The sequence below is a fragment of the Oncorhynchus gorbuscha genome, linkage group LG03 (genome assembly GCF_021184085.1).
Source record: "Oncorhynchus gorbuscha isolate QuinsamMale2020 ecotype Even-year linkage group LG03, OgorEven_v1.0, whole genome shotgun sequence".
Lineage (NCBI taxonomy): Eukaryota > Metazoa > Chordata > Actinopteri > Salmoniformes > Salmonidae > Oncorhynchus > Oncorhynchus gorbuscha.
In genome coordinates, this window is record NC_060175.1 from 69,015,646 (window position 1) to 69,159,824 (window position 144,179).

Consider the following 144,179-nt stretch of genomic DNA (forward strand, 5'->3'; position numbering starts at 1 on the left):
AGTTTGACAGTGGTCTAATTCTACTTTATGTTGGGAAAGGCATGCATGCTTCCCTCCAAACCTTGAACTGCTAAAGTTGTATCTAAAATGTACTATCACCGTGACTTCATCCCTTTCAACCCTTTATTCTCCTATTTGGTTGTAAAAGTAGTCACCAAAGGCTCCTTTGTGCTATGAAAGGGCCATTTCATCTGAATGGCCTCTTTTCACGAGACATGACCCTACACACTCACAATGCACGCATGCACAAAACGAGAGAGAGAAGAGCAAGAGAAACACACAAATGAGATAATCATCTACATGGACATTGGGGCATTTCCAATGAAGACATTCCATTTGGAGCTCATTATGATAAAAGAACAGTGGTTGTTCCCAGTGCTGCACGGCTCGCTGCTTTGACGTAGGCCTGGCTCAAATGTGAATATTTTACCCGAAGATCTTGTGGGCAAGTATAGTAGTTTAGCTTTTAAAAATATCAATGCAACATGTAACGTGTTGGTCCCATATTTCATGAGCTGAAATAAAATATCCCAGAAATGATCTATACTCACAAAAAGCTTATTTCTCTAAAATGTTGGCATATCAAGAAGCTGTTTAAACAGCATGATCATTACACAGGTGCACCTTGTACTGGGGACAGTAAAAGGCAACTATAATGTGCAATTTTGTCATACAACACAGTCACAGATGTCTCAAGTTGTGAGGGTGTGTGCAATTGGCATGCTGCCTGCAGTAATGTCAGAGCTGTTGCCAGAGAATTTAATGTTCATTTTTTGACCATTAGCCATCATTTTAGAGAATTTGGCAGAACGTCTAACAGGCCTCAACTGCAGATCACGTGTATGGCGTCATGTGGGTGAGCGGTTTGCTGATTCCAACGTTGTGAACAGAGTGCCCCATGGTGGCGTTACGGTATGGGCAGGCATAAGCTATGGACAACAAACACAATTTCATTTTATCGATGGCAATTTGAATGCACAGAGATATGATGACGAGATCCTGAGGCCCAATGTCGTGCCAAACATCCGCCGCAGTCACCTCATGTTTCTGCATGATAATGGACGTAGGCATCAGTACATAATTCCTGAAAGCTGAATATGTCCCATTTCTTCCAAGGCCTGAATACTATGTCACCCAATGAGCATGTTTGGGATGCTCTGGATCAATCTGTATGACGGCGTGTTCCAGTTCATGCCAATATCCAGCACAGCCATTGAAGAGGAAAGTGACAACATTCCACTGGCCACAAGCCACGATCAACTCTATGTGAAGGAGATGTGTCGCGCTGCATGAGGCAAATGATGGTCGCACCAGATACTGACTGGTTTTCTGATCCACATCCCTACCTTCTTTTTAAAGGTATCTGTGACCAACATGTGAAATCCATAGATTAGGGCCTAATTAATTAATTAAAATGAACTGACTTCCTTATATGAACTGTAACTCAGTAAAATCTTTTAAATTGTTTCATGTTGCGTTTATATTTTTCTTCAGTATATATGAATTATTATAAGAATGTATTTGGAATATTACATTTATATCACAAAGTTGCCATTTGTGGAATCACCCAATGCAATTGATTTATGTTACCATAAAATACAGCCATGGCATAAAAAATAAATACAAATATTTGTATTCATCGTTTCAATTTACAAAATAGGACATATAGTTTAACGACATAGCATGGATTTAGTGAATTACACATGATTCTGTCAAAATCCTTCTTTCACACAATCAAGGAACCATTTAAAAACACTCAACAGTTGTCCAAATTATTTACGTTATTATCATACAATAACAATTGCAGTTCTATTTACAAAGATATACAGTGCATTCGGAAAGTATTCAGACCCCTTGACCTTTTCCACATTTTGTTACGTTACAGCCTTATTCTAAAATGTATTAAATTGTCCCCCCCCCCATCAATCTACACCCAATACCCCATAATGACAAAGCAAAAGCAGTTTTCCAGATATTTTTCAAATTTATTAAAAAAAATACAAAACATAATTATCACATTTACATAAGTATTCAGACCCTTACAGTGATTACAGTCTTGAGTCTTCTTGGGTATGACGCTACAAGCATGACACACCTGTATTTGGGGAGTTTCTCCCATTCTTCTCTGAAGATCCTCTCAAGCTCTGTCAGGCTGGATGGGAAGCGTCGCTGCACATCTATTTTCAGGTACCTTCAGACCATTTTAAAGTTTGGGATCCACAACAAATTTCTGGAGTAGCAGGTAAATCATATATTCGTAGGTCGCATAATGTGAGTGGGTGAAAGACATGCAATTATGGGTCTGGCGCTCTCCTGATCTGCATCTTAGGTCCAAATATTATTTTTGACAGGACAGATATTTTTGTCGTATCTTGTATAGTGAGCGGTGTGCTACAATGCGACTTCTGCAACTTGGTATTCGTTGCTTGGCTACAGCCACAGAGAAGAATGGGCAATTATGACAATTCTTAAAACCACTGTCGATACGACACATCCGGAAATCGTGGGACAGGGAGGGGTCTAGGCAGGTTGCAATGTGAGTAAACCCGTGTAATGTGAGCACACCGGTCACAGACTTCAGGATGACAAGTTTATGCAGACAATTCCCATAATGGGAGTACTCCCAAAATGTCAAGATTTTTGTTGTTGTCTAATGTATGTCAAGTTTAAGCATCCTTGCTGAACCCAACTGTCACTCCAGGGGATTACACCACAAAGGGCCAGCCATTGACCTCTCCCCCACCTCTGTTGCTGAGGAACTAGATTTGCTTGGGGAAGCCGAAGATCCTTGAAGTGACAGGCAGAAGAGAAGAGAAAATTGTTCAAGAGTGACTGCACTTCCTAATTAGGCCTCGTCCATGACTGAAGTCAAACAAGAGTTGTCTTAGGGTGAGGTTTGATGTGGGTGTGTTATGTTCACATATTGAACCTTGTTCTTTGTCACCGTAGCAAGCAACAACATAGCCACTTCCTCAAAATAGTCACTTCCTGAAAATATCAATCAAGAAATCTCTCATTAATTTCGATGTTTTTGCAGAAGAGGTGTTAGTCATGCAATTCTAGCTAAGGTTTTTGGTGTAGTATTTCTCAGGTAAAAACATGTGCATGAAAAACCTGTCAGTGCACTGCATGCAGCCTATCGAGTCAGGAAAGTCTGTCTGCGTGCTCAGGACTGATTTCTGAGAACAATATCATATCTACAGCGTCGTCATCTGCAAGCTGTCAAACTATCGTAAATAAAGTATAAGCTGTTTATCAGTGCCCAAAATCACTTGCTCGCTAGCTAAGATCCAACTCTGTGTTTGTCAATGATGCTTACAAGTAGTAGCTAGCAGGCACATCGAGCAGCCAGGCCACAATTAGCTTATCAAGTCACTGGCGAATGGTGATGTGTGTGCTGCAGTGCCATTTTGTTTTTTACAACCTATCAACAGAGTATGTGTCTGTCTAGCAGTGTTTCACAAGGAATCATGTTACAAAACAAGTTGTGGGGCACATAAGATGCTCACCAATGTGTTTTGCAATATTGACACGTAGCAAGTTGGGATAAAAGTGGCCGTTTGATCATCTCAATTCTAATTTTGCCCAATGAAGTGGCAGACTGGAGTGATTGACACGATCAAACATATCAGCAAATGGCCACTCCATAAAGGGCTTAGGGCCAAGGGTTATTTCAACATAACGTTGGCGACGTGTTGTCTTATGTAAGCAAGTCTTAGGCTCTGTGTAATGTGTAGGTTTTGTCTCACTGTCTGGAGGTTTTGGCTGCTCTGATTGGATAGAGTGCAGGCAGCACAGATGCTTCTCCGGTGTTAGTGGGTACTGGGCAAGTGGCCATATTCATAATCCATAACCAACCTCCACTAAGTCGGGACTAACTCTTTTACAAAACTCTGCTTTGGACAAAACTTCATGACCAAAATGATCCTATTTACACTTTGTAGTCAATTTTGACACTACACTCTAGATCTTAAGTGTTCTTCAGCTGTCCCAATAAGAGAACTCTTTTGAAGAACCTATTTTGGCTTCAGGTAGAACCCATTTCACAGAGGGGTCTACATGGAACCAAAAAGGGTTCTCCTATGGGGACAGCCGATGAACCCTTTTGGAGAAAAAAAAGTCAAGAGTGTAGAATTAATGTTTCTGACTCGTATCGATGCAACATAGGCCGTTCAAAACCAGAGAAGTTGGTTCTAAGGGGCAGTTGACCTTTCATTTCAACTGAATTTCAAGAAATAAATGTGAGAATAAATTAAATGCTACATTTCAAAATGCCTCCTTCTCCAGCACTGTGATCCACATGTTGTCATCCACGCCTTTCTCGGATCCTGGGAGCTTGCCCACATCTTTGTTCTGCTTGAGAGAGTTCGAGTTGGTGGGGATTGTCCTCACTTTTCTGAACTGTGCAATGGAATACAAACGAAACAAAGGAAAACAAGAACGTAAGACACCAGGAAATGCTTGAAAACAGACAGCTACAGGTTCCAATGAAAGAGGGTTAGAATACAGTGGCTTGCGAAAGTATTCACCCCCTTGGCATTTTTCCTATTTTGTTACCTTACAACCTGGAATTAAAATATATTTTTTGGGGGGTGTGTATCATTTGATTTACACAACATGGCTACCACTTTGAAGATGAAAAATATCTTTTATTGTGAAGCAAAAAAGAAATAAGAGAAAAAGACAGAAAACTTGAACGTGCATAACTATTCACCACCCCCATCAGAATAGAGGAATTCTGGCACTGCAGCTAACCTGTGCCAGTCCCATCAAACAGTGAGTGAACCTTGATTGGTCGACGCAGGTTGTCAGGGATGGACGGGCATACCTGGTGGAGCTCCTAGAGAGAGCAAAGGTCAAACTCTCTCATTCGGTTATTGACCAATAACAGCAGTACCAGATTGTAAATTAATATTACTAATACGACAAATCAAAACAGAGAGCATTCCACGCTAAGGTTGTGCTACAAGAAAATATGGATTAAGGGGCCACTCACAAACTGAAAGGCACTATCATTTGCAAAAAACTCCTGGACATGGATGCTCCAGTCCAGACGGGGTTCCAGGGCACCGTGCATGGTGTGGTCGGCACAGGTAGCAGATCCATGGATCCACCTCCTTCAGAGAGTCGAAGGTACCTGGACCAACCAAGATGTTTAAGCAGTCCAAACAGTAGGAGCTGTGGAGAAGAAACATGTTCGAACATGACCCATGTCTGGAAGGTTCAGAGTAGACAATGGCATAGGGAGCATTGGAGGCTGGTGGAGGGAGAAATGGGGAGGACGGTCCCTCCTACCACTAGCCTCCATTGGAGTGAGAGAGTAAGTAGCAAAGACTGCTGACCACCCGGCCAGCACAACACACTGTACAGTATGACTGGTAGCCTTCACTGAGTCTCAGTGAAATTATCCTTTAGGGAAGAGTAGTAACTAAGCGTTATAACTTCCCATAAAACGATTGAGAAATTGGCACAACTACAGTAGACGTGAACATCTGAAAATTGGAGGCAACACACACACGATACATTTTGTGTAACATATATGTTTTTTGGAACCTCTGTGACCAGTACTACATGGTAAAATGTAGAAAGGAACCGTACGAGGAACATATGTTTGGCTTTACCTTGCATTAAAGGCAAAGTCTTCCTTCAAATAGTGGATGGACAATCTCTACATCGTCAGTCATACAGCACATGCAGAAAGCTTTGGAAGATAGAAAATGAAGTAGTGAGTGATTCATCAGTGAACAAAACAATGAATGGGCCGGACTTCCAACACAATACAATATGATTTAATACAAGGACGAGGCTGCAGATCCACTTTTTCTGGACCTTTTCTCCCAACAGCTAAATGTCCTGAAGCTTCTGCACATCTGCAGTCTGCTCGACTCATAGACAACCCCCCCCCACCCTTGTGCATTTCTCACTGTCAATCGAGAATGACAATTCTTCAAGTTTTCCCGGTGAATCGTACATGTAGCATCTGCATGCCCGTCCATTTGATCTCAAACCAGTGACATGGGATATGCATTTAGATCTTCTTGAGTTATAGGCTACAGTTTCGAAATAGTTTTTTTATTTTTTTATGATGTATTGTGAGCGAATTTCAGAGCAGATGGTGTTAACGTGGTAGCGTAGCCGACATGGGTTTTGTTTCAATCAAAGCTCTTGACTTTTGGCCACATGAGAGAAGAATGTGACCATTTGATCGCAATCACCCCAAAATCTCATAAGAAATGTGTTGGAGTTTCTTGACTTAATCTGGAGGCGAAAGAAAACACACACCTGTTGAGGCAGAGGTGCTGGCAAGCGGAGTAGGACACATGGGGGAAGACAAGGAGAGCTGCACACTCTAGGAGCTAAGATGCAATAATTGAGTAACCTAATATCCAAAGTTTCAACAGACAAGCTATCTTCATCCTGGTATAACCACAAACACTGTCAAAGGAGACACGGGAGTCAGTAATCATGGCTGGGCGTGGCCTGATATCATTGGTTAATTCTCAGATATAAAAATAACATTGAATAGATCCAATTTGGCTACATAGGCCTACAAACATTTACAATGAATAGCAACCAAAGGGCACAAGGGGCTTTAAATTAAAGATCCAGACAGCATCTCGTTTTAACAATAAATTGTCGATGCCGATATACCCACATACTTCTTTTTTACCACAAGGACAAGTTATAAGATAAATAACTGCCTTAGTGGAGCACGTGATAACACCTTTGATTGGGATCTGTTTCCCTGTTTGTGGTTGTTTGAAGGATCTACATTTGTAAGAGCTCTGAGATTTCTGCCGCGCGAGAATACGATCAAAAGGGAGAATGGGAAAACACATTACCGATACTGTTATCTGATGTTGTTTGTGAACGATTCCCTTCATTGGTTCAGAGCACTTTGAATAGCGGGTAGTTATTGACAGATGTTTCAGGTTTGATTTTTTTCAATGACAGTATTAATCTGACAATTATTGTACCCCCTCTCCTTGAATTTTCTTTGCGTCTAAACCATATTTCTGTCGAAATCTGATTCGTTTTTTGCAAATTATTTTTATTTGACAGAATTGGCTGTAGGGAAACTGTTTTTCAAGGGAAGCTGGTGACAACTATCAGCCCTCAATAAATTGTTACGATCAGTAGGTTTCTTGTAAAGATCAGTGTATAGAACATTATCCTCACACAAAATCAGAAGATCAGAAGATCAAGGAAACTGATTTGACGTGTGTCAGATTGCATAATAAATCTCAGGTGTTCAGAACAAGAGTAAAGAAAAGCATGGAACGCCTGGAGCTGTTTTGCATCACCCCTCCATAAAACAAAAATATCATTAATGTACCGTTTCCAAATAATTATGTTAGGCAAGAAAACATTTTTGATAGGATTGAGAATTGACTGTTTCTCCATGTAACCCACATACAAATTAGCATAGTTAGGAGCCATAGGGGATCCCATAGCAATACCCTTCGTCTGAATAAAGTAATAATTTAGAAACATGAAATAGTTGTGTGTGAGTACTCTTTCAGCCAATAATGCATGCACTGGAAGGTAATTTATTAGGGTCACGTTGCAGAAGAAAATGTTCCATGGCTTCAATACCGCCCTCGTGTGGAATATGTGTGTATAACGACTCAACATAAGTAATAAAGTATTATCAGGGAGAGGATCAAGATATTCAATAATAGAGATCATACTGCTGCTGTCCTTTACAAAGGAGGGGAGCTGTTCTGCGACTGGTCTAATAAAATAGTAAACAAAAGTCTATAATGCCCATCAAGCATTTCACAACACTCGCAATAACATCAGCTAACCATGTGTATGTGACCAATACAATTTGATTTGATACAATAGGGAGCCCTGGAGGTTTTGTACCATTCTTGTGTAATTTCTGCAAAGTATATAATGTGGTAATTTTAGGGTGTTGAATTGGCAAAAAGTCGTGTTCTTTTTTGGTAATCTGACCAGAATTTAAACACCCATCTAGGACAGGAAAAATTGTGTTCTGAAATTGGGAAGTGGGGTCACTTTGGAGTTTCTTGTAAAAGGTATTGTCAAGCAGTTGTCTATGACACTCATTTACATGAACTATCCAATCCATGGGTACAACTGACCAACCCTTATCACCAGGACAGGTAAGGACTAAAATATCGGAATGTAAATCAAGCCAAGTTTATATTTCATCCTTAGGTAAATTATAGAAAGATATGTACTCCTGTTTGTTCTTAAGGAGATTACTAACATATTTCTCAATAGAGAGATTGCGATGTATATATACAGTTGAAGTGGGAAGTTTACATACACTTAGGTTGGAGTCATTAAAACTCGTTTTTCAACCACTCCACAAATTTCTTGTTAACAAACTATAGTTTTGGCAAGTCGGTTAGGACATCTACTTTCTGCATGAGACAAGTCATTTTTCCAACAATTGTTTAGACAGATTATTTCACTTATAGTTCACTGTTTCACAATTCCAATTGGTCATTAATTTACATACAATAAATTGACTGTGCCTTTAAACAGCTTGGAAAATTCCAGAACATTATGTCATGGCATTAGAAGCTTCTGATAGGCTAATTTATATAATCTGAGTCAATTGGAGGTGTACCTGTGGATGTATTTCATGGCCTACCTTCAAATTCAGTGCCTCTTTGCTTGACATCATGAGAAAATCAAAAGAAATCAGCCAAGACTTCCAGAAATAAATTGTAGATCTCCACAAGTCTGGTTCATCATTGGGAGCAAATTCCAAACGCCTGAAGGTACCATGTTCATCTGTACAAACAATAGTACGCAAGTATAAACACCATGGGACCACGCAGCCGTCATACTGCTGAGGAAGGAGACACGTTCTGTCTCCTAAAGATGAACGTACTTTGTTGCGAAAAGTGCAAATCAATTCCAGAACAACAGCAAAGGACCTTGTGAAGATGCTGGAGGAAACAGGTACAAAAATATCTATATCCACAGTAAAACGAGTCCTATATTGACATAACCTGAAAGACTGCTCAGCAAGGAAGAAGCCACTGCTCCAAAACTGCCATAAAAAGCCTGCAAACTACTGTTTGCAGCTGCACATGGGGACAAAGATTGTACTTTTTGGAGAAATGTCCTCTGGTCTGATGAAACAAAAATAGAACTGTTTGGCCATAATGACCATCGTTATGTTTAGAGGAAAAGGGGGAGGCTTGCAAGCCAAAGAACACCATCCCAACCGTGAAGCATGGGGGTGGCAGCATCATGTTGTGGGGCTGCTTTGCTGCAGGAGGGACTGGTGCACTTCACAAAATAGATGGCATCATGAGGATGGTAAATGGTGTGGATATAATCTCAACATCTCAAGACATCAGTCAGGAAGTTAAAACTTGGTCGCAAATGGGTCTTCCAAATGGACAATGACCCCAAGCATACTTCCAAAGTTGTGGCAAAATGGCTTAAGGACAACAAAGTCAAGGTATTGGAGTGGCCATCACAAACCCTGACATCAATCCTATAGAAATGTCTGCATAACTTTTGTGGGCAGAACTGAAAAAGCGTGTGCGAGCAAGGAGGCCTACAAACCTGACTCTGCCAGAGGAATGGGCCAAAATTCACCCAACTTATTGTGGGAAGCTTGTGGAAGGCTACCCGAAACATTTGACCCAAGTTTAAACAATTTAAAGGCAATGCTACCAAATACTAATTGAGTGTATGTAAACTGCTGACCCACAGGGAATGTTATGAAAGAAATATAAGCTTAAGTAAGTCATTCTCTCTTCTATTATTCTGACATTTCACATTCTTAAAATAAAGTGGTGTTCCTAACTGACCTTTTTATTTGTGAAAAACAAATTTAAATGTATTTGGCTACGGTGTATGTAAACTTCCGACTTCAACTGTATTTATATATATACACTTTCTTACATTTCCTAGATCTAAGGCAGAGACTTAAACATTTATGAATGTGTTATTCAATGCATTTCTATGGGCTGTAGTAGTAAAGGCCAAATTCAATATTTTATCAAATTTTTGTATATATTTTAATGCCTAAAGGGGTCCTAAAATTCTAAATCAAATAGCTAAATGATCCATGGTATGACCTTCTTAAAACAATTCCATGTCAGCTTAGAATGAAGGCGTTTTATTGAATAAAAGTAACATATACCGAGTACACAGAAATACTTTCTTGCTGCTTTTTCAAAAAGTGCACAATTAGTACAAAAATGACAGACTGGTCTTTTTGAATTGCTTGCACTTCAAATCACAAGTGTTGCATGAAACAGGTTAATGAAAAAAAATGTTGAAAGCACAATGAAAGTACAGTATTATTGGAGAAAGTATTTTTCACAAAAGATAAATCAAACACATCTAACATTTGTCGAAGTTGCGAATCTAACATCCACTGACAATAAAAACAATCCTATTGATTAAAATCATGTTCTAAAATGCTCTATAAAATGATAAATGTGAAGCAAGCCTTATATACAGTTTGTTGTGCTACTATTTCAGATAATGTTGCAAGTAAGCGGAATATCCGAGTATATAAAACTAAACATTTTAAAGGTACAGTCATAAAATTATACATAAAAAAAATGTTTAGAATATTCTAAATCATAAGCATGACATTCAGCAAACTTAAAAGGATACAGTAGTGATAAAGCATGTAAACGATTTATGTATTTTGGCATCTTAGTAAAAAAATAACCTTTGAAGTAAAGCAACTGCTGGTTATGTCATGGACATACAATCAGTGTGTAACTGAAGAAGCTCTTTGAACATACTCATAAAAGGCACCCTGAATGAGTGAGTATTATTGAGTAGTACTCAGTGAGTACAGACAACTCAAAAACAAATAACTGGCAGGTCTCCACTGTGCACATATGATATGTAAAATCTGTTAAATGTCCAGTATTTAAAAAAACTGAATAGCAAACTGTACACATTCAATTACCAAAACAAAATGGGCTACAAATGTAGCCAAAATGAGTAGATAAAAAGTGTATATTGTACTTCAATCTGAAGTCCAGAGTACTTTAATGTGAGGTGAGGCATACTGGGGGTTATCAACTGCTGAAATTCACAGATTTAAAAAATATCAATTTAAGATGACATTAGGACAGTCAAACTCCCAGTCCAATCAAATACTGTTAAATCCTGTAAATATTTGTAAATATACAGTATAACAATGAAGTATAAAAGCTCTATAAAACATTCCAGTGACTAAAAAAGTATGTGTCAAATGTTTTTGTTGTTGTTTTTGCACAGATGACCAAGTTAAAAAAAATATATATATATAGAGAGATGCCCTGGATGATGAGGTAATGCCCACTTATTTTTGGTGAAAGCAAAAAAACAAACTTCCAGTTAAACAAATATGGATACCATAGACAAATGACAAATGTCAAAATGTCCAATATTGAGATGTCTTTACATGTCTGTCTTTGCATTGATTTTACAGTATTTAAAAAATACATCTTTTTGGATATGGCTGAGAACGGATTCTTCTTCAGTCGCATTGGCATTTGGGAGAAGAACATGTATATTTCCCAACCCTGACTATGTTGACATAAAAATGTTTTTTTTATTTTTTATTTTAAACAAACATTTCTACTCATTCATAACGAGATCTATATCAATTTAAGAATTTATATAAATCAGCGTGGTATCAAAATAAGTTTGACCAACAAAACAAAATATTGATCACAACAAAACCAGTCAAAGACAACATAAGGGGAAGTCATTAGTAAAAAAATCAAATAAAAGCAGTGTTTAAAACCTTAAAACCCTAAAATAACACTTTGGCTACCAGGGGACAACAAGATGGTCTAACTTGGCATTGGCACTTCTGATTGACGATCAATGGTGTTTTCCATGTCACACTCAGCCCAGTCTTTTGCTACAGGAAAGGCTATAGGAGCCGGACCCTCAAATTATTCCCCAATGGCAGGGCTGGTTTCGCTCAGTAGAAGCAGGATTGGCTCCTTGATTGTAGGGTATTTTTCAAGTGTGTTGGATGAAAACACCTAGGCTGAACGGAGAGGAGTGAAAGCATAGTCACCATTTGTACTTGCCCAGTCTTGTGTCCTCCTGCTCTTCCAGAAGGGGCCCTCCCCTACCATTACCTACACAGCCTCATGATTGGAGAAGGTCAAGGTGAGGTGTGGAATGGATAGAGTGATGGATCAGGGCCGGAATTATTCACATGCAAAGTAGTCCTTCAGTGGGGCAAACAGGTGTCTGATGACGGGCACGCTCCAGGATCTGCCCAGCAGCTTCTGCCTGGCACCGCGACCCATGTTTGACACATCTGTGTAGTGGACTGGGAAGCCAAAGATCCTTGAGGAAACAGATGATCAGAACAAGGGTGTATCACAAGTTGTCCCATAAGGCTCAGTGTTAGGTCCATTACTGTTTAGTATTTGAATACTCTATTTCACTGTTATGCAGACATACATCTACATCCACACAAAACACCACCACTCTGCAACCCCCCTGTGTTGTTGACTATCTCTGTGAGGTGAAAACTTTTAAAAACTAAATGATGACAAAACTCATGTACCCCAACTCTCTCATCAAGAAACTGGGTGAACTCAAAATGGAAATTGACGGCTTCACCATCCAATCCAACTCCACAGTCAGCAACCTTGGTGTTACATTTGACCCCACTCTGGCATTTGTACTCCACACCCGAAACATCACTAAGTCAGCCTTCTTCCACCTCAAAAACATCTCACAACTCAGACCCTCTCTCACTGACCCCAATGTTGAAACCCTCATTCACACCATTGTTTTCTTACGCCTGAACTACTATGGACTCCCCGCTAAAACACTGGACAGACTTCAACACATTCAAAATTCAGCTGGACTATTCCTCACACACACACACACACACACACACACACACACACACACACACACACACACACACACACACACACACACACACACACACACACACACACACACACACACACACACACACACACACACACACACACACACACACACACACACACACACACACACACACACACACACACACACACACACACCAGACCCTGAGACCATATCACCCCCACTGGCTCCCAATTTAATACAGGACCATCTTCAAATTGCTCATGCTCATCTACAAAGCACCCACATACCTCACTTACTGGCACCCACCGACCTCACTTACCTCCTGCACCCCTACACTCCCATATGTTTACACCAAAGACACACCTCTTCAGACAGGCTTACCCAGATTCTCTGCTGTCTTAGCTTTTATCCTCTGTCTAGTTCACTTCTCTAGTAAGTCTGTCATCATGTTTAGTCTTCTCCCTGGTTAGTCTGTCATCATGTTTAGTGTTCTCCCTGGTTACTCTGTCATCATGTTTAGTGTTCTCCCTGGTTACTCTGTCATCATGTTTAGTGTTCTCCCTGGTTACTCTGTCATCATGTTTAGTGTTCTCCCTGGTTACTCTGTCATCATGTTTAGTGTTCTCCCTGGTTAATCTGTCATCATGTTTAGTGTTCTCCCTGGTTAGTCTGTCATCATGTTTAGTGTTCTCCCTGGTTAGTCTGTCATCATGTCTAGTGTTCTCCATGGTTAGTCTGTCATCATGTTTAGTGTTCTCCATGGTTAGTCTGTCATCATGTTTAGTGTTCTCCCTTGTTAGTCTGTCATCATGTTTAGTGTTCTCCCTGGTTAGTCTGTCATCATGTTTAGTGTTCTCCCTGGCTAGTCTGTCATCATGTTTAGTGTTCTCCCTGGTTAGTCTGTCATCATGTCTAGTGTTCTCCCTGGCTAGTCTGTCATCATGTCTAGTGTTCTCCATGGTTAGTCTGTCATCATGTTTAGTGTTCTCCATGGTTAGTCTGTCATCATGTTTAGTGTTCTCCCTGGTTAGTCTGTCATCATGTTTAGTGTTCTCCCTGGTTAGTCTGTCATCATGTTTAGTGTTCTCCCTGGTTACTCTGTCATCATGTTTAGTGTTCTCCCTGGTTAGTCTGTCATCATGTTTAGTGTTCTCCCTGGTTAGTCTGTCATCATGTCTAGTGTTCTCCCTGGTTAATCTGTCATCATGTTTAGTGTTCTCCCTGGTTAGTCTGTCATCATGTTTAGTGTTCTCCCTGGTTAGTCTGTCATCATGTTTAGTGTTCTCCCTGGTTAGTCTGTCATCATGTTTAGTGTTCTCCTGGTTAGTCTGTCATCATGTTTAGTGTTCTCCCTGATTACTCTGTCATGTTTAGTGTTCTCCTGGTTAGTCTGTCATCATGTCTAGTGTTCTCCCTGGCTAGTCTGTCATCATGTTTAGTGTTCTCCCTGGTTAGTCTGTCATCATGTCTAGTGTTCTCCCTGGCTAGTCTGTCATCATGTCTAGTGTTCTCCATGGTTAGTCTGTCATCATGTTTAGTGTTCTCCATGGTTAGTCTGTCATCATGTTTAGTGTTCTCCCTGGTTAGTCTGTCATCATGTCTAGTGTTCTCCCTGGCTAGTCTGTCATCATGTTTAGTGTTCTCCCTGGTTAGTCTGTCATCATGTTTAGTGTTCTCCCTGATTACTCTGTCATCATGTTTAGTGTTCTCCCTGATTACTCTGTCATCATGTTTAGTGTTCTCTATGGTTAGTCTGTCATCATGTTTAGTGCTCTCCCTGGTTAGTCTGTCATCATGTTTCGTGTTCTCCCTGGCTAGTCTGTCATCATGTTTAGTGTTCTCCCTGGTTAGTCTGTCATCATGTTTAGTGTTCTCCATGGTTAGTCTGTCATCATGTTTAGTGTTCTCCCTAGTTAGTCTGTCATCATGTTTAGTGTTCTCCTGGCTAGTCTGTCATCATGTTTAGTGTTCTCCTGGTTAGTCTGTCATCATGTCTAGTGTTCTCCTGGCTAGTCTGTCATCATGTCTAGTGTTCTCCATGGTTAGTCTGTCATCATGTTTAGTGTTCTCCATGGTTAGTCTGTCATCATGTTTAGTGTTCTCCCTGGTTAGTCTGTCATCATGTTTAGTGTTCTCCCTGGTTAGTCTGTCATCATGTTTAGTGTTCTCCCTGGTTACTCTGTCATCATGTTTAGTGTTCTCCCTGGTTAGTCTGTCATCATGTTTAGTGTTCTCCCTGGTTAGTCTGTCATCATGTCTAGTGTTCTCCCTGGTTAATCTGTCATCATGTTTAGTGTTCTCCCTGGTTAGTCTGTCATCATGTTTAGTGTTCTCCCTGGCTAGTCTGTCATCATGTTTAGTGTTCTCCCTGGCTAGTCTGTCATCATGTTTAGTGTTCTCCCTGGTTACTCTGTCATCATGTTTAGTGTTCTCCCTGGTTAGTCTGTCATCATGTCTAGTGTTCTCCCTGGCTAGTCTGTCATCATGTCTAGTGTTCTCCATGGTTAGTCTGTCATCATGTTTAGTGTTCTCCATGGCTAGTCTGTCATCATGTTTAGTGTTCTCCCTGATTACTCTGTCATCATGTTTAGTGTTCTCCCTGGTTAGTCTGTCATCATGTCTAGTGTTCTCCCTGGCTAGTCTGTCATCATGTCTAGTGTTCTCCATGGTTAGTCTGTCATCATGTTTAGTGTTCTCCATGGTTAGTCTGTCATCATGTTTAGTGTTCTCCCTGGTTAGTCTGTCATCATGTCTAGTGTTCTCCCTGGCTAGTCTGTCATCATGTTTAGTGTTCTCCCTGGTTAGTCTGTCATCATGTTTAGTGTTCTCCCTGATTACTCTGTCATCATGTTTAGTGTTCTCTATGGTTAGTTTGTCATCATGTTTAGTGCTCTCCCTGGTTAGTCTGTCATCATGTTTAGTGTTCTCCCTGGTTAGTCTGTCATCATGTTTAGTGTTCTCCCTGGTTAGTCTGTCATCATGTTTAGTGTTCTCCCTGATTACTCTGTCATCATGTTTAGTGTTCTCCCTGGTTAGTCTGTCATCATGTCTAGTGTTCTCCCTGGCTAGTCTGTCATCATGTTTAGTGTTCTCCCTGGTTAGTCTGTCATCATGTCTAGTGTTCTCCCTGGTTAGTCTGTCATCATGTTTAGTGTTCTCCCTGGTTAGTCTGTCATCATGTTTAGTGTTCTCCCTGATTACTCTGTCATCATGTTTAGTGTTCTCCCTGGTTAGTCTGTCATCATGTCTAGTGTTCTCCCTGGCTAGTCTGTCATCATGTTTAGTGTTCTCCCTGGTTAGTCTGTCATCATGTTTAGTGTTCTCCCTGATTACTCTGTCATCATGTTTAGTGTTCTCCCTGGTTAGTCTGTCATCATGTCTAGTGTTCTCCCTGGCTAGTCTGTCATCATGTTTAGTGTTCTCCCTGGTTAGTCTGTCATCATGTCTAGTGTTCTCCCTGGCTAGTCTGTCATCATGTCTAGTGTTCTCCATGGTTAGTCTGTCATCATGTTTAGTGTTCTCCATGGTTAGTCTGTCATCATGTTTAGTGTTCTCCCTGGTTAGTCTGTCATCATGTCTAGTGTTCTCCCTGGCTAGTCTGTCATCATGTTTAGTGTTCTCCCTGGTTAGTCTGTCATCATGTTTAGTGTTCTCCCTGATTACTCTGTCATCATGTTTAGTGTTCTCCCTGATTACTCTGTCATCATGTTTAGTTTTCTCTATGGTTAGTCTGTCATCATGTTTAGTGCTCTCCCTGGTTAGTCTGTCATCATGTTTCGTGTTCTCCCTGGCTAGTCTGTCATCATGTTTAGTGTTCTCCCTGGTTAGTCTGTCATCATGTTTAGTGTTCTCCATGGTTAGTCTGTCATCATGTTTCGTGTTCTCCCTAGTTAGTCTGTCATCATGTTTAGTGTTCTCCCTGGCTAGTCTGTCATCATGTTTAGTGTTCTCCCTGGTTAGTCTGTCATCATGTCTAGTGTTCTCCCTGGCTAGTCTGTCATCATGTCTAGTGTTCTCCATGGTTAGTCTGTCATCATGTTTAGTGTTCTCCATGGTTAGTCTGTCATCATGTTTAGTGTTCTCCCTGGTTAGTCTGTCATCATGTTTAGTGTTCTCCCTGGTTAGTCTGTCATCATGTTTAGTGTTCTCCCTGGTTACTCTGTCATCATGTTTAGTGTTCTCCCTGGTTAGTCTGTCATCATGTTTAGTGTTCTCCCTGGTTAGTCTGTCATCATGTCTAGTGTTCTCCCTGGTTAATCTGTCATCATGTTTAGTGTTCTCCCTGGTTAGTCTGTCATCATGTTTAGTGTTCTCCCTGGCTAGTCTGTCATCATGTTTAGTGTTCTCCCTGGCTAGTCTGTCATCATGTTTAGTGTTCTCCCTGGTTACTCTGTCATCATGTTTAGTGTTCTCCCTGGTTAGTCTGTCATCATGTTTAGTGTTCTCCCTGGTTAGTCTGTCATCATGTCTAGTGTTCTCCCTGGTTAATCTGTCATCATGTTTAGTGTTCTCCCTGGTTAGTCTGTCATCATGTCTAGTGTTCTCCCTGGCTAGTCTGTCATCATGTTTAGTGTTCTCCCTGGTTAGTCTGTCATCATGTTTAGTGTTCTCCCTGATTACTCTGTCATCATGTTTAGTGTTCTCTATGGTTAGTCTGTCATCATGTTTAGTGCTCTCCCTGGTTAGTCTGTCATCATGTTTAGTGTTCTCCCTGGTTAGTCTGTCATCATGTTTAGTGTTCTCCCTGGTTAGTCTGTCATCATGTTTAGTGTTCTCCCTGATTACTCTGTCATCATGTTTAGTGTTCTCCCTGGTTAGTCTGTCATCATGTCTAGTGTTCTCCCTGGCTAGTCTGTCATCATGTTTAGTGTTCTCCCTGGTTAGTCTGTCATCATGTCTAGTGTTCTCCCTGGTTAGTCTGTCATCATGTTTAGTGTTCTCCCTGGTTAGTCTGTCATCATGTTTAGTGTTCTCCCTGATTACTCTGTCATCATGTTTAGTGTTCTCCTGGTTAGTCTGTCATCATGTCTAGTGTTCTCCCTGGCTAGTCTGTCATCATGTTTAGTGTTCTCCTGGTTAGTCTGTCATCATGTTTAGTGTTCTCCTGATTACTCTGTCATCATGTTTAGTGTTCTCCTGGTTAGTCTGTCATCATGTCTAGTGTTCTCCCTGGCTAGTCTGTCATCATGTTTAGTGTTCTCCCTGGTTAGTCTGTCATCATGTCTAGTGTTCTCCTGGCTAGTCTGTCATCATGTCTAGTGTTCTCCATGGTTAGTCTGTCATCATGTTTAGTGTTCTCCATGGTTAGTCTGTCATCATGTTTAGTGTTCTCCTGGTTAGTCTGTCATCATGTCTAGTGTTCTCCCTGGCTAGTCTGTCATCATGTTTAGTGTTCTCCCTGGTTAGTCTGTCATCATGTTTAGTGTTCTCCCTGATTACTCTGTCATCATGTTTAGTGTTCTCCTGATTACTCTGTCATCATGTTTAGTTTTCTCTATGGTTAGTCTGTCATCATGTTTAGTGCTCTCCCTGGTTAGTCTGTCATCATGTTTCGTGTTCTCCTGGCTAGTCTGTCATCATGTTTAGTGTTCTCCTGGTTAGTCTGTCATCATGTTTAGTGTTCTCCATGGTTAGTCTGTCATCATGTTTAGTGTTCTCCCTAGTTAGTCTGTCATCATGTTTAGTGTTCTCCTGGCTAGTCTGTCATCATGTTTAGTGTTCTCCTGGTTAGTCTGTCATCATGTCTAGTGTTCTCCTGGCTAGTCTGTCATCATGTTAGTGTTCTCCATGGTTAGTCTGTCATCATGTTTAGTGTTCTCCATGGTTAGTCTGTCATCATGTTTAGTGTTCTCCCTGGTTAGTCTGTCATCATGTTTAGTGTTCTCCCTGGTTAGTCTGTCATCATGTTTAGTGTTCTCCTGGTTACTCTGTCATCATGTTTAGTGTTCTCCTGGTTAGTCTGTCATCATGTTTAGTGTTCTCCCTGGTTAGTCTGTCATCATGTCTAGTGTTCTCCCTGGTTAATCTGTCATCATGTTTAGTGTTCTCCTGGTTAGTCTGTCATCATGTTTAGTGTTCTCCTGGCTAGTCTGTCATCATGTTTAGTGTTCTCCTGGCTAGTCTGTCATCATGTTTAGTGTTCTCCCTGGTTACTCTGTCATCATGTTTAGTGTTCTCCTGGTTAGTCTGTCATCATGTCTAGTGTTCTCCCTGGCTAGTCTGTCATCATGTCTAGTGTTCTCCATGGTTAGTCTGTCATCATGTTTAGTGTTCTCCATGGCTAGTCTGTCATCATGTTTAGTGTTCTCCCTGATTACTCTGTCATCATGTTTAGTGTTCTCCCTGGTTAGTCTGTCATCATGTCTAGTGTTCTCCCTGGCTAGTCTGTCATCATGTCTAGTGTTCTCCATGGTTAGTCTGTCATCATGTTTAGTGTTCTCCATGGTTAGTCTGTCATCATGTTTAGTGTTCTCCTGGTTAGTCTGTCATCATGTCTAGTGTTCTCCCTGGCTAGTCTGTCATCATGTTTAGTGTTCTCCCTGGTTAGTCTGTCATCATGTTTAGTGTTCTCCCTGATTACTCTGTCATTATGTTTAGTGTTCTCTATGGTTAGTCTGTCATCATGTTTAGTGCTCTCCCTGGTTAGTCTGTCATCATGTTTAGTGCTCTTCCTGGTTAGTCTGTCATCATGTTTAGTGTTCTCCCTGGTTAGTCTGTCATCATGTTTAGTGTTCTCCATGGTTAGTCTGTCATCATGTTTCGTGTTCTCCCTAGTTAGTCTGTCATCATGTTTAGTGTTCTCCCTGGTTAGTCTGTCATCATGTTTAGTGTTCTCCCTGGTTAGTCTGTCATCATGTTTAGTGTTCTCCCTGGCTAGTCTGTCATCATGTTTAGTGTTCTCCCTGGCTAGTCTGTCATCATGTTTAGTGTTCTCCCTGGTTACTCTGTCATCATGTTTAGTGTTCTCCCTGGTTAGTCTGTCATCATGTCTAGTGTTCTCCCTGGCTAGTCTGTCATCATGTCTAGTGTTCTCCATGGTTAGTCTGTCATCATGTTTAGTGTTCTCCATGGCTAGTCTGTCATCATGTTTAGTGTTCTCCCTGATTACTCTGTCATCATGTTTAGTGTTCTCCCTGGTTAGTCTGTCATCATGTCTAGTGTTCTCCCTGGCTAGTCTGTCATCATGTCTAGTGTTCTCCATGGTTAGTCTGTCATCATGTTTAGTGTTCTCCATGGTTAGTCTGTCATCATGTTTAGTGTTCTCCCTGGTTAGTCTGTCATCATGTCTAGTGTTCTCCCTGGCTAGTCTGTCATCATGTTTAGTGTTCTCCCTGGTTAGTCTGTCATCATGTTTAGTGTTCTCCCTGATTACTCTGTCATCATGTTTAGTGTTCTCTATGGTTAGTCTGTCATCATGTTTAGTGCTCTCCCTGGTTAGTCTGTCATCATGTTTAGTGCTCTTCCTGGTTAGTCTGTCATCATGTTTAGTGTTCTCCCTGGTTAGTCTGTCATCATGTTTAGTGTTCTCCATGGTTAGTCTGTCATCATGTTTCGTGTTCTCCCTAGTTAGTCTGTCATCATGTTTAGTGTTCTCCCTGGTTAGTCTGTCATCATGTTTAGTGTTCTCCCTGGTTAGTCTGTCATCATATTTTTTATACTTATTTAATATGTAATTTTATTGCTATTTATCCTGCTGATTTTCTTGTGTATGTAAAGTAACTTTTGGTGTCATGGAAAACGCTTAAAATAGAATGTATGATTATTATTATTAGTAATAAAATGGCATCAGAGGGCATTGTGGGCAGAGTTGGGTCTTATTTATTAGTGCACACAGTAGCAAAACAATTTGCGACAGAAAACAAAAACGAGTTTTATGACAAGTTCCGGTAGTCCCTCCCTGTTTCAGTCTGTTTTCTTTTGTTTGGTGCCTAGTGACTATGACCCAGGAATGTGATTTGACATTGTTTTTTAACAGAGGCTCCACAGAGTAAAAAAGGTAGAGGGCGCATTTGGGACAAAGAGAGTGGCACAGTCCGATTAGAGTTGTGGGTCTTGGTCTCACCTCTCCAACTCGGTGCACCACAGGATGTCCTCTTTGCCGTTCATCATGACGGGGAAGTGCTGGTCTTTGCCTTGCTTGATGGAGTTAGAGCGTGTGGTGATGGTGCGCACCTTTCCAAACTACCAGACAAAGAACATGCACACTCATATTAATACACTGTATGTGTGTATGTGTGTATGTGTGTATGTGTGTATATATATATATATATATATATATATATATATATATATATATATATATATATATATATATATATATATATATATATACATATATATATATATATATACACACACACACCCCTTGACTTTTTTCACATTTTGTTACTTTTCAGCCTTATTCTAAAATGTATTAAATAGTCGTCCCCCCTCAATCTACACAAAGCAAAAACTTATTATTTAGAAATTGTTGCAAATGTATAAAAAATAAAAAACAGAAATACCATATTTACATAGGTATTCAGACCGTTTGCTATCAGCCTCGAAATTGAGCTCAGGTGTATCCTGTTTCCATTGATCATCCTTGAGATGTTTCTACAACTTGATTGGAGTCTACCTGTAATAAATTCAATTGATTGGACATTATTTGGAAAGGCACACATCTGTCCATATAAGGTCCGACAGTTGACAGTGCATGTCAGAGCAAAAACCAAGCCACGAGGTCGAAGGAATCGTCCGTAGAGTGCCGAGACAGGATTGTGTCGAGGCACAGATCTGGGGAGGGGTTACAAAAGATGTCTGCAGCATTGAAGGTCCCCAAGAACACAGTGGCCTCCATCATTCTTAAATGGAAGAAGTTTGGAACCACCAAGACTCATCCTAGAGCTGGCTGCCGGGCTGAACTAAGCAATCAGGGGAGAAGGGCCTTGGTCAGGAAGGTAAACAAGAACCCGATGGTCACTCTGACAGAGCTCCAGAGTTCCTCTGTGGAGATGTTAGAACCTTCCAAAAGGACAACCATCTCTGCAACACTCCACTAATTAGACCTTTATGGTAGAGTGGCCAGACTGAAGACGTTCCTTAGTAAAAGGCACATGACAGCACGCTTGGAGTTTTCCGGAAGGCACATAAAGGACTCTCAGACCATGAGAAACAAGATTCTCTGGTCTGATGAAACCAAGATTGAACTCTTTGGCCTGAACCGAGCTAAGAAGAGAGAGATCCTTGATGAAAACCTGCTCCAGAGCGCTCAGAACCTCCGACGACAGCGAAAGTTCACCTTCCGACAGGACAACGGCCCTAAGCACACAGCCAAGACAACGCAGGAGTGGCTTCAGGACAAGTCTCTGAATGTCCTTGAGTGACCCAGCCAGAGCCCAGACTTGAGCCTGATTTGAACATCTCTGAAGAGACTTGAAAATCGCTGTGCAGCGACTCTTCCCATCCAACCTGACAGCTTGAGAGCATTTGCAGAGAAGAATGGGAGACACTCCCCAAATACAGGTGTGCCAAGCTTGTAGCGTCATACCCAAGAAGACTCGAGGCTGTAATCGCTGCAAAAGCTGCTTAAAAGTACTGAGTAAAGGGTCTGAATACTTATGTAAATGTCATATTTTTGCTTTGGTATTGTGTGTAGGTTGATTCAATTGTTTTTTCCCCTCAATCTTAGAATAAGGTTGTAATGTAACAAAATGTGGAAAAAGTCAAGTGGTTTGTTATTTATAATAATTCTGCAAAAATGTCTAAACCTATTTTTGCTTTGTCATTATGGGGTAATTTGTGTAGATAAGACAAAAAAAACATTTAATCCATTTTAGAATAAGGCTGTAATGTAACAAAATGTAGAAAAAGTCAAAGGGTCTGAATACTTTCCTAACGCACTGTATATACAGTACCAGTCAAAAGGTTGGACAAACCTACTCATTCAAGGGTTTTTCTTTATTTGTACTATTTTACACACTGTAAAATAATTGTGACATCAAAACTATGAAATAACATATAGAATCATGTAGTAACCACAAGTGTTAAATAAAGGTGAAATAACATTTTTTTAAATAAAATAGTTGCTGTTGAGATGTGTATGTTACTTTAACTCTGTGAAGCATTTATTTGGGTTCTAATGAACCTATCCTCTGCATCAGAGGTAACTCTGGGTCTTCCTTTCCTGTGGCGGCCCTCATGAGAGACAGTTTCATCATCGCGCTTGATGGTTATTGCGACTACACTTGAAGAAACCTTAAAAGTTTTAGAAATTTTCTGGACTGACTGAACTTCATGTCTTAAAGTTATGATGGACTGTCGTTTCTCTTTGCCTATTTGAGCTGTTCTTGCCATAATATGGACTTGGTCTTTTACCAAATAGGGCCATCTTCTGTAGGGGGCAGTATTTTCGTTTTTGGCTTAAAAACGTACCCATTTGAAACTGCCTATTTCTCAGGCCCAGAAACTAGAATATGCATATAATTGTCAGATTAGGATAGAAAACACTCTAATGTTTCCAAACCTGTCAAAAAATATTGTCTGTGAGTATAACAGAACTGATATTGCAGGCAAAAACCTGAGGAAAATCCAACAAGGAAGTGCTGTTTTTCATGAAAGCTCTCTGTTCCATTGGATGCCTTGCATTTAAAGGGATATCAACCATGTTCCTTTTCCTATGGCTTCCTCAAGCTGTGAACAGTCTTTAGACATAGTTTCAGGCTTTTACTTTGAAAAATGAGCGAGAACGAACCCATTGCGTCAGTGGATGGCTGGGTGCCAGCAGAGTTTTTCATGCACAACAGCCATTTTCTCTCTCTCGCCTTTGGAAGAAGCTACATTCCCGGTTGACATATAATCAATTATATATTGTAAAAACAACCTGAGGATTGATTCTAAAAAACATTCGACATTGATACTATTTAGAAATTTTGTCTGCGATGTCGTGACCACTCGAACCTGTGGATTTCTGAACATAACGCCAAACAAATTGAGATATTTTGGATATAAAAATAATCTTTATGGAACAAAAGGAACATTTATTGTGTAACTGGGAGTCTCGTGAGTGCAAACATCTGAAGATCATCAAAGGTAAGCAATTTAATTTATTGCTTTTCTGACTTTCGTGACCAATCTACTTGGCTGCTAGCTGTTTGTAATATTGTGTCTACTGAGAGAGATTTTCTTACATAAACGCTTAGTATGCTTTTGCCGAAAAGCTTTATTGAAATCTGACACGCCAGGTGGATTAACAACAAGCTAAGCTGTGTTTTGCTATATTGCACTTGTGATTTAATATTTTTAGTAATTTCATTTGAATTTGGCGCTCTGCAATTCAGCGGATGTTGATGAAAATGATCCCGCTAACGGGATGGGTGCGTCAAGAGGAAAGAAATTCCACAAATGAACTTTTAACAAGGCACATCTGTTAATTGAAATGCATTCCTGTTGACTACCTCATGAAGCTGGTTGAGAGAATGCCAAGAGTGTGCAAAAATGTAATCAAGGCAAAGGGTGGCTACATTGAAGAATCTCAAACATAAAATATATTTAGATTTTTTAAACACTTTTTTTGGTCACTACATGATTCCATATGTGTTATTTCTTAGTTTTGACGTCTTCAATAGTATTCTACAATGTAGAAATAGTATAAATAAAGAAAAGCCCTTGAATGAGTAGGTGTGTCCATACTTTTGACCGGTACTATATATATAACCAATAAGGCCAGAGGGGGTGTGGTATATTGTATATGGAGAATTTACCATGGATAAGGGCAGTTCTTATGGATAAGCGCTGTTCTTACGCAAGACGCAACGCAGAGTGCCTGGATACAGCGCTTAGCCGTGGTATATTGGCAATATACCACAAACCCCTGATGTACCCTATTGCTATAATAAACTGGCTACCAACGTAATTAGAGCAGTAAAAATATGTTTTGTCATACCCATTGTAAATGGTCTGATATCTTTTTACTGCTCCAATTACTTTGGTAACCAGTTGATAATAGCGATATGTCACCTTGGGGGTTCGGGGTATATGGCCAATATACCACGGATAAGGACGGTATATCCAGGCACTCCGCGTTGCGTCATGCAAAAGAACTGCCCTTAGCTGTGGTATATTGGCCATATACCACAAACCCCCGAGGTAACATATTGCTATTATAAACTGGTTACCAAAGTAATTAGAGCAGTAAAAAGTTATCAGACCATATGACAAAACATGTATTTTTACTGCTCTAATTAGGGGTCAGTTTGGGGTCACTCATAAATGTCAATGTTTTTGAAAGAAAAGCACATTTTTTGTCCAGTAAAATAACATCAAATTGATCAGAAATACAGTGTAGACATTGTTAATGTTGTAAATTACTATTGTAGCTGGAGACGACTGATTTTGAATGTATTTTTATTTTAATGTACAAAAAATGGGCTTTTCTTTAAAAAACAAGGACATTTCTAAGTGACACCAAAGTTTTGAACGGTAGTGTACATTGAAATAAAATCACTTAGTGATTCCTGTCCAGTTCCACTGAATGAAGGAGAGCTAGAGAGTGTTACCTTAGCCACACGGCCATGGTCCAGACAGTCCTGTAGCTCGAGCTTGTCCATCCCAGATGCACACCGAGGCCTGACAACAAGAATAGGAATTAGAAATGGAATCCTCTAAGAGATCCGTAAAGTGAAGTGGCTAGCACTTTATTTTACTGTACGGTTTCCACTAGTATCAACCGGTAACAATGTGTACTTCCTCGCATTTACTTACTAAACACATGTGGCAACTATCAAATGGTGCGTTTAATGAATTCCAAATTAACAAACAAGTAAAAGTAATTCATAAGTTATTACTGTGTAATTACCATTAGATTTTACAGTGCAATTTGGTCATTTTTGTATTGTAAAGTAACAACAGGAATATGAAAGATTGTGTTAGTATAGGAAACACACTGTGGTCATCACACACCTGTTCATCCCTGGTAGGTTGCCCCAGAAGTACCGAGCCCTGTGAGCCGCAGACACCTCAATGGCGTCGATCATTACTGGATTGCACTGTAGGACACACACACACACACACACACACACACACACACACACACACACACACACACACACACACACACACACACACACACACACACACACACACACACACACACACACACACACACACACACACACACACACACACACACACACACACACACAGGTCGGTGTTTAATTGAACATGCCGCTGCTACCGAGGGTTACACATTTTCAGTAGACGAGACGACTTCTCAGGCTATCTCACGAGGTACTGCCAAAGACCTCTGAGGTTGTCACTTGTATTGATCCGTTGATATTGAATTGATATTGTGGACACAACAAACCTCGAGGAAACGGGAGATGTCTCTCTTGTCGTTGACGCCCATGGCGACCACGTTCTCGAACATCCAGAAGAAGGGGCGGTCCTCGGCCTCCTTGGGCTTGGCCTCACTCAGCAGGCGGTAGAACTCAAAGAACAACCTCCCTGTGCCCTCTGGACAGACAGACAGACGGGGGATGAGGAGAACACACTAGGAGATTCCTACTACAGTCCAATGTAAACTGAATAATAATGTACATCAATTGCAATTAGGGCTGGGCGATATGGCCAAAATATCATATATAATGTGACTGTATTTTATGTTTTGGATTTTAAAAAGTTCTAATTTTGCTTTATGAGTGATTTGAGACCCTAGGGTGCCAACACATACGTTCTAAGTGATTCCAATGGGTTTATCTATCTCTATTCAGATTGTTTTATACTGTTCAATTAAACTTAAACCAAAAATACATTTCTTAATTTTCATACATTTCTGCACTTCCTGCACTCATTTGAGATCATTGCCATTTGAGATCACTGCCACATAGGGCTTCATGATATGGGCAAGAAAACTAGTGTCACGCCCTGACCTTAGTTATCTTTGTTTTCTTTATTATTTTGGTTAGGTCAGGGTGTGACGAGGGTGATATATGTGTTTTGTCCTGTCTAGCGTTTTTGTATGTTTATGTGGTTTTTCGTTTGTATTCGTATCACGCTGCGCCTTGGTCTCCTCCTTACGACCAACGTGACAACTAGGCCTTATTTTTAACCAAATGTTGTGATTTGACTTACAATTTAGATCAAAACACTTGGGTGAACTGATGGGATGATGGAAAAATAATGTTTATTCAAATTCTACAGTTAGAAGATAATAGTGGGCGCTTTGAATACAGTGTTATTTGACATGATAACAAATTAAACTGGCAGGGAGGAGTTATTGTGACAAGGTAGGAACCAAAGTGTTGGTCAGTGTATCCTAGGGGACACTATAATCTTTGGCTACGTTCAATGATTTCTCTTAGCTACTTCATGTAGCTAACATATTCATCCTCTTCGATTTAGAAGATATTGTTACACAAACAACATGCTGATTGAAGCCTACACCAACACTGGTATCAGGCTGTATAGCTAGCTACATTTGCTCTGACTAACTAGTGACTAGCATTAGTGGCTAACATGACTTAGCCACAACCTGCTAAGAAAAGACAAATTAGCTGTTTGCTGATGTAAGAAACACTAAATAATAGGGTAATTATAGAACGCTTGAGGACTTATATTAAGAAGCAAAGTGGAAACAGAATCGTAGTCCTCAACATTTGTGCTGCATGGACCACTGAACGCAACCGTCTCATGGTCGAGCAACAACAAATGCGCTCCTTAATCGACGGGGCCGAGCTCGGTCCAGGTGCAAAACAGCATGGAGAGAGAGAGGGGAGAGAGATGTCTCAAGTAGCGGAGTAAACTATAAAAAGGGACATTACACACAGCGTTTCACATGTAACAAACCAAACATTCACATACTGTTACAGAAGGTAAAGTAAAAACCCAAACCGGTCCGTGCATAAAAACTGGTCTAAAGTCAAATACGGTATACCGCCCAGCCCTAATTCCAATAATGCATCTGTCATTATGAGTTTCAAATATCCCTGATTCTTATACCTTACACGTTGCCCTGGACGTTTAGAGGTACACGTCTATAATGTACATGTAAGAGGGAATGGATATAAATGACATTTCATAAGAACTACTTCACTGGAATTTTAGCCTGCAACACTTGGCATGAATTCTAAACCCTAATTGGAGTGAAGTGAAGCATGCTTGTTAATACATGTAATGAAGTTTGATTCAAATGCATTATTTTGATTCGATTTCTTACCGTACAATCCCTTCCTGGCGGGGTTGACGATGGACAGGTCGTTACAGGGGCTTCCTCCGATCACCAGGTCAAATGGACCCCATTCTTCTATCTGTGTGAGACAATCACACCACCCTCCTATCAGACTGAGTGTAACACACGTCAATGCCCCAACATCTGCCCCCATCTGCCGTTCTGTCATTCCCAATCCCCCCTATCCTATCCCTACATAGTGTCACCCCCCCCCCATCACCTCATCCATATTGCCCACCACCCCCAACACAGGGTAGTACAGTGCCTTCAGAAAGTACTTGAGTTATTACACATTTTGTTACATTACAGCCTGAATTCAAAATGGATGAAATAGATTTTTTTTCTCACCCAAAATACCCCTTATTGACAAAGTGAAAACATGTCTTTAGAAATGTTTGCAAATGTATTGAAAATGAAATACAGAAATATCTCATTTACATAAGTATACATGTTAGAATCACCTTTGGCAGCGATTACAGCTGTCAGTCTTTCTGGGTAAGTCTCTAAGAGCTTGGACTGTATAATATTTGCACATTATTCTTTTTACAATTCTTCAAGCTATGTCAAGTTGGTTGTTGATATATTGCTAGACAGCCAGGACAATAACCTAAAACACAAAGCCAAATTGTTGCTTACCAAGACAATATTTGAAAGTACCTGAATGGCCTAGTTATAGTTTTGACCTCAATCGGCTTGAAAATCTATGGCAAAACTTGAAAATGTGAATTTGTCTTCCAGTGGAAAGCAGACTGAACCATGTTTTCCTCTCTGATTTTGCCTGTGCTTAGCTCTATTCCGTTTATTTTTATCCTAAAAAAAAAATCCCTAGTCCTTGCCGATGACAAGCATAACCATAACATGATGCAGCCACCACCATCCTTGAAAATATGAAGAGTGGTACTCAGTGATGTTCTGTGTTGTATTTGCCCCAAACATAAGGCTTTGTATTCATGACAAAGTTCATTTCTTTGCCACATTTTTTGCTGTTTTACTTTAGTGCCTTATTGCAAATAGGATGCGTGTTTTGGAATATTTTATGCAAGCGATACAGTCTTTTCTTTTTACGCTGTCATTTAGATTTGCAAATGTACAAAAAAAAAAGATATCACATTTACATACAATATTAAGCAAATGTTTATTCCTGAACATATTTAGGCTTGCCATAACAAAGGGGTTGAACACTTACTGACTCAAGACATTTCAGCTTTTCATATTTAATTTGTAATAATGAAACACAACACATCAAAATGTGGAAAAAGTCAAGGAGTGTGAATACTTTCTGAAGGCACTGTATAAACACCAACCCCCACCCTACAGAACGACCCATATAGACCCCCTCCCCATACCACCCACCCCACTTCCCTACAGAACACCCCCCTCCTCCCCAGCTCTACATAGGGGCCTTTTCATCTGTGACAAAGGCCTTGGATAGAGAGAGAGAGAGAGAGAGAGAGAGAGAGAGAGAGAGAGAGAGAGAGAGAGAGAGAGAGGTGTAGCTTCCCCAAGCAGGGCCAGAGCAGACCCTCTCTGGGCCCAGCCCCTCTTTGAGGAGTGCTCTGAGTCGCTGACAAAGGGGTGAATGGGTTCTGTGGGATTTACTCTGACAAGAGGCTGTGCTTTGTCCTCTAAACCAGATGACCTCACGGACTCTCATGCAACCCGCCAGCACGCCCCTCTCTGCAGCTGTGGTGGAGCTATGTGTTTAGGTTCGACTTGGGAGTGGTTAATGTTGTCTGTTGATGTGTTTGTATGTTTGTGCTCTTGTGTTGAAGCTCTCAAAAGAGCCCTTGCGAGCCCATGAGTTTGTATAGGGTTCATTGTGGATCCACATAATGTAGGTCAGGGGGGATGGCATTCACTATAAGGTGAGGCTCATTAGGTTACAATAAGGTACTACTGTCCTGACTGGACAGGCAATGGCCTGGTCCAGACAGGACAAACCAGTAACAGGTGTGTGGTATGAATGTGTGCAATTGTTTGATTTTCCATGACACTGACGAGGACTACTCCTTATGACCAGTGTTGGGGGTAATGCATTACAAAAGTGACACTTGTGGCAAAAGTGGCGTGCGAAAGTATTCACCCCCCTTGGCATTTTTCCTATTTTGTTGCCTTATAACCTGGAATTAAAATAGATTTTTGGGGGTTTGTATAATTTGATTTACACAACATGCCTACCACTTTGAAGATGCAAAATATTTTTTTTATTGCGAAACAAACAAGAAATAAAGACAAAAAACAGAAAACTTGAGTGTGCATAACCATTCACCCCCCCAAAGTCAATACTTTGTAGAGACAACTTTTGCAGCAATTACAGCTGCAAGTCTCTTAGGGAATGACTCTATAAGCTTGGCACATCTAGCCACTGGGATCTTTGCCCATTCTCAAAGGCAAAACTGCTCCAGCTGCTTCAAGTCGGATGGGTTCAGCTGGTGTAGAGCAATCTTTAAGTCAAACCACAGATTGAGGTCTGGGCTTTGACTTGGCCATTCCAAGACATTTACATGTTTCCCCTTAAACCACTCAAGTGTTGCTTTAGCAGTATGTTTAGGGTCATTGTCCTGCTGGAAGGTGAACCTCCGTCCCAGTCTCAAATCTCTGGAAGACTGAAACAGGTTTCCCTCAAGAATTTCCATGTATTTAGCACCATCCATCATTCCTTCAATTCTGACCAGTTTCACAGTCCCTGCCAATGAAAAACAGAATGATGCTGCCACCACCATGCTTCAATGTGGGGATGGTGTTCTTAGGGTGATGAGAGGTGTTGGGTTTTCGCCAGACATAGCATTTTCCTTGTTGGCCAAAAAGCTCAATTTTAGTCTAATCTAACCAGAGTACGTTCTTCCATATGTTTGGGGAGTCTCCCACATTCCTTTTGCATATTTTTGTCCTTAAGCAATGATTTTTTTCTGGTCACTCTTTCGTAAAGCACAGCTCTCTGGAGTGTACGGCTTAAAGTGGTCCAATGGACAGACACTCCAATCTCCACTGTGGAGCTTTGCAGCTCCTTCAGGCTTATCTTTGGTCTCTTTGTTGCCTCTCTAATTAATGCCCTCCTTGCCGGGGCCGTGAGTTTTGGTGGGCGGCCCTCTCTTAGCAGGTTTGTTGTGGTGCCATATTCTTAAAATGTTTTAATAATGGATTTAATAGTGCAATATATTAACTAGGGAAATTGTGTCACTTCTCTTGCATTCAGTGTAAGCAGAGTCAGGGTATATGCAGCAGTTTGGGCTGCCTGGATGAAGACTGTGTGAAGACCATTTCTTCCTAGCTAAGATTGTAATCAATTTGCCAGAATTTTACATAATTATGACATAACATTGAAGGTTGTGCAATATAACAGCAATATTTAGACTAAGGGTTGCCCCCGTTCGATAAAATACGGAACAGTTCTGTATTTCACTGAAAGAATAAATGTTTTGTTTTCGAAATTATAGTTTCCGGATTTGACCATATTAATGACCAAAGGCTCGTATTTCTGTGTGTTTATTGTATTATAATTAAGTCTATGATTTGATATTTGATAGAGCAGTCTGACTGGTGGTAGGCAGCAGCAGGCTCGTAAGCATTCAGTCAAACAGCACTTTCCTGCATTTGCCAGCAGCTTTTCGCAATGCTTGGAGCTGTCACGAACCTCGCTGAAGAGGGTGCCTCTTCCTGTTCGGGCGGGGCTCGGCGGTCGTCGTCACCGGCCTATTAGCTGCCATCGATTCCTTTTCCGTTTGTGTTGGTTAGTGGTTAATTGGGTACACCTGTTTTGTATTAGGGTTTGTTTGTAGGGTATTTAAGGGCACTAGGGCCGCTAGGTATTTTGTGCGGGCTTGTTTTTTGTTACTCTGTGTTTGATGGTGTGATTTGTTTTCTTATCTTTATTCTCTGGTCTATTTTGTCCTGTTGTTTTGGACTGGCAACCTATATACGCCCTGTGTGTTGGCGTGATCATTTTCGGTTGCACCGGTGTAATAAATTTGATAAACGACAGAACCCTGCTCTCTGCGCCTGATTCCATCCACCACTCATAGTTATTCGTAACAGGAGCATAGCCTATCAACTCACGGGATTAGGCTGGCAATACTATAGTGCCTATAAGAACATTCAATAGTCAAAGGTATATGAAATACAAATGTTATAGAGAGAAATAGTCCTATAATTCCTATAACCTAAAACTGGGAATATTGAAGACTCATTGTCACGTTCTGACCTTTATTTCCGTTGTTTTGTATTTATTTAGTATGGTCAGGGAGTGAGTTGGGTGGGCAGTCTATGTTTGATTTTCTATGATTTGGGGATTTCTATGTTTCGGCCTAGTATGGTTCTCAATCAGAGGCAGGAGTCATTAGTTGTCTCTGATTGAGAATCATACTTAGGTAGCCTGGGTTGCACTGTTTGTTTGTGGGTTATTGTCTATGTTAGTGGCTTGTGTCAGCACAGGTCTCATTTGCAGCTTCACGGTCGTCATTGGTTTATTGTTTTTGTATAGTGTTGCAGTGTTCAGTGTTTTCTTTATTAAAATTCACCATGAACACATACCACACTGCATTTTGGTCCTCTGGTCCTTCTCGCCTCTCCTCTTCAGATGAAGAGGAGGAAGACGGGACACTCATGTTAAAAGGAACCACCAGCTTTCATAAGTTCTCATGTTCTGTGCAAGGAACTTTCGCTTTTTTACATGGCACATAATTGCACTTTTACATTTTTTTCCAACACTGTGTTTTTGCATTATTTAAACCAAATTGAACCTGTTTCAACCTGTATTATTTGAAGTTAAAATAAAAGTGTTAATTCAATATTGTTGTAATTGTCATTATTACAAATATATATATAAAAAAATGTTGGTCCTCCAATAATCGGTATCGGCGTTGAAAAATCATATTCGGTTGACCTCTAGTCTGTTTCTCAAACTAGACACTCTAATGTGCTCAGTTGTGCACCGGGGCCTCACACCCCTCTCTATTCTGGTTAGAGACTGTTTGTGCTGTTCTGTGAAGGGAGTAGTAAACAGAGTTGTATGAGATCTTCAGTTTCTTGGCAATTTCTCGCATGGAATAGCCTTCATTTCTCAGAACAAGAATAGACAGACGAATTTCAGAAGAAAGTTCTTTGTTTCTGTCCATTTTGAGCTTGTAATCGAACCCACTAATGCTGATGCTCCAGATACTCAACTAGTCTAAAGAAGGCCAGTTTTATTGCTTCTTTAATCAGGACCACAGTTTTCAGCTGTGCTAACATAATTGCAAACAGGTTTTCTAATGATTAATTAGCCTTTTAAAATGATAAACTTGGATTTGCTAACACAACGTGCCATTGGAACACAGAAGTGATGGTTGCTGATAATGGGCCTCTGTACGCCTATGTAGATATTCCATTAAAGATCAGCCGTTTCCATCTACAATAGTCATTTACAACATTAACAATGTCTACACTGTATTTCTGATCAATTTGATGTTATTTTAATGGACAAAAACAAGAACATTTCTAAGTGACGCCAAACTTTTGAACGGTAGTGTACATGGCTAATTAAGCAGCCCATATGATAGCGCAGTACTTGTCGACTAGTACAGGAAAGCAGCGATCAAACCCGAGTTAGTAATCTTTGGTAGAGTGCACATGGATCGCCTTGCTCCCTCCGACAGTCAAACAAACAGGGAGATTGAGATTTCTTCCATGAAAGTAAAACAAAGTAATATAACTGATTACTTTCCACACAAAGTGACATTGTAAAGTAACGTGTTACTTTTGTTAAATATAACGATACTTTGTCATATGTTGAATTATGAGAAGGAAAAGAAGCACCTGCTTTAACACGACAACATAATGAGTCATTGGGGAACGGATTGGATCTTTGCTTTAGAGACAAACCTAGTACTCTACTCTCCCCTCTCACCCCTCCCTCTATATGATTTAACTCAGATTCAATTTGTTCTGCCCAACCATATGTAAAGACTGTGAAGAGAGAAGAGAGAGAGAGAAAGAGGGAGGGAGATCTGCTTACGTTCTTCCTGGAGATGTTGCGCACGTCGTGCACATACTGGATTCTTCCTTCATGTCGGACGACCCCCACCGATATGGAATCTTCACACACCTCTGACGCAATATAATGGTCCACTTTGAATCCTAGGTCTCGTAGCACTAAGTAGCCTAAACATACGTCAAGATATTTTTTTTGCGGGTTCTGAATATTACACTTGAGTAATGCATTAACGCGTGCACACACACGCACACACGCACACGCGCACACACACACACACACACACACACACACACACACACACACACACACACACACACACACACACACACACACACACACACACACACACACACACACACACACACACACACACACACACACACACACACACGCACACACGCACACACACACACACACGCACACACGCACACACGCACACACGCACACTTACCAGTGGCGATGCCATCGAACAGTGAGAGCACGCGGATGGGGCGCCTCTGTTCTGCAGGGACAGCCCGGTAGATCTTTGGGCTTTCCTGAGAAACATATAGACCAAATCAAAATGTTTATATAAACAAACACAGACACTGTATGTACTGTAGTAGTGTTGCTATGAAGTGGGACCCTGAACTTTTCCTGACTCTGTGACCTGACCAAGAAGAACGGCAGGCCCTACATACTGTATGAGCGAAGTTAGTTTGGCCTCGGTAGTGGGACAAGGGTCAATGTTAGGAGTTAACTAAAGCATCTTGATGGGACTCACAAACTCCTGGCCGTTGTCGTTGACGAAGAACTCCTGCAGCTTCATGCTCCAGTCGTGGCGTCGTTTGAGCACGCCGTAGTTCTGCAGGGGCTGGCACATGAAACAGCGCCACGGGTCCAGGTTACGGGCACTGTTCGACGCCCCTGCGCCCACCAGAATGTCCAGACAGTCAACACAGAAACACCTGCAGGGGAGGAGACAAACGGGTGTGATAAGGTTGAGGGGGGAAAAGGGGAGATGGACGAGTAGGGGAGGGGAGAGGGGGAGGGAAAGGTTGGAGGGAAGGTAGGGGGAGAGAGGGATATGGGGAGGGAGTGGGGGAAGGGGAGGGAGGGAGAGGGATATGTGGGGGAGGGAGAGGGATAGATGGGGAAAGAGAGATACGGATATGTGGGGAAAGAGAGAAATACGGGGGAGGGGGAGAGAGAGATATGGGGAGGGAGTGGGGGAAGGGGAGGGAGGGAGAGAGAGGGATATGTGGGGGAGGGAGAGGGATAGATGGGGAAAGAGAGAAATACGGGGGAGGGGGAGAGAGAGATATGGGGCAGGGGAGAGATATGGGGGGGAGAGGGACAGAGAGATGGGAGAGGGATATGGGGGGAATGGGATAGAGATATGGCGGGAGGGGGAGAGACAGAGAGAGAAAGCAGAGAGAGAAAGCAGGTGGAACTAGTGAAAATAAAAGGTAACATAGAGGAAACATATACAGGGCTGTGAACAAATATTTGCCCCCTTTCTGATTTTCTCTATTTTTGTATATTTTTATTACTGAATGTTATCAGATCTTTAACCAAAATCTAATATTGTATAAGGTTTACAAATAACACAAAAAATATATACCTAATTTATTTAATTAACAAAGTTATGCAACAACCAATTCCCTTAGGTGAAAAACTAAATCATTGGTTGTGCCACCTTTAGCTGCAATGAATGCAACCAAATGCTTCCTGTAGTTGTTGATCAGTCTCTAATGTCACTGTGGAGGAATTTTGGTCCGGTCCTGCATGCAGAACTGCTTTAACTCGGCGACATTTGTGGGTTTTCAAGCATGAACTGCTCGTTTCAAGTCCTGCCACAACATCTCAATTTGGATTAGGTCTGGACTTTGACTAGGTCATTCCAAAACTTCATATTTGTTGCTCTTTAGCCATTTTCATGTAGCATTGATTGTGTGTTTTGGAGCATTGACTTGCTGCATGACCCAGCTGCGTTTCAGCTTCAGCTCACAGACGGATGGCCTGACATTCTCCTGGAGAATTCTCTGATACAGAGCAGAATTCATGGTTCCTTCTATTAAGACAAGTCGTCCAGGTCCCGAGGCAGCAGAGCATCCCCAAACCATCACACTACCAACCCCATGCTTGATATGGTATGAGGTTCTTACTGTGGAATTCAGTGTTTGGTGTTCGCCAGGCATAATGGGACCCATGTCGTCCAAAAAGTGATACTTTTGACTCATCTGTCCATAGAACATTCTACCAAGAGTCTTGATGATCATCCAGGTGCTTTTTTTGTTGGCAAACTTGAGTCAACTTTTCGGACGAGATGGGTTCCTTTACGTCTGGCAAAACCAAACAGTGCATTCAGTATAAAAAAATATGTAAAAATAGAAAACAAATACTTTTTCACAGCAGTGTACATCTAATCAGCAGGTTAGAGAGAAAGGAGAGCGAAAGAAAAAGTAGAAGCAGACCGAGAAGGCAAAACATAAAAGAGGGTTGAAATGAACTAAGATACAGCAGATTACAGTTAAGATGCAGAATAATACACTAATGGCACAGTATAGATACAGCCCGTCCCAAATAGCACCATATTCCCTAGTGCACTACTTTTGACCACAGCCCATAGAGTAGTGCACTGCACTTTTAGAAAAATAAAAAAAGGGGTTCCAAGAGCGTTCTTCAGCTGCCCCCAAAGGAGAACCCTTTTGGGTTCCATGCAGAAACCTCACTGGAAAGGGTTCTCCTATGGGGACAGCGGAAGAACCTTTTTCGGTTGTAGAAAGTGCCCCTTTTTTCCCTAAGACTGTATAAAAGGGACAAGGGTAGCATTTGGGCCACACTCTCAGAAGATTACCGAGATACGGTTAACGAGGTGAGTGTTGAGTCCAAACCTGCAGCAGTTGGCGTTCCCACATAGTAGCACCTCGCGGCCCCCGCAGCACACCGTGCAGTAGGATTGGTAGCCGTCGTCATCATACATGTAGGATATCTCCAGATACACGTCCTACCACACGCACGCAACAACAGTCATTAACAACAATATCTAGATGCCAGTGTTCACTTACAGAACAACAACAAAATACTACATTTCTTGACACCAGGATCTTTAACCAGTTTGAGCATGTATGGTGAGGCAGGAAATCAAAACAAGAATGCGAATACAAAGATCCACAATATACACAAAAGTATCTGGACACCCCTTCAAATGAGTGGATTTGCTGACATGGGTACAAAATCGAGCACACCGCCATGCAATCTCCATTGACAAACACTGGCAGTAGAATGGCCTTACTGAAGAGCTCAGTGACTTTCAACGTGACACCGTCATAGGATGCACCTTTCCAACAAGTCCGTTTGTCAAATTTCTGCCCTGCTAGAGCTGCCCCGGTCAACTGTAAGTGCTGTTATTGTGAAGTGGAATCATCTAGAAACAACAACGGTTCGGCCGCGAAGTTGTAGGCCACACAAGCTCACAGAATGGGACCGCTGCGAAGTGGTAGGCCACACAAGCTCACAGAATGGGACCGCAGAGTGCTGAAGCTCGTAACACATAAAAATCATCTGTCCTCACTACCGAGTTCCCAAACTGCCTCTGGAAGCAACGTCAGCACAAGAACTGTTTGTCGGGAGTTTCATGAAATGGGTTTCCATGGTCAAGCAGCCGCACACAAGCCTAAGATCACCATGCGCAATGCCAAGCGTCGCCGCCATTAGACTCTTGGGCAGTGGAAACACGTTCTCTGGAGTGACGCTTCACCATCTGGCAGTCCCGACGGACAAATATGGTTTGGCAGATGCCAGGGGAACACTACCTGCCCGAATGCATAGTGCCAACTGTAAAGTTTGGTGGAGGAGGAATAATGGTCTGGATCTGTTGTCTGTTTTTCATGGTTCGGTCTAGGCCTCAGTTCCTGGGAAGGGAAATATTAACATCTGTGTATTTTAAACACAGAGACCAAAGTCCACAGACACAAAGGCACCGCTCTGGGACACATTGACAAAGCTGTAAACTGACATCAACATCACTGCAATTGTACCGGTCACTCACCATGCACCCATTGCACTTAACAAAGCTATTTGAACTATGATGGAACCGAGCCCATTACAACAAAGCTGCTAATAAAAAAGGGAATGCTTCAGCCAATAGTTCCTATAAGAACTTCCTGAGACCTCGATAAGTCTGAATAAAGGCCATTGCTTCAGAAACCCAATACGATGGTGTGATTAGACCTGGGTTCAACAATGATGAGCTTTGAGCTTTCCTGAAGCAAATAGAATAGCCTCAATGCCACAAACCCTCTGGCACTCCATACAAGCTAAAGCAAACGCTAAAAGTATTTGGAAGACTTCGAATAGTAATTGAACCCAGGTCTGGATGAGATGACCTAATATGATCATGTTCAATATGAACAGTCACACCTGTGGTAATGATCTATTGGACTGGAGGTAATGTCAATAGAAGCAGTCAGCCAGGCCTGGTATTGATGCTTCTAGTCCCTGACACAAGAGAGGCAGGCCTAGGCATGTCTCACTCTTAAGTTCTGAACACAGTGGTTCTATTGACAAAATAGCTCGAGATGACTTCTGTGGAAAGTCTTCCTCCAGAGAGCCGCACAAACACACGAATAAACACCATCACCCCCAGCGCAGGGATTCAGGATTGGATTACACGTTCAGGTAGGTAGGCGTCATTCACCTCAGGATGTCCTGACTCTTTCAATGGGATCGAGACTCAGTGGCGGTTGGTAAAGATGGCTGTGTGAGACTGATGACCGTGATGACAGTGTAAATGTAATATAGGTGTATTTCTTGTCAGCGTGTCATTTCTGAATGAGAGGGCATTAGAGAAGTGCACTAACCTTGCATGCTTGGCAAAGGCCTCCTTCAAAAAGTGGGTGGAAGGTTGCCACTCTTGTCTTCCCGCAAGAGAGGCAAAAGTCTGCGCGAAACAAATATGAGCTAGACGGAGACTTTCGACGAAAACACTTTTCGCAGCTCATGTTCAACGGCTACGGTGTCATCAGAAAGTATTCAAACCCCTTGACCTTTTCCACATTTTGTTGTGTTACAGCCTGAATTTAAAACGGGTTGAGGTGTTTTTTAGTCACTGGCCTACCCACAATATCCCATAAGGTCAAAGTGTTAAAAACATTTTTTTTTTTTTAAAGGAATACAAAATGAAAAGCTGAAATGTTTTGAGTCAATAAATATTCAACCCCTTTGTTATGCAGTAAAAATGTGCTTAATGAATTGTATGTACTCACTCTGTGTGCAATAAAAGTGTTTAACTTGATTTTTTAAATGACTATCTCAACTCTACCTAACACATACAAATATCTGTAAGGTCCCTCAGTGGAGCAGTGAATTTAAAACACAGATTCAACCACAAATACCAGGGAAAAGAACTTCTCGTAAAGAAGGGCTCCTATTGGTAGACGGGTACAAATAAAAAGCAGACATTGAATATCCCTTTGAGCATGGTGAAGTCATCAATTCCACTTTGGATGGTGTATCAATACACGCAGTCACCACAAAGATACAGGTGTCCTTCTTAAGGATTTCACCATGAGGTCAAACGTGATTTTAAAATAGTTACAGAGTTTAATGGCTGTTATAGGAGAAAACTGAGGATGGATCAACAACATTGTAGTTACTCCACAACACTAACCTAATTGACAGAGTGAAAAGAAGGAATGGGTGGTTGAGGAAGAAAATAACAATTTAATTCATTTTGAATTCAGGCCGTAACACAACAAAATGTGGAATAAGTCAAGGGGTATGAATACTTTCTACAATATCTGAAAGAACCAGAAAGAAATATCTGAAACTAAAAGGAGAACGTACCTTCTATACTTCTGTTATTCTTCAAAACTTCATGCACCATTTGTTCTGAAGGGCAGAGAGGAGAGAAGAGACACATGCAGGTCAACAATTAAAGACAGGTCTCGAGTCACATGAATAATAACATGCCATAGCAATAAATCACAGACGACTCCGGGATCGTATTCATTAGGGCATAAAATGTCAGAAAAATGTTGCAACGATAAATGGGAAATGAGTGTTTCTTATAGAACAAATCCAAGTAGTCCCCTCCCCGTTTCTGTTTTCTTCCGTTTGGTGCCTTAATAAATATGACCCTGATAACCCCGGGTAGACCCATTTGGTTGACCTCTGACCTCGACTGTAGACCTCCTCTGGGCCGCTTTTGGCCTTACACAGGCTGACGCGGGGCCTCTTGGCTGTCGGGAAATACTCTGGCAGACTGACGTCCAAAACCTGGTGGTTCAACGTGCTGCTATCTGGAGAGGACACACACACACACACACACACACACACACACACACACACACACACACACACACACACACACACACACACACACACACACACACACACACACACACACACACACACACACACACACACACACACACACACACACACACACACACACACACACACACACACACACACAACCGTCAAAGCATGTAGAAGAAAGTATACGGTACCTAAAATACTCGACGAATATATGTAATATTACTGTGTACGGGTTGATATTACTGTGTATTATTGGCCAAGTAATATTGGCCCACTAGACCCGACAAACCTATTGAACCCTTACCTCCGGAGTATGGTGGATGACATAATAAAACATACTAAACAGAAGACAACCCTTAACCACCCTAGTGTGAGTACCAGCCTTTTCTGCTAACATTACACTCCTTGTCGTTGCAAAAGAGACCGGCCTTTTGGCAATCCCAATGCTCAATATGCTCTGTATCTACGGTGGAGTTGCTCATTGGTTGTTGGAAATAACATGAATATTATCCCGCATGCGGAGCTTCGGAAATAGAAATAGAATTTAGAACAAAGTCTACAACAAACATTTAGATGTTACCTAGGCAAGTTGTGGTATTTTTAGGTTTGAAATCAAAACTAAGATGACATTTTGTGGTTGGAATTGCAGTATGTATTTAGTTTGAGAATTTCGATGTGAGCTAGCAACTTTGGTCATCACTAGCTACCACAGCCACAAAGTCATACAACCCCATCTATTTCTAACACTTCTCTTGTTACAATCTGATTTTAAACCACAGGAGGTTGGTGGCACCTTCATTGGGGAGATCGGGCTAGTGGTAATGGCTGGAGCGGAATCAGTGGAATGATAGAAAATACACATGGTATCCATGTATTTGACACCATTCCATTTGGTCTGTTCCAGCCATTATTATAAACTGTCCTCCCCTCAAGCAGCCACCACTGTTTTAAACCTAAACCTTAGCCACACTGCTAACCTTATGTCTAACCCTAACCTTTTCATACATTTTTACGATCTAGGCCATTTTGACTTTGTGGCTGTGGGAACTAGTGGAAACCGGAGCACAGGAAAAGGATTCGCTGAAGGAACTGGTACCTAGGCTATAACCACCCCTCCTCTCTAATGAAATACCAACGTGCCAACATACAGTTAACCGATCATGTGACAGAGATAGGAGAGGCAGATTAGGATGCCAAGTAGAGACAGGAATAAATTACGTCAGTCTTAAAAGTATTTAATTAAAAACGTGTCATACTGATCAAAGAGAAAGTAATGGTGGAACTCTTAAATACGTCAGCAACTATTGTCTCAGCCCTAACTGGGGCTATCGTTTAAAGCCACAATATGTAACGTTTTGGGGCGACCCGACCAAATTCACACAGAAATATGAGTGATGGATCTGTCACTCTCAAGAAGCAGTAGATCTGTTATATATGCGCTATTTCTATGCTTCCCGTTCATAAATGTTGTTTTTGCGTCTTTTATTTTTCGATTTTGAACACCAGCTTTAAAAAGCTGAAAATATTATATTTTTGGTTATTGAAAATATATTTCACAGCGGTTTAGACGGTACAATAAACTGAAAGCACCTGAACTATTAGAATGTTAGCAACAAAATTGTGGCAAAATTTCTGCACATTGCACCTTTAAGTTGGGTGCTATAACAGTGATCTATTGGACTTCATAGGTACTTCCTAGGCACATTCACAATTACTGTATGATGTGAAAACTAAAATATTGCTTCAAGGGATCATTCGCATTTGAGAAGTTTCAACAACAAAACAATTCTAAAAAGTGAACTATCCATTTAACATTCCAATATTAGACAAGACAGGAGGAGGCAGGAGAAAACCCCAGCCCATGACATTTAGACCTTATATTGGCTTTGGATGGTGCGTCTCACCAGGGTTGTCTGTGGGTTTGAGGCCTTCTTGGCCCTTAGGCAGGAAGCCCCCGATGGCCCAGTCCAGCATGGGCTTGACTTGGTCTTCTGGCCCCTCTGATTCACACTGAGGGAACGTCTTCTCAGCACGCAGACTTGCCATCTGAGAGAGGGAGGGGGAAAGGGAGGCGGGGGGAGAAGGAGAGAGGGAAGGGAGGTAGAAGGGGAGGGAGGTTAGGGGGAAGATAATAAGAGATGGGAGGGAGAGAGAAAGTGAGAAGAGAGGGGCGAAGAGGGGCAGAGAGAAGAATGGAGCTGAGAAGAGATGATTGTCATCCTTGCTAAACAAACAGGTGATCAAACAGGCAGGTACTCTATACAGACAGTCAAGCACACGAGAGAGACCAAACAGACCTGGTAGACAGAGACAACAGACTGAACTAGGCTACTACAAGAAGGGGCTTGTGCTCGCAGACAGACAGACAGACAGACAGACAGACAGACAGACAGACAGACAGACAGACAGACAGACAGACAGACAGACAGACAGACAGACAGACAGACAGACAGACAGACAGACAGACAGACAGACAGACAGTCAGTCAGTCAGTCAGTCAGTCAGTCAGACAGGGACCCAGACAGACCGACAGACAGACAGACAGTCAGTCAGACAGGGACCCAGACAGACCGACAGACAGACAGACAGTCAGTCAGACAGGGACCCAGACAGACAGACAGACAGACAGACAGACAGACAGACAGACAGACAGACAGACAGACAGACAGTCAGTCAGTCAGTCAGTCAGTCAGACAGGGACACAGACAGACAGACAGACAGACAGACAGACAGACAGACAGACAGACAGTCAGTCAGACAGGGACCCAGACAGACCGACAGACAGACCGACAGACAGTCAGTCAGACAGGGACCCAGACAGACCGACAGACAGACAGTCAGTCAGTCAGACAGGGACCCAGACAGACCGACAGACAGACAGAGTCAGTCAGTCAGTCAGTCAGACAGGGACCCAGACAGACAGACAGTCAGTCAGTCAGTCAGTCAGTCAGTCAGTCAGTCAGTCAGTCAGTCAGTCAGACAGGGACCCAGACAGACAGACAGACAGTCAGTCAGTCAGACAGGGACCCAGACAGACCGACAGACAGACAGACAGTCAGTCAGTCAGTCAGTCAGTCAGTCAGTCAGTCAGTCAGTCAGACAGGGACCCAGACAGACCGACAGACAGACAGACAGTCAGTCAGTCAGTCAGACAGACAGGGACCCAGACAGACAGACAGACAGACAGACATCTCACTAGACACACAGGTCTTCCTCTTTCTCGCTCTTTCTCACAAAGGCGGACAGATCATCATTAACCAGAGGAAAGAGTCAAACAAACACACAAAAGAACATGACAAGGAGTCGAGAACAAGTAGGGTCGGCCCGCTCATTAGGCAGGATTTTCTGAGCTAAACTGGCCAAGAAGCACCTTCAACAACACATAAAACCTCACATAATTCTTCTAAAAAACTATGACAATTTCTCTCAACCAGTGGCATATGGGCTTTTTAGGTGAGGGCTGACGCCGCCTTGGCATAAACAGTGCCCACTTTGTCAAAGGCAAGGAAGCAAAATATTTATGTTGTCCATTCCCAGCGTGCTTGTCCAGGGTGCTGTTGGAGGGATTCATCTCTGCAGCGCTCCACCGACATTCCGTCCCAAAAACGATCGAACATAAATCATGTATCAGATATAGCATATGGTAGACAGAGTAGGCTATGTGGCCTTTCCTGTAGCCTACAGGCTGGAGATATAATGAAAGACAATGCTAAGAGATGGAAACATCATGTTTCTCCGATCAAATAGCCTAACCTAAATGGCGGGCGATCCGATAAAAAATGTGGTAAGATGTTAACAAACAACATGTCCTAAACACAGGACAGGTCAAATGGACAATCAGACTAGTCACAACTGCTGTCCAGGAGTTTCATCCCGTGGGCTAAATTGTCATGATCAGTGGTTTCAAGTATGTATCCTTATATTTCTGCATTTCCCGCTGTGTAAACACATTGCAAATAGGCTCAGGATAACTAATTTTTTATTTAACCAGGCAAGTCAGTTAAGAACAAATTCTTATTTGCAATGACAGCCTAGGAACAGTGGGTTAACTGCCTTGTTCAGGGGCAGAACCAAACATAGATGGATATGTCTGGTTTAGATCTGAAGCGGTCTGGCCTTAATGTCAACGTCCACGGACATAGATTCTATACATCTATAAATGATGTATTGGTCTGTCAATTATGTATTTTCAACTTTCTTTCAGAACTGAAAATGAACCTTATTTCAACATCCAGAAAAGAATCATTTTCACCTTTCATTCAGAACCTAAATTTAAGCTAACTTCAAAGCCTGGAAAATATGTATTTTAGACTTATTTTCAACATCATGTTGCTTTCTTTGCATCATGTTGCTTATCTGTCTGTCTGTCTGTGTCTGTCTTCGAAAATGATTAACAGCTCCTCGTATTGAGAGACTGATAAAGGAACTGCAGGGAAAGCAAGGCCCTGTATTGACTTTATTGTGCAGCTGTCACACCCCCACACAGGCAACCACACTTATATTGGCATGCACACAAGCACACACACACACCTGACATGAAGGTAGGCACTAGGCAGGTAAGCGTTAAACCACACACATATAGCCTTTCTCACTCTGTCACATTCTTCTTCAACCCCCCCTTCCTTACCTCCAGCGCCTGGAAGATGGCCCTGCGGTAGGATGTCAGCTTGGTGTAGGAGGCCTGGTTGAAGAACTTGGGGAAAGCAGTGATGGAGTCCAGCTTGTCAGCAGACACCTGGAGGAAGGATGATGAGTGGAGGTATGGAGGGTTAAAACCTCCTTCATTGCTTTCTGTAAAACCAGGTCTGACTTTGACTTAATTCCCTAATAATTCCAACGCCTTTTTCTCGCGAGGAAACCGTAAATAAGGTCTAGCGATCCAACCGGTTCCAAGTGGGGGAGAAAAACATCTAAATAATAATAATAATAAATAATAATAATAATATAATAATAATACACCATTCTCCACGCACTGTCATTCACAACTCGATAAGAGCTCGTGATAATAACTAGGTAAATGATAAGGGAATTCTAATTATAAATGACAATGGTTTTAGATCTATTTTACCTTATGATGGCTGGAGAAAAAATTGAAACTAGTCATATGGCAGCTAACTGAAGCATATCAACATATCAACTTTCCCAAAGTAAAGTTTATGAAATGCTGGTGCCATTATTGCATCATTTCATTTGTACAGCCTTTTAACTTGCAGGGATGGGCACTCTCTAATGTCTTAATTATAGGCTACCCCGACTTTCTCCGTTTCCGATTTCTATCATGTTAAATATTAGCCACTATCAGTATCGACTGTCAGCAGGAATAATAACCACAGATATTCAACTGCCAATTTACTATTAGTTCCCTTCAGTTGGTATAGCCTACATTATCATTTAATTACATTGTTTCGTTTACCTTCATTTGCTTCCTCTGTAAACGGTTGTGAGGTCGGTTGGACGTACTGCCAAATTCTCTAAAATGACTTTGGAGGCAGCTTATGGTAGAGAAATGAACATTGGCAAAAGCTCTGGTGGACATTCCTCCAGTCAGCATGCCAATTGCACGCTTTTGTGCCATTGTGGCATTGTGTTGTGCTACAAAACTGCACATTTTAAAGTGGCCTTTAATTGTCCCCAGCACAAGGTGCACCCGTGTAATGATCATGCTGTTTAATCAGCTTTTTGATATGCCACACCTGTCAGGTGGATGGATTATCTTGGCAAAGACCAAATGCTCACTAACAGGGATATATAAAACGCTGTCAATCAAGTTAGAGTAGTTAGCTTGTCTAACTATCTTAGCTGGCAGGCCTGCTGGTAAAGGCTGGTAGACTTTAGAAAAGCAAGAAATAACTAATGAATAAGACTCACGTTCCTTTCCATCTTCTACACAGATTTTAGAAGAGACGCAGAGAAGCATATATTAGTTCCAACACAACAACAAAGACCACCAGTCAGGTGGATACAGACGGCTCAAGAGGTATGATTAGATATGCAGAAAAATACTTTTGTCATAGAATTAAGTGTAATGATTGTAGCTCTAGACAGCAGGAAAAAGCTGTTTCAGGTGTTTGAAAGATTCTACAACTTAAGAACTAGGGGGTGGGGCATAGCACCCTTCTGGACCACCCCCCAGCCATCCTCACATAGTTTGTGCCCCCTCAAATTCTTGGGGTGCATGATGCCCCTGAGAGCGTGCAATGTACCCACATCTGCAGAGTGCGTTACCCTACTGAATAAGGTAAGTCTGAATACCAAATACTGAGAAGTCCATAGTAAAGGCCCCAAGTGTCTTATCTAGGACCAGGTGCCCTGTCCCTATAATGTTATTCATTATGATCTGAAACGGAATCCTACTCTGTGTCGCATGAGCCTTGTTTACACCTTGCGTTAATACACGACATGACCAAAAGTATGTGGACACCTGCTCATCGAACATCTCATTCCAAAACCATGGGCATAAATATGGAGTTGTTCCCCCTTTGCTGCAATAATAGTCACCACTCTTCTGTGAAGGCATTCCACTAGATGTTGGAACATTGCTGCAGGGACTTGCTACCATTAAGCCACAAGAGCATTAGTGAGGTTGGGCGATTAGGCCTGGTTCACAGTCGGCATTCCAATTCATCCAAAAGGTGTTCAATGGGGTTGAAGTTAGGGTTCTGTGCAGGCCAGTCAAGTTCTTCCACACCAATATCGACAAACCATTTCTGTATTAACCTCGCTTTGTGCACGGGGGCATTGTCATGCTGAAACAGGAAAGGGCTTTCCCCAAACTGTTGTCACAAAGTTGGAAGCACAGAATCGTCTAGAATGTATGCTGTAGCATTAAGATCGCTCTTCACTGGTACTAAGGGGCCTAGCCCGAACCATGAAAAACAGCCCATGCCATTATTCCTCCACCAAACTTTACAGTTTTCACTATGTATTCGAGCAAGTAGGGTCGAATACATGGCTAGATTCGTCTGTCGGACTGCCAGATGGTGACGCATAATCATTCCAGAGAACGTGTTTCCACTGCTCCAGAGTCCAATGGTAGCGAGATTTATACTACTTCGGCCGGTGCTTCGCATTGCGTATAGTGATCTTAGGCTTGTGTGTGGCTGCTCAGCCATGGAAACCAATTTCATGAAGCTCCCAACAAACAGTTATTGTGCTGACGATGCTTCAAGAGGCAGTTTGGAACTTGGTAGTGAGTGTTAGAACCGAGCACAGACGATTTTTACGCGCTACTCGCTTCAGCATTCGGCGGTCCTGTTCTGTGAGCTTGTGTGGCCTATCACTTCGCGGCTGAGCCGTTGTTGCTCATAGACGTTTCCACTTCACAATAACAGCACTTACAGTTGACCGGGGCAGCTCTAGCAGTACAGCAGTTCAGTACAGGCCATTCTACTGCCAATGTTTGTCTATGGAGATTGCATGGCTGTGTGCTCAATTTTATACACCTGTCAGCAACGGGTGTGGCTGAAATAGCCAAATACACTAAGTTGAAGGGGTGTCCACATACTTTTGTATATATAGTGTATGTGGGTTTTATGTTCAGATCAATATGATTTCATCACTATCTGATCAATATGATTTAATCACTATCTGATCAAGATGATTCAATCACTATCTGATCAAGATGATTCAATCACTATCTGATCAAGATGATTCAATCACTATCTGATCAAGATGATTCAATCACAATCTGATCAAGATGATTCAATCACAATCTGATCAAGATGATTCAATCACAATCTGATCAAGATGATTCAATCACTATCTGATCAAGATGATTCAATCACTATCTGATCAAGATGATTCAATCACTATCTGATCAAGATGATTCAATCACTATCTGATCAAGATGATTCAATCACTATCTGATCAAGATGATTCAATCACAATCTGATCAAGATGATTCAATCACAATCTGATCAAGATGATTCAATCACAATCTGATCAAGATGATTCAATCACAATCTGATCAAGATGTGTTGCATCTACACATGGTATTAAAATATCTATCTTATCCGGCCACTGTGACTGCAGATTTCCTAGTCCCTCCCTGTATGCATTTTTTGGCATACAGATAATATTTATTTATTTTAAGATAATTATGAAGGCAATGGTGCTACCTGTCAATGATTTTAGAAGCCGGTATAATGATGATTTAAATAGTTTCACCATCTAGATCTGTTTACACTTGATTGATATCCAGATATTCGTGCCTAACTATCTCCACAGGGAATGCATCTTTTAATCATCTACACCAGTCTAAAAATGTGGGCACAATCAGAATGTGGACAAGATCAGGACAAGGACACATGTTAGCACCAGGTATAAACATGGCTTTTGTGCATGCTGGCCCTGATAATACAGCAGACTTTATGACAGACTTACGATAACACCCAAAATGTTTCGCTCGCCCAAAACAATGACGGAGGGTTGTGGAACCCACTTCCTCAATGCTCACCTCAGAGAACTTGCCGTCGCCGAACCACTGCAGCCACCTCATGCCATGCGTGGCCTGTCGTTTGCCCGTAGCGCGCCAGGTGACCACGATGCCTGGCCACCAGGAGAACCCCTTAATCTTCCCCCACACTAGCTCCCCAATACCAAAACCCTTGTTGTCCTGCGAGGGGAAGAGAGGGGGGCGGGGGTTTAGAGGGGTAAAACGGGGTGTGCGTGTGAGACCTGGATTTGGAGTTTGAGACGGGGGAGATCTTAGCTTCCATGGGACATGTCAGTGCATAGATACACTGCCAGGTGCACATAATCATAATGGATATACCGCTGCGAGGGGACTGCGGATATGGCTTGGTCTCCAACCACACATTACAAAGACTCAAGTCTTACCACGAGAATGTTACACTTCGTTTACTTCATGTGCCACCGACTAACCACACGCCACACAGCTGTGTAGACCTGTGAGGTTGTCGGCATCAAAGGGTGCAGAGATGTACAAACACACACAGTTAGCCATGCTCCACGCACACACTCTCTCTGCAGGTGGACAAACAGAAGACGGGATGAGCGACCTCTTTGATCTCCTCCCCTTTCTTTCTCTGTCTCACCTTCACTCCCTCTTCTATTGGCCCTATATTCACTTCTCCCTTCTCTCACCCCCCTCCCCCGCTCTCCCCTTCTCCCTCCTACCCTCTCCTCGATCCCCGTTCAGTTACCTTGTACTCCGGCTGGCAGGCAATCTCTGTGGCATGGGAGATCAGGGAGGTGGAGGAGTTGGAGGTGCTCTGGGCCGAGTCCTTAGAGTCCTGCTCCAGGAGCTCCAGGGAGGGGCCCTCAGGGACCACGGACACCAGGGGCCCGGGGCCAACACCGCAGGCCAGGCTCTGTGGAGTGAGAGAAAGGGGTAGGGAGGGAGATAGGGAGGGGGAAAGGCAGACACAATGCATGAAACGTTAGTTGGGGTGTATTGTATTGCATTGGTCATTACAACCTGTCTATCTACAGTGTAAAGTACACAATGTTACCAAGTAACTGTTGAACTTGTATGTGTTTTTTGTGGTTTAAGTTGGTCCTGATGTTCTCTGCTCTACCCAACCCTATTTCTCAGCGCCATCCGTGTGTGTTTTAGTCCTCCTGACTCAAATGGACTCCCACACCTACACAGCTAATTTAGACCAACACCTTGAAACCTGCTCAAGTGTTCTTTCCGATTCAATTAAGATTCTCAGTGGTAACCGAACCAAAGCAACTCTTCATGCAGGTACTGTGACAGAGGGACAGACGGAGAGGGTATGAGAGAGAGGGGGGGGGGGGGGAAAGAGACAACGAGACAGAGAGGGTATGAGAGAGAGAAAGAGACAGCGAGACAGAGAGCGAGGGAGAGCGAGAACATATAGAGAGTGAAAGGGAGAAGGAGAGCGCAAGAGGGAGAGGGAGAGAGAGAAAGCGAAAGAGAGGGAAAGGGAGAAGGAGAGCGCAAGAGGGAGAGGGAGAGAGAGAAAGAGAGGGAAAGGGAGAAGGAGAGCGCAAGAGGGAGAGGGAGAGAGCGAAAGAGAGGGAAAGAAAGAGATCCAGAGAGGCGCCAAACGTTGTCGGCGCCGTCACGAAGCGGAGACGGCGAGGACTTAAGTAATCACTTCTGGAATCTCATCACGTGGCGGACTGCAGACAATCATGTTTTAACTGGCTCTCGCTGCAAAGAAGAGGCTTCAGAAAATAAACACTGAGGAAAAAGTGGGTGAGAGAGAAATAATCACCACAGCCTTTCAAACAAAGGCAGCACTTACGGTGTTATGTCTCCAACGATTTGGTCTGGTTTAGCTCTACCTAACCACTCATATCTCCTTTTTGAGCGTCATATCTCCTGTGTGTGTGTGTGTGTGTGTGTGTGTGTGTGTGTGTGTGTGTGTGTGTGTGTGTGTGTGTGTGTGTGTGTGTGTGTGTGTGTGTGTGTGTGTGTGTGTGTGTGTGTGTGTGTGTGTGTGTGTGTGTGTGTGTGTGTCTGTTTGACTGAGACAAGTCATGTTGGATGGTGTGTTTCTACAGGTGCTGACTTGTCATGTCTCAGAGAACTGAGAGAATACGCGGAGAGAAACATGTATTGTCTTTTGGGGCCAAGAGTCAGAGAGACTGCCAAAAGCATGACTACCTAGTCATGTCATCGCTAATGCGATTGACACAATGTCTTCTTTTAATGTCAAATAATGTCTCGGGTACTGTTGGAACAAAGTAAAACATTTATTAGGGGGTGTCAAATTTGAGTGAATTAAAAAGATGATTGTAAATAATGAACTGTAATACAAAAGATCAGAGCTGAATATTTTGACAGACTGGATAGGATATGCCCTGGGAGTTATCGTGTCTGTTCATTACGTTGTTGCACATTCAGTCTAGTCTCACCAGAGAGCTGCTGTGGTGCTCCAGCCTGCTCTGGCATCCTCCTCCTCTCTGCTCGCGGCTGCGCGGTTTGTTGTGAGGGGCCAGCAGACCGGCCTGGAAGATGGTCCTGGGAGAAGGTCTCTGTCTCAGGCCCGAGCCCGACTCCGGGGCCCCCACCCCTGCCACCTTGGCCTTCTGCTGTAGAAAAGACACAACACAACCCTTTCACTCAACCAATAGGTACCAAGGGGACCAAGATCCAGGCAAACACAGCGTCAGAGTCGTGTTTAATAGGGCAAGTGTTTAAAAAAACACAACAATCTGTGTTCTTATTGGGCAATTTCAGGTATCGCCTTGCCGTTTCAAAACGTTTCTACCAACTGTACACAGCTCAGGTTTCAGCATTACCAGCCATGCTTGTCTTGGTTCCAGGGTGCAGGAGGAGTGTGAGAAGAGGGTGTCTGGCTACGAGATGATCATCATCAACGTTCAGGTTTCAGTTGATGAGAGATGTGTGGTTATATCAAAGCTGAGTTGATACCAGCAGTGGCCCTAACAGTTAGAACCAGTTAGTCCAGCTGTCTGCCAGACAGACAGACAGTTATTTTGGTTTACAGGTCACAGGTATGACAGTGACTGTGGGAGAAAGCTGGAGCAGTGTGTGTGTGTGTGTGTGTGTGTGTGTGTGTGTGTGTGTGTGTGTGTGTGTGTGTGTGTGTGTGTGTGTGTGTGTGTGTGTGTGTGTGTGTGTGTGTGTGTGTGTGTGTGTGTGTGTGTGTGTGTGTGTGTGTGTGTGTGTGTGTGTGTGTGTGTTTGTCCTCTCCAGATAGCAGCACGTTGAACCACCAGGTTTTGGACGTCAGTCTGCCAGAGTATTTGTGTGTGTGTGTGTGTGTGTGTGTGTGTGTGTGTGTGTGTGTGTGTGTGTGTGTGTGTGTGTGTGTGTGTGTGTGCACGCATACATCTATATCAGGCAGGGGTCTTCAACCTTTTCTTGACCAGAGTCCCCCTCCCAGGCAAAAAATAATTATAATAATCAAAAGTCTTGTCTTATCAGGTGAATGCAAGGAGAAGTAATTCACTTTTTTTTTTAAACAAAAAAAAATTGATTTGGTAGATAGTTTGTCATTATTTTGAACCCCCCACATTACATTTGGAAGAGTAAGTATAAACTTTAACATAGCCTCTTAGCTAGAAAGGTAATGGGCTCAGGGCATTTTCCCTACGAGCAGATGTTCTAGAAAGCTAAGCCAGCAGCCAGCGGCTCTACGCAGCCTATTCCCAGTTGCTTTTTCAAAGCCTTTGTCAGATACGCAAGTGAGTGTAAATGGCTCCAATGAGTGTCATTTGCTCAATATCAGGAGGTGAGAAATAAATAATAATTGGTTCATTCTGTTGTTGCTAGCGATATTCATAACATTGAAATACATTTTTAAAAATGGGGGGGGAAAGAAGATATTTGTCCATGCACAAGTGGGTAACCTGTACGAGTATGAGGTGTATAACTCAAATGTGTTTTTTTTCATATGCCAACACCCCCTGAGACACCCTCAGGAAGTGTGTGTGTGTGTGTGTGTGTGTGTGTGTGTGTGTGTGTGTGTGTGTGTGTGTGTGTGTGTGTGTGTGTGTGTGTGTGTGTGTGTGTGTGTGTGTGTGTGTGTGTGTGTGTGTGTGTGTGTGTGTGTGTGTGTGTGTGTGTGTGTGAAACTCACCTCACTGTAGGTAGAGTCCCAGCTGCACTCCTCCTCTGAGGACCTCTTCCTAGTTCTCTTTCTGCTGCCAGACAACTGATTCACATCTGAGTCTGGAGAGAGGGGTGGGGGGGCAAGAGGGAGAGAGAGGGGAGGTGAGAAACTGAGAGAGAGACATGGGATACAAGGTAAGGATGGTGACTTAAGCCATCCGCCTGCTTCCCAGTCAAAACAGCTCAGTAGAATTTGTTCATATATAACATTTAAAAAAATAGTTTACTAGGCAAGTCAGTTAAGAGCAAATTCTTGTTTACAATGACGGCCTAGGAACAGTGCCTTGTTCAGGAGCAGAACAAAATATTTTTTACCTTGTCAGTTCGGGGATTCGATGCAGCAACATTTCAGTTACTGGCCCAACTCTCTAACCACTAGGCTACCAACATTACGCTGACATTTTGTCATGTGTTTTTCCTGTTTGGACTTCTGCAAGGTATTTTTCCCGGCTGTTCGGATACACAGCATTCTTTCTGGAGGCAAGACGAAGTTCGGAGCCGAAGTCTACGCCCCTTCAACTGTGTTTGGTCAACAGTGGGGATTCTTCAATAAAGTCTTTGTCATTCAATGAGAGACCACCCATTTTCAGACACCAAACGACTTAGTTAGATGTAAAATAAGATCTCTCTGAAAAATTAATGACAGATTTCTTGAGTTATCTTAGATTAATTTGGACTATTTTGAGGAAGTGTATATTGGTTACGGCGTCTCAAAATGGACAAACAGTACGATTGGTGCTTTTTCTTGTTTTTCAAGCAAAGGCCTTTCCAGGGAGTATGCCAGCACACTCAAACTGAAGCATGCTGACCCCTTTATGAAAACACAGGTTTCAGAGATTTTGTGAGAAGGGTTAGGGTTGAGAGGTGAGAGAACGATGTAACTCAATGCGGTCAGAAGGTGTGATGTGATAACGCGATCAAAGGCCTGAAGTAAACTGAGAGGGGTGAAAGATTTCCGAGAATGTCCCGTGTGTGTGTGTGTGTGTGTGTGTGTGTGTGTGTGTGTGTGTGTGTGTGTGTGTGTGTGTGTGTGTGTGTGTGTGTGTGTGTGTGTGTGTGTGTGTGTGTGTGTGTGTGTGTGTGTGTTCCGGACCTGCAGGTGAGGCAGCATCTCCATTCTGCTTGGGGCTGAACGGGGAGTGAGGTTCGGCCAGGGTGAGCGGGCTGTTCTCATTTGTCATCTCCATGTCACTGTCGTCGGCTGCAGGCATGTCCCCATTCACCTCAGCCTGGGGACGACATGAGAGGATCTATCAACACACAGCACTCAACAACACTATGGAAAACAGAAGCAACGGTCATCAGTTTAATTTTTTTTTTTTTTTTAACAATTCTAATAAATACAACAGTTGGACAATGGATGAAGAAACTCCAAACTTTGTGCATTTTTATAATCCATCATATTGACTGAATTGTAGCACATAAAACATTTTACTGGCATGGACAAATAATGAGGGATTTTGGTGGGAAGGTATTCAATTTATTGTCAAACATGGCCTTTTGATTTTATTTTAGAATGAATTCATATATAAATGTTCATATTGTATCAGGTATTGTTTTATTATGGTGTGTTAAAATAAAGAAAATGATATGTGCCTAATTTGCATAAATGCATTGGGCATATTGCATATATGACTAAATTAACATAAAGGGGTGGGGCAGGGCTGAAACCACCAAACACTTGCTCTGTCTACCCTACCTGCACTCACCTGCTCTGTTTACCCTACCTGCACTCACCTGCTCTGTCCACCCTGCCTACACTCACCTGCTCTGACTACCCTACCTGCTCTGTCTACCCTACCTGCACTCACCTGCTCTGTCTACCCTACCTGCACTCACCTGCTCTGTCTACCCAACCTGGACTGTCTACCCTACCTGCACTCACCTGCTGTCTACCCTACCTGCACTCACCTGCTCTGTTCACCCTACCTGCACTGTCCACCCTGCCTACACTCACCTGCTCTGTCTACCCTACCTGCACTCACCTGCTCTGTCTACCCAACCTGCACTGTCTACCCTACCTGCACTCACCTGCTCTGTCTACCCTACCTGCTCTGTCTACCCTACCTGCACTCACCTGCTCTGTCTACCCTACCTGCACTGTCCACCCTACTTGCACTCACCTGCTCTGTCTACCCTATCTGCACTGTCTACCCTACCTGCACTCACCTTCTCAGTCTACCCTACCTGCACTCACCTGCTCTGTCTACCCTACCTGCTCTGTCTACCCTACCTGCACTCACCTGCTCTGTCTATCCAACCTGCACTGTCTACCCTACCTGCACTCACCTGCTGTCTACCCTACCTGCACTCACCTGCTCTGTCTACCCTGCCTGTACTCACCTGCTCTGTCTACCCTACCTGTACTCACCTGCTCTGTCTACCCTACCTGCACTCACCTGCTCTGTCTACCCTACCTGCACTCACCTGCTCTATCTACCCTACCTGCACTCACCTGCTCTGTCTACCCTACCTGTACTCACCTGCTCTGTCTACCCTACCTGCACTCACCTGCTCTGTCTACCCTGCCTGCACTCACCTGCTCTATCTACCCTACCTGCACTCACCTGCTCTGTCTACCCTACCTGCACTCACCTGCTCTGTCTACCCTACCTGCACTCACCTGCTCTATCTACCCTACCTGCACTCACCTGCTCTGTCTACCCTACTTGCACTCACTTGTGCTGTCTAGACTGCCTCATTAACTATTGTTGTTGTTAAGGTATTTTGCATAATTCAATAGCAGGTGAGGCAGCTATAGCAGGGCAGACATTTGGCAGAAAACTGACTTGTTGGAACGGTGGCATCCTATGACGGTGCCACGTTGAAAGTCAATGAGCTCTTCAGTAAGGCCATTCTACTGCCAATGTAGAGATTGGGCATGGAGATTGCATGGCTGTGTGCTCAATCTTATACACCTGCCAGCAATGAGCGCAGCTAAAATAGTCGAATCCACTAATTTGAAGGGGTGTCCACACTATATAGTGTAGCTCCAAATTTGTATTATTTATTTCATACAGTCTCTTTCGCTCATCTTTATTAAGGGTGCCAATAATTATGGACGTGACTGTAGATACAGAGATTATAGAATGGACTGAGAAGAGTGAAAACATCTATCTGACATCTTTAGATTGTCACACCTCTGTTGCAATGACAGAGAACGTGGGGCTGGGATGGGAGGAGGGTGAGAGTGGAGGGTGAGAGAGGAGGGAGGGAGGAGGGTGAGAGAGGAGGGAGGGTGAGAGAGGAGGAAGGAGGGTGAGAGAGGAGGGAGGGAAGAGGGTGAGAGAAGAGGAAGGAAGGAAGGAGGGTGAGAGAGGAGGGAGGGAGGAGGGTGAGAGAGGTGGAACGAGGGGTAAGAGAGAGTTAAGGGTCTTCAACAAAGTCAGGCTTCCTCCTCAGGGAGCGTAAGCCCTTGGCCTTGGAACAATGCCGACAGCTGTGGGTTATCAGGAATCTTCCTCTGGAATGTCAGACTGAGACACGGTACACTTCCCACCACAGCGGTCCTCCGGTGGCACTGTCACTTGCCAAAGCTAACGCAGCCAGCCAGCAGATACAGGCCAAGACACAACCCAACCTAGACCAGGCTAGCACAGGGCACAACAGTGCAGCAGACCTGAGTACAGTTCAATACCATACCTAGAGCCCTATAAAAATCTGTGTTGCGGAAAACCTGCATGGATTCACGGAATCCAGACAATAAAAAGGATTTTTTTTTTTTTACACATATATATATATATTTTTTAAACTTTAGTAAGAAATCAACTAAATGTATTGAACTTAATCAATTGGATGCACACTGCCTGCCATCCAGGACACCTACAACACCAGGTGTCGCAGGAAGGCCAAGAAAATCATCAAGGACCTCAGCCACCTGAGCCATGGCCTGTTCTCCCCACTTCCATCACTCAGACGCGTGCAGTCATGGGTAAAACGAACAGACTGGCCAATAGCTTCTACCCCCAGACCATCAGGCTGCTGTATAGCCCCCCACCCTCAACAGACAATTACCCTGCCCACACACCAATGGACATTAATATTCATCACTGTCACGATTGTAAACATGTATATATTCTACATTTTCTATTTCATAGCTTCATTCACACCTGCACTGTTGGGAGCTCGGCGCTTAGGAATGTCACTGTACACTGCAACTACACCTGTGCATGTGACTAAATAAAAACATCTCATCGAATCGAACATTAATCCGCCCAAGTTAATCATACGACATGAACAAAATGCATCAGTGATTTCTATTGTCCTGGGACTTTGTGAAACGGCACAGGAAGAGTCCTGTCTGAGTGTGTCGTGTGGTGCGCCTATGTTTAGTCTACACTTTGAGTAGCTGTTCGTGGTAATGTTAATGATCACCGTTTTGCATTGAATCCAGTAGCCATTTGTTTTGCAAACTCTGCAATCACATGAGCGCTACAGAAACACTGATGTACACTACAGAAACACTGGTGTACACTACAGAAACACTGGTGTACACTACAGAAACACTGGTGTACACTACAGAAACACTGATGTACACTACAGAAACACTGGTGTACACTACAGAAAACACTGACTGGTGTACACTACAGAAACAAACACAGAAACACTGATGTACACTACAGAAACACTGATGTACACTACAGAAACACACTACAGAATCACTGGTGTACACTACAGAAACACTGAAACACTGGTGTACACTACAGAAACACTGATGTACACTACAGAAACATACAGAAACACTGGTGTACACTACAGAAACACTGGTGTACACTACAGAAACACTACACTACAGAAACACTGATGTACACTACAGAAACACTGGTGTACACTACACTACAGAAACACTGGTGTACACTACAGAATCAACACTGAAACACTGATGTACACAGAAACACTGATGAACTACAGAATCACTGGTGTACTGATGTACACTACAGAAACACTACAGGTGTACACTACAGAAACACTGGTGTACACTACAGAAACACTGATGTACACTCACTGGTGTACACTACAGAAACACTGATGAAACACTGGTGTACACTACAGAAACACTGATGTACACTACAGAATCACTGGTGTACACTACAGAAACACTGAACACTACAGAATCACTGGTGTACACTACAGAAACACTGTGTACACTACAGAACACACTGACTGATGTACACAGAAACACTGATGAAACACTGTACACTACAGAAACACTGATGTACACTACAGAAACACTGGTGTACACTACAGAAACACTGATGTACACTACAGAAACACTGGTGTACACTACAGAAACACTGGTGTACACTACAGAAACACTGATGTACACTACAGAATCACTGGTGTACACTACAGAAACACTGATGTACACTACAGAATCACTGGTGTACACTACAGAAACACTGATGTACACTACAGAACACTGGTGTACACTACAGAAACACTGGTGTACACTACAGAAACACTGGTGTACACCTCAGAAACACTGCTGGTGCACACTACCGAAACACTGGTGTATACTACAGAAACACTGATGTACACTACAGAAACACTGCTGTACACTACAGAAACACTGGTGTACACCTCAGAAACACTGCTGGTGCACACTACAGAAACACTGATGTACCGGAAGATTTCCGGTTTGGAGCGAGTGGTCGCATCTGCGCTTCGCTCCCGCAGGTAGTATAACTTTTTCATTACATTTCATTATATTTCATTATAGCACATCGGTTTGATTTGTCTAATCTTAGCAATTTCTTCTCAGCTAGCTACATAGCCGTCTTTGTATCAAAGATAATTGCGTAATTATCGTAATTATCGTATTTCGCCATCCTAAAGTAGTCTTCACTAGCCAGCTAGCTAATGTCCACTGATTAGCTGCACTGGAGAAACTATTACACTCAACTGAACGACTTGATTAGTGTAGTGTTAGCTAGCTACATAGCTGTCTTTGCTGTCTTCGTATCTTCGTTCCAAGATAATAGTGTTGTTTAAGGTTTAGAGTGTGTAGTCTTAGAGTGATTTTCTTAATTTACCGAGGTTAGCTAGCCAGCTATTTGTCGTCCTTAACGTAGGAGACTCTGCTAGCTAGCCAACAGCTAGCCAACGTCTTCTGAATAGAACTCAACAACCCGGTCGCATTCACAGGTAGTATCACATTTTCATTTCATTTCATTACAGCACAACGGTTTGATTTGTTTGATCGTAGCTAGCTACATAGCCGTCTTTGTATCAAAGATAATTGTGTAGTCTAGAGCGATTTTCTAGGTTAGCTAGCCAGCTATTGTCGTTCTTTTAACGCAACGTAACGTAAACAACACTACTAGCTAGCCCCCGAATAGCAGCACTGCAGAAACTATTACACTCAACGGAACGACTTGATTAGTGTAGTGTCAACAACGCACCCACTGCCAGCTAGCCTACTTCAGCAGTACTGTATCATTTTAATCATTTTAGTCAATAAGATTCTTGCTACGTAGCTTAACTTTCTGAACATTCGAGACGTGTAGTCCACTTGTCATTCCAATCTCCTTTGCATTAGCGTAGCCTCTTCTGTAGCCTGTCAACTATGTGTCTGTTTATCCCTGTTCTCTCCTCTCTGCACAGACCATACAAACGCTCCACACCGCGTGGCCGCGGCCACCTAATCTGGTGGTCCCAGCGCGCACGACCCACGTGGAGTTCCAGGTCTCCGGTAGCCTCTGGAACTGCCGATCTGCGGTCAACAAGGCAGAGTTCATCTCAGCCTATGCCTCCCTCCAGTCCCTCGACTTCTTGGCACTGACGGAAACATGGATCACCACAGACAACACTGCTACTCCTACTGCTCTTTCTTCGTCCGCCCACGTGTTCTCGCACACCCCGAGAGCTTCTGGTCAGCGGGGTGGTGGCACCGGGATCCTCATCTCTCCCAAGTGGTCATTCTCTCTTTCTCCCCTTACCCATCTGTCTATCGCCTCCTTTGAATTCCATGCTGTCACAGTTACCAGCCCTTTCAAGCTTAACATCCTTATCATTTATCGCCCTCCAGGTTCCCTCGGAGAGTTCATCAATGAGCTTGATGCCGTGATAAGCTCCTTTCCTGAGGATGGCTCACCTCTCACAGTTCTGGGCGACTTTAACCTCCCCACGTCTACCTTTGACTCATTCCTCTCTGCCTCCTTCTTTCCACTCCTCTCCTCTTTTGACCTCACCCTCTCACCTTCCCCCCCTACTCACAAGGCAGGCAATACGCTTGACCTCATCTTTACTAGATGCTGTTCTTCCACTAACCTCATTGCAACTCCCCTCCAAGTCTCCGACCACTACCTTGTATCCTTTTCCCTCTCGCTCTCATCCAACACCTCCCACACTGCCCCTACTCGGATGGTATCGCGCCGTCCCAGCCTTCGCTCTCTCTCCCCCGCTACTCTCTCCTCTTCCATCCTATCATCTCTTCCCTCCGCTCAAACCTTCTCCAACCTATCTCCTGATTCTGCCTCCTCAACCCTCCTCTCCTCCCTCTCTGCATCCTTTGACTCTCTATGTCCCCTATCCTCCAGGCCGGCTCGGTCCTCCCCTCCCGCTCCGTAGCTCGATGACTCATTGCGAGCTCACAGAACAGGGCTCCGGGCAGCCGAGCGGAAATGGAGGAAAACTCGCCTCCCTGCGGACCTGGCATCCTTTCACTCCCTCCTCTCTACATTTTCCTCCTCTGTCTCTGCTGCTAAAGCCACTTTCTACCACGCTAAATTCCAAGCATCTGCCTCTAACCCTAGGAAGCTCTTTGCCACCTTCTCCTCCCTCCTGAATCCTCCCCCCCCTCCTCCCTCTCTGCAGATGACTTCGTCAACCATTTTGAAAAGAAGGTCGACGACATCCGATCCTCGTTTGCTAAGTCAAACAACACCGCTGGTTCTGCTCACACTGCCCTACCCTGTGCTCTGACCTCTTTCTCCCCTCTCTCTCCAGATGAAATCTCACGTCTTGTGACGGCCGGCCGCCCAACAACCTGCCCGCTTGACCCTATCCCCTCCTCTCTTCTCCAGACCATTTCCGGAGACCTTCTCCCTTACCTCACCTCGCTCATCAACTCATCCCTGACCGCTGGCTACGTCCCTTCCGTCTTCAAGAGAGCGAGAGTTGCACCCCTTCTGAAAAAACCTACACTCGATCCCTCCGATGTCAACAATTACAGACCAGTATCCCTTCTTTCTTTTCTCTCCAAAACTCTTGAACGTGCCGTCCTTGGCCAGCTCTCCCGCTATCTCTCTCTGAATGACCTTCTTGATCCAAATCAGTCAGGTTTCAAGACTAGTCATTCAACTGAGACTGCTCTCCTCTGTATCACGGAGGCGCTCCGCACTGCTAAAGCTAACTCTCTCTCCTCTGCTCTCATCCTTCTAGATCTATCGGCTGCCTTCGATACTGTGAACCATCAGATCCTCCTCTCCACCCTCTCCGAGTTGGGCATCTCCGGCGCGGCCCACGCTTGGATTGCGTCCTACCTGACAGGTCGCTCCTACCAGGTGGCGTGGCGAGAATCTGTCTCCTCACCACGCGCTATCACCACTGGTGTCCCCAGGGCTCTGTTCTAGGCCCTCTCCTATTCTCGCTATACACCAAGTCACTTGGCTCTGTCATAACCTCACATGGTCTCTCCTATCATTGCTATGCAGACGACACACAACTAATCTTCTCCTTTCCCCCTTCTGATGACCAGGTGGCGAATCGCATCTCTGCATGTCTGGCAGACATATCAGTGTGGATGACAGATCACCACCTCAAGCTGAACCTCGGCAAGACGGAGCTGCTCTTCCTCCAGGGGAAGGACTGCCCGTTCCATGATCTCGCCATCACGGTTGACAACTCCATTGTGTCCTCCTCCCAGAGCGCTAAGAACCTTGGCGTGATCCTGGACAACACCCTGTCGTTCTCAACCAACATCAAGGCGGTGGCCCGTTCCTGTAGGTTCATGCTCTACAACATCCGCAGAGTACGACCCTGCCTCACACAGGAAGCGGCGCAGGTCCTAATCCAGGCACTTGTCATCTCCCGTCTGGATTACTGCAACTCGCTGTTGGCTGGGCTCCCTGCCTGTGCCATTAAACCCCTTCAACTCATTCAGAACGCCGCAGCCCGTCTGGTGTTCAACCTTCCCAAGTTCTCTCACGTCACCCCGCTCCTCCGTTCTCTCCACTGGCTTCCAGTTGAAGCTCGCATCCGCTACAAGACCATGGTGCTTGCCTACGGAGCTGTGAGGGGAACGGCACCTCAGTACCTCCAGGCTCTGATCAGGCCCTACACCCAAACAAGGGCACTGCGTTCATCCACCTCTGGCCTGCTCGCCTCCCTACCACTGAGGAAGTACAGCTCCCGCTCAGCCCAGTCAAAACTGTTCGCTGCTCTGGCCCCCCAATGGTGGAACAAACTCCCTCACGACGCCAGGACAGTGGAGTCAATCACCACCTTCCGGAGACACCTGAAACCCCACCTCTTTAAGGAATACCTAGGATAGGATAAGTATTCCCTCTCACCCCCCCTTTAAGATTTAGATGCACTATTGTAAAGTGACTGTTCCACTGGATGTCATAAGGTGAATGCACCAATTTGTAAGTCGCTCTGGATAAGAGCGTCTGCTAAATGACTTAAATGTAAATGTAAATGCACTACAGAAACACTGCTGTACACTACAGAAACACTGGTGTACACTACAGAAACACTGCTGGTGTACACTACAGAAACACTGGTGTACACTACAGAAACACTGGTGTACACTACAGAAACACTGGTGTACACTACAGAAACACTGGTGTACACTACAGAAACACTGGTGTACACTACAGAAACACTGATGTACACTACAGAAACACTGATGTACACTACAGAAACACTGGTGTACACTACAGAAACACTGGTGTACACTACAGAAACACTGGTGTACACTACAGAAACACTGATGTACACTACAGAAACACTGGTGTACACTACAGAAACACTGGTGTACACTACAGAAACACTGGTGTACACTACAGAAACACTGCTGGTGTACACTACAGAAACACTGGTGTACACTACAGAAACACTGGTGTACACTACAGGAACACTGATGTACACTACAGAAACACTGGTGTACACTACAGAAACACTGATGTACACTACAGAAACACTGATGTACACTACAGAAACACTGGTGTACACTACAGAAACACTGGTGTACCCTACAGAATCACTGGTGTACACTACAGAAACACTGGTGTACACTACAGAAACACTGGTGTACACTACCGAAACACTGGTGTACACTACCGAAACACTGGTGTACACTACAGAAACACTGCTGGTGCACACTACAGAAAACACTGGTGAACACTACAGAAACACTGGTGTACACTACCGAAACACTGGTGTACACTACAGAAACACTGGTGTACACTACCGAAACACTGGTGTACACTACCGAAACACTGGTGTACACTAGAGAAACATTGGTGTACACTACAGAAACACTGGTGTACACTACAGAAACACTGCTGTACACTACAGAAACACTGGTGTACACTACAGAAACACTGGTGTACACTACAGAAACACTGGTGTACACTACAGAAACACTGGTGTACACTACCGAAACACTGGTGTACACTACAGAAATACTGGTGTACACTACAGAAACACTAGTGTACACTACAGAAACACTGCTGGTGTACACTACAGAAACACTGGTGAACACTACAGAAACAATGGTGTACACTACAGAAACACTGGTGTACACTACAGAAACACTGCTGGTGTACACTACAGAAACACTGCTGGTGCACACTTGCATTAAAGGGTAACCACACCCAAAATTCTACATTTCTTATATTCTTCTCGATCTCAAAAGTGGTCTCCTGAGGTGGTTTAAGATTTGTTGTGGACTTAGAACATTCAATTGAGTTGTTTTTCTGTGTGACTTTTGAGAACAAAAACCTGGGAAAAAAACAGGATAAAACGGATTTTGGGGCAAGACTAAACGGAATCAGGCAAAAAAAAAAAATTATTTTATAGCGCCCTACATGCCACACAGTGTGTTCTCTCTCATTCTGGAAAACCAGCACTACAATATAAAAATAACTAAGCAGTTTCTCTCTCTGGCTGCTGTGCCCTTGTGTCCTTCTCTTTCTCTCTTTCTCTCTCTCTCCCTCCCTCCCTCCCTCTCCCTCTCTCTCTCCTTCCCTCTCTCTCTCTCTCTCTCTCTCTCTCTCTCTCCGCTCCTCACAAACTTAATGGAGGAGAAAAGAGAGCCCTCAGGCTGTGAGACTCATTCTGACGCACATGCAACAGTGTGTCAGCCCAAATTGCGTTTCACCAAAGCCAACCTGGGCCTCACAAGCAGGCAGCGCAGCACAGTATAATATAGTAAGGCACAGTACAGTACAGCCATAGGTCCCAATGAACTCAATTCACCCAGGATACAGCCATTATTAAGCCATACAGGGGGCAGAGGTAGAAAGAGAGAATTAAAGAGAGGGAAATATAGAGAGCGATAGAATGAGGAGAGAGAGAGAGAGAGGAGCGAGAGACAGAGTGAGGGAGAGAAAGAGACAAGAGTGAGAGAGACAGACAAGAGTGAGAGAGAGTGAGAGAGCGAGAGAGATAGAGTGACACATCCAGGCCGGGGGGGTCAGTGCCAAAGTTTCTCTCATTAGTGAGATTAGACCTGAGAGAGTCGCCTTGTCAAACCAGGACACCCCTCTGCGTGTGTTAACGCTCCGTCTGCTACCCCACCCCCCTGTCTGCACCCCTCCTCCCCACATCTGGCTAGGAGAGCGCAGGAGACTTAGGAAACATATCGGTGCCTGACATAAGACAACGCATGTATGGGTTCATTCAAAGTCTGTTGACAGATTGCGGAGCAACACCTTTGGTTGATCTGCCTGTCTGTCTCCGGGGGGGGGGGGGCAGGGCGGGGGGAAGGAGATGTTAGGAAAGACTATGCAGAGTCGGCCCTTTCAATGGACCCACACCCGAACCTACAGTATTACACACACACACACACACACACACACACACACACACACACACACACACACACACACACACACACACACACACACACACACACACACACACACACACACACACACACACACACACACACACACACACACACACACACACACACACACACACACATACAGCATTGCATTACAAGCACACACACCTTTCAGACACATTTACAATACAAGTTACTGGCTTGCCATGTCAAGGTGCTTAGCCGACGTCCGTTAATCTCATTCTCACAGTCTAGACTCACTCCGCCTGCTCGGCACAAAGGCACCAAGATAAGAACGTAACAGAAACCATAAACGGAGAAGTTGGTCAACAGACACAACGCTTAAGACGACATGTCTGTGTTTTAACTGCTTTCCATAGAACAAACGCTCTGAGATCACAGATCCATACAGCTGAGGACCAGACTGCAAGGCAGATCTAGAAACCATAGAAACTCCCCATTGGAAAAGCATGTAGAAACCCGAGAGCGAGAGAAAATAAAGAGCAGGTCCTTCTGGTTTGAAACAGGTCTCTCTCTCCATCGAGCTGTTCCTTGATGCCCTGAAGAGCGATCACACTCCGGCTTACGAGCAGCAGACACAAGCCTGACGCCACACTCTCACCCTGCTCCAACACGGACGGACACCACAGAAGAGAACTTAACGACGTGTATTATGATATGCCGATTGATCGAGACATTCATCCCATAACAACATTTTTCACCATTTGTCCCATTTGACCGGCTGAGTCTTCGACACAAACTCAAGTAACTGTATAACTACATAACCATTTGACTCGTCCAGCGACTCAAAGTAACTAACGGTATAATCCAGAAATGAAACCCAAAACCTAACAGGCAGAGAATGCTATTGGGGCTGCCTGGAAGTCAATATTCTTCCAACTCTAATTAACTGGGCAGATAGATTGTCCTGCTGAACGGAAAAAGAGGGATTTGAGGGCAAAAACAATACAACCGAAACTATCACAACTGTCCCAATGTATCATGTGCGAGAGCGTTAGTGGGGGAACCAGAAGGAGTGGTATCCGAGCAGCGAGAAACTATGAGAATCTCAACTCTTGGAGCCGGGGGCATATCTCATCTGATATGATGTGGAAAAAAAAACACCTGTTGATGGAATTGCAGGGGGGGGCGCTTTGTAGGGTGAAAACACGGCGGTAATTTGCTGTGAAGTACCAAGCACTGCAGTTCCCCAATACAGGAGAGGGGTGTGTAAATAGGTAACAGCACATCAGTAATACTGCAATACCAAGAAATAGCAATGGGTGGAAACAACAGCCACCTGAAGTCCACACTAGAGTGAGTGTTAATTCCGAACATAAAGAGCCCACTGTGATGATGGATCTCACCACACACACACTCCTCCTCTTCCATTTCCTCTTTCCCTCTCTCTCTCTCTCTAAAGAGGCAGCTGCCCTGGCTGCTCCATGAAAGGCTATGACACATCCAGGCCAGATGTACTGTGAGAAGTTGCCAGTTTGCTCTCTGAGGCCAAATGATTATGCACATTCAGCCTGGGAGGCTGGGAGACACAGAGGCAGGCCAGTTGACTGGGGGAGGGAGTTGAGGCCTGAGGCTTATGGCAAACACAGGAGGAAGAGGAGGAGGAGGGGCAGACACTAAAGGCAGGCAGATGAGTTACCATGACATGTAGGGTGGGTTGACAACATCATGACAATGTCTACGCATCTCGAAGCTGCCACGTGGTAAACCGTAGATGGCTCCCTTCAGCTAGTTTTTTATCTTGTTCTTGATACCACCTTCTTGTCTTGAGGTCTTTTGACTTATATGTAACGTCTATGCTAATATGGCTCAAATTCACTAGCTAGCTAACCAACAACTGTAATGATGTATTTGAGAGACCACAAATGCTTACTGTGCATTTATGTTTTCAATAAACATTTGGGGACAATATATAGTATAGCATAACAGTGCTCAGAATGGTGGTGTGCATTTTGGAGCAAAACCCAGTGGAAAGCAATGTGAACCGTGGATATTTGGTGACTTTGTTGGCAATAGCACCATCAGAAGACCTAACCCCCCCCTACTTACCGTTGCAGTCATCTTGTCACTCTCCACCATGCTGGCTGGAGAATACTTGTTGGATGGCATTACTGTTGCAGTTGTGTTCTTCAGGGACTGTTCTTTTGTTTCTCTTCTAACCTGGAGGTAAACCAGAAAAACAATGTCGCAGTTAGGAGAGTGCACGAAACAGCACATTTAAATGTGCATTATTTCACACAATTGACATACATTTCCCATACTTCCCCCTCTTACAAGTTCACAGACTAAACAGAGAGAATCTTGAGTCAAATACAAAATGCCTTATCTAATCACACAGAATCACTAGCTAAGTGGCGACCTGAATATGTATTATTATAGTATTATAATATTACTATAATACACCAGTGCTACATTTTGGACGTACGTCTTCTACTCAAATGCCCACCACAAAAGTTAGATCTCATGTTTCAAAAATAAGCTTTAACCTCGTTGTCTTTAAGCAACAGTATTGACACTACAATCAGAGCACCAGAGAAGATCCCCACCAAAATAGGCTCTGAAAGCTAATTCACACGTAAAAATACATTTATCGAAAATCATTTGGATTCGGTGGGAACTTAGTAGCAACAGCTTAAGAAACGACATCAACAATATAGTTCCTCAACATGAAGTGTTCTTCTTCCTGAAGTTCAAGGCCAGGTTTGGGGATACAGGCAGGGATGTAGTGTGGAGGATAAACTCACGCAAACAAGATTTCGCATCTTTTTATTTCTGAAACAGAGTTTACTCACCTTATTATTTTGTTAATGAGCGTTTACCCACGTATTATTACGTTCCCAGTGTTGATCAAAGCTTATATTGTCGATCTTCTTGAGATGTAATCACGCCTGCCTCTTTGCGAACGAGTGGAATCATGAGTAGTTGTTTGTTTGTTATGTTTGTGTGCGCCCCTCGGGTTTGCCTTGTTAGTAGCACATTCCCTCACTCTCTCAAACAGCCCTCTCGCGAGTCACAGCACCTGCGAAAACAAACTACACCAGCTCGGAGCTGGGCTCAGCAGACCAACGGCGCCGACAGACTAGGCTAATGGGTTTGCGAGATGCCAGACATAAGGTGTCCGTGACTCAGACTGTGTCTCCAGACATCTCCCAAACAAAGAAAAAACAAGACTCCTGGAAAATTAGTGCACAACTGGTAAATAGTCACGTAGTCAGGTGACTAGCTGCCAGCAGAGGCTTCTTTTTTTTTTTTTTTTACCTCTTTCTCTCCCCAATTTCGTGGTAGCTACTATCTTGTCTCATCGCTACAACTCCCGTACTGGCTCGCAGTGCGGCTCGGGAGAGACGAAGGTTGAAAGTCATGCGTCCTCCGATACACAACCCAACCAAGCCGCACTGCTTCTTAACAGAGCGCCATCCGCCACAGGAGTCGCTGGTGCAGACAAGGATTTCCCTACCAGCCAAACCCTCCCTAACCCGGGCGACGCTAGGCCAATTGTGCATCGCACCACGGACCGCCCGGTCTCGGCCGGTTAAGACAGAGCATAGGCGCGAACCCAGGGTCTCTGGTGGCACAGCTTGCGCTGCAGTACAGTGCACTTAACCACTGCTCCACCCGGGAGGCCAGAGACTTCTATTCATATTCCAGTAATGTTAAAGGGCTCTGGTGTTAGGATGAAGTAAGAAGCTAATGTTAAAGATGAACTGAAAGATTTTTGAAAGTTAAGGTGATTTTTGATAACCAAATGTGATAATGTTCTGCTGAAAAACTCATATTTTGTCACAGATCCCTCCGGAACTGTCATCATGCACACCTGGTCCCTATTCCCATTCATTAGTAATTGTATAAGTGTGCCCTTTGTTCACCATTGTCCTGTCGATTATTGTTACAATGTCCGTTGGTCGTGTGAATACCTGTGCTGTGTTGTTTTGGCCTTCGTGCCACGTGGATTGTGCAGATGATTACGGGTCTCGTTCCGTGTGGTATCATTGTTTCGATTGTGTATTTATTCGAGGTACTCCTCGCATGTTTGTTTGGGTTTATACTCTGTGTTATGTATAATTGTTTGTTTGGTCTTCGTCCCCGTGCCTAAACATGGCACAATGTAATTTGGGTAAATAAAAAACCCTATTACGCATTCCTGCGCATATCTCCTGACCATTTATGCCAACGTGACATATTTATGTTAAAACATTTGAAAATGGCCTCATCTGACTACTGACTACTACCGCCATCTTGATAATGTGTCATCAATGACATCACTTGAATGGTTCGGCTGAAAGGCAGACCAGACAACAATAAAAAAAAACTGAAAACAAGTGCCTTTTTAGAAGGCTATCCTGCTAGAGACTAGCCAGATAACATGGCATGAATGACACATAGAAAATTATACTGTGCCAGGTGGTCTACCATAGCCAGCTAGTCCAAAACAATGGCAAGCTCAGTTATCATTGATGGATATTTTGCTAACGTTAGCTTGTGAAGTTAGCAGAACAGCTTGCTAGTTAGCCAACTTGCCAGCTTGAATACTAATTTTTCTAGCCAGCTGTTTCTAGCCCAGCTAGCTAGCTAGCTAGCCTCTACTAGATTTGACACATCTGAAGACCCTCAATACAAGCCATATATATGAATAACATTTCCTGCATTGTGTACACGATCTCCCTTCAAAAGTGTCTTTATTATCAGGTGCATGACCATGTAGTTAGCTAGGTTACTAATCTTGTTTTCTGTTAGCTAGCTTGCTGGCTAACACAGTATGATGCCCATGTCGAAACTACTGTAATGTTTAACACAGCTAGACCTTGCTTGCTGAATGAACACAAAAACATGTGCAAGTGGGTTTTGACTGGACTATAGACACTTATTTGATGCTAGCTAGCTGCTTTCTTATTGTGGACATCATGCATTTAGCTAGTTTACTAATGTCAGGTAACAGTAGATTTTTTTTATTTTACCTTTATTTAACTAGTTAAAAACAAATTCTTATTTTCAATGACGGCCTAGGAACAGTGGGTTAACTGCCCGTTCAGGGGTAGAACAGATTTGTACCTTGTCAGCTCGGGGGTTTGAACTTGCAACCTTCCGGCTACTAGTCCAACGCTCTAACCACTAGGCTACCCTGCCGATCTGATGTGTCACGACTTCCGCCGAAGTTGGTTCCTCTCCTTGTTTGGGCGGCGTTCGGCGGTCGGCGTTGCCGGTCTTCTAGCCATCATTGATCCACTTTTCATTTTCCATTTGTTTTGTCTCGTCTTCCCACACACCTGGTTTCAACACCCTCATTACATAGTGTGTATTTAACCCTCTGTTCCCCCCATGTCCTTGTCCGGAATTGTTTATTGTAAGTGCTTGTGCACATTATGTCTGGTGTGCGACGGGTGTACCCATTGTAGTGATGGTTTTGTTTACGGTGATTTCTATTATTAAACTGCGCCGTTGTAACACGGTTCTTTGCTCTCCTGCACCTGACTTCTCTGCCGCCAGTACGCACCCCTTACATGATGCCTCTGACCAATGTGCTCAAAAACGTATGCAAGTGGATTTTTGACCGGACTATACAGGTTTGTTAACACGGTTGTGAGTATCTTATAGTTTGTCCATCTCAAGTTGATTGTTTAAGGTTAGATTTGATTCACTTCTTGATCAGTCTTGATCAAAAGGTCATGAGTAAAGCGCGTACACTACCATTCCCATGACGTTGTTTCAAATAGTATACATTTTCATAACAAGGTTACCTAACATTGACATGTAAATCAATGGTTCAACGAGGTTACCAAACACTGACATGTAAAATAATGTTGTTGGTTGAATCGAGCATTTCAGTTCTACTTTAAACAGATCCTGACCTCAGCAGGAGCAGAAAATAGGCTAGTTCTCATTCTAATGTTGCATTACAGAGAGTACTAGTAACACAGACAGTGGTGAGCTTGAGAAAGGCTGCAATGCATGCAGGAGGAGGCAGAGGAGACACAGAGAGATAGGAAGCAAGCAGAGAGGACAGTACAGAGGTTCAAAAACTTGAGGTCGGGGCCCAAAGGTTGTGCACAAATTTGTTTACATCCCTGTTTATGTGCATTTCTCCTTTGCCAAAATGATCCATCCACCTGACAGGTGTGGCATACCAAGATGCTGATTAAACAGCATGATCATTACACAGGTTCACCTTGTGCTGGGGACAATGAAAGGCCACTCTAAAATGTGCAGTTTTGTCACACAACACAATGCCACACATGTCTCAAGTTTTGAGAGAGCGTGGAATTGGCATGAATGTCCACCAGAGCTGTTGCCAGATCATTTTATGTTACTTTCTCTACCATAAGCCGCCTCCAACATCATTTTTGAGAATTTGGAGGTACGTCAAACCGGCCTCACAACCGCAGACCACGTGTAACCACGCCAGCCCAGGACCTCCACATCTAGCTTCTTCACCTGCTGGATCATCTGAGACCAGCCACCCGGACAGCTGATGAAACTGAGGAGTATTTCTGTCTGTAATAAAGCACTTTTGTGGGGAAAACCTCATTCTGATTGACTGGGCCTGTCTCCCCCTGGCCCTCCACCCCCTCCCATGGCTGCATCCCTGCCTAGTCGTGAAATCCATAGATTTGGGCATAATTTGATTTATTTCAAGTAATATTTTCTATGTTTTTGGCTTTGGAATTTCCATTAAAAAGCTCTAAAATCATTTAATGTAAAAATAAAATAAAAACTTTAAAAAACTAACTGAACTCAAAAAGCACTATTCCCTCAACACTACTATATGCCTACATTAAAATGCAATCAATATGCAAATAACAGTTTACAAAAAAATGGCGATATCGGTGGTTGTTCGTCTTATCTCGTTAGCCCCCTGACTGAAGTTTACAGCGCACCCACCTTTTTGTTCACCACTACATCACTGGATACAGCACAATGGGCTCATAACGAGGCCCGGGAGCAGACCAGACATGTCCATACACTTCCCCGGGAGTAAACACACACACAGAGGCCGGGAAGGACCTAACAGGTCAACAGTATTGTCAAACATGCCTCTGCAGAGAGAGAGAGGAATTTGTCTCGCAGGATAGTGATTTGACCCCGCTGGAGGGCAATGAGCGAGGTCAGATAAGGCTGGTTGGTTCCTAGTGATCAGGCGGTTACCAAATTGAAATCGTGTGTTGGGGCACTGCTGTCGTTTTGTTTGAGAGATCATTTCAGAGAGATAATTTCAGCCACTGGCTGAATGTTATTATCAACGGGAGGGGCTCAAAAGTCAGCCCTGCAGCACCCCATAAACCAAAGAAGAAGTGAAAGATCACATACAGCTTACGATGCAACACCTACATCCCCGTTTGCATGAATATTCCAGGCATTAAAAGAAGAAGCCCATACCCAAGACCAGAAACAGGCAGGGCCACAGGTGCATCCTGCAAACTACGGGGACACACACACACACACACACACACACGCACGCACTCGCACTCTCTCTCTCACACACACACAGCCAAGGAGTCTTAATGATCCTCTCTAAATGACTCAAGATTAGTCTCTAAATAAATACATTTTCAACAAGCTTTCAAACCACTTGTTTTTACTGCTTCTTAAGAAACACATTGAAATGCAAAGCCACATTGTGAAGTTAACACTGGCAAAAGCCATGGCGACTGAGAGGGTGGAGGTAGGAGGTGGAGGGGAGGGTGGGGGGACAATAAGGGGCCACATCAAAGTTCTTTCGGCAGCCTGAATGTCAGAGATTAGGGCTACAACATGAAAGGTTTTTTTTTTTTTTTTACCCACAGGGGGTGTCACCGCTAACAGCCATTACAAATCTGCAGCCTACCTTCAAATGTACTATTCATAAATTCTGTGTGCAAGAAACTGTAGGCCTACAGTATTTGTTATATTTGTAACCTCCAAATAGTTCGAACTGGGGCAGAAAAAAATGAAACGTGGATGTTTTAAAATGAGTGTGTTCACACGTGTGCCTGCAGCGCGTACGAGGGGTCCGAAGATGGTGCCATCCCTCGCCACTAAGCACAAAGTATAGTTCTCGAGAGATGAACAACCAAGCCAAAGCAATGAGTTTTTGTTCTTAATTAGAAACGGTATCCGTGAATGTGTGGTAAATAAAAATGTATCTTTGGAAATCCCACTACGGCGGGCATGCCTTGAGCAGGCCCAAGCGGGTTCACACGGTGCGGTGTCGGCTACAGTCAAATACGCCAATTATCCTATTACTTTCGCGCTGATGCGTGTGAACTCTCAGAGAATAAAGACCCAACTTCAAAGACTCTGCAAACTTGATATAAAAATCCACGCTGGTGCACAACAGTTTACGAATTATGTAACACTCAAACAACTAGGCTAGGGTTATAGACCTATTATATTAAGTTCCCGCATTACAATGTAGGCCCATTAGGCCCAGTACATACAATGATTATGAAGACACATATTCTTACAGAAAACAACTATTCCAAAATAAACCATTTTAAAAAAACGATGTCTCTCTCTCTGGCACGACATGGAGTTAGGAAACATGCGCTTGTCTTGTATGAAAAACGTCGCAATCGAACTTGAAATTATTTTGAGGAAATTGTGCCCATGCCACAATAGCAATGTAACACTTCGGTAGTCGAGTTCAAGTTGAACCAACGTTTAGATAAACGTCCAAAGACACGCTAAAAAAAATGAATCACCGTCTTCTTGAAAATCACAAACTAGCCTACTCACGCGTAAAAATGCATTCGATTCCACTCGCAACGTCTGTTGCCAACTGTACATGCTACTAACTGCGCGACACAGATCAACTCCGTGAATTTAAACTGCAATATTAAACATTCCGATACAGAACACAATACAGTTCACAGTACATAGTCAATTTCACAGTAAATAGCCCTATATTTGCCATGTTTGAGGATATGTTGGATATTTCCCTTCCTTCCTTGTCTCCAACTTTCATAATCATACATCCGCGCAACCTTGTTGCATCAATTACATCGAAGTGTGGCATGTCTTTAAGCAAAAAAAGTGGGAATTAATATGACTCCCAATCGAACAAATGACTCTAAAAGTAAGAAAGTGGTCAAACCTCATGCAGGAATTCTTACGGTCTCAAGCAGCATGCTGCTGTGGCGTAAATTGATCTCCTGAGTGCTGTTTTGCAGAGAGCACAGCTACTTGAACACTTATCACGAGAAGGGCAACTGTATAACAAAAAATTACCTGTTGCAGAGGTTGTCATTCGGAAAGAAAGAGGGGGAACAGTTTAAATTGATTGGTCCTCTCTCACTGCTTGGCCCACACTCTACCTTCTTCAACCTACACACGCCTTCTTCTTCTTTTTTACACTGTGGGAGAATATTTAAACCGAGTTCTTTACTCCTCAAGCTTGCCTGCTGCAATCTTTTTTCTCCTTATTTTTTGCAACAGTATTCAGGCGTAACTTTTCCCGGGTCTCGAATCACGCTGTAGCTGAATGAAAAATATATTTACCTTTTCCAGTGTTAACCCTTAATAGACCTACGTTGCATTGTACACCATTTATAAACTGCTCAGCCCATGGTCTAGTTAGTAAGTACCCCACTGGTCCTTGTTAGGAGAATGCGTGTACGTGTAACCGAATGTCCACAATAACAATATATCCAAACATTTGAGGTTGTCACTGAAAAAGGATTGCCCATTCTATTAATTGACTGAAGTCTTATTAAATCCATTGGTATAATAACAAATGCATCATCATAACTGTGCCCTTTTAAATTATATCACACATGTGTCTTACATGTTCCTGTGTTTTGTATTGTAGCCTATGTAATGTGCTTTGTATTGTAGCCTATGTAATGTGTTTTGTATTGTAGCCTATGTAATGTGTTTTGTATTGTAGCCTATGTAATGTGCTTTGTATTGTAGCCTATGTAATGTGCTTTGTATTGTAGCCTATGTAATGTGCTTTGTATTGTAGCCTATGTAATGTGCTTTGTATTGTAGCCTATGTAATGTGTTTTGTATTGTAGCCTATGTAATGTGTTTTGTATTGTAGCCTATGTAATGTGTTTTGTATTGTAGCCTATGTAATGTGCTTTGTATTGTAGCCTATGTAATGTGCTTTGTATTGTAGCCTATGTAATGTGTTTTGTATTGTAGCCTATGTAATGTGCTTGTATATTGTAGCCTATGTAATGTGTTTTGTATTGTAGCCTATGTAATGTGTTTTGTATTGTAGCCTATGTAATGTGCTTTGTATTGTAGCCTATGTAATGTGCTTTGTATTGTAGCCTATGTAATGTGCTTTGTATTGTAGCCTATGTAATGTGCTTTGTATTGTAGCCTATGTAATGTGCTTTGTATTGTAGCCTATGTAATGTGCTTTGTATTGTAGCCTATGTAATGTGCTTTGTATTGTAGCCTATGTAATGTGCTTTGTATTGTAGCCTATGTAATGTGCTTTGTATTGTAGCCTATGTAATGTGCTTTGTATTGTAGCCTATGTAATGTGTTTTGTATTGTAGCCTATGTAATGTGCTTTGTATTGTAGCCTATGTAATGTGCTTTGTATTGTAGCCTATGTAATGTGCTTTGTATTGTAGCCTATGTAATGTGCTTTGTATTGTAGCCTATGTAATGTGCTTTGTATTGTAGCCTATGTAATGTGCTTTGTATTGTAGCCTATGTAATGTGTTTTGTATTGTAGCCTATGTAATGTGCTTTGTATTGTAGCCTATGTAATGTGCTTTGTTTTGTAGCCTATGTAATGTGCTTTGTATTGTAGCCTATGTAATGTGCTTTGTTTTGTAGCCTATGTAATGTGCTTTGTATTGTAGCCTATGTAATGTGTTTTGTATTGTAGCCTATGTAATGTGCTTTGTATTGTAGCCTATGTAATGTGTTTTGTATTGTAGCCTATGTAATGTGCTTTGTATTGTAGCCTATGTAATGTGCTTTGTATTGTAGCCTATGTAATGTGCTTTGTATTGTAGCCTATTTGATGTGCTTTGTATTGTAGCCTATGTAATGTGCTTTGTATTGTAGCCTATGTGATGTGCTTTGTATTGTAGCCTATGTAATGTGCTTTGTATTGTAGCCTATGTAATGTGTTTTGTATTGTAGCCTATGTAATGTGCTTTGTATTGTAGCCTATGTAATGTGCTTTGTATTGTAGCCTATGTAATGTGCTTTGTATTGTAGCCTATGTAATGTGCTTTGTATTGTAGCCTATGTAATGTGTTTTGTATTGTAGCCTATGTAATGTGCTTTGTTCATGAATTCAAGTTTGGTTTGCAGGTAAGATGAACAAAGCACGTGTAATTTATCACAAGACATCTAGTGGCCTTTTTGGATACTTCGGATTGTCACAGGTGTCTGTCGTTATCGCTGGCCCCCTGTGTGGCCTTATCACATGTAAAAGAAGAAGAAGATAGAATGACAAAGCTGTGAAACGTTATCCTAAATATAACCTATCAACCTTGTGAATACCATTGGTGTTTAATATGGGGGTTTCAGCATAAACGATCCTTTATATTTTGACACACTTTTATTTGTTTTACTTGCTTCTGCCCTGTCACAATGAAGTGTTTTGTAACATTAAAACTAGTGGCAACTGAACTGCCACCAATGTTAAGGAGACAAAACTAACTTTGCTGGAGTTTTGAAACACGTGGGTTGTAAAGGGGTTATGGGACCGATTGAAGGTGTACTGAAACATTCATCCTAAAGTGTTCTGAAACACCACTTAATCAATAGTTGTGGAACACCTTGCAAGAGGCTGGGAGCACTAACACGGAAAATATTGAAAACACTAGTATGGTGTTTCGAGTCCTGTTTAGTGCAGAATTAGATCCCTTCTTGAGTTTCCAAATCCAATGGAAGGTCCCTGCTCTTATCGTGTATTCCCTGCTCTTATCGTGTATTCCCTGCTCTTATCGTGTATTCCCTGCTCTTATCGTGTATTCCCTGCTCTTATCGTATATTCCCTGCTCTTATCGTGTATTCCCTGCTCTTATCGTATATTCCCTGCTCTTATCGTATATTCCCTGCTCTTATCGTGTATTCCCTGCTCTTATCGTGTATTCCCTGCTCTTATCGTGTATTCCCTGCTCTTATCGTGTATTCCCTGCTCTTATCGTGTATTCCCTGCTCTTATCGTGTATTCCCTGCTCTTATCGTGTATTCCCTGCTCTTATCGTATATTCCCTGCTCTTATCGTGTATTCCCTGCACTTATCGTGTATTCGCGGCTCTTATCGTGTATTCCCTGCTCTTATCGTGTATTCCCTGCTCTTATCGTGTATTCCCTGCTCTTATCGTGTATTCCCTGCTCTTATCGTATATTCCCTGCTCTTATCGTATATTCCCTGCTCTTATCGTGTATTCCCTGCTCTTATCGTGTATTCCCTGCTCTTATCGTGTATTCCCTGCTCTTATCGTGTATTCCCTGCTCTTATCGTGTATTCCCTGCTCTTATCGTGTATTCCCTGCTCTTATCGTGTATTCCCTGCTCTTATCGTGTATTCCCTGCTCTTATCGTGTATTCCCTGCTCTTGTCGTGTATTCCCTGCTCTTGTCGTGTATTCCCTGCTCTTATCGTGTATTCCCTGCTCTTATCGTGTATTCCCTGCTCTTATCGTGTATTCCCTGCTCTTATCGTGTATTCCCTGCTCTTATCGTGTATTCCCTGCTCTTATCGTGTATTCCCTGCACTTATCGTGTATTCCCTGCTCTTATCGTGTATTCCCTGCTCTTATCGTGTATTCCTGCTCTTATCGTGTATTCCCTGCTCTTATCGTGTATTCCCTGCTCTTATCGTATATTCCCTGCTCTTATCGTGTATTCCCTGCTCTTATCGTGTATTCCCTGCTCTTATCGTGTATTCCCTGCTCTTATCGTGTATTCCCTGCTCTTATCGTGTATTCCCTGCTCTTATCGTGTATTCCCTGCTCTTATCGTGTATTCCCTGCTCTTATCGTGTATTCCCTGCTCTTATCGTATATTCCCTGCTCTTATCGTATATTCCCTGCTCTTATCGTGTATTCCCTGCTCTTATCGTGTATTCCCTGCTCTTATCGTGTATTCCCTGCTCTTGTCGTGTATTCCCTGCTCTTATCATGTATTCCCTGCTCTTATTGTGTATTCCCAGAGTTACCTCTGCTGCAGAGGATACGTTCATTAGAATGAACTGCACCCAAAGAAATGCTTCAGAGTTCAAGGAACAGACATATCTCAACATCAACTGTTCAGAGACTGCGTGAATTGGGCCTTCATGGTTGAATTGCTGCAAAGAAACCACTACCAAAGGACACCAATAAGAAGAAGTGACTTGCCTGGGCCAAGAAACACGAGCGATGGACATTAGACCAGTGGAAATCTGTCCTTTGGTCTGATGAGTCCAAATGTTAGAATTTTGGTTCCAACCGCCGTGTCTTTGTGAGACGCAGAGTAGGTGAATGGATGACCTCTGCATGTGTATTTCCCCCGTGAAGCATGGAGCTGAAGGTGCTTTGCTCTTGACACTGTCTGTGATTTATTTAGAATTCAAGGCACACTTAACCAGCATTGCTACCACACCATTCTGCAGCAATACACCATCCCATCTGCTTTGTGCTTAGTGGGACTATAATTTGTTTTTCAACAGAACAATGACCCAAAACACACCTCCAGGCTGTGTATGTGCTATTTGACCAAGGATAGTGATGGAGTGCTGCATCAGATGACCTGGCATCCACAATCACCCAACCTCAACCCAATAGAGATGGTTTGGGATGAGTTAGACCGCAGAGTGAAGGAAAAGCAGCCAACATGTGCTCAGCATATGTTGGAAAAGCATTCCTCATGAAGCTGATTGAGAGAATGCCAAAAGGGTACAAAGGTGTCATCGAGGCAATGCCTCTCAATGGCCAATACATGGCATTAGTAAACCAGGATTTATATATAGGCTCCTGAGCCTGGGGATCTGATGGGACATCTGAATCCGACTTAAGGAGCAAAATATATATCTATTTTTATATATATACTGTATTTTGTTTACTTTTGGAATATTATGAGTCTGTTTTTCCCCCTTCCGCTATTATGATCAGTTTTCACCCCATCTAGTAGGATGCGGCATGCACTTTAACGTTTGTTTGCAGATCTCCATAATACAATAGAAGAAACAAGTATGGAACGTGCTGAGTTGAATAGCAAGAAAACAAACTTTGAATTGGCTGATCCTTGCACCAGCTGACAGCAACAATTGTGCAACTTCAATTTACTAAAGATACTTTACCAGATTCTGTGAGCAATGACTTTCTGAACATTAACAAATTCAACGAGCAGGTGAGCATTCGATAACGTGAAATGGTCGTTTTGAGCATGAACTCAGTACAGTTAGCAAAAGTTAACTGTAAACACTGCAGGGGTATATTCATTCGTCCAATTCTGTTGCAAAACGTTTCTTAAACGGAACGAAACGGTGCAGGACCTGCCTGAATTCGTCCAATAGAAGCTCTCGTTTTTCTCTTTGCTTCCGTGTGGTTCTTAAAGGGTGAACGCAATGAATACACCCCTGCAAATATTAGCTGCATGCTTGCTTGTACTTACGAATTGACATAAAGCCTAACTGATTTCGAAACATGCTGCTTTTAGTATGATGCAATGTTTCGAAATGTGTGTAGTTAGGCTCTACACGTCCCAGGTCACATGACTAGGTACGGTCACATGATTCATATGAGGTCTGGCCCATCTTCCCCAACAACAAAGTAGATCTATGGCAACTATGAATCAATGTACTGAATAGACCTATAAAATCTGTATTCTTAAACTGTTTCTCTGCAGCAATTTACAAGTCTGACTGAGATTGTTTTCAATTTCCTGTTGGAGCCAAAAGAGGTAAACACACTCATGAGGACAGACATATATTATCTTATCCTTAATTGTGTGCTGGATGTGTGAACAGACTGCCACTTGACTGTGTTTCCTTCATTCATTGTGGTGTGTATTTGCAGATGAGTTTGCAGAGGAGAATGGGATGAGTGCAGGCCCTCTGAGAAACCATATGAAGAGTTTCATGCTGCTTCCCTGTGGTGAGACTGACAGACAGCACTCACAAATAAAGAGATTTAGAAATAACTCGTGTACACAACGTGAAATACACCTAAATCAAAATATGGCACCAAAATATGGCAAAGAGTCCAGCACATATCTTAGTATATTAGTATATCAATTAGTATATCACTTTTAGAAAGTTTTGCAAATTTTAATGAAATAAAAAAACTTAAATAACTTATTTACATAAGTATTAAGACCCTTTGCTATGAGACTCTAAATTGAGCTCAGGTTCATCCTGTTTCCATTGATCAGCCTTGAGATGTTTCTACAACTTACCTGTGGTAAATTCAATTGATTGGACATGATTTGGAAAGGCACACACTTGTCTATATAAGGTCCCATGGTTAACAGTGCATGTCGGAGCAAAAACCAAGCCATGAGGTCGAAGGAATTGCCCGTAGAGCTCAGAATCAGGATTGTGTCTAGGCACAGATCTGGGGAAGGGTACCAACACATTTCTGCAGCATTGAAGTTCCCCAAGAACACAGTGGCCTCCATCATTCTTAAATGGAAGAAGTTTGGAACCACCAAGACTCTTCCTAGAGCTGCCCGCCCGGCCAAACTGAGCAATGGGGGGAGAAGGGCCTTGGTCAGGGAGGGGACCAAGAACCCGATAGTCATCTGACAGCTCTTCCGTAGAGATGGGAGAACCTTCCAGAAAGGCAACCATCTCTTCTGCACTCTACCAATCAGGCTTTTATGGTGGAGTGGCTAGACAGAAGCCACTCCTCAGTAAAATGCACATGACAGCCAGCTTGGATTTTTGCCAAAAGGCACCTAAAGCACTCTCAGACCATGAGAAACAAAATTCTCTGGTCTGATGAAACCAAGATTGAACTCTTTGGCCTGAATGCCAAGCGTCACGTCTGGCGGAAACCTGGCACCATCCCTACGACCCTACGACCCAACGACCCTAAGCACACAGCCAAGACAACGCAGGAATGGCATCGCGACAATTCTCTGAATGTCCTAGAGTGGCCCAGCCAGAGCCTGGACATGAACCTAATCGAACATCTTTGGAGAGACCTGAAAATAGCTGTGCAGCGATGCTCCCAACCAGCCTGAGAGGGCTTGAGGGTATCTGCAGAGAAGAATGGAAGAAACTCCCCAAATACAGGCGTGCCAAGCTTGTAGCATCGAGGCTGTAATCATGGCCAAAGGTGCTTCAACAAAGTATTGAGTAAAGGGTCTGAATACTAAATGTGATATTTCAACAAAACATTTTTTATACATTTCTAAACATTTCTGAAAACCTGTTTTTACTTTGTCATTATGGGGTATTGTGTGAAGATTGAGGGAAAATGCCATTCAATACATTTTCGAAATAGGCTGTAACATAAGAAAAAGTCAAGGGGTATGAAGACTTCCCGAATGCACTGTAAAATGTGTTTGATTTAATTATGTGGTTACAGCAACCTAAAATGGACAAAGTACATGTTGTAAGTTTATTTTAACTCAAAACCAAGATTGGAAGAAAAACATTCTAGGTGCCCTGAAGAAAAATCTGACGGCAGACCAAGTCTAAGAGGACCTTCTTGCTTTAGGTATGTTGTAATATATATGTAATAAACCCCATGTACACTATCAAAGCTGCAAATACTCCAGTCTCCACAGTCCATATTGGTACTGAGCTTTACAGTGTCATTAAACAACTTTTAACCATAACTTTAATTGATAGTATTCAATGATGCCAAGGCAGCCCATTTTTCACAACAGGTATGTTACAACATTTAATATCCTATCCTCCATGTTGGATATTGAATTGAGAAAAAATGTAATTGATTGAATAATTATTTTCAGTGGAGCAGCCACTACCCAGTGTTGTCCAGGTTGGATGTAGGGCAGACTCTTATGGTCAACCAGCTGGTTGACATGGAGTGGAAGTTTGGTGGTAAGACAAGTAACCTTAGGATAGAAGTTCCCTTGTGAATGGTCCACTCTTTTGTGATATTCCCCACCTCATCGTATAATGTAGATGTTTGTTTCACTCATTTATACTTAACAAACATAATAGATAATAGATAAATGTCACGCCTTGGTCATTGTATTTTGTGTTTTTGTTATATGTTTGGGTAGGCCAGGGTGTGACATGGGTTTATATGTTGTTTTTCGTATTGGGGTTTGTAGTATTTGGGATCGCGGCTGATTAGGGGTGTTGTATAGGCTTGGCTGCCTGAGGTGATTCTCAATCAGAGTCAGGTGATCCTTGTTGTCTCTGATTGGGAACCGTATTTAGGGAGCCATAGTTTCGCTTTGTATTTCGTGGGTGATTGTTCCTGTCTTTGTGTAGTATTCACCAGATAGGCTGTAATTAGTTTCACGTTCCGTTTGTTGTTTTCGTCTTTCAGTTTTTCATGTACCGCGATTCTTTCATTGAAGTCATGAGTAACCAACACGCTGCATTTCGGTCCGACTCTCTTCTTTCAACAGACAAACGCCATTACAGAATCACCCACCACTCACGGACCGAGCAGTGTGTAAACTGGCTGCGCCAGCGACAGCTTCAGCAGCGAAAGGAGGACGTTATGGACGGTAGAGGCATGGAGTATACGACGTGGGAAGAAGTCGACAGGTGGGTGGCCGACCCAGAGAGAGTGCAGGCGCCCGCCTGGGATTCGCTGCAGCAATGCGAAGAGGGCTATAGGCGAATGGAGTCGAAATGAAAAATACGGCGACGCAGAGCGTAAACCGAAAGTAACCCCCAATTATTTATTGGGGGAGGGCGCAGAGAGAGAGTGGCTGAGTCAGGGTTCAGACCTGAGCAAACTCTCCCTGTTAATCGTGAAGAGCAGTTGCAGTGGGAGAGGCTGCACCACTTGGAGAATTGGACATGGGAGGAGGAATTAGACGGGAAAGGACCCTGGGCTCAGCCTGGAGAATATTGCCGTCCCAAGGAAGAAATAGATGCAGGTAAAGCGGAGAGGCGCTGGTATGAGGAGGCAGCACGGCGACGCGGTTGGAAGACCGAAAAGCAGCCCCAAAAAATTATTGGGGGGGGGCTTAATGGGAGTATGGCTATGCGAGGTAGGAGACCTGCGCAAACTCCCTGTGCTCACCATTGGGCTAGAGAGACCGGGCAGGCACCGTGTTATGCTATGGAGCGCACGGTGTTTCCAGTGCGGGAGCATAGCCCGGTGCGGCACATACCAGCCCTTCCTATTGGCCGGGCTAGAGTGGGCATCGAGCCAGGTAAGCTTGGGCAGGCTCAGTGCTCAAGAGCTCCAGTGCGCCTGCACGGTCCGGTCTATCCAGAGCCACCTCCACACACCAGTCCTCCGGTAGCAGCTCCCCGCACCAGGCTTCCTGTGCGTGTCCTCGATCCAGTACCACCAGTTCCAGCACCACGCACCAGGCCTTCAGTGCGCCTCGCCTGTTCAGGGCAGCCAGAGCCTGTCTCCTCTCCTGCGCCGCCAGTGCTCCCAGTCTGCCCAGCGCCGCCAGTGCTCCCAGTCTGCCCAGCGCCGCCAGTGCCGCCAGTCTGCCCAGCGTCGCCAGTCTGCCCAGCACCGCCAGTCTGCCCAGCGCCGCCAGTGCTCCCAGTCTGCCCAGCGCCGCCAGTGCTCCAGTCTGCCCAGCGCCGCCAGTGCTCCCAGTCTGCCCAGCGTCGCCAGTCTGCCCAGCGCCGCCAATCTGCCCAGCGCCGCCAGTCTGCCCAGCGCCGCCAGTCTGCCCAGCGCCGCCAGTCTGTCAGGATCCGCCAGAAGTGCCAGTCAGCCAGGATCTGCCAGTCTGCAGAGAGCTGTCAGCCTGCATGGAGCAGTCAGAGCTGTCAGTCTGCATGAAGCAGCCAGAGCTGTCAGTCTGCATGAAGCAGCCAGAGCTATCAGTCTGTAAGAAGCAGCCAGAGCTGTCAGTCTGCATAGAGCAGCTAGATCCGCCAGTCAGCCATGATCTTCCAGATCTGCCAGACAACCAGTCTCTTCCAGATCTACCAGACAACCAGTCTCTTCCATATCTGCCAGACAACCAGTCTCTTCCAGATCTGCCAGACAACCAGTCTCTTCCAGATCTGCCAGACAACCAGTCTCTTCCAGATCTGCCAGTCAACCAGAATCTTCCAGATCTGCTTGTCAACCTGAATCTTCCAGTTCCGCCAGCCAGCCAGGATTTACCGGAGCCTACTACCTGCCTGAGCTTCATCTCAGTACTGGGCTTCCTCTCAGTACTAGGCTTCCTCTCAGTACTGGGCTTCCCCTCAGTCCCGCGCTTCCCCTCAGTCCCGGGCTGCTTCTGTCCCGAGCTGCCCCTCTGTCCCGAGCTGCCCCTCTGTCCCGAGCTGCCCCTCTGTCCCGAGCTGCCCCTCTGTCCCGAGCTGCCCCTCAGTCCAGTGGGGATCTGGGTGAGGACTATTAGGCCATGGTCGGCGGAGAGGGTGGATTATCCCAGGACGCGAAGGGGAGGAACAAGGACATTAATGGAGTGGGGTCCACGTCCCGAGCCGGAACCGCCACCATGGACAGACGCCCACCCGGACCCTCCCTATGCTTTTGAGGTGCGTCCGGGAGTCCGCACCTTAGTGGGGGGGGGGGTTCTGTCACGCCTTGGTCATTGTATTTTGTGTTTTTGTTATATGTTTGGGTAGGCCAGGGTGTGACATGGGTTTATATGTTGTTTTTCGTATTGGGGTTTGTAGTATTTGGGATCGCGGCTGATTAGGGGTGTTGTATAGGCTTGGCTGCCTGAGGCGATTCTCAATCAGAGTCAGGTGATCCTTGTTGTCTCTGATTGGGAACTGTATTTAGGGAACCATAGTTTCGCTTTGTATTTCGTGGGTGATTGTTCCTGTCTTTGTGTAGTATTCACCAGATAGGCTGTAATTAGTTTCACGTTCCGTTTGTTGTTTTCGTCTTTCAGTTATTTCATGTACCGCGATTCTTTCATTAAAGTCATGAGTAACCAACACGCTGCATTTCGGTCCGACTCTCTTCTTTCAACAGACGAACGCCGTTACAATAAATGACCCAATTCCCAGCAGCTCCATGACTACTGTCGTGACGTGACTCATTAATCTGATGACTTATGTATCGAATCAACAATGTTTAATTGTTACGTGATTTAAAGGAGTCATGTAACAATTAACTCATTAGGATTTGGGGCACCGCGGAAGAAGTTGTTTAACGAGTTCTCCCTAATTAAACTCTAAATTATATATTGATAAGTCATTTATTAATCATTACCTCATATCGGTCTCATAATTCTGAATGTTGCATACTCCTTGTATCTGCACAAACCCAAGCTTTACTGATCATTCCGTACCACACAAATTGTTTTAATTGTTTATTTACTAACAAACGAAATAATAAAACAGGATACACACACACACGGTATAGGTTATTGATTAGAAACTTAATACGATGAAAATAGGTCCCTAGTGGACTAACGATGATATGACCGTTTATCAAAAGAGGGAGGGGAAAAAGAAAGAAAGACACTCTCTCTTGTAACTATGCTCACAGTAATCCTAATACTTTACCCCGAACCGCCGCCCATTTGGGTAAGAAATAATGAATGTATTTACAGTTGAAGTTGGAAGTTTAGATACACCTTAGCCAAATAGTTTAAATCTGATTTTTTCAGATTTCCTGACATTTCCTGACAAGTAAAAATTCCCTGTTTTAGGTCAGTTAGGATCGCCACTTTATTTTAAGAATGTGAAATGTCAGAATAATAGTAGAGAGAATGATTTATTTGAGCTTTTATTTCTTTCATCACATTCCCAGTGCATCAGACATTTACATACACTCAATTAGTATTTGGTAGCATTGCCTTTAAATTGTTTAAATGGGGTCAAACGTTTTGGGAAGCCTTCCACAAGCTTCCCACTATAAGTTGGGTGAATTATGGCCCATTCCTCCTGACAGAGCTGGTGTAACTGAGTCAGGTTTGTATGCCTCCTTGTGCGCACATGCTTTTCCAGTTTTACCCACACATTTTCTATAGGATTGAGGTCAGGGCTTTGTGATGGCCACTCCAATACCTTGACTTTGTTGTCCTTAGGCCATTTTGCCACAACTTTGGAAGTATGCTTGCGGTCATTGTCCATTTGGAAGTTTTAACATCCTGACTGATGTCTTGAGATGTTGCTTCAATATATCCACATAATTTTCCGTCCTCATGATCCAATCTATTTTGTGAAGTGCACCAGTCCCTCATGCAGCAAAGCACCCCCACAACATGATGCTGCCACCCCCGTGCTTCACGGTGTTCTTCAGCTAGCAAGCCTCCCTCTTTTTCCTCCAAACATGATGATTTATTCATTTATTTAGTTCACCTTTATTTAACCAGGTAGGCAAGTTGAGAACAAGTTCTCATTTACAATTGCGACCTGGCCAAGATAAAGCAAAGCAGTTCGACACATACAACGACACAGAGTTACACATGGATTAAAACAAACATACAGTCAACAATACAGTATAAACACGTCTATATACGATGTGAGCAAATGAGGTGAGATAAGGGAGGTAAAGGCAAAAAAAGGCCATGGTGGCAAAGTAAAAACAATATAGCAAGTAAAACACTGGAATGGTAGATTTGCAGTGGAAGAATGTGCAAAGTAGAAATAAAAATAATGGGGTGCAAAGGAGCAAAATAAATAAATAAATAAAAGAAATACAGTAGGGAAAGAGGTAGTTGTTTGGGCTAAATTAAAGGTGGGCTATATACAGGTGCAGTAATCTGTGAGCTGCTCTGACAGTTGGTGCTTAAAGCTAGTGAGGGAGATAAGTGTTTCCAGTTTCAGAGATTTTTGTAGTTCGTTCCAGTCATTGGCAGCAGAGAACTAGAAGGAGAGGCGGCCAAAGAAATAATTGGTTTTGGGGGTGACCAGAGAGATATACCTGCTGGAGCGCGTGCTACAGGTGGGTGATGCGATGGTGACCAGCGAGCTGAGATAGGGGGGGGGACTTTACCTAGCAGGGTCTTGTAGATTACATGGAGCCAGTGGGTTTGGCGACGAGTATGAAGCGAGGGCCAGCCAACGAGAGCGTACAGGTCGCAATGGTGGGTGCACTGTGATGGACTGCATCCAATTTGTTGAGTAGGGTATTGGAGGCTATTTTGTAAATGACATCACCGAAGTCGAGGATTGGTAGGATGGTCAGTTTTACAAGGGTATGTTTGGCAGCAGGAGTGAAGGATGCTTTGTTGCGAAATAGGAAGCCAATTCTAGATTTAACTTTGGATTGGAGATGTTTGATGTGGGTCTGGAAGGAGCGTTTACAGTCCAGCCAGACACCTAGGTATTTGTAGTTATCCACATATTCTAAGTCAGAGCCGTCCAGAGTAGTGATGTTGGACAGGCGGGCAGGTGCAGGCAGCGATCGGTTGAAGAGCATGCATTTAGTTTTACTTGTATTTAAGAGCAATTGGAGGCCACAGAAGGAGAGTAATATGGCATTGAAGCTTGCCTGGAGGGTTGTTAACACAGTGTCCAAAGAAGGGCCAGAAGTATACAGAATGGTGTCGTCTGCGTAGAGGTGGATCAGAGACTCACCAGCAGCAAGAGCGACATCATTGATGTATACAGATAAGAGAGTCGGTTCAAGAATTGAACCCTTTGGCACCCCCATAGAGACTGCCAGAGGTCCGGACAGCAAACCCTCCGATTTGACACACTGAACTCTATCAGAGAAGTAGTTGGTGAACCAGGCGAGGCAATCATTTGAGAAACCAAGGCTGTCGAGTCTGCAGATGAGGATGTAGTAATTGACAGAGTCGAAAGCTTTGGCCATATCAATGAATACGGCTGCACAGTAATGTTTCTTATCGATGGCGGTTAAGATATCGTTTAGGACCTTGAGCGTGGCTGAGGTGCACCCATGACCAGCTCTGAAACCAGATTGCATAGAAGAGAAGGTATGGTGAGATTCGAAATGGTCGGTAATATGTTTGTTGACTTGGCTTTCGAAGACCTTAGAAAGGCAGGGCAGGATAGATACAGGTCTGTAGCAGTTTGGGTCAAGAGTGTCCCCCCCTTTGAAGAGGGGGATGACCGCAGGTGCTTTTCAATCTTTGGGAATCTCAGACGACACGAAAGAGAGGTTGAAAGAGAGGTTGAACAGGCTAGTAATAGGGGTGGCAACAATTTCGGCAGATCATTTTAGAAAGAAAGGGTCCAGATTGTCTAGCCCGGCTGATTTGTAGGGGTCCAGATTTTGCAGCTCTTTCAGAACATCAGCTGACTGGATTTGGGAGAAGGAGAAATGGGGAAGGCTTGGGCGAGTTGCTGTGGGCGGTGCAGTGCTGTTGACCGGGGTAGGAGTAGCCAGGTGGAAAGCATGGCCAGCCGTAGAAAAATTCTTATTGTAATTCTCAATTATAGTGGATTTATCAGTGGTGACAGTGCTTCCTGCAACACTAACTCAAAAAAGTTATGGGACACTGTAAAGTCCATGGAGAATAAGAACACCTCCTTCCAGCTGCCCACTGCAAACCGAAGTCCCTTCATCGGTGATTGGTCAACAGTAGGGATTCATAAATGAAGTATTTGTCTTTCAATGAGAGACAAAACATATTGATGCACATTTTTTCACTTGAGAAGTACTGCACCAAACATCTGAGTTAGATTTAAAATTGTGTGATTAAGATTTCCTCAGCAAAAATGCAAAGCTGTCCTCAAGGCTACGTTGAAGAATCTAATATAAAATATATTTTGATTTGTTTAACACTTTTTTTTGCTTACAACATGATTCCATATGTGTTATTTCATAGTTTTGATGTATTCACTATTATTCTACAATGTAGAAAATAGTTTTAAAAAATAAAGAAAAACCCTTGAATGAGTAGGTGTCCAAACTTTTGACTGGTACTGTATTTCTTAAGTTATCTTAGGTTTAATTCAGACTATTTGAAGCACTGGCTACAGCGTCTCAAGATGGACAAACGGTACTATTGCTGCTTTTACATTTTTTAAATTCAAGCTTAGTTCGCCTAGCCTTTTAGCCTCTAGTTTTCATGGTTTGTTTTCCTACATGTGTCAGAATTCCTGCGGCCTGCCAAGTACTGTCTTTCTCCCATGGCTTTAGCCACTTTGATTTGTTGACATAAATATGTCCACAAATAGTGAAAGTAACACTCTGAAGGAGGAAGGCCCTAAAGAATTTGCAGGCTATAGCCTGTTTATAGCCTCGTACTCTTTTATTTCTATCTATTTGTACTTTTTAACTGCATAGTTGGGAAAGGGCTCGTAAGTAAGCACTTCACGGTAAAGTGTACACTTGTTTTATTTGACACATCTGAAAACTTTTTAAAAAATTGAATGAGCATAGCGTGACCATATTACTAGCACCAGTGCTGGGGAGTAATAGATTGCAAAAATATTGTAATCACATTAGATAATTACTTTTAAATTCAGAAAGGATTGTTGCAACAACAACAACAACAAAAATCGGACACCTTTCTGTTTTCTCAATGACATTTAAATCTGCATTGAAAAAAGGCGCAGGTTTACATTTTTCCACCTGAGCGAGTCTGACCACAAGTCAGAGACCACTATGACACACCAATGCGTTTGATGGATTGCGGGAAAAGAGCAGGAACAGGATTTTAATAGGCTGCTGTCGACATCATCCAAAGATTTTCCAACTTGAAGAAATACCCTTACAGGCCATTTTGAGCCTGTAATCGAACCCAAATGCTGATGCTCCAGATACTCAGTTAGTCTAAAGAAGATCAATAAGCCTTTTAAAATGATAACCTTGGATTAGCTAACACAACGTGCCATTGGAACACAGGAGTGATGGATGCTAAAAATGGGCCTCTGTAGTCCTACATTTTGTAGATGTTTCCAGCTACAATAGTCATTTACAACATTAACGATGTCTAAACTCTATTTCTGATCAATTTGATGTTATTTTAATGGACAAAAAAAGTGCTTTTCTTTCAAAAACAAGGACCTTTCTAAGTGACCCCAAACTTTTTAACGGTAGCGTATGTCATTCAATTGGTAATATTAATTTGTCCTCTTCTAATGCCTCTTAGAGGGAAAGTAATCAGATTACGTTACTAAGTTTGGGTAATCCAAAAGTGGTTACCAATTACAATTTTGGACATGTGACTAGTAACCCTGACTAGCACAATATACAGAATCTGTCCATGTTCATAATTCTGAGGAAATTGGCACATTGCAGTGTTCTATACTATTTGAAAATATCTCTACGTCTCTTCCAGCTTACGTTGGTCATCAGAAAGGGGAACTGAACTGAAAATGTCTACATGGGTCAAATCAAATCAAATCAAATTTTATTTGTCACATACACATGGTTAGCAGATGTTAATGCGAGTGTAGCGAAATGCTTGTGCTTCTAGTTCCGACAATGCAGTGATAACCAACAAGTAATCTAACTAACAATTCCAAAACTACTGTCTTATACACAGTGTAAGGGGATAAGGAACATGTACATAAGGATATATGAATGAGTGATGGTACAGAGCAGCATACAGTAGATGGTATGGAGTACAGTATATACATATGAGATGAGTGTGTAGACAAAGTAAACAAAGTGGCATAGTTAAAGTGGCTAGTGATACATGTGTTACATAAGGATGCAGTCGATGATGTAGAGTACAGTATATACATATGCATATGAGATGAATAATGTAGGGTAAGTAACATTATATAAGGTAGCATTGTTTAAAGTGGCTAGTGATATATTTACATCATTTCCCATCAATTCCCATTATTAAAATGGCTGGAGTTGGGTCAGTGTCAATGACAGTGTGTTGGCAGCAGCCACTCAGTGTTAGTGGTGGCTGTTTAACAGTCTGATGGCCTTGAGATAGAAGCTGTTTTTCAGTCTCTCGGTCCCAGCTTTGATGCACCTGTACTGACCTCGCCTTCTGGATGATAGCGGGGTGAACAGGCAGTGGTTCGGGTGGTTGATGTCCTTGATGATCTTTATGGCCTTCCTGTAACAACGGGTGGTGTAGGTGTCCTGGAGGGCAGGTAGTTTGCCCCCGGTGATGCGTTGTGCAGTCCTCACTACCCTCTGGAGAGCCTTACGGTTGAGGGCGGAGCAGTTGCCGTACCAGGCGGTGATACAGCCCGCCAGGATGCTCTCGATTGTGCATCTGTAGAAGTTTGTGAGTGCTTTTGGTGACAAGCCGAATTTCTTCAGCCTCCTGAGGTTGAATAGGCGCTGCTGTGCCTTCTTCACGACGCTGTCAGTGTGAGTGGACCAATTCAGTTTGTCTGTGATGTGTATGCCGAGGAACTTAAAACTAGCTACCCTCTCCACTACTGTTCCATCGATGTGGATAGGGGGGTGTTCCCTCTGCTGTTTCCTGAAGTCCACAATCATCTCCTTAGTTTTGTTGACGTTGAGTGTGAGGTTATTTTCCTGACACCACACTCCGAGGGCCCTCACCTCCTCCCTGTAAGCCGTCTCGTCGTTGTTGGTAATCAAGCCTACCACTGTTGTGTCGTCCGCAAACTTGATGATTGAGTTGGAGGCGTGCGTGGCCACGCAGTCGTGGGTGAACAGGGAGTACAGGAGAGGGCTCAGAACGCACCCTTGTGGGGCCCCCGTGTTGAGGATCAGCGGGGAGGAGATGTTGTTGCCTACCCTCACCACCTGGGGGCGGCCCGTCAGGAAGTCCAGTACCCAGTTGCACAGGGCGGGGTCGAGACCCAGGGTCTCGAGCTTGATGACGAGCTTGGAGGGTACTATGGTGTTGAATGCCGAGCTGTAGTCGATGAACAGCATTCTCACATAGGTATTCCTCTTGTCCAGGTGGGTTAGGGCAGTGTGCAGTGTGGTTGAGATTGCATCGTCTGTGGACCTATTTGGGCGGTAAGCAAATTGGAGTGGGTCTAGGGTGTCAGGTAGGGTGGAGGTGATATGGTCCTTGACTAGTCTCTCAAAGCACTTCATGATGACGGAAGTGAGTGCTACGGGCGGTAGTCGTTTAGCTCAGTTACCTTAGCTTTCTTGGGAACAGGAACAATGGTGGCCCTCTTGAAGCATGTGGGAACAGCAGACTGGTATAGGGATTGATTGAATATGTCCATAAACACACCGGCCAGCTGGTCTGCGCATGCTCTGAGGGCGCGGCTGGGGATGCCGTCTGGGCCTGCAGCCTTGCGAGGGTTAACACGTTTAAATGTCTTACTCACCTCGGCTGCAGTGAAGGAGAGACCGCATGTTTCCGTTGCAGGCCGTGTCAGTGGCACTGTATTGTCCTCAAAGCGGGCAAAAAAGTTATTTAGTCTGCCTGGGAGCAAGACATCCTGGTCCGTGACTGGGCTGGATTTCATCTTGTAGTCCGTGATTGACTGTAGACCCTGCCACATGCCTCTTGTGTCTGAGCCATTGAATTGAGATTCCACTTTGTCTCTGTAGTGACGCTTAGCTTGTTTAATAGCCTTACGGAGGGAATAGCTGCACTGTTTGTATTCAGTCATGTTGCCAGACACCTTGCCCTGATTAAAAGCAGTGGTTCGCGCTTTCAGTTTCACGCGAATGCTGCCATCAATCCACGGTTTCTGGTTAGGGAATGTTTTTATCGTTGCTATGGGAACGACATCTTCGACGCACGTTCTAATGAACTCGCACACCGAATCAGCGTATTCGTCAATATTCCCATCTGACGCAATACGAAACATGTCCCAGTCCACGTGATGGAAGCAGTCTTGGAGTGTAGAGTCAGCTTGGTCTGACCAGCGTTGGACAGACCTCAGCGTGGGAGCCTCTTGTTTTAATTTCTGCCTGTAGGCAGGGATCAGCAAAATGGAGTCGTGGTCAGCTTTCCCGAAAGGGGGGCGGGGCAGGGCCTTATATGTGTCGCGGAAGTTAGAGTAACAATGATCCAAGGTTTTACCACCCCTGGTTGCGCAATCGATATGCTGATAAAATTTAGGGAGTCTTGTTTTCAGATTGGCTTTGTTAAAATCCCCAGCTACAATGAATGCAGCCTCCGGATAAATGTTTTCCAGTTTGCAAAGAGTTAAATAAAGTTCGTTCAGAGCCATCGATGTGTCTGCTTGGGGGGGGATATATACCGCTGTGATTATAATCGAAGAGAATTCTCTTGGTAGATAATGCGGTCTACATTTGATTGTGAGCAATTCTAAATCAGGTGAACAGAAGGATTTGAGTTCCTGTATGTTTCCTTCATCACACCATGTCCCGTTAGTCATGAGGCATACGCCCCGCCACTCTTCTTACCAGAGAGATGTTTGTTTCTGTCGGCGCGATGCGTGGAGAAACCCGTTGGCTGCACCGCCCTGGATAGCGTTTTCCCAGTAAGCCATGTCTCCGTAAAGCAAAGAACGTTGCAGTCTCTGATGTCCCTCTGGAATGCCACCCTTGCTCGGATTTCATCAACCTTGTTGTCGAGAGACTGGACATTGGCAAGAAGAATACTGGGAAGTGGTGCGCGATGTGCCCTTTTTCGGAGTCTGACCAGAACACCGCCGCGTTTCCCTCTTTTTCGGAGTCGTTTCCTTGGGTCGCTGCATGCGATCCATTCCGTTGTCCTGTTTGTAAGGCAGAACACAGGATCCGCGTCGCGGAAAACATATTCTTGGTCGTACTGATGGTGAGTTGACGCTGATCTTATATTCAGTAGTTCTTCTCGACTGTATGTAATGAAACCTAAGATGACCTGGGGTACTAATGTAAGAAATAACACGTAAAAAAAAACTGCATAGTTTCCTAGGAACGCGAAGCGAGGCGGCCATCTCAGTCGGCGCCGGAAGTCATCCATCCAACCTCACTGAGCTCGAGCTGTTTTGCAAGGGTGAAGCTCTTACTCTGGCTGCGCTATCTCCTAGTCAACATGTCATTGGTTCACTTTGCCTATTGTTCTTGGTGTCATTGACTGTTTTTTGTTGTTCTTTCTTCAGAGTTGACCCTCCCCCGGTTTTACAACTACCTCCGTGAAATGGAGAGGGCCAAAGCCAGTATGGACTGCTTCAGCTGAGCTTTAGCACCAGTAACATGAGAATGTACTGAATGTGTCCTTGAGGGACAGGAGGAAACATGAATGGAGTTGCCAGCGACAGTGGTTGACATTGGGTCTGCCCGAAATGGCATACTGTTCCCATTACAGGACAATACTTTTGAACGGGGGCAAAGTAGTGCACTATATAGTGAATAGAGTGCAATTTGGGACGTACAATGGGTTCAAAATAGAACATACAGAATCTGAAGGAAACGTCCAGATTCTCACATACCATTAAACGATTTCAATGTTTTGTCTCTTGAAATGTGCACAGTTGTTTTTCGCAGTAGAGATTTTGTGTGCGTGAGAAAGTCTTCGCGGGTGTGTTTTGAATTGTAACCCAATGACTTTAATTCCATTGGCTGTCACTACAAGTGATGTGAGTCATACACATAACTGTTTTTTTGTTGTTGCAATCTTTAATAATTTGTATCACCGATTTGCTTCAGTTCATTTTGTCTATTTAAGTATTCAGATGTCATATTGGTCTGCTGTAGGTATTCACATAATGATGAATGAATGCTAGAAATTCTGAACAATATCCTCAGACAATTACACAGCAAGATTATTACGCTGACATAGAAGATACTATTGAATTGGCTCTAATAACAGGTTTCGGTAGCTATTCCACTGACAGCATAATGAGAGAGAGGGGCATGTGCATATTAGTTGTCACACCATCCTACTTCTGTACCTTAATTATCCAACTAGTCGCATCAAATGTACACCCAAATATTTTCTACTGTCATTTGAGCCCGCAGAAATGACCTGCCATGTGTGGGCATTCTACATTCATGAAATGTTTTGAAAGTGTTTCGCGAAATAAGAGCTTGAAGCGGAAAACAACCTAACTCTGCCTGCATTGCTTGATGGTTACATTGTCATAATAACCAATGGGATGTTGATCAGAATACGTGGTATGTTTTTGGAGAAATACAAGCTTGGTGAAAATGCCATGTCTTTGTTTCCGTAAATGTATATAATCAAGCACTTGCCTTTTAAGAGTGTATATTAGGTAGCCTATAGTTTTTAAATGATCAGGCATGGCTCTGCACGTTTAATGATGTCACCAATTCATTTGATTACTCATTCATTCATGTTGGGTTTGATATCTTTACTTCTGCCTGGTCTTAGTCTTACTCACGTCTTACTCTCTGTAGTTCTTGGCCTTCTCCCAAAAATGTGGGTTATAGTCTCCCTCTTCAGTCTTCACCCCTCTGGAAACGGCAGTTATAGGAGAAATGTTCTAAAAATCGAAAAACATTTTTTAATTCTACGTGGTGGATTTTTCTTTTGTCAAACTTTATTGCGGCAAAAGATAGAAGCGGTGTTTTTCGAATGATTTATGATTGCCGAATCCTTTTGAAAGTACGTGGAGCACGTGATTTCATCACGTAACTATAAAGCTCTCACTCTACAGTTAATTCTAAATGCATACTGCTTGCTAAATCTATTTTTCAACTATAACAATGTTTTTTTTTGCAGGACATCTTGAGTTTCAAAGTTGCCTGAATTGCTTCCTCTTGCGTTTCTAGTTGACTTGATGCAAGTTTCACCATTCAATTATTTCAGATCTACGGGAGTGCAAATCACGTTGGCCACTGTATTTATCGACACGACCGTTCAGTCGAAACGCACAATAGCAGGCATTTGTTGCACCTATTTTCTATGCGAACTTTCTAAATGGCGACCCTAAAAAAATACAAAAAGAATCACTGGACAAGTTAATGAAAACGTCTATTTTCCCTTCTCTCATTCTCACTTGTATAATTATGTTCCTTTATTCCCCTTCATACACCATGCCTGGTCCCCTTTGATATTCCTTGTTGTAGAACTAAAACACAAATTAGGCTTTTAAACAATTCTTAAGTCCAGTGTTATACACAGTTTTACGTATGAATTCAATAGAGAACTTGGATATGATTACAGTGAACGACTATACCTATAAAACAAAATATGAGATATGGTGCAGTTTTGAAAAGGGGAGGAAGGGGGGATAGTTTTTCACCTATTCATATTCACAGAAATCCACCTGTTTCTCATAAACCCAGCTGTGTACTCCCATTTCCAGTGTATTCTATTGAGGAAATTCCCCGTGTCAAGTAATATCCATAATAACTCATACGAAAGCAAACACTTTCTTACTTGTATGATTGAGACTGCCAGGCTGATTTAAAGAGGGGATTCCTCTCGAGGGTTTCTGAAGAAGGAATATATACAATTTCTCAATAAAGAAATGAGTTGGTGAAATAAATGTCTTTCCCAGTTAGATCAGACAGATTACGGTGTCTCGCCTAATGACGCCAAAGCCCACCTGCCAACCAGCCACCTGCAGGGTGTGTGTGTGTGTGTGTGTGTGTGTGTGTGTGTGTGTGTGTGTGTGTGTGTGTGTGTGTGTGTGTGTGTGTGTGTGTGTGTGTGTGTGTGTGTGTGTGTGTGTGTGTGTGTGTGTGTGTGTGTGTGTGTGTGTGTGTGAGAGAGAGAGAGAGAGAGAGAGAGACGGAGAATACCGTTGGTGAGCACAGCACAGAAGAGGAAGTAGAAGCTTGTTCAGGTTAGTTATTTCACAGAACCTACTGAGATTACTCATACCGTTCATACTTCGTTGAATGTGGTATTTGAGAAGTTTCACAGCTGGTTGTATCCCCTGGGTATATCCCCTGAGAGACACCGTATCGATGCAAGAGATCAAATACCTCATTGATGTATGTATGTGGCTCATTTGTTGAATATTTCCACGTGGTTCAACATCACTCTTGATCTCATCTTGCCCCTAGGATATGTCTGAAGGTGTGTTATCTAGTTAAGAATTTCCAGAATGTTTAAAAAGCAACTTCCCCCTGACTTACTGTGTTGTTACCTGAGGGAGTGTGTCAAATCATATAAAATTCCCCTAAGGGTGTGCAGTCTATGCTTTTTATGCAAATACATGTTTTTGCTATATGAGAGAGAGAGAGTCGACTCTGTGGAAATCTAGGCTTACGTAGTGCCAAGGTCTGGGATTTCTGAGACTAGCTCCCGGAAGTTTCCACAGTCTCACATGACAAGAAAGGGAAAGCAGCCATGCATCCATCAAACTTTAGTCTGGGAGCTCATTTTTAGGCCAGGTGCTGATGTGCTAAACCACCGTCCTTCTGGAGGAATAGAGGGAAACACTAGTCTTCCCAGAGTCCTTTGAGAGAAATGTGGCTATTTTCTTCCATTACCAGTATACCACTGGTATACCACTATACTCATACCAGATTTACACTATAGGGCCAACCTGAATCATACTACAATGTAAACGGGTTGCAGCGCATTTGACAGTAACTTATAAGCAACTAGTGGTAAGGTACTGTATTTCATATTGCAGTACATCTACTGTAATCTAAATACAGTATCAAAGCAAGTACTGTGTAATGACACAGTACAATACCATGGAATTTCCTACATTATACTGTACAAAAGTAAATGCTACTGTAATCGATATGAGCAAATAATTGAGTGAGTGAATGGAATTCATTGAGGAGGGATGGGGTTTGTATTTCACAGTATTTTACTGTAATTACATGGGATTGGTGCAAGCATGTTGGGTGCTAGGTGGGTCATTCCACCACTACGAGAAGTGGTGGAATGACTTTTGAGATGTGTACTTTGGTCAAAATTTAATCTTAAATCAGCCATGTTTCATCTTAAATCAGCCATGAATCTCTGTGTGACAGGGGGAATGGAAGCTTTTTGTGTGCAACAGGGAGTGGTAATTAAATGCAAGTTTCACCCCAAAAATGTTATTGTCTGTCACGACTTTGGTCGAAGTTGGTCCCTCTCCTTCTTCGGACGGTGTTCGGCTGTTGACGTCACCGGCTTTCTAGACACTACCGATCTATGTTTCATTTTTGTTTTGTTTTGTCTTGGTTCAAACACACCTGGTTTCTATTCCATTAATTATGTTCCTTATTTAACCCTCTGATTTCCCTCTCTGTTTTGTGCGTTATTGTTTGTCATATGGGTTCTCGTTGTTCGTGCTTGGGATTATTTGTATTGGTTCCTTGTTGGAATCTTACTTATTTTGGATGATTACTCAGAACTGTGTCCTGTGCCTGACTCTGCATTTTTTCATTTTACCAATGTCCTCACAGAATAATGCACCAACAAATGGAGTCAGCAGGTACAGCCAGCCCTCCTCTACCAATGGAGGAGTGTGTTCAGCAGCACGCAACCATGTTACAGAGTCTCGGTACAGCCATGGATCGCGTGCTGCAAACCATGTACCGATGGGAGAGTGGGGGTTTTCCGGTTCACCCATCAGCACCTTCCCAGCTCTCACATCAACCGATCCAGAGATCCATACTTCCTTCATCAGAATCCAGTGGGATTCTACTCTCGCTCCCGGGAGCATATGATGGACCAGGGGTTCCTACTCCAGCTGGAGCTCTTCCTGGCAGCTGTTCAGCCAGCTCCCTCAGGATGCGAGAGAGTGAGTGCCCTCATCTCTTGTCTGACTGGAAAAGCACTGGTCTGGGCCAACGCCATCTGGGGAGAAGAAGGACCGACGTTGGACAACTACGTTTCGATCATCCACCTGAGGGGAGAGCGGCGGGGGAACGTTTGTTCCATTTTAAACAAGGGATGAGGAGCGCTCATGAGTTCGCTCTGGATTTTAAAACTGTGGCCGCTGGCGCATGATTGAACTAGCGGGCCCTGATCGACAGCTACAGGTGTAGTTTACGTGAGGACGTTCGTAGGGAGTTAGCCTGCAGGGACACCACCCTTAATCTGGACCAGCTGGTGGACCTATCCATCCGGCTGGACAACTTGTTGGCCTCCCGCGGACGTCCAAATCGGGGTCCGTCAGTTCCATCCCCCAGCACCTCTGATCCTACCCCTATGGAGATGGGAGGTGTTGCTATGAGGGGGACTGGACGGGGGACCGTTCCCTGCACCAACTATGGCCGCAGAGGACACACTGCTGGTCAGTGCTGGGGAGGTTTCCCAAGTAATCGAGGTGGCAGGCGGAGCATTGGTGGATCATCTCAGGTGAGTAGGCACACGCCTCACCCAGAGCTCCCTGTCGCACACATGTGGTTGTATGTAGCCTTTCCTGAGTTTTCCCAGCATAGGGCGCTAGAAGATTCAGGCACAGCTGGGAACTTTATTGATCGTACCTTTGCACTTAGTTTAGGGATTCCTATTGTTCCTGTTGATGTCCCCTTCCCTGTACATGTTGGAGCATGACCTATACATCAAGGCTGAGAATTGTCTCTTCTTCCAACAGTCCATCTCCTTCCTAGGGTACCGCTTTTCAGCGGCAGGGGTGGAGATGGAGAATGATCGCATTTCAGCCGTGCGTAATTGGCAGATTCCAACTACGGTAAAGGAGATGCAGTGGTTCTTAGGGTTTGCCAACTACTACCGGAGGTTTATCCAGGGTTTCGGTCAGGTAGCGGCTCCCATTACCTCCTTGATGAAGGGGGGACCGGTGCGACTGCAGTGGTCAGCGGAGGCAGACAGGGCTTTTGGTCACCTGAAGGCTCTGTTTACCTTGGCTCCTGTGCTGGCTACTCCTGATCCCTCGTTAGCGTTCATAGTTGAGGTGGATGCGTCCGAGGCTGGGATAGGAGCTGTGCTGTCTCAATGCTCGGGTACGCCACTAAAGCTCCGCCCCTGCGCTTTGTTTTCGAAGAGGCCCAGCCCGGCGGAGCGAACTATGATGTGGGGGACCGGGAGCTGTTGGCTGTTGTCAGGGCACTGAAAGCGTGGAGACATTGGACATCCTACAGACCAGGTTCCCAGAATGTGGTGGCACCGGTGGTATGGGAGGTGGATGCAGACATCGAGCGGGCATCACGTGCAGAGCCCACTCCCCCACAGTGTCCAGTTGGGCGTCTGCACGTTCCGTTTGATGTCCGCAATCGTTTGATCTGTTGGTCCCACACATCACCCTATTCGGGCCATCCTGGCATCGGTCGGACAGTGCGCTGTCTTGCTGGGAAGTACTGGTGGCCTACTTTAGTTAAGGACGTGAGGGTTTATGTTTCCTCCTGTTCGGTGTGCGCACAGTACAAGGCACCTAGACACGTGCCCAGAGGGAAATTACAGCCTCTTCCCGTTCCACAACAACCGTGGTCACGCCGATCAGGGGATTTCGTGATGGATCTTCCCACGTCACAGGGTAATACCACGATCCTAGTCGTTGTGGATCGGTTTTCTAAGTCCTGCCTTCTCCTTCCTTTGCCCGGTCTCCCTACGGCCTACAGACTGAGGTGGCCCTGTTCACCCACATATTCTGGCACTACGGGGTGCCTGAGGATATAGTTTCTGATCGGGGTCCCCAATTCACCTCTAAAGTCTGGAGGGCGTTTATGGAACGCCTGGGGGTCTCGGTTAGCCTCACCTCAGGTTTTCACCCCGAGGGTAACGGGCAGGTGGAGAGAGTAAACCAGGATGTGGGTAGTTTCTGCGGTTTCTGCGGTCCTATTGCCAGGATTGGCCAGGGGAGTGGTCGGTTTTCATACCCTGGCCCAAAACTCCCTTCGCCACTCTTCCACTAACCTATCCCCTTTCCAGTGTGTGCTAGGTTATCAGCCGGTCCTGGCACCTTGGCGTCAGAGCCAGATCGAGGCTCCTGCGGTGGATAAATGGTTCTGGCACTCGGAGGCGACATGGGACGCTGCTCATGTGCGTTTACAACGGGCCATCAGGCGGCAGAAGGCGAGTGCCAACCGCCACTGCAGTTTCGCCCCAGTGTATGCACCGGGGGATCGATCGGGTCTGTCTCTCGACCCGAAACCTGCCCCTCCTCCTGCCCTGCCGGAAGCTGGGTCCGCGGTTTGTTGGGCCATTTAAAGTCCTGAGGAGATTGAACAAGGTCGGCGTGCTGCTGGGGCCGTGCGTCAAGGGGGGGTGGGGGGGTACTGTCACGACTTCGGCCAAAGTTGGTCCCTCTCCTTCTTCGGGCGGTGTTCGGCGGTCGACGGCACCGGCTTTCTAGACACCACCGATCTATGTTTTATTTGTCTTGATCATACACACCTGGTTTCTATTCCATTAATTATGTTCCTTATTTAACCCTCTGATTTCCCTCTCTGTTGTGTGCGTTATTGTTTGTCATATGGGTTCTCGTTGTTCGTGCTTGGGATTATTTGTATTTGTTCCTTGTTGGAATCTTACTTATTTTGGATGATTACTCAGAACTGTGTCCTGCGCCTGACTCTGCATTTTTTTTCATTTTACCAACGTCCTCACATTGTCAACATGTCGAGCCTGACTCTGGGTAACAGGGTTGAAGTGTTATGCTCTATCCTCTATCCGTCTACTACAAAACACCAGAAAATTGCCAAAAGGAGTAGAACCAGTTCACCTGCTTTCACACTTTGAGTTTACTTTTTAGATGTTAAATATTAATTTTTTAAAATATATTTATCAATAAATAGTTTCACTTGTAATAGAGTTCAGTTCACATAACAGGGTTGATTTAAAATGAGGGACAAACATAAATAAATGTTTACCTTAAAACTAATCACATGAAATAAATAATAATCTTGTCTAAGCAACCAAATAACTAGGGCTTTACAATGATGGGGAAATGTTGGGGTGAACCTTTTACTGCAGTGGGCTAAATCAGGGTCACACAGTGTTTCTCGGTCTTAAACCAATCTACTTTGAAACAAAAGTATACACCTCGTGGTTATGGGCTTGAAATGTATTACATTTCGAGTTTGCATCCCAATATTACACTTTATATCCAGTACCAGTCAAAAGTCTGGTACTTATTCAAGGGTTTTTCTTTATTTTGACCATTTTCTACATTGTAGAATAATAGTGAAGACATAAACTATTAAATAACACATATGGAATCATGTAGTTACCCAAAAAAGTGTTAAACAAATAAAAATATATTAGATATGAGATTCTTCAAAGTAGCCACCCTTTGCCTTGGCATTCTCTCAACCACCTTCATGAGGAATGCTTTTCCAACAGTCTTGAAGGAGTTCACACATATGCTGAGCAGTTGTTGGCTTCTTTTTCTTCACTCTGCAGTCCAACTCATCCCAAACCATCTCAATTGGGTTGATGTCGGGTGATTGTGGAGGCCAGGTCATCTGATGCAGCACTCCATCACTCTCCTTCTTGGTCAAATGGCCCCTTACACAGCCTGGAGGTGTGTTTTGGGTCATTGTCCTGTTGAAAAACAAATGATAGTCCCACTTAGCGCAAACCAGATGGGATGGCGTATTGCTGCAGAATGCTATGGTAGCCATGCTGGTTAAATAGTGCATTGAATTCTAAATAAATCACTGAGAGTGTCACCAGCAAACCACCACCAAACATCAGACCTTCTCCATGCTTCATGGTGGGAACTACACATGCGGAGATCATCCGTTCACCTATACTGCGTCTCACAAAGACACAGCGGTTGGAACAAAATAATATTGGACTCATCAGCCATAGGGCAGATTTCCACAGTCTAATGTCCATTGCCTGTGTTTCTTGGCCCAAGCAAGTCTCTTTTTCTTATTGGTGTCCATTACTAGTGGTTTCTTTCAGTAATTCGACCATGAAGGCCTGATTCACACAGACTTCTCTGAACAGCCAATGTTGAGATGTATCTGTTACTTGAACTCTGTGAAGAATTTATTTGGGCTGCAATCTGAGGTGCAGTTAATTCCAATGAACTTATCACCTGCAGCAGAGGTAACTCGGTCTTCCTTTCCTGTTTCTTCATAGTGCTTGATGGTTTTTGCGACTGCACTTGAAGAAACTTTGCACTTTACTGACCTTCACGTCTTAAAGTAATGGACTGTCATTTCTCTTTGCTTATTTGAGCTATTCTTGCCATAATATGGACTTGGTCTTTTACCAAATAGGGCTATCTTCTGTATACCACCCCTACCTTGTCACAACGCAGCTGATTGGCTCAAATTCATTTTTAACATGGCACGCCTGTTAATTGAAATGCATTCCAGGTGACTACCTCATGAAGCTGGTTGAAAGAATGCCAAGAGTGCGCAAAGCTGTCATCAAGGCAAAGGGTTGCTACTCTTCGCTGTTGACGTACTCCCTCTACAGAACAGCTCAAACTGGCACTAACCAGAATAGACAGAGGAGTGGGAGGCCCCGGTGCACAACTGAGCAAGAGGACAAGTACATTAGAGTGTCTAGTTTGAGAAACAGATGCCTCACAAGTCCTCAACTGGCAGCTTCATTAAATAGTACCCACCAACAGTGAGGAGGCGATGCTGGCATTCTAGGCAGAGTTCCTCTGTCCAGTGTCTGTGTTCTTTTGCCTATCTTAATAATTTATTTTTATTGGCCAGTCTGAGATATGACTTTATAACTTTTTTAACAAGGCACACATGTTAATTGAAACACATTCCATGTGACTTTCTCATGAAGCTGGTTGAGAGAATGCCAAGCGTGTGCAAAGCTGTCATCAAGTCAAAGGGTGGCTACTTTGAAGAATCTCAAATATAAAACAGATTTTGATCCGTTTAACACCTTTTTGGTTACTATTTGTTTCCATGTGTATTATTTAATAGTTTTGATGTCTTCACTATTATTATACAATGTAGAAAATAGTTAAAAAAATAAAGAAACCCTTGAATGAGTAGGTGTGTCCAAGCTTTTGACTGGTACTGTACATCACAGAAGACTGAAATCTAACAAAACCCTTTGACATAGAATTTCTACAAGTAAATAAACAATGTTAATTAATTATGATATTCTGAAGAATATTAATAATGTTAAGACTGCAGGAAAGGGGATGTGTGGGTTCAAATCTTCCTATAAGTCACAGATGGTGCACGGTGGGACATGTCAATATGCTGAATTTATTCATAGAAAAGACTTACAGCAGAAGTAGAACTAACATTGCACATCAATGGTGTGGACGCATGTTCTACAGAAGTACTGAATAGTTTAGACGCAAACCAAAAGGAATTTGAGGAACCTCTCCAGGAAATATCTGGTTTAATTCATATAAAACTTGAGGAAGAGTGTTGTGATATTATTTTCCTTAAAAATCAGGTTAAACTCGCTGCAACACAACTACAGTTGGCAATTGACTATTTCAGACGGGGAAAACCCCCGGCCTTGATGGCATTCCAATAGAAATATACTGAACAAAAATATAAATGCAACATTTTTATAGAGTTACATTTAATAGAAGGAAATCAGTCCATTGAAATAAATGCATTAGACCTTAATCTATAGATTTCACATGACTGGGCACAGCTGCAGCCATGGGTGGGGCTGGGAGGGCATAGGCCCTCCCACTGGGGAGCCAGGCCCAACCACTCAGAATTAGTTTCTCTCCACAAAGGGGCTTTATGAAGGACATAAATACTCCTCAGCACCCCCTTTCCCCATCCTCAGATGTTTTCCCAGGTGAAGAAGCTGGATGTGGATGTCCTGGGCTGGCGTGGTTACACATGGTCTGCGGTTGTGAGGCCAGCTGGATGTACACTGCTCAAAAAAATAAAGGGAACACTAAAATAACAAATCCTAGATCTGAATGAATGAAATATTCTTATTAAATACTTTTTTCTTTACATAGTTGAATGTGCTGACAACAAAATCACACAAACATTATCAATGGAAATCAAATTTATCAACCCATGGAGGTCTGGATTTGGAGTCACACTCAAAATTAAAGTGGAAAACCACACTACAGGCTGATCCAACTTTGATGTAATGTCCTTAAAACAAGTCAAAATGAGGCTCAGTAGTGTGTGTGGCCTCCACGTGCCTGTATGACCTCCCTATAACGCCTGGGCATGCTCCTGATGAGGTGACGGATGGTCTCCTGAGGGATCTCCTCCCAGACCTGGACTAAAGCATCCGCCAACTCCTGGACAGTCTGTGGTGCAACGTGGCGTTGTGGTGGTACATGGAGTCTGGTGCATGGAGCGAGACATGATGTCCCAGATGTGCTCAATTGGATTCAGGTCTGGGGAACGGGCGGGCCAGTCCATAGCATCAATGCTTTCCTCTTGCAAGAACTGCTGACACACTCCAGCCACATGAGGTCTAGCATTGTCTTGCATTAGAAGGAACTCAGGGCCAACCGCACCAGCATACGGTCTCACAAGGGGTCTGAGGATCTCATCTCGGTACCTAATGGGAGTCAGGCTACCTCTGGCGAGCACATGGAGGACTGTGCGGCCCCTCAAAGAAATGCCACCCCACACCATGACTGACCCACCGCCAAACCGGTCATGCTGGAGGATGTTGCAGGCAGCAGAATGTTCTCCACGGCGTCACCAGACTCTGTCACGTCTGTCACATGTGCTCAGTGTGAACCTGCTTTCATCTGTGAAGAGCACAAGGCGCCAGTGGCGAATTTGCCAATCTTGATGTTCTCTGATAAATGCCTCCACCTGTGGACGTCGGGCCCTCATACCACCCTCATGGAGTCTGTTTCTGGCCGTTTGAGCAGACACATGCACATTTGTGGCCTGCTGGAGGTCATTTTGCAGGGCTTTGGCAGTGCTCCTCCTGCTCCTCCTTGCACAAAGGCGGAGGTAGCGGTCCTGCTGTTGGGTTGTTGCCCTCCTACGGCCTCCTCCACGTCTCGTGATGTACTGGCCTGTCTCCTGGTAGCGCCTCCATGCTCTGGACACTACGCTGACAGACACAGCAAACCTTTTGCCACAGCTCACATTGATGTGCCATCCTGGATGAGCTGCACTACCTGAGCAACTTGTGTGGGTTGTAGACTCCGTCTCATGCTACCACTAGAGTGAAAGCACCGCCAGCATTCAAAAGTGACCAAAACATCAGCCAGGAAGCATAGGAACTGAGAAGTGGTCTGTGGTCACCACCTGCAGAACCACTCCTTTATTGGGGGTGTCTTGCTAATTGCCTATAATTTCCACCTGTTGTCTATTCCATTTGCACAACAGCATGTGAAATTTATTGTCAATCAGTGTTGCTTCCTAAGTGGACAGCTTGATTTCACAGAAGTATGATTGACTTGGAGTTACATTGTGTTGTTTAAGTGTTCCCTTAATTTTTTTTTTTTAACAAATTCTCAAAACAACGTTGGATGCGGGTTATGGTAGAAAAATTAACATTCAATTCTCTGACAACAGTTCTGTTGGGTGTTCCTGCAGTCAGCATGCCAATTGCACACTCCCTCAAAACTTGTGGCATTGTGTTGTGTGACAAAACTGCACATTTTAGAGTGGCCTTTTATTGTCCCCAACACAAGGTGCACCTATGTAATAAGCATGCTATTTAATCAGCTTCTTGAAATGCCATATCTGTCAGGTGGACGGATTATCTTGTCAAAGGAGAAATGCTGTCTAACAGGGATGTAAACAAATTTGTGCACAACATCTATTCATTAGAGTGCAACTTTCAACAATCTACCAATATAAATAGATTTTGTTGGACAAATATGACTCACTGATCTGTATCAGTTTATATCGTTCTATCTGCAACAATCAGAAAGTTTCACCAAACTGATTTAACCACAGGTTGTTGAAAACAATCCTGAAAACAACCTAATTGGACACAAGAAAAGTTCAATTCTCTTTTGGTTTTGATGTCTTTTGTCTCCATCTGTAGGAGGAGTGGGGCAACAGACAGAAACAAAGGCACTTCCAGAAAGTAGAGACCCTAAGACCCTACTCCCTGGACACTTCCCTTACACTTTCCCTCTACTCCCTGGAATTTCAGAATTTCTGACTGATATGGGATCTTCCAACTGTATTGCAAAAATCTAGCTTCTGTAGCACATCCGTGTAGATAACTTCCTCCCGGTATCATCCGCGTTTCCTTTTCTATGAGCCAAATTCTTCACATTGCAAAACGGGCTTTGCAGCATTCAATGACTTATGATGCAGTCCCTTGTGAATTTACAGTTAGAACTACGCTACTTTATTGTCTCACACTCTCAGAAGGATACATTCCGAAGATAAGGATGGAGGAGGGTTCTATTATACGGAACAAAAATATAAACGCAACATGCAACAATTTCAAAGATTTTACTGAGTTACAGTTAATTTAACGAAATCAGTCAATTGAAATGAATTATGAACTAATTTATGGATTTCACATGACTGGCAATACAGATATGCATCTGTTGGTCACGGATACCTTTAAAAAAAAAGGTAGGGACGTGGATCAGAAAACCAGTCCGTATCTGGTGTGACCACCATTTGCCTCATGCATCACCACACATCTCCTTTGCATAGTTAATCAGGCTTTTGATTGTGACCTGTGGAATGTAGTCCCACTCCTCTTCAATGGCTGTGCAAAGTTGCTGGATATTGGTGGGAACTGGAACATGCTGTCGTACACTTCGATCCACAGCATCCCAAACATGCTCAATGGATGACATGTCTGATGAGTATGCAGGCCATGGAAGAACTTGGATATTTTCAGATTGTGGGGCCATGCATTATCATACTGAAACATGAGGTTATGGCGGCGGAAGAATGGCACAAGAATGGGCCTCAGGATCTCGTCAAGGTATCTCTTTGCATTCAAATTGCCATCAATAAAATGCAATTGTGTTCGTTGTCCGTAGCTTGTGCCTGCTCATACTCTTCACAACCACAACCCGTCAAAATTTGAGACATCTGTGGCATTGTGTTGTGTGACAAAACTGCACATTTTAGAGTGGCCTTTTATTTCCCCCAGCAAAAAGTGCACCTGTGTTATGATCATTCTGTTTAATCAGCTTCTTGATATGCCACACGTCAGGTGGATGGATTATATGGGGAAAGGAGAAAGGCTCACCAACAGGGATGTCAACAAATTTGTGCACAACATTTTTGAGAAACAAGCGTTTTGTGCATTCGGGAACATTGGGATATAACATTGGGTTATTTCATCTCACGAAACATGGGCCCAAAACTTTACATGTTGCATTTTATATCTTTTACAGTATCTATCAAACGTTTTATGAATTACTCAAAGATCCACTACTAGTTTTCATTATTCATACAGTTGAAGTCAGAAGTTTACATACACCTTAGCCAAATACATTTAAACTCAGTTTTTTTTGCAATTGCTGACATTTAATGCTAGTAAAGATTCCCTGTCTTAGGTCAGTTAAGATCACCACTTCATTTTAAGAATGTAAAATGTCAGAATAATAGTAGAGGAGAATAATTTATTTCAGCTTTTATTTCTTTCATCACATTCCTAGTGGTTCAGAAGTTTACATACACTCAATTAGTATTTGGTAGCATTGCCTTTAAATGGTTTAATTTGGGTCAAACATTTCAGGTAACCTTCCACAAGCTTCCCACAATAAATTGGGGAAATTTTGTTCCATTCCTCCTGACAGAGCTGGTGTAACTGAGTCAGGTTTGTAGACCTCCTTGCTTGCACATGCTTTTTCAGTTCTGCCCACAAATTTTCTATAGGATTGAGGTCAGGGCTTTGTGATGGCCACTCCAAAACCTTTACAACTTTGTTGTCCTTAAGCCATTTTGCCACAACTTTGGAAGCATGCTTGGGGTCATTGTCCATTTGGAAGACCCATTTGCGACCAAGCTTTAACTTCCTGACTGATGTCTTGGGATGTTTCTTCATTATATCCACATAATTTTCCGTCCCCATGGTGCCATCTATTTTGTGAAGTGCACCCGTCCCTACTGCAGCAAAGCAACGCCACAACATGATGCTGCCACCCCCGTGCTTCATGGTTGGGATGGTGTTCTTTGGCTTGCAAGCCTCCCCCTTTTCCTCCAAACATAATGATGGTCATTATGGCCAAACAGTTCTATTTTTGTTTCATCAGACCAGAGGACCTTTCTCCAAAAAGTACAATCTTTGTCCCCATGTGATAAGAGCGTCTGCTAAATGACTTAAATGTAAATGTAAATGTGCAGTTGCAAACCGTAGTCTGGCTTTTTTATGGCGGTTTTGGAGCAGTGGCTTCTTCCTTGCTGAGCAGCCTTTCAGTTTATATCGATATAGGACTCATTTTACTGTGGATATAGATACTTTTGTACCTGTTTCCTCCAGCATCTTCACAAGGTCCTTTGCTGTTGTTCTGGGATTGATTTGCACTTTTCGCACCAAAGTACGTTCATATCTAGGAGACAGAACGTGTCTTCTGAGCGGTATGACTGCTGTGTGGTCCCATGGTGTTTATACTTGTGTACTATTGTTTGTACACATGGCCGTGGTACCTTCAGGCATTTGGAAATTGCTCCCAAGGATGAGCCAGAATTGTGGAGGTCTACAATTATTTTTTTAGGTCTTGGCTAATTTCTTTTGATTTCCCCATGATGTCAAGCAAAGAGGCACTTATTCACAGGTACACCTCCAATTGACTCAAATTATGCCAATTAGCCTATCAGAAGCTTCTAAAGCCATGACACCATTCTCTGGAATGTTCCAAGCTGTTTAAGGGCACAGTCAACTTAGTGTATGTAAACCTCTGACCCACTGGAATTGTGAAACAGTGAATTATAAGTGAAATAATCTGTCTGTAAACCATTTTTGGAAAATTGACTTGTCATGCAAAAAGTAGATGTCCTAACCAACTTGCCAAAACTATAGTTTGCTAACAAGAATTTTGTGGAGTGGTTGAAAAACTAGCTTTAATGAATCCAACCTAAGTGTATGTAAACTTCCGACATCAACTGTACATGATAAACTGTCTGACACCAAAGAGGGGATGATTTCTATCCTACTGAAGCAGGAGCCAGGGGGACAGTCTTGCAGAAAGAATTGAGGCCCCTCACTATTCAATGTTACGATGCAAAAATATTGGGCAAATTTATTGCTCATAGAATTAAAAAGGTCTTAAAGTCTTAACAGATATTATCAATCACGGTTAGACAGGATTCTTAAAAGGAAGATATATTGGAGATAGGAGACAATTACTAAGAATCATTGAAAACTATGAGAATGCAGGGACTATCTTTATAGCAAACTTCTTATGTAAAATACTAAATAATGGTTATTTACCTGAGAAAAACAAGGTTGCCCACATTACTTGTTTGTTATGGCTATTGAATTGTTTGCTATAAAAATTAGATCCAAGGTATCAATGTATACCGATGATTCAAGTTCTCTTGCGTTCAATCTTCACACCTGAACAGTCTTATTGAGGACCTGGATCGTTTCTCCAGTTTATCTGGATTAAATCCCAACTATAATACATGTACTATATTACGGATTGGGTCTCTAAAAGACAGACTTTAAATTGCTATGTGGTCTCCCGATTAAATGGGTGGATGGTTCAGTTTATTTGCTTGGTGTACATATCCCGGAAAAGTTACATGAAAATGACCCTGATTAATTCTATAGTGATATCGCAGTTTAAATATCTATTGATGGCGCTACATAGTCCAGAATAATATTTTGTTCAAATTGTGAGCAAATGTCTTTTTTTTTAGAATGGAAAACCAGATACATTTAAATGGGTATATGTATATAGTGAATTCATTTTTTTCTGCAATACTATTAAATATCATGGAATTACACTGAAACTTTATCAAAATCCAAACTGGTTTTCCAGTAGGCTACTAAGAGAGGCACATCCAATGTTTAAAACGGGCTCTTTGCTGTTATACAGATTACAACTATCAATTTCCAGTGGATTGACAATGTAACCCTGTTTTAAAGTATTCTTATTTTTAAATGAAGCTATACAGAGTTGGCTACAATTCCAATTTTATCCTACAGAAGTGGCAAAACATATATTACAGCAAATAATATGGCAAAACTCCAATGAACTGATAGAGGATAAAGCAATCTTCTTGGAGAGAACACGAAAGGAAGGTATCATGTTTATGAATTACATTGTAAACAACGATGGTAGAATTATGTCACATGTAAGGGAAGTGTTATGTTTGTGTATCAAAAATCAATCAAGATCTACTACTACGTATTGTGACCAATTAGATGGGTTCATACAGGTGACTGACTGATCGTATATGGAGGAATCCTCACTATCACTGATCCTTAACTTGGCAGTACGCCCAGAATATTGTTATGGGAACAACCAAGGTATCTCAGTTTCAAGGTCTCAACTTGAGAGAGAGAGAGAGAGAGAGAGAGCCTCAAGAGGTATTGGTCAGTCGCATGTGCGAGCCACCGGTAGGAATGAAGGAATTATGCTAAATCATGCAAATATAACTTGTCCGCGCATAGCCGTATAGAAGACAATTGTTGGGACTGCCCAAGCTGAGTTTTCTGATAGACCTGTACAGTATGCAGAGTTTGTTGTAACCTTTCCAGCCGGCTGAAAATATAGTGATTCATTTAAGATTGACTTTAGGTGTCCCCCGGTGTTGAATTCCCACCCCACACATATGCAATTAATCAAGGTGTATGGAGATGAATGCTCAATACAAAATTATAACCAACTCATCGCATCTCTGCTACAAAAATGGCATCGGGTTTACGAACTGATGTACAAAACAGCAATTGACGCATCAATGCTTTCTTTTCAATTTAAGCTATTATATACAATTCTCGCTACAAAAAGTATGCTCAGTATGTGGAACAGTCAGACCGGTGCAGACTCGCGGAAACAGAATCAATAGAGCATCTCTATTGGTACTGTCCATCGGTGGCTTGTTTTTGGAGTTGGGTTCGGGAATGGTTATTATGTCATAATATCAGGGTGCAGTTGGACCTGCAAGCTGTATTGCTGGGGGATTTGAAGGACCACAGTCGGTAGGAAATATCATTGTGCTCTTGGGTAAAAAAAAAGTATTTTGTGGGGAAATTTCTGTATAAATTTTGCAGATGGGGAGGTTCAGTCCCTAGTGAGGCACCATGGTAGAATGGAGGGAGGTATTACAATATTAGAATGATGATTTACTAGGAAAGGTGAGATAGCAGATGCTCTGAAAGAGCTGCAAAACCTGGACCCGTCCAAATCAGCTGGGCTAGACAATCTGGACCCTCTCTTTTTTTACTTCTTTAAACATGTTTACCCCCTTTTCTCCGCAATTTCGTGGTATCCAATTGTTAGTAATTACTATCTTGTCTCATTGCTAAAACTCCCGTACGGGCTCGGGAGAGACAAAGGTCGAAAGCCATGCATCCTCCGAAACACAACCCAACCAAGCCGCACTGCTTCTTAACACAGCGCGCATCCAACCCGGAAGCCAGCCGCACCAATGTGTCGGAGGAAACACCGTGCACCTGGCTACCTTGGTTAGCGCGCACTGCACCCGGTCCGCCACAGGAGTCGCTGGTGCGCGATGAGACAAGGATATCCCTACTGGCCAAACCCTCCCTAACCCGGACGACGCTAGGCCAATTGTGCGTCGCCCCACGGACCTCCTGGTTGCGGCCAGCTACGACAGAGCCTGGGCGCGAACCCCGAGTCTCTGGTGGCACAGCTAGCGCTACGATGCAGTGCCCTATACCACTGCGCCACAAGGGAGGACTGGACCCTCTCTTTCTAAAATTATCCGCCGCCATTGTTGCAACCTCTATTACCAGTCTGTTCAACCTCTCTTTCGTATCATCTGCGATTCCTAAAGATTGGAAAGCTGCCGCGGTCATCCACTTCTTCAAAGGGGGGTGACACTCTAGACCCAAACTGTTATAGACCTACAGTATATCCATCCTGCCCTGCCTGGTCAGTGAACAAAAATGGTCAGTGAACACACAGATCACTGACCATTTCGAATCCCACCGTACCTGCAATCCGGTTTCCGAGCTGGTCAAGGGTGCACTTCAGACACGCTCAAGGTACTAAACGATATCATAACCGCCATCGATAAAAGACAGTACTGTGCAGTCGTCTTCATCGACCTGGCCAAGGCTTTCAACTCTGCCAATCACCTTACCTCTGGCAGTCTCTATGGGGTGCCACAGGGTTCAATTCTCGGTCCAACTCTTTTCTCTGTATATATCAACAATGTCGCTCTTGCTGCGGGTGATTCTTTGATCCACCTCTACGCAGACGACACCATTCTGTATACATCTGGCCCTTCTTTGGACACTGTGTCAACAAACCTCCAAACAAGCTTCAATGCCATACAACACCCCTTCCGTGGCCTCCAACTGCTCTTAAATGCTAGTAAAACTAAATGCATGCTCTTCAACCGATCGCTGCACGCACCCGCCTGCCCGACTAGCATCACTACTCTGGACGGTTCTGACTTAGAATATGTGGACTACAAATACCTAGGTGTCTGGCTAGACTGTAAACTCTCCTTCCAGACTCATATTAAGCATCTCCAATCAGCTTCCTGTTTCTCAACAAAGCCTCCTTCACTCACAATGCCAAACATACCGTCGTAAAACTGACTATCCTACCGATCCTTGACTTCGGCAATGTCATTTACAAAATAGCCTCAGAAAACTGGATGCAATCTATGACTGTGCCATCCGTTTTGTCACCAAAGCCCCATATACCACCCACTACTGCGACCTGTATGCTCTCATCAGCTGGCCCTCTCTACATATTCGTCGCCAGACCCACTGGCTCCAGGTCATCTATAAGTCTTTGCTAGGTAAAGAGTCACCTTATCTCAGCTCACCGGTCACCATAACCGCTCTCCAGCAGGTCATCCCCAAAGCTTTCCTTCCAGTTCTCTGCTGCCAATGACTAGAACAAATTGCAAAAATCACTGAAGTTGGAGACTTATATCTCCCTCACTTTACTTTAAGGATCAGCTATCTGAGCAGCTTACCCATCGCTGCAGCTGTACACAGCCCATCTGTAAATAGCCCATCCAACTACCTACCTCATCCCCATATTGTTTTTATTAACTTTTTTTTGCTCTTTTGCACACCAGTACATCTACTTGCACATCATCATCTGCACATCTATTACTTCGCTACTATGGCCTATAGATTTTTCTATTGTGTTATTGACTGTACTTTTGTTTATCTCACGTGTAACTCTGTTGTTGTTTTTTGTTATCTTGGCTGGGTCGCAGTTATAAATGAGAACTTGTTCTCAACTGGCCGACCTGTTTAAATAAAGGTGAAAAGAAATGTGTCGTTTTATTTTTGATGTAGACTATTTTTGTTGTTTTGATGTGTTGTTTTGTTCCTGTATGGACCCCAGGAAGAGTATCAGCTGCTGCTAATAGGGATCCTAATGAAATACTAAATGCTAATAAAATACTAAATACTAACCTGGCAGTGACTACAGGGCAAAACAGATAAAAAAGACATGGCAAAATGCTCAACCATTAAAGGTTTAAGACTTGCTGCCACCCCAATCTGTCTCCTATACATTTAAATTTGATAGGGCACAACTATCCGTTAAATTGGTACAGCACTCTCACTAACGGCTGCAACAAACTTAGCCTCTTACAAGGCATGCCTCAAAATATATTAATGAGACAGAAAAAACCATATCACTCCAAATATACGGTACGGTACTGTATTCTGTGGGATGGAATTACAGTACCATTAGAAATACAGCAGTTCTTTCCCTGCCCACAAATTTGTCCCATAATGCACCATAATTTATAGTATGCTGCAGTAAAACATTTCACAGTATTTGACTGTTGATAATAGCCCACATTATCGTATAAATTACAGTTTTCTGTTACAGTGTAGGCTGGCTTAGATATTTTAATTTCAAACCAAATTTCCAGCACGGTTCCACAAGCTAAGACAGACACGTCCTATCTCTACAGGAACCTTTGGTGGCTCCAGCATACCTGTATAGAGTAGAAAATGGATATTGTACTTGTTTCTCTGCTCCGCCCTACCCCATATAGTCCTGAAGAGCTTAGCTATGAGGGGTGAGGGGCTTCTCCCAGCCCACTCAGCCCAGAGGTGTCAGGGCCTCAGCATGTTGGGGCGTGTCGTGGGTGGAGGTCGTCTGGCTGCAGAGACAAGAAAAATAACTTAAAAAGTACTAGAATATACACCTCTGTGTTGAACAAGAAACAGTATAGAAGAACGCATATACACTGAACAAAAATATAAAGATAACATGTTAAGTGTTGGTCCCATGTTTCATGAGCTGAAATAAAAGATCCCAGAAATGTTCCATAGGCACAAAATCTTTATTTCTCTCAATTGTTGTGTACACAATTCCTTTGCCAAAATAATCTATCCATCTGACAGGAGTGGCATATCAAGAAGCTGATTAAACAGCATGCTCATTACACAGGCGCACTTTTTGCGCACCTTTTGCTGCATACTCACTAGATATGTGACCCATTGAGCATGTTTGGGATGCTCTGGATCAACGTGTACGACAGCATGTTCCGGTTCCCGCCAATGTCCAGCAATTTCGCACAACCATTGAAGAGGAGTGGGCCAACATTCCACAGGCCACAATCAACAGCCTGATCAACTATGCGAAGTAGACGTGTGGTGATGCATGAGGCAAATGGTGGTCACACCAGATACGGACTGGTTTTCTGATCCACGTCCCTACCTTTTTTTTAAGGTATCCATGATCAACAGATGCATATCTACATTCCCAGTCATGTGAAATCCATAGATTAGGGCATAATTCATTTCAATTGACTGATTTCGTTAAATTAACTGTAACTCAGTAAATTCTTTGAAATTGTTGCATGTTGCGTTTATATTTTTGTTCAGTATAATAGAACCCTCCTCCAAGTCGGAAGTTTACATACACTTAGATTGGCGTCATTAAAACTTGTTTTTCAACCACACAAATTTCTTGTTAACAAAATATAGTTTTGGCAAGTCGGGTAGGACATCTACCTTGTGCATGACACAAGTCATTTTTCCAACAATTGTTTCCAGACAGATTATTTCACTGTATCACAATTCCAGTGGGTCAGAAGTTTACATACACTAAGTTGACTGTGCCTTGAAATAGCTTGGAAAATTCCAGAAAATGATGTCATGGCTTTAGACGTTTCTGATAGGCTAATTGACATAATTTGAGTCAATTGGAGGTGTACCTGTGGATGTATTTCAAGGCCTACCTTCAAACTCAATGCCTCATTGCTTGACATCATGGGAAAATCAAAATAAATTAGCCAAGACCTCAGAAAACAAATTGAAGACCTCCACAAGTCTGATTCATCCTTGGGAGCAATTTCCAAACGCCTGAAGGTACCACGTTCATCTGAACAAACAATAGTACGCAAGTATAAACACCATGGGACCACGCAGCCATCATACTGCTCAGGAAGGAGACGCGTTCTGTCTCCTAGAGATGAACGTACTTTGGTGCGAAATGTACAAATCAATCCTAGAACAACAGCAAAGGACCTTGTGAAGATGCTGGAGGAAACAGGTGCAAAAGTATCTATATCCACAGTAAAACGAGTCCTATATCGACATAACCTGAAAGGCCGCTCAGCAAAGAAGAAGCCACTGCTCCAAAATCGTTATAAAAAAGCCAGACTATGGTTTGCAACTGCACATGGGGACAAAGATTGTACATTTTGGAGAAATGTCCTCTGGTCTGATGAAACAAAAATAGAACTGTTTGGCCATAATGACCGTTGTTGTGTTTGGAGGAATAAGGGGGAGGCTTGCAAGCCGAAGAACACCATCCCAACCATGAAGCAAGGGGGTGGCAGCATCATGTTGTGGGGTTGCTTTGCTGCAGGAAGGACTGGTGCATCATGAGGATGGATAATTACATGGATATATTGAAGCAACATCTCAAGGCATCAGTCAGGAAGTTAAAGCTTGGTCACAAATGGGTCTTCCAAATGGACAATGACCCCAAGCATACTTCCAAAGTTGTGGCAAAATGTTTTAAGGACAACAAAGTCAAGGTATTAGAGTAGCCATCACAAAGCCCTGACCTCAATCCTATGAAAAATGTGTGGACAGAACTGAAAAAGCGTGTGCGAGCGAGGAGGCCAACAAACCTGACTCAGTTACACCAGCTCTGTCAGGAGGAATGGGCCTAAATTCACCCAACTTATTGTGGGAAGCTTGTGGAAAGCCACCCAAAACATTTGACCCAAGTTAAAAAATGTAAAGGCAATGCTACCAAATACTAATTGAGTGTATGTAAACTTCTGAACCACTGGGAATGTGATGAAAGAAATAAAAGCTGAAATAAATCAGTCTCTCTACTATTATTCTGACATTTCACATTCTTAAAATAAAGTAGTGATCCTAACTGATCTAAGACAGGGACTTTTTACTTGGACTAAATGTCAGGAATTGTGAAAAACTGAGTTCAATGTATTTGGCTAAGGTGTATGTAAACTTCCGACTTCAACTGTATACTTCTGAGAGTGTGAGACAAAAAAGTAGCGTAGTTCTAACCGTAAATTCACAACCGACTGCATCATAAGTCATTGAATGGTGCGAATGTGAAGAATTTTGCTCAGAGAAAAGGAAAATCATAAGGGACCAGGAGGAAGTTATCTACACGGAAGTGCTACAGAAGCCAGGCTTTTGCAGTTGGAACATTCCCATGTCAGTCAGAAATTCTGATATTCCAGGATGTTGTGGGAAAGTGTTGGGGGAAGTTTCCAGGGAGTAGAGTCTAGGGTCTCCTCTTTCAGGACGGGCCTTTATTTCTGTCTGTTGCCCCACTCCTCCTACAGATGGAGACAAAAAAGACATCAAAACCCGAAAGAGAACTGAACTTTTCTTGTGTCCAATCAGGTTGTTTTCATAACAACCTGTGGTGTAATCAGTTGGGTGAAACGTTCCAATTGTTGCAGGTAGAAAGAGATGAAATGATACGGGACAGTGAGTCATTTATCCAACAAAAATCAAATTCTCTCTGCAGATTGTGTAAAGTTACACTCCCCTGAATAGACCCAAGTCTACTGTAGCCTGATCCTTGGCGTGGTGGCATCCCCCCTTTCCCCTCTAAAGGGGAAGTGCAGTACACTGGATACACCAAGGGCTGTGTGTAGGGGCCCACAGTTCAACAGGGTCGTGGGAGTGTGGGTCTGGCTGTGCATGTGACTGTATGTGTGTGTGCGTGTGTGTGTGTTCGAGTGCCTGCACGCACGTGCATCAGTGTGCGAAGGTGGTAGAGTAAACAGGAGCCAGAGAGAGAAAAGGATAGAGATAGGTTAATAGTAACAGGCATAGAGGAAGTGTGATCGGTCAAACATGTTGGAGTCGACGTCTGTTTCCCCTTTGAAACCACAATGGAGGGAGACAGAACACTTCTTATCAACCGGGCCAGTCTAGCCCTGCGGTGAGCGAGGAGAGGCAAGAGGCCTACAACACTCACCCCCCATATACTCATACACATACACACACAGTCTTGTATAACAAACCTTGTGGGGACACATAATTCAGTCCCATTCAAAATCCTATTTCCCTAACCCCTTACCCTAAACCTAACTCTAACATCAACCCCAATACCTAACCTTAACCCTAGCTCCTAACCTTAGCTCCTAACCCTAAAACTAATTCTAACCCCAACACCAATTCTAACCTTAACCGTAAACCCCCTATAAATAGCATTTGACCTTGTGGGAACTAACAAAATGTCCCCAGTTGGTAACATTTTTGTTTGTATAACATTATTGTGGGGACTTCTGGTCCTCACAAGTATAGCTAAACACGTCCACACATACACATATACATATACACACTGACTGTCTGGAGCTGGGGTCTGTAGGGAGTAATTGATGGCTTCCTGCTCAGCACTGTGAGAAACATGCCAGTGAGCTCTTGTCTCCCTGACCACAGGACTACCGGTACGCCCAGGCCTGTGTGTGTGTGTGTGTGTGTGTGTGTGTGTGTGTGTGTGTGTGTGTGTGTGTGTGTGTGTGTGTGTGTGTGTGTGTGTGTGTGTGTGTGTGTGTGTGTGTGTGTGTGTGTGTGTGTGTGTGTGTGTGTGTGTGTGTGTGTGTGTGTGTGTGTGTGAGACAGCCCAGGCCTGGGTGGTGGATAAGGGACTTCCTGTCATATTTCACCCCACATTGAAGCCCTCTAATCTGGGTCGGACAGAAGCATAGGACTGGTGTCTCAGAGGAAAGAGGGTGTCCACTCAAACAGGCTTTGCAGAGACAATGAACTCCCTCTCTCTCCCTCTGCACAGACAGACAGACGGACGGACGGACGGACGGACGGACGGACGGACGGACGGACGGACAGACAGACAGACAGACAGACAGACAGACAGACAGACAGACAGACAGACAGACAGACAGACAGACAGACAGACAAGCTGTGAACCTCATACACTACATGACCAAGAGTATGTGGACACCTGCATGTCGAACATCTAATTCCAAAATTATGGGCTTTAATATGGAGTTGGTCCCCCTTTACTGCAATAACAGCCTCTGGGAAGGCTTTCCATTAGATGTTGGAACATCTATTGCTGCGGGGACTTGCTTCCATTCAGCCACAAGAGTATCTGTGAGTTCGGGGGCTGATGTTGGGACGATTAGGCCTGGCTCGCAGTCGGAGTTCCAATTCACTTCAAAGATGGGTTTGAGGTCAGGTTTCTGTGCAGGCCAGTCAAGTTCTCCACACCGATCTCGACAAACCGTTTCTGTATGGACCTCGCTTTGTGCACGGTCATTGTCATGATAAAACAGGAAAGGGCCTTCCCCAAGCTGTTGCCACAAAGTTGGAAGCACAGAATCGTCTAGAATGTCATTGTATGCTGTAGTGTTAATATTTTAATTTGCTGGAACTACTAAGGGGCCTAGCCCAAACCATGAAAAACAGCCCCAGACCATTTTTCCTCCTTTACCAAATTTTACAGTTGGCACTGTGCATTGGGGAAGATAGCGTTCACCTGACATCTGCCAAAAACAGATTAGTCCGTTGGACTGCCAGAGGCTGAAGCGTCATTCATCACTCCACAGAATGCATTTCCACTGCTCCAGAGTCCAATGGCGGGGATCTTTACACCAGTCCAGTCAACATATAGCATTGCGCATGGTGATCTTAGACTTGTGTGGCAGCTCGGCCATGGAAACCCATTTTATGAAGTTCCCTACGAACAGTTATTGTGCTGACATTGCTTCCAGAGGCCGAACTCTGTAGTGAATGTTGCAACCAAGGACAGATGATTTTTACATGCCTCAGCACGTTCTGTGAGCTTGTGTGGCCTGCCATTTGGCGCCTGAGCCGTTGTTGCTCCTAGACGATTCCACTTCACAATAACAGCACTCACAGTTGACTGGGGCAGCTCTAGCAGGGCAGACATTTTACGAACTGACTTGTTGGGAAGGTGGCATCCTATGACGGTGCCACGTTGAAAGTCACTGAGCTCTACAGTAAGGCCATTCTACTGCCAGTGTTTGTCTATTGAGATTGCATGACTGTATGCTCGATTAATACACCTGTCAGCAACGGGTGTGGCTGAAATAACGGGTGTGGTTGAAATACTCATTTGAAGGGGTGTCCACATAGCCCTGATCCAGCATGGCTGTGGACCACACTTTGTGTCCCATAATCAGCCAATTCTGGAGGTACCATTCTAATCCTCCTCTGTTGTGTGCTCCTGTTACTTAGCTACCGGTGGCTGCGGTTGCCTGGGCTCATCATGTTTCCCTGGCAACCATGCCAATTGCATTGTCTGCAATCCTGCGGTGGTTTTTCTGGGCCTGTCCCAAGGCTGCCCCCTCCCCCACACAGCCACCCACCCAGCCGCACTCCACTCTGCATATCAGGAGGAAGGCAGGACACTGAGATGACAGTGCCCACACACACACACACACACACACACACACACACACACACACACACACACACACACACACACACACACACACACACACACACACACACACACACACACACACACACACACACACACACACACACACACACACACACACACACACACACACACACACACAAACAAACGGACAAACAGGGCTTCCCAGTGCACTAGACTTGTGAGCACACACACCAGGTGCGTGTCTGTAGGCTAATCTAATGGATTGTGTAACCTGCAGCCTGTTTCCTGTTTCCTGCTGCAGGATGACAGTCAGGAGAATTCTCATGCACAGCATTTGTGTATGCTAATCATTAACAATGCAGCCTGTTTGTGCCTCGGAAACAGGGAAGGCACTCTCTCGTCTTTTTTGTTTGTTTACACGCGTTGAAACGAGACCCAGTTAATTGAGTCTCACAGCTATCAAAGGAAGAACAAATACTGTAGGGAGTAACTGTGTTAAATCTGGTGCTGAGGTGTTGCGATTCTCCAAGGAGACACAAGAAAAGCAGCCCAGACACCCCTGCTGTTTCTAAGCTTCGGCTATTACCATTAACTCTTGTTTACTCTTCTTCCTGCAACACCACCAGCCACACATGTTGATGATCATGAGAGAAAGAACATCAAAGCCTGATTTATTCATTTATTAAAGGGAGTTGAGGTGCCTTGCAATGGGAGGCTGACGTGAACACACATACTGTTGTTACTCTCTGTGAATACCAAAAGCACCAGCCGAATACTTAGCCAGTGATTTTCACTAAACAGGAGGGCTGAAGCAGGAGGGAAGTATATCTATTAACTTATTGAAGACAATGAGATGCCGAGGACCAGAGTGATACGTACTGTAGGTGAACATAATGAATATGGTGGGGATTAAAGGGTTGGAGCTGAGAATCAATGACATTTACATTTATTCTCACTACTCCCACATTCTACAGAATGAGATCATTTGTTTTAGGTACATTTCAAACTATGAGCTACAGTCAAACAATATAGCATTATTCAGACTGAGACGTGCTGACTTTATTTTGTGAGCTGCACTTGCACACATGTAACACCAGGGGACAGTGTGGCACAAACATTCTCCATACAGAATGGCTGCAAAAACAGTGGTTTTGGATCAAGAGATTGTTCTATGTCTACTGAACAAAAAAAAGAACACAACATTTAAAGTATTATTCCCATGTTTCATGAGCTCAAATACGCACAAAAAAAACATATTTCTCTCAAAATGTGTGCACAAATTTGGTAGTGAGTAGTTCTCCTTTGCCAAGATGATCCATCCACCTGACAGGTGTGGCATATCAAAAAGATGATTCAACAGCATGATCATTACACAGGTGCACCTTGTGATGGGGAAATAAAAGGACACTTAAATGTGCAGTGTTGTCACACAACACAATGCCACAGATGTCTACATTTTGAGTGAGCATGCAATTGGCATGCTGACTGCAGGAATGTCCACCAGAGCTGTTGTCTGAGAATTGTATGTTAATTTCTCTACCATATGCCACCTCTAACAGTGTTTTAGAGAATTTGGCAGTACATCCAACCGGCTTCACAACCGCAGACCACGTGTAACCACGCCAGCTCAGGACCTCCACATCTGGCTTCTTCACCTGCGGGATGATCTGAGACCAGCCACCTGGACAGCTGATGAAATTGAATAGTATTTCTGTCTGTAATAAAGCCCTTTAAAGGTAAAAAAAAACAACTAATTCTAGTCATGTGATATCCATAGATTAAGGCCTAATAAATGTATTTTAACTGATTGACGGATTTCCTTATATGAACTGTAAACTCAGTAAAATCGTTGCGTGTATTGTTGCATGCTGCGTTTATATTTTTGGTCAGTATAGATTTGTGGCGGGGAGAGGTTGGGGTGTTGAAATAAACAAATACATACGTAAAAAAAATATTTTATTTTGTGCAAAATGCCATTATGGAACATATTCCTTCAATACAATTGCTCAGAAAGAGATTTTAGAATTATTATTTTTTTCAAAAAAATATTGGGTCCAAAATTATGGCCACCTTTTTTTTCAATAGCCTTCAATACCTCACCTTGCGAGGATAATTGTAATGATACGTTTTCTAAAATGTTTTATGAGTTGAAGAACAATGGGAGGGATCTTAGACATCCCTCCATACAGAATCTTTCCAGATCCTTGATATCCTTCGTCTACGCATCTGGACTGCCCTCTTCAATTCAAACCAGAGGTTTTAAAGGGGGTTTAAGTAAGGAGACTGAGATGGCCATTGCAAAATGTACATTTTGTGGTCAATTAACCATTTATTTATGGATTATAGTGTTCTTGGGGTTATTGTCTTACTGGAAGATTTAAAAAAAAAAATGGTTTAAGTGTCTTGCTCAAGGGCACATAGACAGATTTTTACTTTGTGGGCTAGGGTATTCGAACCAGCGACCTTTCGGTTACTGGGCCAACACGCTAAACGCTAGGCCTCCTAACAAGGTTTTTGGCAAAAATGTCCTGTTACTGGATAAAGTTAATGATGTCGTTGACCTTAACAAGGGCCCCATCCACCAACATATTTTTGCAGTAGGTATGGGGCTCTTTTCTGCATATCAATCAATCAAAAATATTTATATCGCACTTCTTACATCAGCTGATGTCACAAAGTGCTGTACTGAAACCCAGCCTAAACCCTAAACAACGCAGGTGTAGAAGCACGGTGGCTAGGAAAAACTCCCTAGAAAGGCCAGAACCTAGGAAGAAACCTAGACAGGAACCAGGCTATGAGAGGGTGGTCAGTCCTCTTCTGGTTGTGCCGGGTGGAGATTATAACAGAACATGGCCAAGATGTTCAAATGTTGATAGATGACCAGCAGGGTCAAATAATAATAATCACAGTGGTTGTAGAGGGTGCAATACGTCAGCACCTCAGGAGTAAATGTCAGTTGGCTTTTCATAGCCGATCATTCAGAGTACCGCTACCGCTCCTACTGTTTCTAGAGAGTTGAAAACAGCAGGTCTGGGACAAAGTAGCACGTCCGGTGAACAGGTCAGGGTTTCATAGCCACAGGCAGAACAGTTGACAGGCAGGATATAACCCCACCCACTTTTCCAAAGCACAGCCCCCACACCACTAGAGGGATATCTTCAACCACCAACTTACCATCCTGAGACAAGGCAGAGTATAGTCCACGAAGATCTCCCCGACGGAACGAACCCAAGGGGGGGCGCCAACCCGGACAGGAAGCTTACGTCAGTGACTCAGCCCACTCAAGTGACACACCCCTCTTAAGGACGGCATGGAAGAGCACCAGTAAGCCAGTGACTCAGCCCCTGTAACAGTGTTTGAGGCAGAGAACCCCAGTGGAGAGAGGGAAACCGGCCAGGCAGAGACAGCAAGGGCGGTTCGTTGCTCCAGTGTTTGTCCGTTCACCTTCACACACCTGGGCCAGACTACACTCAATCATATGACCCACTGAAGAGATGGGTCTTCAATAACACTTAAAGGTCGAGACCGAGTCTGCGTCTCTCACATGGGTAGGCAGATCATTCCATAAAAATGGAGCTCTATGGGAGAAAGCCCTGCTTCAAGCTGTTTGCTTAGAAATTCTAGGGACAATTAGGAGGCCTGCTTCTTGTGACCGTAGTGTATATGTAGGTATAAACAACAGGACCAAATCGGAAAGATAGGTAGGAGCAAGCCCATGTAATGCTTTGCAGGAAAACCTTGAAATCAGCCCTAGCCTTAACAGGAAGCCCGTGTAGAGAGGCTAGCATTGGAGTAATATGACGACATTTTTGGTTCTAGTCAAGATTCTAGCAGCCGTGTAAAGTAAAGAGTCGGAGTACTTATGTAAATGTCATATTTCAGTTTTTTATTATTATAAATTAGCAAACATTATTAAACCCTGTTTTCGCTTTGTCATTATGGGTTATTGTGTGTAGATTGATAAGGGAAAAATCTATTTAATTCAATTTTAGAATAAGTCTAATGTAAAAAGAAATGTGTAAAAAGTCAAGGGGTCGGAATACTTTCCAAATGCACTGTAAGTGATTCAATGCCAACTGTTATATTTGATTACTAACAAACCTATATTTCAAGTCGCAACCTATTTCTTTGAAGTCTCAACTCAACTTTTATGTAAAAACAATCCATCTTTTCAACTTATTCCAATTCCAAATCTCTCTGGAGATCAAGTTTGTTCCATAAAATGAAATAAGTCAAGGGGTCTGAACACTTTCCGAATGCACTGTATGTAGGTTCAATGATCACCATAGCCGTGGTTATAATGATCACTGGAGTTTGTACAGTGGTTTACGAAAGTATTCACCCCCATTGGTATTTTTCCTGTTTTGTTGCCTTACAACCTGGAATTAAAATAGATTTTTTTTTTTGGGGGGGGGTTTGTATCATTGGATTTACACTACCACTTTAAAGATGCAAAATATTTGTTATTGTGAAACAAACAAGGAATAAGACAAAAAAAACGGAAAGCATGCATAACTATTCACCCTCCCAAAGTCAATACTTTGTAGAGCCACCTTTTGTAGCATTTACAGCTCCAAGTCTCTTGGGGTATTTCTCTATAAGCTTGGCACATCTAGCCACTGGGATTTTTGCCCATTCTTCAAGGCAAAACTGCTCCAGCTCCTTTAAGTTGGATGGCTTCCGCTGGTGTACAGCAATCTTTAGGTCTTTGACTAGGCCATTCCAAGACATTTACATGTTTCCCCTTAAACCACTCGAGTGTTGTTTAGCAGTATGCTTAGGGTCATTGCCCTGCTGGAAGGTGAACCTCCGTCCAAGTCTCAAATCCCTTGAAGACAAACAGGTTTCCCTCAAGAATTTCCCTGTATTTCTCGCCATCCATCATTCCTTCAACTCTAACCAGTTTCCCAGTCCCTGCCGATGAAAAACATGGTGGGTGTTCTCAGGGTGATGAGAAGTGTTGGGTTTGCGCCAGACATAGCGTTTTACTTGATGGTGCCATATTCTTTCAATTTTTAAAATAATGGATTTAATGATGCTCCGTGGGATGTTCAAAGTTTCTGATATTTTTTTATAACCCAACCCTGATCTGTACTTCTCCACAACTTTGTCCATGACCTGTTTGGAGAGCTCATTGGTCTTCATGGTGTCACTTTCTTGGTGGTGCCCCTTGCTCAGTGGTGTTGCAGACTCTGGGGCCTTTCAGAGCAGTGTATATATACTGAGATCATGTGACACTTAAATAAAGTCCACCTGTGTGCAATCTAACTAATTATGTGACTTCTGATGTCATGCCCTGGCCATAGAGAGGCTTTTTATTCTTTATTTTGGTTAGGCCAGGGTGTGACTAGGGTGGGCATTCTATGTCCTTTTTTCTATGTTTTGTATTTCTATGTCTTGGCCTGGTATGGTTCTCAATCGGGGACAGCTGTCTATTGTTGTCTCTGATTGAGAACCATACTTAGGTACCCTTTTCCCCCACCTGTTTTGTGGGAAGTTAACTTTGTCTTTGTTCAGGGCCATTAGCCCAAAGCTTCATGGTTTGGTTTTGTTCTTTGTTTTGTCGGCGTCATTTTCAATAAAGAGAGAATGTACGCTTACCATGCTGCACCTTGGTCCAGTCCTTCAGCCAGCCGTGACAGAATTTCCCACCACCAACGGACCAAGCAGCATGGTAAGGTGGACTCCTGGACATGGGAGGACGTTCTGGATGGCATGGGAGTCTACACATGGGAGGAGATCCTGGCAAAAAGGGATCGCCTTCCATGGGAACAGGTGGAGGCAGCTAGGAGAGCAGATGCAGCCGGAGAGAGGAACCAGCGGTATGTGGGAACACGGCTGGCAAGGAAGCCGGAGAGGCAGCCCCCCCCAAACAAAATTGGGTGGAGGAACACGGGGAGTGTGGCAGAGTCAGGAAGCAGACCTGAGCCAACTCCCGTGCTTACCGTGGCGAGCATGGGACTGGTCAGGTCCCGTACTATGGGGTGATGGGCACGATACCGAGGCGGAGTATTCACAGGCAGGTATGCTAAAATCAAATCAATTTTTATTTGTCACATACACATGGTTAGCAGATGTTAATGTGAGTGTAGCGAAATGCTTGTGCTTCTAGTTCCGACAATGCAGTAATAACCGACAAGTAATCTAGCCTAACAATTCCAAAACTACTACTTTTACACACAAGTGTAAAGGGATAAAGAATATGTACATAAAGATATATGAATGAGTGATGGTACAGAGCGGCATAGGCAAGATGCAGTAGATGGTATCGAGTACAGTATATACATATGAGATGAGTATGTAAACAAAGTGGCATAGTTAAAGTGGCTAGTGATACATGTATTACATAAGGATGCAGTAGATGATATAGAGTACAGTATATACGTATACATATGAGATAATTAATGTAGGGTATGTAAACATTATATTAAGTAGCATTGTTTAAAGTGGCTCGTGATATATTTTACATCAATTCCCATCAATTCCCATTATTAAAGTGTCTGGAGTTGAGTCAGTGTATTGGCAGCAGCCACTCAATGTTAGTGGTGGCTGTTTAACAGTCTGATGGCCTTGAGATAGAAGCTGTTTTTCAGTCTCTCGGTCCCAGCTTTGATGCACCTGTACTGACCTCGCCTTCTGGATGATAGCGGGGTGAACAGGCAGTGGCTCGGGTGGTTGTTGTCCTTGATGATCTTTATGGCCTTCCTGTGACATCGGGTGGTGTAGGTGTCCTGGAGGGCAGGTAGATTGCCCCCGGTGATGTGTTGTGCAGACCTCACTACCCTCTGGAGAGCCTTACGGTTGTGGGCGGAGCAGTTGCCGTACCAGGCGGTGATACAGCCCGACAGGATGCTCTCGATTGTGCATCTGTAGAGGTTTGTGAGTGCTTTTGGTGACAAGCCAAATTTCTTCAGCCTCCTGAGGTTGAAGAGGCGCTGCTGCGCCTTCTTCACGATGCTGTCTGTGTGGGTGGACCAATTCAGTTTGTCTGTGATGTGTACGCCGAGGAACTTAAAACTTACTACCCTCTCCACTACTGTTCCATCGATGTGGATAGGGGGGTGTTCCCTCTGCTGTTTCCTGAAGTCCACAATCATCTCCTTAGTTTTGTTGACGTTGAGTGTGAGGTTATTTTCCTTACACCACACTCCGAGGGCCCTCACCTCCTCCCTGTAGGCCGTCTCGTCGTTGTTGGTAATCAAGCCTACCACTGTTGTGTCGTCCGCAAACTTGATGATTGAGTTGGAGGCGCGCGTGGCCACGTAGTCGTGGATGAACAGGGAGTACAGGAGAGGGCTCAGAAAGCACCCTTGTGGGGTCCCAGTGTTGAGGATCAGCGGGGTGGAAATGTTGTTGCCTACCCTCACCACCTGGGGGCGGCCCGTCAGGAAGTCCAGTACCCAGTTGCACAGGGCGGGGTCGAGACCCAGGGTCTCGAGCTTGATGATGAGTTTGGAGGGTACTATGGTGTTAAATGCTGAGCTGTAGTCGATGAACAGCATTCTCACATAAGTATTCCTCTTGTCCAGATGGGTTAGGGCAGTGTGCAGTGTGGTTGAGATTGCATCGTCTGTGGACCTATTTGGGCGGTAAGCAAATTGGAGTGGGTCTAGGGTGTCAGGTAGGGTGGAGGTGATATGGTCCTTGACTAGTCTCTCAAAGCACTTCATGATGACGGAAGTAAGTGCTACGGGGTGGTAGTCGTTTAGCTCAGTTACCTTAGCTTTCTTGGGAACAGGAACAATGGTGGCCCTCTTGAAGCATGTGGGAACAGCAGACTGGGATAGGGATCGATTGAACATGTCCGTAAACACACCAGCCAGCTGGTCTGCACATGCTCTGAAGGCGCAGCTGTGGATGGCGTCTGGGCCTGCAGCCTATCGAGAGTTAACACGTTTAAATGTTTTACTCACCTCGGCTGCAGTGAAGGAGAGTCCGCATGTTTTGGTTGCGGGCCGTGTCAGTGGCACTGCATTGTCCTCAAAGCGGGCAAAAAAGTTATTTAGTCTGCCTGGGAGCAAGGCATCCTGGTCCGTGACTGGGCTGGTTTTCTTTTTGTAATCCGTGATTGACTGTAGACCCTGCCACATACCTCTTGTGTCTGAGCCGTTGAATTGAGATTCTACTTTGTCTCTATACTGATGCTTAGCTTGTTTGATTGCCTTGCGGAGGTGCCAGCGTCCCGCATTTGCCGGGGGGAAGCTGGCATCCAGCCAGCTCTACGCCCTGGCCATAGAGAGGCTTTTTATTCTCTATTTTTGTTAGGTCAGGGTGTGACTAGGGTGGGCATTCTATGTCCTTTTTTCTATGTTTTGTATTTCTATGTCTTGGTTCTCAATCAGGGACAGCTGCCTATCGTTGTCTCTGATTGAGAACCAAACTTGGGTACCCTTTTCCCCCACCTGTTTTGTGGGAAGTTAACTTTGTCTTTGTTCAGGGCCATTAGCCAAAAGCTTCACGGTTTGGTTTTCTTCTTTGTTTTGTCAGTGTCATTTTCAATAAAGAGAGAATGCACGCTTACCATGCTGCACCTTGGTCCAGTCCTTCAGCCAGCCGTGACATCTGAAGGTAATTGGTTGCACCAGCCACTCCCTTGGCTTCATAGCAAAGGGAGTGAAATACACCACTTTTCCGTTTAAAATAATTTGACAAGTTATTTTTTTCACTTCACCAATTTCTACTAATTAGTGTATGTCCATTACATGAGATTTTTATTTGGATGTATTTAAATAACAGGTTGTAAATGCACCAAATTAGAAAAAAACGCCAAGGGGGATGAATACTATTGCAAGGCACTGTACATATGTTTTACATACATGATCTGTGTGCCACAGAGGAGGCTGGTGTGAGGAGCTTTAGGAGGACAGGCTCATTGTGATGGCTGGAATGGAATAAATGGAACGGTATCAAACACATCAAACATATGGAATGACTCTGTCATTTATTTTTCAGCATGTCTACGTTTATTTAAAAGAAGTCAGTATGCTTATCTGCATCTCTGCTCAAATCTGGGTAAAAGATGGACAGAAATGTGAGTCTTCTTCATTACATTTCGCAATTGCTTTTCTAAAGTCTATCAAACTTGTCAGCAGGCATGCCAGCTAAAATAGTTAGACAAGCTAGTTACTCTAACTTCAAGTTAGAGTAGCTAGCTAGCTACTCAAGTTAGAGTAGCTAGCTGGCTTGTATATATGTATGGCTTTTTGGTAGCTAGTAATGAGGTTGGGAGATTGGGAAACTATCTGGGATAGCTAAAGCCAACTTCATAAAATTGCTAGATAGCTAGTAGTGTTACAAAGATTTTTTTAAATATATAAGGCGGTGTGGATCTTCCATCCACAACACACAGAGGCGTCATGTCCACAGGGTCCTGTTAAACATATATATATATTTTTTTTTTACAGGACAAATCTGAGGGGATTGTGGTTGGAAGATCCACACTGCCTTATATGGCTGCCTGCGTATGTGCTCTACTAACTTTCCATAGAGGAATTGGACTAGAATCTGACATGGCCTTCACAGAGACAGACTGCCATTTCTGTGGGAGTGGAAGGTTAGTGTTCAGGGTTCAGGGTTGACCACACTGACTGGTGGGTTGAGGCACCACCTATGACTTAGGAACGGGGAGACATCCTAACTATTCATTGCTATAGATGAGAAAGGTGTGTGATGGGAAAAGAGAGTGATGCCAAAGAAATATGAACATGTTTACAACAGATGGCTCATTGAATCCTCTATGGACAATCATGTTTGCACTGTGTGTCCGCATGTAGATCGAGTTTGAGGGGCAAGACGAGAGCTAGAGACTGAGATATGTGATGAAAAGTAGGAAAGAGAGATGAATAATGGTGAGTTGAATAAAGGAGAGAGACTGATAGCTGATAATATAACACTTGAAATGTATATTTTTTTTTAAACCTTTTGAGAGTACTGTTTACTGTTCATTTCTAATATTTTTTTGTTGATGTTAAATTTGTTTCTTCTGACTTTTGTTAATAGTTTATTTCACTTGATTTGGCAATGTAAACATTGAATTGAGAGCGAGAGAGAGCGGACCAGTTGCCAGGACCATAAATACAAATTCCATCAAGACACCGTTGCCCTAGACCACACAAAAAAAACTACAGTGCCATGCGAAAGTATTCGGCCCCCTTGAACTTTGCGACCTTTTGCCACATTTCAGGCTTCAAACATAAAGATATAAAACTGTATTTTTTTGTGAAGAATCAACAACAAGTGGGACACAATCATGAAGTGGAACGACATTTATTGGATATTTCAAACTTTTTTAACAAATCAAAAACTGAAAAATTGGGCGTGCAAAATTATTCAGCCCCTTTACTTTCAGTGCAGCAAACTCTCTCCAGAAGTTCAGTGAGGATCTCTGAATGATCCAATGTTGACCCAAATGACTAATGATGATAAATACAATCCACCTGTGTGTAATCAAGTCTCCGTATAAATGCACCTGCACTGTGATAGTCTCAGAGGTCCGTTAAAAGCGCAGAGAGCATCATGAAGAACAAAGAACACACCAGGCAGGTCCGAGATACTGTTGTGAAGAAGTTTAAAGCCGGATTTGGATACAAAAATATTTCCCAAGCTTTAAACATCCCAAGGAGCACTGTGCAAGCGATAATATTGAAATGGAAGGAGTATCAGACCACTGCAAATCTACCAAGACCTAGCCGTCCCTCTAAACTTTCAGCTCATACAAGGAGAAGACTGATCAGAGATGCAGCCAAGAGGCCCATGATCCCTCTGGATGAACTGCAGAGATCTACAGGTGAGGTGGGAGACTCTGTCCATAGGACAACAATCAGTAGTATATTGCACAAATCTGGCCTTTATGGAAGAGTGGCAAGAAGAAAGCCATTTCTTAAAGATATCCATAAAAAGTGTCATTTAAAGTTTGCCACAAGCCACCTGGGAGACACACCAATCATGTGGAAGAAGGTGCTCTGGTCAGATGAAACCAAAATGGAACTTTTTGGCAACAATGCAAAATGTTATGTTTGGCGTAATAATATATGCCATTTAGCAGACGCTTTTATCCAAAGCGACTTACAGTCATGTGTGCATACATTCTACGTATGGGTGGTCCCGGGGATCGAACCCACTACCCTGGCGTTACAAGCGCCATGCTCTACCAACTGAGCTACACAGGACCCCTGTGCGTAAAAGCAACACAGCTCATCACCCTGAACACACCTTCCCCACTGTCAAACATGGTGGTGGCAGCATCATGATTTGGGCCTGCTTTTCTACAGCAGGGACAGGGAAGATGGTTAAAATTGATGGGAAGATGGATGGAGCCAAATACAGGACCATTCTGGAAGAAAACCAGATGGAGTCTGCAAAAGACCTGAGACTGGGACGGAGATTTGTCTTCCAACAAGACAATGATCCAAAACATAAAGCAAAATATACAATGGAATGGTTAAAAAATAAACATATCCAGGTGTTAGAATGGCCAAGTCAAAGTCCAGACCTGAATCCAATCGAGAATCTGTGGAAAGAACTGAAAACTGCTTTATACAAATGCTCTCCATCCAACCTCACTGAGCTCGAGCTATTTTGCAAGGAGGATTGGGATGAAATTTCAGTCTCTCGATGTGCAAAACTGATAGAGACATACCCCAAGTGACTTACAGCTGTAATCGCAGCAAAAGGTGGCGCTACAAAGTATTAACGTAAGGGGGCTGAATTAATTTGCACGCCCAATTTTTCAGTTTTTGATTTGTTAAAAAAGTTTGAAATATCCAATAAATGTCGTTCCACTTCATGATTGTGTCCCACTTGTTGTTGATTCTTCACAAAAAAATACAGTTTTATATCTTTATGTTTGAAGCCTGAAATGTGGCAAAAAGTCGCAAAGTTCAAGGGGGCCGAATACGTTCGCAAGGCACTGTATATACAGTTGAAGTCAGAAGTTTACATACACCTTAACCAAATACATTTAAACTCAGTTTTTCACAATTCCTGACATTTAATCAGAGTAAAAAGTCAGTTAGGATCACCACTTTATTTTGAGAATGTGCAATATCAGAATAATAGAGAGAATGATGTATTTCAGCTTTTATTTCTTTCTTCACATTCCTAGTGGGTCAGAAGTTTACATGCACTCAATTAGTATTTGGGAGCATTGCCTTTACATTTTTTAACTTGGGTCAAATGTTTCAGGTAGCTTTCCACAAGCTTCCCACAATAAGTTGGGTGACTTTTGGCCCATTCCTCCTGACAGAGCTGGTGTAACTGAGTCAGGTTTGTAGGCCTCCTTGCTCGCACACGCTTTTTCAGTTCTGCCAACAAATGTTCTATAGGATTGAGGTCAGGGCTTTGTGATGGCCTCTCCAATACCTTAACTTTATTGTCCTTAAGCCATTTTGCCACAACTTTGGAAGTATGCTTGGGGGTCCTTGTCCTTTTGGAAGACCCATTTGCAGCCAAGCTTTAACTTAAATTCAACTGATGTTGAGATTTCCACATAATTTCCGTCCTCATGAAGCCATCTATTTTGTGAAGTTCACCCGTCCCTCCTGCATCAAAGCACCCCCACAACATGATGCTGCCACCCCCGTGTTTCACGATTGGGATGGTGTTCTTTGGCTTGCAAGCCTCCCCCTTTTCCCTCCAAACATAACAATGGTCATTATGGCCAAACAGTTCTATTTTTGTTTCATCAGACCAGAGGACATTTCTCCAAAAAGTATGATCTTTGTCCACATGTGCAGTTGCAAACCAGTCTGGCTTTTTTATGGCAGTTTTGGAGCAGTGGCTTCTTCCTTGCTGAGCAATCTTTCAAGTTATGTTGATATAGGACTCGTTTTACTGTGGATATAGATACTTTTGTACCTGTTTCCTCCAGCATCTTCACAAGGTCCTTTGCTGTTGTTCTGGGATTGATTTGCACTTTTCGCACCAAAGTATATTCATATCTAGGAGACAGAACGTGTCTCCTTCCTGAGCAGTATGACGTCTGTGTGGTCATGGTGTTTATACTTGCGTACTATTGTTTGTACAGATGAACGTGGTACCTTCAGGCGTTTGGAAATTGCTCCCAAGGATGAACCAGACTTGTGAAGGTCTACCATTTTTTTTCTGAGGTCTTGGCTGATTTCTTTTGATTTTCCCATGATGTCAAGTAAAGAGGCACTGTGTTTGAAGGTATGCCTTGAAATACATCCACAGGTACACCTCCAATTGACTCAAATTATGTCAATTAACCTATCAGAACCTTCTAAAGTCATGACATAATTTTCTGGAATTTTCCAAGCTGTTTGAAAGGCACAGTCAACTTAGTGTATGTGAACTTCTGACCCATTCGAATTGTGATACAGTGAATTATAAGTGAATTAATCTGTCTGTAAACAATTGTTGGAAATATTACTTGTGTCATGCACAAAGTAGATGTCCTAACCGACTTGCCAAAACTATAGTTTGTTAACAAGAATTTTGTGGAGTGGTTGAAAAACTAGTTTTAATGACTCCAATCTAAGTGTATGTAAACTTCCCACTTCAACTGTATACCTCGGCCTAACCATCAGCCCCACTGGTAACTTCCACAGAGCTGTGACCAAGGCAAGAAGGGCCTTCTATGCCATCAAAAGGAATATAAAATTTGACATACCAATTAGGATCTGGCTAAAAATACTTGAATCCATTGCCATTTATGGTTGTGAGGTCTGAGATCCACTCACCAACCAAGAATTCACACAATGGGACAAAGACCATACTGAGACTGCATGCAGAATTCTTCAAAGATATCCTCCGTGTACAATGTAAAACACCAAATAATGCATGCAGAGCAGAATTAGGCCGATACCCACTAATTATCAAAATCCAGAAAATACCTGTTAAATTCTACAAGCACCTAAAAGGAAGCGTTTCCCAAACCTTCCATAACAAAGCCATCACCTACAGAGAAATTAACCTGGAGAAGAGTCCCCCTAAGCAAGCTTGTCCTGGGGCTCTGTTCACAAACAGACCCCACAGAGCCCCAGGACAGCAACACAATTAGACCAAACAAAATCATGAGAAAATAAAAAGAGAATTACTTGACACATTGGAAAGAATCAACAAAAAAACAGAGCAAACTAGAAAGCTATCTGGCCCTAAACAGAGACTACACAGTGGCAGAATACCTGACCACCGTGAGCATAGCCTTGCTATTTAGAGAGGTTGCTGTAGGCAGACAAAGCTCAAAAGAGAAGACAGGCTTTGTGCACACTGCCCACAAAATGAAGTGGAAACTGAGTTGCACATCCTAACCTTCTGCCAAATGTATGACCATATTTGAGACACATATTTCTCTCAGATTTCACAGACCCATAAAGAATTTGACAACAAATCCAATTTTGATGACTATTTGCACATCGTTACAACACTGTATATAGCCATATTAGGACATTTTGAATGGCTCTATTCCTTTGGAACTTTTGTGAGTGTAATGTTCACTGTTCATTTTTGTTGTTTATTTCACTTTTGTTTATCCATTTCACTTGCTTTGACAATGTAAACATATGTTTCCCATGCCAATAAAGCCCATTGAATTGGAGTGAGAGAGAGCGAGAAAGAGAGAGAGAGATGAGTTTAATCTGAGAGTGGAGGGAGAGTAGAAGCAGGGAGGGAGGGGACAAGGTGAGCCCCAGGGCACAGCTGTTGTTGAATGGGAGAGGAACAGACAAAAGCCTGGAGGGCATGAGGAGACAGAGAGGGCTGAGAGAGACAGGCTGGGGGCAGAGAACAGTGTTGCAGGGAAAATACCTACCTTTCTCTCTCTCATTCTCACACACAAACACACACACACACATACCAGACCACTGACTGAGTCAGAGACAAATTGGAACAAATAAGGTTTGGTTCAAAAGTCTCCCTGGTGCAGGATAGATAGATAGATACCTACTGATAGATAATGGGTGTGGCCAGTCTGTTTCTACAACATTGTGTGCTGTATTGTGACATCAGTGCAGTGGATACTCATGTAAATGTGGGACAATGACATTATTTTGGATACTGTATGTCATTTTTTCACGTGTACAACTGTTTGCTGTTTTATTTACTCTCCTTTTTGTGTAACTCTGCAAACACTGCATGCACACACACACGCGCACACACATTTTCCAATGAAGTAACAGAAATATCAAGCCCTGGTTTACAAAGAAAATCGCAAATGAATAAGGCAAATCTCTTCCCAGTCTGGGCTATGATGCAATCAGTATTAGCAGCTCTCTCCCTGGACCTGGCAGGTGCAACCACAACAGGTCTACACAGAGAAAGGGCTAGGGCTTAGCGAGAGAGGGTGAGTAGGATGGAAAGATGGAGGAAGGGGGGGTTGTTCAGAAAACCTGGACATGGAGGCTTGCTGGGTGGGGGGGTGGGGTGGGGGGGGGTGCCCTTTTAATTACAGCTAAATGGACTCACCAACAGTGTGAAAGCTGGTGTAAAATTACTCATCCCCACCCCCGGCTTGGGTCCCTGCTCTCCCCAACACACCCCCACCCCAAGCTCCATCAAGGCAGCTGCATGGGAAGCACACGCCGGCCCTGACCTGGGGGCATAACTTGATAGGCTGGAGAAGGTCAGAGGTCATGTGAGTCAATAGGTTCTGTGACATCTTCCTTAGACAGATGGACTGAATGTGCAGCTCAGCAAGCTGATAAAGGCTCCCTTTTAATAGTGTGTGTGGGGTGTATTTGTGTGCACTCTCAGAAAAAAAACAGTGATATGTAGAACCATTTGTCCGTGTAGGAGAACCCTCTGGAAAAAGGTTCCAGATAGAACCCATTCAGGTCAGATAAACCCCTTTTTGTTACAAATAGCACCCTTTCAAGGGTTCTGTTTGGAATCAGAGGTTTTATGTAGAACCAAAAAGGGTTATTTTTTTCCAGAGGGTTCTCCAACAGCAGAGGTAGGCAATTAGATTCAGCCGCTGTACGATTTTAGTCCGAGAGGATTATCGGGGGACTGAAACATAGTTATAGTAATTTGTGCACTGCAAATTGACCACAAGTAAGCCCAAAAAAGAGATTATATTTCAAAATTCAACATAATCAAGGTGTGAAATGATTTTAACACAAACACATCTCTTTTTATTTGTGGTAATACTTGGGAACAGATTTCCTGAATTAAAATCATTTCAGCTGAATTCCTTATGATTTTAACCTTCTTTTGTTTACTAAAAGCTTTGGGGGGGCCAAAGAAAATCCCTCCTGTTGCCGACCCGTCCTACAGGGGAAAATGGTTCTAGATGGCTTTTTTTTTCTGAGAGTGTCGACTATTTGTGTTTCTAACGGTCATACAATTAATTTATTAATTATTAAATTAATTAATTTGCCATTTAGCAGACGCTTTTATCCAAAGCGACTTACAGTCATGTGTGCATACCTTCTACGTATTGGTGGTCCCGGGGATCGAACCCACTACCCTGGCGTTACAAGCGCCATGCTCTACCAACTGAGCTACAGAAGGACCACAAATACAAATCTGTGTTGGAAATTCTCACGACTAACCTGTCATTGAATCTCAGGCAATCTTTGGCATGCTGTTCCTGGCCTGCACACATGGGGACTCTGTCTCTGTCACACTCACATACACACACCTGGACATAATCACATAGTATGACAACAACCAAGCACAGGCACACAGAGCAAACAAAAGGTTGTGTTACTGCTCTGTTGTCCTTCTGTGGTTTATATTTTTACCGTTCTGACTCCAGTGACTCTGTCCTCCTTCTGATGTACACATCCCCCCTCCCCACACGGACACTTCGCTTTGTCCTGCTGTTGGGATATTGGGTTGATACAGACACAATCTTTGCGGAATCCCTTGTTGCAGGACGTAGTTAACTGACACTCAATATTAGTAGCTCCAGTGTGTGTCTGTCTGACCGGCAGGGACAAGTCTACCCAGCGCTCATAGATTTGCATATTTTCAGCGCGGGGGGTTCTAGGGGAGGCAGTACCCTGCTCCGACTGGGGGGATGGGGAGATGGTATGATGCTGAGCCTGTACGCTCCCTCCCTTTCCAGCCTGCAGCAAAGAAACAGGGGATAGTAATGCGAGAGGGAAATAGCGCGATGGAGGGAAAGAGAGAGCGAGAAGGGAGGGAGGGAGGGAGGGTGAGTGGAGAGGTGAACTCTCAACTCAGAAGGCTGTCCCCTGTAGCTCTGTGTGTCGACCACACACACACGCAAATAATCTGGACACATCCTCCATGAACAAAGAACAATCCAGTCCTATGATACCTTTGGTATTTATTATATTATATAGGCCTATGGTCTTGGCTGTTTAGTGTAACATTTAAATGACCCTGTACACAACTGCTTCGTTAGTAGGCTAATGAATATTTGCTTCCATTGCCGACCTTCCATAATGTCCCCATGGATCTATAGTTGAACTCTGCCATTTTGAGAGGTGGCCTAACCTTACTGTATCACATTTACATGTTTTACGTTGATACTGTATGAAAAATGATGGATGAATTTGAGGCGCTGTGCGGAGCCCCGGAGCATGGGGTGCCGTCTTGTTTAGCTGCTACAAAAGATGGATAGAAGGTCATTAAATAGCCATCACGGGCTGCCGTACAGGCCTCAGACACCGCAGTTATTAAAGCCACGCTTATGGATCAGTGGGGCAACTGCTCCTTTTGGTGTCTAATTTACCTGTGGGATGCAGTCTTGGATGGATGGTAGGAAGGTGCTAGACAACAGTCTCTGCGGTACAGTCAGGTGATTTATTTACAGCAAGGCTATAGTGTTCAGCAGTCGACTTGGATACATCCTCCGAAAAATAAGAACAAGCTGGAATATATCGCTTTCTTGCACACACTTCACAGTGTAAAGGCCTACAGCTTACAACAAGTATATCACAAACATATCACAGGCGGGTAACTTTCAGCCGTTTACCACTTCCTCGCCCTGAAAGTTTGTAACAGACTTGCATAAATACCAGTTGGTAACCCTCTTACCTCGATTGGGTCATACCAACACAGTTCACAGAAAGGGGACATTGGCCTAGATTCAACCCACACAGCTGATGGTTTGCCAGCGTCTAAGGTGCAATTGCATCGGCACTATCAAATCAGTGAGTAGCTTGATCATTGTCACGAAGACACACCTGTCTCACTCGCGTTAGAGGTTCAGAACTAGACGGGAAAACTCCAGGTGACGATGGTTTCAGTATAGAATCAGAGCACGTAGTCTCCACTGCTTGTGTTGCTGGACATAATTGCTAAACGGTATTGAGCATGCGTTCTGCCAAAGTCAGGAAAGGATCCTAGGCAAATGTGCAACTTTCGTCCTTTGAGTTTATTGAAGAAAGTCTATGGTTTGCCAATATCCTTGCTATGAACCTAGAGAATGCTATCCCCTCTAACACATCTGCATCCGGTGGGGTTTGTACCAGAGCGCCTGTCCTCCAATCACATGAGACTTTTTCCACGTCATGTCAAGGGCTAACAGTGTCACTGGATGCAGAGAAAGCTTTGGATAGAATAGAGTGGTCTAACCTGTTCTATGCACTCTCTAGATTTGGTTTTGTGCCTGTTAACATGCAATGGATTAGGGCACGATCACGAACCTATTGCTTCAGTTTAAACTAATAGTATGATATGGTGCTAGATCATTTAGCTTGGTAAGACAGACCAAAACACACATTGTAAGTGATTTATCACTTAATATAATATATTTTGTCTTGCTTAGAATATACTTATTGCAGTGTAGGTCAAATGCTACAGTGGTCCACGACGCATCTTGAACATGCAACTTTTGGTCCGCAGCTGTACTCCCATCCAGCAACAACCGTTAGAAGCCATTTGTTCCGAGAAACCATCGGTATTATCACACCAGCATGAATAGGCACCCAATCAGGCTCGTCGCCTCCCCGAAGGACCTGGGTTACATTCAGCACGGCAGAACGGTGTGCAGCGTTGAATTCACCGGAAACGGTACTGTACCGAACTACTAGTTGAATAACCTTGTGATTATGGCCACCATATTGTGTGCTGCACAAGTTTTACGATTTCAGATGGTCACACCCATATTGATCAGGCCACACCCACCAAATGGGAGCAAACGTCCCTCAAAGCAAAGACCGTACAGTATAAAGATGGGCAGAAGGTTATTCTCCAATAGAAATCCCCGATAACACTTGTAGAAAATGTCATGGCGACGTTGGCTAGCCAAGCTCATGCGCAGGCCAGTGTAGCAAACGTTAAAGTCAACTAAACACACCCCTGTCCTCGCCATACTAGGAAGCACGAGGTTTTGGACGAGCGGGAAACAAATAAGCAGGCGATTAACGTTTCTAACCGGAGTAATACGTTACTTATATTAAATAGTTAAACGATTGCAAAATGCATAATGCGTTTGAATTAAGTTACATAAACCAAATTCTGGTGTGAGACTGAGCAACTGAGGGTGATGGTGAAAACAAATGTGCACAGGAACATATTGAATGGAGCTGCTGGGCACCAGATTGCTATACCATATGTGGTTAGTTGATAGGTAAAACTCCTATCCAGGCGTTGTACCATAAGGCATACACCAGCAAAGTCTGAGTAGAGGAGCACAACCCATATCTCCAACCACAATAGGCCTTTATAAGTTACAAAATTACATTGATATGCTAATAACATAAATGCTGTGGTAATCCTACAGCATAAGAATAAAAGTTGATCAATTAATTCTGTAACAGGTACTGTAGTCAAATGAATGCATTGCTGGTTGGAATATAAGGGGGAACATTAAATAAATGTGTTTTCTTACTGTGCGAGGCTCAGAATAATAATTACTCGTTAAACAAAATCTTTCTTTTCTCAAAAAGAGTGGGGTGAAAACAATTCACCCATTTTCAATACTCCGGCACGCTCCACTTGCAACAATAACAGCACCGAGCCATTTTCCAACATGTTTTATGAGATTGGAGAACACTTTGGGAGGGGTTCTAGACCATTCCTCCATACACTCCTGCTCGACGTTTCCAGTCTACTAATCACCGGGCCTGGCAACCCACATTGTGCACACCTGGCAACCGTCATTGTGCACACCTGGATTTCATCACCTCCCTGATTATTCTCCCTTCACATAGCCCTCAGTAAGCATCAGGCAGTATTGGTTATGTTCAGTACATTTCTCCTGTTTTGCATTTTCTTCATGTTTATTACTATTAAACTCACCTTCTACACCTGCTTCCTGACTCCCTGAGTATACTTTATAAGGGTGTATTTATTGTATAGAGTCTTTATTTTGCTCAATGGGTGCCAATCGTTTTGAAGATGACTATGTTTTGAGGAAGAAAAATATTTATTATTTAACCAGGGAAGTCACAGAGACATACATTTTTATTCCTAGGGAACCTTGGCTAAGAAAAGCAGCATATGTTTTGTTATAGGCTACATGGATTTAGAGCCATTCTCTGGATTTTACTCAAAGTGGTCATTATTTTCTACTCTATCCATAGCGTTCGAGCTGCACTGCATAGAACCGCCTATTGAGATCTATCATAGAACCTATAATGAAAAAAATATATAAATGCAACATGCAACAATTTCAATGATTTTACAGAGTTACAGTTCATTAAAGGAAATAAGTCATTTAAAATAAATTCATTAGGGCCTAATATGTGGATTCTACATGACTAGGCAGGGGCTCAGCCATGGGTGGTGGGTCTGGCAGGGCATAGGCCCACTCACTTGGGAGCCAGGCCCAGCCAATCAGAATGAGTTTTTTCCCCACAAAAGGGCTTCAATACAGACAGAACTACTCCTCGGGTGTCCGGGTGGCTGGTCTCAGATGAAATCCGCAGGTGAAGAAGCCGGATATGGAGGTCCTGGGCTGGCATGGTTACATGTGGTCTGAGGTTGTGAGGCCGGTAAGATGTACTGACAATTTGTTTAAAACGACATTGGAGGTGGTTTATGGCAGAGAAATTAACATTAAATTCTCTAGCAACAGCTCTGGTGAACATTCCTGCAGTCAGCATGCCAGTTCCATGCTCCCTCAAAACTTGAGACATCTGTGGCATTGTGTTGTGTGACAGAATTGCACATTTTAGAGTGGCCTATTATTGTTCCCAGCACAAGGTGCAGCTGTGTAATGATCATGCTAATTAATCAGGTTCTTGATATGCCACGTCTGTCAGGTGGATGGATTATTTTGGCAAAGGAGAAAAACTATTTAAAAGCGATGTAAACTAATTTTGTACACAACATTTGAGAGAAATAAGCTTTTTGAGCGAATGGAAAATGTCTGAAATATTTTATTTCAACTCATGAAACATGGGACCAACAATTTACATGTTGTGTTTATATTTTTGTTTAGTATACATATATATTTCCAGCAATCATATGCAGCTTCCTCATAAATCTATTTCCAGTTGTGAACCAACACCTTTGCGCAACAAGTCAAAACAGATATTGATCTGGTGGGGGTTTCAAAGCCAAACATGTATTTCCTTATTTGACTTCCTGTGTTCTAGATGGTGATGTGTAGATGAAAGCATCAGAGTATTGACTCAGTCTGACTGACTGATAGACTGTGCTACATTGTAGGTCTGCTTTTGAGAGCAATAGATCTGGCACACAGCACAGAGACCTCCTCAGTAACAAAGACGTGGGTTATTTCGAAGCTCTGTTTCCCCCTTTTGCGCTTGTCTCTCTGAGGGTGTGTGTGTGTGTGTGTGTGTGTGTGTGTGTGTGTGTGTGTGTGTGTGTGTGTGTGTGTGTGTGTGTGTGTGTGTGTGTGTGTGTGTGTGTGTGTGTGTGTGTGTGTGTGTGTGTGTGTGTGTGTGTGTGTACGTGTTTGCTCTAGTGTGCACAGCATGCCCTCTTATTGTGTGCATGCCAGTGTACCATCGTAATCATAAATGATAGCTTCCCCAGTTTTGTTTGCTGAGCTGTGCATATCAATGTGTGCGTGTGTGCGTGAGTGTCCGTGCACGCATGTGAGTGTGTGTGCTGGTATGTTAGTGTGTGACAGTCTTTCCTAGGACCCTGTCTGCACACACATACAGGCAGCGGCAGGATGGCGAGGATCAGGCGTCCTGAACGCCCACTTGCAGTCCCTCCAGCTGACTGCCGTCATGGCAACGCAGAGCTCTAGCTAGCCGAGCGAGTGAGGGAAAGGGAGCAGAGCAGCGAGGTCCTGGGTTTGTGTAAAGCCAGGAGCAGGGCAGCCTCAGCAGGCAGGCAGGCAGGCAGGGGGATGCATCAGCCATTGGCCCAGACAGACACCAGAACATTTATGTGTGTGTGTGTGTTTGTCTTCAGGGGTGGGGGTGGGGGGGTTAGGGCTTGATTTTACTCACTGTGTTAGGTCAGGGGGAGGAAGAGATGCTCTCTCCAATTATACAGGAGGAACAGGCTAGTGTGTGTGTCTGGGGAACTGAACAGGGCTGTGTGTGTGTGTGTGTGTGTGTGTGTGTGTGTGTGTGTGTGTGTGTGTGTGTGTGTGTGTGTGTGTGTGTGTGTGTGTGTGTGTGTGTGTGTGTGTGTAGAGGGGTGGGTCGCTGAAAAGGGCTGACTGTGTGTGTGTGTGTGTGTGTGCGTGTGCAGTTTGGGGGTACTGAGTAGGTCAGTATGAGGTCGATTTTATTCTTAACGGAATCCGGTCAGGGATAGGAGAAGATACTAACTCCATTAATTCTGAGGCAGGTGTGCGTGTGTGCGTGTGTGCGTGTGTGTGTGCAAGGCACCGTGAGCTTTGTTCTGCATACCACTAATTCAGAAATAGGATCATCCTCTGTTTCAATTTAGACTGAATAACTCCCTGCTGTGCAAGTCATCCTATTAATGAGCATTTAAACAAACACACCTTATGAAACCATATGGTCAGTGTCTTAACTCATAGCTAATGTCAGAAACATGTGTGGCTTACTAAGGTCGCCTTTCATTGATTTCTTTGCTGGTTAGTTTCAGGCAGTTGCCATGTGAGGCCAAAGGAGCAGACACTATATTTTGCTTGATATGCACAGTGAGAGACAAAGCACAGATTTTGTCGAGTTGAATTGTAGATATCACCCAGTTTAGGTTTGTTTATATGTGCTGTCACTGTAAAAAGTGGAACGGGGCTGTTGTCCATCTGAAGTGCTTTCACTGATTGGTATAATCGAAAATGATGCTGTGGTTCGTTCAACCTATTCCATTCAATTGGTCTGAAATCAAATAATGAATTTGACAGATCAATGCAATTAAAAAATAAATAAATACAAATGTAATTGAATGAAAGCTTCTAAATTGCTTTCAACCCCTCATTCACATGCACATTGCATATTGCTCAATGTTCAATGTAGCGCCGGGCAGCTTATCTGAAGAGTTGGAGGAGTGGCTTTAGTGATTTTTGGCCACCTGTGAGAGTGTATATCATTCCAGTTAATATGTTCCGTTTTTTTTATTTGTATTGTTGTAGTTGCACACTGCCTGCACTGAATCAGAAATGATACTTGCATAAGTGCATGTGAAACTAAAGAACCTGGTACGGCCATTATTGAGATAGCCATATACTGTAGTCAGTAAATGTGCAAGTCTTATTTAAATAAAGTTTTTGGATTCATTATTTAATTTTATGGAACAAACTTTATCTCCAAAGATAAAAATCGAAATGAACAAGATGAAAAGATGGGTTGTATTTACATGAAATATTAGTTTGTTTTTATATTATTTAGTAGGTCTAACCAAAGGTTCAATTTAAAGTAAATTGAGTGTTCAAAGAAATATGTTGCGACTAATAGGTTTGTTAGTAATCAAATATTGGCAACAGTTGGCATTGAATCATATATTTGGTTTC

At 43.4% G+C, this 144,179-nt stretch overlaps 1 protein-coding gene and 1 pseudogene across 4 annotated transcripts; one reads left to right on the top strand and one right to left on the bottom strand.

Moving 5' to 3' along the window:
* Nucleotides 1-10,098: 10,098 nt before the first annotated feature.
* On the bottom strand, nt 10,099-74,325 carry LOC124031791 (DNA (cytosine-5)-methyltransferase 3B-like). Of its 4 annotated transcripts, none has more exons than XM_046343460.1 (22): nt 74,117-74,325; nt 66,965-67,075; nt 53,975-54,110; nt 52,850-52,941; nt 51,159-51,335; nt 49,475-49,642; nt 48,766-48,924; nt 44,938-45,045; nt 42,215-42,356; nt 40,169-40,291; nt 39,837-39,881; nt 38,852-38,931; nt 36,884-36,996; nt 34,771-34,954; nt 34,459-34,543; nt 34,029-34,174; nt 28,025-28,115; nt 26,174-26,322; nt 25,771-25,856; nt 25,368-25,437; nt 20,894-21,012; nt 10,099-12,309 (listed from the first exon to the last, which is right to left on the bottom strand). In XM_046343460.1, exons 2-22 carry the CDS (start codon nt 67,022-67,024, stop codon nt 12,168-12,170), a joined length of 2,475 nt encoding a protein of 824 aa, XP_046199416.1. In that variant the 5' UTR covers nt 67,025-67,075; nt 74,117-74,325; the 3' UTR covers nt 10,099-12,167. The 4 variants fall into 4 exon arrangements, with proteins under 4 accessions (XP_046199416.1, XP_046199413.1, XP_046199414.1 ...); XM_046343457.1 differs by having other exon boundaries at nt 34,459-34,552; XM_046343458.1 differs by lacking the exon at nt 74,117-74,325 and adding an exon at nt 73,983-74,110 and having other exon boundaries at nt 34,459-34,552.
* Nucleotides 72,552-93,888, top strand: LOC124017516 (annotated as a pseudogene).
* The last annotated feature ends 50,291 nt before the right edge of the window (nt 93,889-144,179 follow it).

Bases quoted from the DNA above. Each gene is read 5' to 3' on its own strand.
- LOC124031791 (XM_046343457.1), bottom strand. From the start codon at position 67,024: ATGCCATCCAACAAGTATTCTCCAGCCAGCATGGTGGAGAGTGACAAG. The intron at 42,357-44,937 runs GTAAGGAAGGGG...TCCCTCTCTCAG, and splicing joins CCATCTTCCAGGCGCTGGAG to ATGGCAAGTCTGCGTGCTGA. The intron at 26,323-28,024 runs GTAAGAAATCGA...CTGTCTGTCCAG, and splicing joins CGCCAGGAAGGGATTGTACG to AGGGCACAGGGAGGTTGTTC.